We start from the raw sequence: 105,645 nt of genomic DNA, 5'->3' as shown, positions 1-105,645 counted from the left end.
AATCTTGTCCATGGTATTTGCATCTGGTAGTTTCAGCTGATGGAGTCCTACTTACAGAACTGCTGAGGATCTAGATTATTTCCCCCATCTTTAAGCTAGCCTGTAATATTCTGATACATTTTCAAAATCACAGAATCACCAAGCTTGGAAGAGACCTCAAAGATCATCAAGTCCAACCCATCACCACAGACCTCATGACTAAACCATGGCACCAAGTGCCACATCCAGTCCCCTTTTGAACACCTCCAGGGATGGTGACTCCTCCACCTCCCTGGGCAGCCCATTCCATTGGCAAACTGTCACATTAGCTTGTCACATTTTCAGTTTCAGGTGGCTTATGTGTTGTTACTTCCACTTTTTTGAACATGAAACAAAACTAAGTGCACTACTTAACAAGTATTCTATGATCTCAGGGCAGACGTGAGGACAGCAGGCAGTGACCCAGGGCAGCCTTTCCAGACTCTTCAATTGTGTATTGAAGTAAAGAATAATCATTATCCAAATATCCTGCTTTTTTTTGTATATATATATATAAAGTAAACCAACAATCTCTGAACTGGTTTCATCAGTACACTGAAGTGGAAGTCATTTCTAGCTCAACATTTTAGTTCTTTTTTATACTGCATTCTATGTCTTCCTTTTCTAGAGAATTATAAAACTCTATAGTTCTCCAAGTGGTGAACTGTTTTGTCCTGTGACTAAATGCCTTTTCTCCAAGTACCTTTTGCTCTCCATGTTTCTGGCCATTAAATAAGATGTGTCCATTATGCTTCTATTTTTGTCGTTCATTTTGAAAGTAAAGTGTGTATATATATATGAACGGCTGGTTTTACTGGCCTGAAGTTCTAAGCTGCCAAGGAACTTTCCAACTGATTTTAACTCTTGCATGCTTTAGTTATACCAAGAGTTCTTATTTGGTTGGGCTTGTCTGCTTGGTATTTTCAGGCCAAACCCCTGGACTTGGAGCATCTCCTTTAGCTGAAGCAGCAAAACTGAGTGGGAATGTCTGGGTTATCTGAACTCTACTAAGGTGGATCCTTGTTCATGAAAGAAACAGAATGATGTCATGTTCAGTAGTGCAGGAGAAGATTGGAGCACATTCTTACCACCTCAATATGCCCCAAGGGTAATATGGGCTAATGCCTCATTGCTTACTTTTGTTGTGAATAACTATGTGCATGTATATGTGCATATGGGGGGGGTGTGTGTTTGAAGAACTACTTTTACAGGCTCCTAGAAGTAAAGAATTTTTAAAGGGAGTTTTTGTTTCTTCTGAATTTCTTTTTCAGTCTTTAATGAGTTCCCTTTGTGTTTTGCTGCAGAAGGTGAGGCTTTGGTCACAGACTTGTTCTGGAAGCTTTTGCTTTGCTTTACTTTGTGTTTCTAGTGTCTCAAGATATTACCAAAGCTGGTGATATCTTTTGTTTGTTTATTTGTTTATTTTCCTTCCTTTTTTCCTTTTCATACTGAAGAAACAGTGTAAAACATTCAGCATTTGTTTCCAGGTGATCTGTTCTTTTTCACCCTTCTCTTTCTCTCCCTTGAGATGGAGGCTCCTGCCATCCTTTGAGATGTCAGGAATTTTAGAAGAAGATTTATGCAGCAGCATAAAAAGGCATTAGACCCTGTAGTGAGGGTCAGACATCTGGTAGCAATGATTGTACACCCCAGTAAAGCAGCTTCCCTGAATGTATTTGAACATAGTGATACTGTGATAGGAGAAATCTTTTGTGGCTAGCAAAGTGCTTAAAGATACACCCTGTATTCTGATCTTACCAGGTGCACACTCTGTAAAACATGTATGGGAACAAACAAAGAAGTTAAATAAAATTCTGTGTGGAAATGGGATTGAAGTCCTCATATTCTCTCTGTCTTGACTCTAGCTGTAGAGAATAGCAGCCCCTCAGGTCTCTGGTAATGTAGTCTTCACCTCAAATAAGGGATTCTAAAATATTCAAGCTTCTCTCTCGTGAGGCTTCTTGTTTCCTATTTGTTTTTTGTTGCTAAGCAATGCATTTCTACCCCCAAACTTAAAATTTACAGCTCTCAAATTGTCCTTCAGCCTTATTCTCCAAACCTCACATCTGTAATGGGTTTTCCATCTGCCAGTTTTCCCAGATTGCCCTATCCATCCTCAAGTCTGCAGAGGAAAAAGCCTTGTGGTTGAGGTTCTTTTATTTTTCCTTTTTTTTTTTTTTTTTTTTTTTTTTTTTAGCCTCCATCTGTAATTAATTTCTTGCAAAGCCACATCTGTCTGTTTGGGGCAGGGGAAGCAGGGATGGGGAGGTAAAAAGTGAAGTCACTCTCTCCCTTTCCCAGTAAAACGCAGAATTTGGCAAGTGTGATTGTAGTTCCTTGGGGCATTTTAGCCTCTCCTTCCACCCTCCAGCCCCCACCACCCCCTGCTCCAGCAGACAGTCAAACATCTTACAGGAGGGTGAAGTGCTGCTGTTGCTCACTGGTAGTTCTCCCACCTGTGTGGATCTTGTGGGTTTGGTCTAAGCTACAGCCCACATCTGACACCGCAGTGCTACTACTGGGGTTTGCTGCAAAAGCTGCTGGCATCCCTTGGAAAACTTCCTTCTGTCAATATTTGAATTTTCAAACCCCATACTAAATAGCTGCCATGATGTTTCTCTTTTAAAGACTTGAGAAATAGCCACAGCAGTCCCAGTCAATATTCCTTCCCCATCATCATCTAGTGCAGCTGTTCCAAAAACGTTTTCATGTTCTGCAGACCACCAGGTAGCTTCAAGCAGGAGCAGGGCTTGCTGGGAGGTTCGTGGCCTACATGGTGCCCTGCTCTGCTGTGGTAGGGGAAAGCAGAAAGAACCAGCTGTCTCAGTCCAGCCACAAGAAACCCAAAGTGCAGCTATTACTGTGGACAGTCTTGGTGAAGGTCTGCAGGATGCTGTCTTGTTCTAGAGTTTCTCTGGGACATACAATCTTCCTCCCTTTCCCCTCGAGAACTGCAGCTAGAGGAAATAGCCTCTTCCCCTGCCTCTGTGTTGCCGTCATTGGAGGTTTTCAGGAGGAGACTTGATGGGGTGCTTGGTGCCATGGGTTAGTTGTTTAGGTGGTGTTGGATTGGTTGATGGGTTGGATGCAATGATCTTGAAGGTCTCTTCCAACCTGGTTTATTCTATGTATTCTGTGCTGGAAATAATTGGTGTTGATCTCAGAGCTTGGCCTTACACAAGGTCCTTATCACAGAATGGTGGGGCTTGGAAGGGACTTCTGAGGGTCATCTGGAATAGGAACAGGCTGCCCAGGGAGGTCGTGGAGTTCCCTTCTCTGGAGATTTTCAAGACCTGTCTGGATGCATTCTTGTGTTATCTGCCCTAGGTGATCCTGCTTTGGCAGAGGGGTTGGACTCAATGATCTTCAGAGGTCCCTTCCAACCTCTACCATTCTATGAATATGACAAAGGGTGTCTTTTGCTCCATTTGTTGCCTGTCATTATAGAAGAACACACTTTTGAGTATTGCTTTCAGGACAAGTTCTCTGGGATGACAGCCTTAAAATGGATAAGGAACTTCAGAATAACATGGTGAAGAGCTGAGATGCTGAGTAGTTAAATAATCACAGAAACTTCTTTACCTAGGATTGAACCTAGGCTGAACATACAAGTGAGGTGTGCCTCCAGTCATTCTCCCCAAAACCCCAGGTTAGAAGGGGAGCTGCTGTATGAGTAGAAGTATTGTAGGAGGTAGGCTGGGCCAGTGGAAATTGAAGAAAGCTGCAGAGAATGGGAGTGTTGGTGCAGAGGAGATCTGAGCAGAGCCCCTGCAGAAGAACTGAAGCTGGCTTGTGCAGTCACTTGGAGTACACAGGTCGGTGGGGATATTGTGTGTCGCACCACACAGCTGCCAGAGTACAGTGGGACCTTGTTTCAGCACAGCCATATTAGTAACGTGTCTGGAAAATCATTTTTGGCAAGGGTCAACTTAAACAGCTTTATTTTGCCTCAGAGTCAGCTCTCCATTGGCTTTAAAACAGAATGGGTTGTAGCAGTCTCTGGAAGTGCTGGAGATGCTTGCTGGGGTGATGGATCTGTGGGGCAAGGACATACAGCCCTGGGTAGGTGCATGTGAAAGAGCTCTGGATCAGCTACTGAGAGAGCATCACCCAGTAAGACCTGGGAATTCTACCATCAGACTGGTGGCAGATTTGGAGTCTCAAATCAGTCTCAAATCTCTCTGAAAAGGTCTTCTTGTCCCCAGACCACCACCACTCTGTTTCTGTCTCCCATGTTAAGAAATTTAATTTTAATGCTGGTTATGGGGGGAAAGGAAGATCTCTGCTACAGGCAGGCTATCGAGGCAGCAGCTTTCTGAGGAGCAGCCTCGTCAAAATGATGTGAGAAAATTACCGATTCCAGTGTGAAATGACCCAAATTTGAAATAACACTGACACCCTGTGGAGATGTGTGGAGGGACAGTCTGCAGGGCTTGTTGATCCTTGTCCTGATAACCACAGGCCAGTAATCAGATTCCTTCATGTCCTCTCTTAGAGAAAGCTAACTCTTTATTCCCCAATGAAGTGTTTATTCTTTTCTGCAGCCCAATTAAAAAATACAAATCCTTTATAACTTTTGTATTACAAATATTATTTTTTTTTTTTAATCTTGTAGCTAAACCCTCAGAAGCTCATTTGCCACAAAGAGGATGGAGAACATTCTACAAGACCTGAAGAATGTACCTGCTATGGGTTGAGTTTCCCCCACAGAACTTTCTTCTGCACAGCTAGAACCATTGGAGGGAGCTGCCCCATGCTGAGGTGAAGTCAGGATGCTAATCATTTCCCTTCCAGTCTGGACTATTGTTTCAAAAGGCAAGAGCAGAAAGATTTGTTTGATTGCAAATTTGCATTTTAAATATGCAGAACAACAGCTTTGTGGTTTGCCTGCTCTCTTGCTGCCAGACAATTAGTTGACAGGACTTAAAGGGGGCTTGTAAAAAAGATGGGGAGAGACATTTTAGCAGGGCCTCTTGTGACAGGAGAAGGGGTGATGGGTTTAAACTAAAAGGAGATTTAGACTTGAGATAAGGAGGTTTTACACCTGAGGGTGGTGAAACATTGGCACAGGCTGCCCAGAGTTGGTAGATGCATCACGCCTGGAACCATTCCAGGTCAGGTTGGACAGGGCTCTGAGCAACCTGATGCAGTTGAAGATGTCCCTGCTCACTGCCAAAGGTTTGGACTAGATGACCTTTAAAGGTCCTTTCCCACCCAAACCATTCTCTGTTTTGATGATGACCATCAGGCTCTCAGAAGTGTGCCATGAGATTTCTTACTCTGTGGCTCTGTCCTGTATTTACTTCTGGGTGGGAGAGCATTCCAGTTGATAAGGGATGAGTTTCCCTTTTCATTCCAGTTGAGCACAAGGTTCCCATTTACATGCAGTGTTAAAGACCATAAAGAAGAGCTTGGTTATGGAGGAGGCTCCTGGTGATGTGAGTGCAGCCAGGCATTGCACAGGAGATTATAGCAGTCTGAGAGAACTCCTGTCTCTTGTATGCTGTCTGAAACACAGTGACCCCAAGCTTCAGAAGTGCACTATTCACCTGGAGAATTGCCTGGTGTAATTAATTGTCTCTAAGAATGCTACCATGCTTAACTTTCTCATGTTTGTACTGCCTACAGAAGGGAAAACTGAGCTGGATGCCTGAGCAGGGACAAAAATGAGTAGAAATGAGTTGCCACGTTGCCAGAGCTGTTTGCAAGGAGGACTTGTTTGGTTTTGTGGATCAGCAAGGTTGGATATGCTTAGTGCTATGCTGTGTTAAAGAATCAGTTCCCCACTGAAACAGTGATGTTGGTTTATCAGCCTTGTTGCTAGACCCAAGCTCTGCCTTTGGAGATTTTGCTTTCCGCCCTAAAGGATTCTTTACCATAGCATAACACTAACTATCCAGCCTTGCTGACTCACAAAACCAGAGATGAATTCCTTGCAAATGTGACAACTCATTTTTACTCAGTTTTCTAGTCGTAACATGAACTAGAGGACTTCCTCTAGGATGGAAGCTCCAGTGCATCAAGGCCTTTTAAGTTACCATCTCACTTCTCAAAGTAATGGATATTTCAGGACATTGGCCAAATTGCAGCATGGTTTTACTTAACTAGCCAAGTCAACCCTCCCTGGAGCTCCATCCTTTCTGCTGAGATCAATATTTAACATGCTCTGCGAAGCTGCTGCATGGAGGAGCAGTCAGCTGGCCAAGCAGTCACTTTGTTTTCAAGCAGGAGCCCTGTCCCCCCCTTGGTGAAGGGATTTCTGCACAGATCCAGCACCTCTGTTTGTAAAAAGCTTTCTGATGAAAAGTATTTATAGACACATCAAAAATTGTTATGGATGGATCCAGTTTCCAGGAATGGAAATGCTCATGAAAATAGGATTGGATTAGATTTGACATGTGAATAGTTTAGCCCCAAAATAGCTGGGCTTGCTCTCTCACTGTCCCCACCCCCAGAACCCCTCCTGGTTTTGCTCCAGATGCAATAACTGCAGCCCTGCCAGCTGCATGTGGGTTAAGACCTTACTGGTGCCATAGCTAAGCCAATTGAATCACTGTGTGGCAGGGGTTGGAAGGGACCTCCAGCAATCATCTTGTCCAGCTCCTGCCTTGAGGGCTGCCATTCACCGAGGTTTATTTCCTTTTGGTTGTCTTCTGAATTTACTGCCACCAAACAGTACTACAGCCACCTTCTGTACAAATTCACCTTCTGTTCTGCCTCGGGTATCTACAGCCCTGAAGGGAAACCATCAGGAGGATTATCTGTAAGGAAGTGTGTCAACTCTTGGCCATAGAGGACAAATTGCTCCTTTGAAATAGAAGTTAGGTAAGTTTGGGTGATGTCCCCCCTCAGCAGGAGAGGAATTTGAAGCCTTTTTCATGAAAGCTACTCTCTTTCAACCTATAGTTGTTGTGTAAGCAGCCAAGCTGGGGTCAAGATTAAATATCTTAGGGAAAAGCTCCCCAGGTTGGTTCTCAAGCCTGTTTAGGATGCTTGCTCTCTGACCCCTCCCGGAATGGCTGAGCACACCTTCACATGGCTCACATGGAGAATGAAGGACTTCCATACTAGGAATCAGATAAAACAGTCACACAGATAAATACCTTTGTGACTCTGCTAACAGCCTGAAAAAGCAAGAGGAAGAATCATCCCTGCACAGCTTGCTTGGTTTGCTCTAAAGTCAGCTAGCTATGATTTAAATATCTTCAATTATTTCAGGCTGATACACACAAAAGTCTGGCTGGCATGTTCTTGTGGTACAGTGACTGGTTTCAGCCTCTCAGTTCAACAGGGTTTGGTTTGTTATGAGAAGCTTGAAAACATCATTGCTCTTAATCCAATACCTCTAACACTTCCATTTTTCCTAGTAAGAAAGGGAAAATCTCTGTGCTTGGAGGCATTGCTGCTTTTCTTTGGCACCATCTTGCTCTGTGGGGTTTGTTTTCCAAGCGAAGCAGCCCCTCTCCTCCCTTTCATTTTCCCAGGCTGTGCTGAACCCTCATCTTTTAAAGAAGGCTCCGAATCATGCACACAGCTTTTACTCACTGGCTTCTGCCTTCCAAAAATTGATTTTGGATGCTGATGCTTCACAAAACAACTAAACCAGATTTGCAGTTTAGTTTAAAATTACTCTGAGTTTTCAGTCTTTCATTCCTGGCATGCAAAATGTGAGAGTATGGGAAACTGCCTTTAGCTCCCTGGATTTTGTTTTTGCAGTGACTGGGCTGACCATCTTGAAATGGCAGCTCCGATGAGATTTTAATGGTCTCAAAATTCTCCATCTTCTCCTCACACAGCCTCTGGTGGGAGGGATGCAGAGGGTAGTACTTGATAATCCTACCCCAACCAATGTCTGGGCTTCATTTAACTGCCTTTTGGTTTGCTCTTCCAAGGGACCAGGACTCCTTCCCCGCACCACAATGAGGTTTGATCTGTAGTAAGCTGGCTGCTGCTCCACCCAGGGATGAGGCTGGGATTCAGTAGCTCCTGCACAGAAAAACAGGCAGGAGCAGGCATGGGACCATCAAAGGTAAATACACAGAGAGTGGCTGGTAGGGTGGCAGGGAGAATAAAATCAGCTGGTGCAATGCAAATGTGTACTGCTGTGCTGTTCCCTCAGCAGCCTTCCTGCTCAGGAGGAGAGGTGATGTCTCTGTGTTGCTGTCAGTGATGCTGTTTAATTTAGAGTGACATTTAAGAGCAATTAAGGAAGTTTAAATGTTAAATGTATGCTTTTGTCTTTCTTCTTACACACTGCTTAGGAGGAAAAAAATAACCCCACCAAATATTTAATTAGAAAAATTACAATCTAATTGTATAAATAAGACTGCCACTGCTATAAAAAGATTTTTAATCTCTTGGCTAACTGCTTTAACTTCATGCTTCAGGCTGTGGTGCTCTGTTAAAACACAAACACGTGTAGTTCCTTATCGTGACTCTTCTGCCCAGTGTTGTCTGGGGAGCACTTGGGGGGAGTGTTTCCTAACCTGCCTCAGGCAAAATCACCCAGGGTAGCTCAAAGCACTAGTACCAACTAACCCTGCTGATTTTTCCCTGGAGCAGATTAGTGATGATGCAGAGCTGCTCAGAAATTTGGTGCTTGTGACTTACCAGGAGCCAGAGGATGTAGTAGATCTGGCTGGGTCTTGAAAAGGAGGTCTGTTGCTGTCCTTCCCTCTGGAAGGAGAGAGGAGAAAGCACTGTTTGGCCTGTCTGCTCCTTAGGTGCTATCAAACCTTCTGTCAACTGATTAGGTCACCTTGACTGGTTCATCATATGTCACACTTGCTTGGGAAACTCTTGCATTGCTGAAAGCCCAGATCCCATCCTGATCATGGTAAAGGAATCTGGCCTTTCTGACCATATACTGAGGGACTACTTTTCCACTCTCTAGTCACAGTGAAAGCTTACTTGTGGCACATTTCCACTGAACCACGAATGACCTTGTGCCACAAGAAAGACATTGGCAGGAGGGGGGCCACTAGGCTGCGTTCACCACCATAGCAATGTGATAGGATGCAGCCAAGCCTGACAAGATGGAGAAAACTCTGTGCTCCTCAACCCACTTGCCTCATCTTTCCCTGGGCTCTCATCTCTGCTGGTTCTGTTATTTCAGGTTCTTTCACTATTCCCTTTTCACAATATCCAAAAACTCCTCTTCAGAGGTAAGTCAAGCCTTTGATACTTGTCCTTCTCACCACTGCCTAGCATGGAGAAATACAGCCTGGGGGAGAACCTATTTAGTTAAAGAGTTTCCATGTGAGAGCCTGTGCTTGATACCTGACCTTAGCATCACTCTGTCTGAAATGATTTCTGTAACCTTAGCTTGTTGTTTCCATTGGCACGTGGTAATATTTTATATAGATACCTTCTGCAAAGAAATACTGCACATGCTTTGTTAGGTCTAAGTGGTGTTCTTGACTCAGGAATTCCTTTCTGTGCTGTATAAATCTGCTTTCAGTCTGTCACCAGGATCACACACCTCTTGGAAAAGGAAGATCTGTGCAGCATCTGGTGACAGTGTGTATGCTGATTTAGAGCTTTCTCCTTCTGAGCACGCAGAGATTTTCCTGAAGCAGACAGAATCATTTAACAGCCTCTCTGGCTTGCTTCCCACACCAGTCCTAGCTTTTGAGACAGCCCTTTGACTGCTGTTCCCCAGTCAGACCTTGTTCTCCAGCCTGAGCTAGTCCTTGTTCCCATGACCTGCAGGTTTTTGTAGGCAATCCCATCTCCATCATCTCTCTTTCTTGATCTTCCCGGAGTCATTTGTCTCTTTGGCAAGGGTTAATGGAGCTCTTTTGCCTGTCGGCTTCTGAAGATGATGGTACATCGTGACTAGCCTGTCTCCTCCTGGTCCCTTTACCATTCACCATCCCCAGCTCCTTAGCTTGTCTATAACCTAATCCACTTGGCTGCTTGCAACTCTTACTGTTTCTACAGCTGTAGTCAAGTCCTCAGCATTTAAATATTAATGTGCTAATTAATAATGAAAAACATAATTGTAGTTAAGTTTAAAATTTAATTGGGTGAGAAGTTAGCAAAGCTGCAGTCCATAACAATGAAATGGAGCTATTAATACATATATATTTAAGTACCTTTCCCTCTAGCAATAACATTGCACAAGAAAAGTATCCTGTGTGTGGATGTCTGTGAAGATGTTTGCTTAAAATCAGTCACTGTGGTTGGAAAAGACCTTTAAGATCATCGAGTCCACCCATTACCTAACTCTACCAAGTCTGATGCTAAACCATGTCCCTCAGCACGACATCTCTGCATCTTGGAAGCACCACCAGGGATAGGGCTTCAATCACCTCCCTGGGGAGTCTGTTCCTGTGTTTGAGAGCCCTTTCGGTGAAGAAATTTCTTCTAATATCCACCCTGAACCTCCTCTGGTGCAAGTTGAGGCCATTTCCTCTTGTTATATCACTTGTTACTAGGGAGAAGATACCAACACCCACCTTGCTCCAGCCTTGCTTAGGCAGTAGAGAGCGATAAGGTCTCCATTCAGCCTCCTGCTCTCCAAAAAGTTGGGCATGCCTGGAAGCTTGGAGCAGGAAGTCACAAAGTACTAGGCACGATTTTCATTTTTATTTTCAAAGGGGCTTTAAAAAGTCTCATTAAAAAAGTTTTCATCCTGAGGCTTGAAAATTGAGGGGGGGGGAAATTCCTGGAAAGAAATATATTTATTTTCCACTCCAGACAGGCCAGTCTGCAAATGCAGGATTTGTTGTAGTCTAAAGCAGCTGAAGATACTTCATTCAACTACAGTTCTAAAGTCATAGCAAGCCAATGGTGGTAAAAATAATGTTGTTAGGATGCCCAATACTACACAAATCCAGGATGCTCCACACAGGAAATGTTAGATCCATGTGCAAGGTGAAAAATTCCCCACCAGACTCTGCCTTTTCTTCTTCAAGGGATTGCTTTCCACCACCACAGGAAGAAGCTTTGACTTAGGAAGGAGTTTGTGGAAGCTGGATGGATGGATCAGGATGTAACAGTGGCATGTTTCACAACAAGCTCTCTGCTTTCCTAGAATTATAAAATCATTTTGGTTGGAAAAGATCTTTAAGATCATTGAGTACAACCATTGCTGATCCAGGCACTCCCACCATACCTGTGGTGAATGGAGCACCAGAGGAGGACAGCTGCTTCCTCCACCTTTAACTTCTGCACTGGAAATTTTGTGCTCTTCCTCATTGGAAGGGGGTAACAGAGGTCTTGTGCTCACTGCAGCTGAGTTGGCCTTTAGACCTATCTCATTTGCCTCTCTCACCCATGTGGGTAGGGAGTGCTTGGTGTAGGGGCCATCTTCCAACTCTATATGCAAGAGACTCCTCTTCTGTTTCCCCCAAATAATAATAATAATGATGATGATATTTAGTCTTCTGCAGCAGTGCAAAAAAACACAAGATGCAGTTGAGGGACACCCAGATGGTGGGTACAGTGTTGGTGAAGAACCACAGGATATGAACTCAAAAGATCTGATGAAGGGGGAAGGAGTGATCTTCCATGGAGAAGAGAAGGCTCTAGGGAGACCTTATACCTGTACCTGAAGGGGGCCTGCAAGAAAGCTGCGGAGGGACTGTTTACAAAGGCTTGTAACACTAGGATAAGAAGCAATCATTTTAAACTAGAGCAGGATAGCTTTAGATTGGACATTAAGAAGAAGTTATTTACAATGAGAGTGATGGAACACTGGAACAGGCTGGGGGCATCCAATGTCAGGCTTGACGGGACTCTAAGCAGCCAGACATATTTGGGGATGTCCCTGCTTACTGCAGAGGTGGCTTAGACCAAATGACCTCCAGAGAGCCCTTTTCAACCCAAACCCTTTTATGGTTTGATGGACTGATTCTGGGCAGAAGTGGAAATAGGATGGAAAATGATCAGGATCAGCAAGCGGAGCAGAAATGATGGAGAAAGTGTTCTGGATAGAGAGGAGCTGTGGAGCAGGGGGATGTATAGTTTGTAGTTACAGAGTGTGTATATGGTGCCTGTGTGCAAAACTGCACTAGCTCTGCTCTGTCAGCCACCACCTTTCTCACTGTAATATTCTTCTGAGAAAATTTCTGTGGGGACTCCTGCCGAGAGAGGTTGGAGAGGCACCAGCTGCACCTTTGCTGCCAGACGGCCAGTGCTGCCTGTTGAATTTTGTTGACAGCAGAGGACTAGTTTTGATTGGGAATGTGTGAAGGGCGGGGAGAGGGAAATAATAGATTATTTGATAATGAGCACATTCTTGTCATGCTATGGATCAATTTTTGTGGTGGTACGTTGTTTAGGACTGGGATATATGTCGTATATATTACGTCTCTATGGTATATAGGGGGTATATATGGTATTTTAGGGCTATATGTTTTAATTTTCAGAAGCCAAATACCCCTGCCTCTTGTGGCCATAAGAGCCTTTCCCACGGACTCCTGTGCTGTACGCACCCAGAGCCGAGTATTTTTTAGATACATTAAGAAACAATCCTCTTTCTCCTGATTTCACCCAAACCCCTTCGCTCTTTGCCCGCAGTACTACAGCACAACCCACACAGTTGTTCGCCGGGCAGGATGGGGTTAAGGCCCGCTCCCCCACCTCTATTGGCCGCCTGGGGGAGGCGCTCCCTCCGCCGCTCCTATTGGAGGCTTGGGGCCGAGGGCGGCAGGAGGCAGCCTATGGGAGGGCGCGCCGCTCACCGTTGGGGAGGGCAAGGTTGCCGGCTGATTGGTGGCTGAATGAAGCGGGAGAGGCGGGGCGGGCGGCAATTGGCCGCGGGGCGGAGGCAGGATGCCGGGCGGCACCATGTTGGGGAGCTGGCGGGGGCTGGCAGCGGCGCCGGCTGGGGCTATGGAGCTCGGGCAGCGGGTGGGGTGAGTGCGGCGCGGCGCGGGGGACGGGCCGGTGCAGACGGCGGCGGCGCTCCGGGAGGCGGTGGAGGACGAGGGAGGCCGCTCCTGCGCCTGCCTGCGTGGCTCGGCGGGGCGGTGGCACCTGAGGGGCGGGCACGCCCCTGCCGCCTCACCCTGCCCGGGGTACCGGGCTGGGGCGCTGGGAGACAGCCCGTCGCAAAGAGCCCGACGCCTCCGTAGGGCACGGCGGCTGCGGGCCGGGCTTGCCTACCGGGGTGGCTGTCGGGAGCCGGGCGTCCGCCGCCGCAGGGGCCGGGTCCTGGCTGAGGAGTCTCAAGGAGCGAAGGAGGGAGAGAGGGAAGAGCCGTTAGAACCGTTGCGACTCTTGGGCAGGAGCGCGGCTCGCCGCGCAGGTGCGCAGCTGCTCCGACGGGCCCGGGCCTGGCGTGGCGGGAGCGGCGGCCTCCCGCCAGGCTGCCCCGCGGGAGGAGGAGCAGGAGGAGGCGGCGGGGGCGGGCTGCGCCCCGCGGAGGGCTCCCGCAGGTCTGGCCCCGTTCCGGCCTGCGCGATTCTTCGCTCGACGGTAGCAAAGCACGCAGAGATCCGGTGGCACGTAGGACAGAGTGGGTCCGAGCGGGTCTGTCTCACTGGCTTCCATGTGTGGAAGGTCAGGTTCCTCAAATAACGTCCCGATTCATCCGTGGTCATTTCACGGTCATGGCTGTAGCAGATGTGAGTGTTTATTTGGGCTCTTAATTTCCTTCTCCTCCTGGACCCTTGCTTTCGGATGGGAAAAGACCCCTGCACAGCTGTGAAGCCTCCTGCTTTCCTAACCATCTACTCACACTCATGAATAGCTGTCTGCACAGCTCACTAGCTCACAGAACACCACTTGCAGCTTAGCAAAGGTCAATGTCTGGTTGTGAAAAATAAGATCTGTATTGTTGAGCAGAAGTGCTGACCACAGTTGTCAGAGCCATGGGTCTAACCATTTCTAAAGGATACCTGTATTCAGATCCTTTCTGGGTACAGATGTGTACAAGCAGTGCAGCTGGTTTGGTTTATGCTGGCTGAGACTCCAATCCCACAATATACATACAAGCTTTAGGGTCTGAGCAGACAGCAAAAACTGTAGTAGATTCTAGTCTTGGAGGGAGTTCCATATGAATAGACCCCATATAGTACTTCTTTCAGAACAGAATGTTAGTGCTGTGGTCTTATTTTAAATTAAAATATGACTCCACCCCTTATGTCCTTAATTCTGATCTACATAATTGCAACAAGATTTGTCTCCTTTTGCAGCACAAAAATCTCAGGAGGGTGCAGTGGATTTTGTTTCCTTGCACACTAACAACACTGGCAGCTTAATTCTGATACCAAAATCTCTTGTCCCCTGGCTTAGTGTCTACTGCCTCTCTCCTTGGGAGTAGGGGAAATTGATTGGTGCTATCTTACAACAGAGACAAACTCATTGTTGCTACATGTTGGATGGGTATGGGGACCCTGTTTAGCTTTTAGATGCCTGTCTTGGGTATGAACCGGACAAACATAGGAGCATCAAGTCAAGAAGGAGCACTACAGAATTTTCTCCCTGCTTTAACTTCAAGTTGAACAGGGCTCCCATTTCTGCCTTGCTTTTTTGTTGTTGTTTATCTGCCCTGCATAATCAAGTGGAACTAGAGTAACTGAGGACAAGGAGGAGTTGTGCCCTCAGTAGTGAAACTAGTATGGTTTTGGTTGTTTTTTGAGCAGGTACCAGCAGCCTTCCCCTCAGTACCCCTGACTCTTGCCTGTGTCCCATACCATTCCACTTCATGGCAGGTTCAGTTCCTTCCTCCTTGCACAGTGTTTCTGGCTCCCTCTGTGTGCCAGCTGTGCTCACGCTGGTTGCCCAGATGGCCAAGGCGAGCAGGCAACTGTTGAGCTAATGCTGCAGCCTTCCCCTCAGCGCTCCCCAGCTGCCCATATCCAATAAACACATAACTTCTGTCTTCAAAACATCTACTGTTCTCTCGGATGGGTTTAAAATTAGCCAAGGGATCCAGAAGCTTGCTGGTGAAAAGTGCAATTTATATAAACTTTGTTTCCACAAGAAACTGTGCTTGAAAGAAAGTTGTTCTGTGAGGAGAATTAACGAGACCTGGTTTCCTGAGGACTTGTGTGCCACATCCTGCCTGTCTCCTACCACCCTCAGCTCCCCCATAGCATCTCTCTTGCCAGTACTGCCCCCAGGTGCTGCCAGTGTCCTGATCTGCCACGTCTTCATGTGAGCAGCCAGCTGAGTCAGGTGTTCCTGTTTGCTGAGTGGTTGCAGCTGCTGGTAAAGATTGAGGACATACACTGAGTTGTCCTTGGCTTCTTGAGGCTTCTCTCCTCCAACTTGGCCAGTTGATTTTGTAAAGCTCATGGCAACAAATTTGGGAGAAATGAAGGTAATAGAGTCTAAAGTGACTGTGGAATATAATGGGGCAAGGTGGACAGACAGCTATTTCATTTCTCTCAGAAGATGTGTGAGAATATATCAGGTGACTTTCCGTTGCAGGCATAGATAATACGGTGCTTAAAATGTTTGTGATCTTTCATATTTTATCTATACTGCAGCTCTCAAACAGGGATGCAGTTGTGCATATTGAAATGAAAGTTTGAGCACAGACACAGAGATTCTGCCTGTAGATAGCTGGGGTTCAGCAGAAAAAGGGATGGAGAAGCAGCAGACAAGTAAATTTGCATGCAGCTTTGTGCACTGGGTTACTAAACTCTTACCCAAAGCAGGCAGCATACAGAGAGTGGAAGTGACAGAATGAGTCTGAAAAAAGTAGGCAGAGGTCTGTGGGAGCCTGCCTGTGAAAACTGAAGTAACGAGGTTTATGCAGAGAGGGGAAAAAGCATGAGCTACTGAGGAGCTGGGCAGAGAGGAGAGAACAGGGAGAAAGATTGATCTGCTGAGACTGAAGCACATTTTGGAAAGAGAAAAATGTCATTACTGCAACTGCTGTTTCTCCAAGGCATCTTCCAGGATTTACTGGAAAACTTTTAAAGATCTTTTGATAAGAGATCCCCAAAGGCACAGTGTATTTAGGAAGAGAAAAATGTGCTTTAAAACAGGAATTAGAGCATACTTAAGCATATTTATTTCAGATTGGCATTTATTTGAGCTATGACTTTTTTTCTGTACTTGTGCTGACGAACTAAACATTTGCCTGCCCTCAGACCTTATTTGTCATTTGGAGCATGACAAAATCCATGCAAATTGTGCACAAGTACTTTTGAGATTGTAGCTCTCTTTGTGCTGCAAAAGTAAGATCATGATATGTGGCAGAGGGTTGATCTTGTGACTCCCAATAAAAGTTGTTTTCTAGGGTGTGGTTTTCTGCTAACCTTGTAGGCTGCTTATGGTCGCTGTGTTTTTCCTGCTGTTTGCACCAGGCATGCTTTTTGAACTGAGGTGGTATTGTGTAGGTATGTAGTGCCAGTAAGTGTGCTTTAGATGGGGTGTTTGTGTGCACAGTGACCCCACTGTCATATTTGGAAGGCACTGTTACTTGAATATTGACTTGGAAAACCTGCTGAGAGTTCAGACCCAGCTGTAATGAGATTGATTGGGAAATAATTGATTGGGAAATAATCAGGTGGAAAAACCAAGAAGCATTTCTTATGCAAAGTTGCCAGTTGACTACACAATGTAAAAGCTGGTCTAGATATTTCTTTCTATTTTATTTGCCACGTTTATCAAGAGTAAGGTGAAATGGTAGATGAGGAACTGAGTTTTTCTATACTTTGTTAACATAGACACAGAGTTTTGGTGGTAAAGCAGCAAAACTCTTTGAATTATGACTTCTGCTTTGTAATAGGATCTGGAGATAATGCAAAGCAGAAGCTCAGGAAAAAAGAAAAAAGGTAGAAGCCCAGACTCTTTTAGAGTTACCTGATTGTGGTAAGAGAACAGCAGCTGCTGCCCAGCAGCAGGAGGGAATGTGTATTGTTGTGGGACTGTAGGTATGCAGGGATTATTCTGTAATTGTATCATGTTATCCCTGGTCAGGTGCTTAAAATAAACTTGACTTCTGAAAACTTTATTTGGATTTTACTCCTCTGCTGCCTTCTGCTTCAAAGAGCATCTTCTGTTGTTTTGTGCACCCTGTATTTCCATGACTTCTGTATAAGTAAGTAGCAGTTCTGTCTCTTTGCCCCTTTTTGTAAAATATGAAGACCTTTACCCCTGCCAGTTCTGGAACTACTTTTTTTTTGGGGTCTCCTGCCATTATTCCTGGGTTTGTTTTTGTCATTTCCCTTTTGTTCCACAGAGTTCTGTTTACAGCTCACCCTAGTTTTGCCCTTTTAAAATTTCTCAGAATCACACAGCATCACCAAGGTTGGAAAGGACCTCAAAGATCATCAAGTCCAACCTGTCACCCAAGACCTCATGACTAAACCATGGCACAAGTGCCACGTCCAGTCCCCTCTTGAACACCTCCAGGGGTGGTGACTCTCCCACCTCCCTGGGCAGCACATTCCAATGGCTAACAACTCTCTCAGTGAAGAACTTTTCTCCTCACCTCGAGCCTGAACTTCCCCTGGCACAGCTTGAGACTGTGTCCTCTTGTTCTGGTGCTGGTTGCCTGGGAGATGAGACCAACCCCCTCCTGGCTACAACCTCCCTTCAGGTAGTTGTAGATAGCAGTAAAGCCTCCCCTGAGCCTCCTCTTCTCCAGGCTGAACAATCCCTGGAGTTATTATTTGTTTCTGTGGCCACCTTTCCCATTTCTGTCCTTGTTCCAGGACCAGCTTCATGCTTCCTAATCCTCTTTTCCAAAACCTTGTCCTATTCTTCAAATTACTCTCTTCCAAAACTGTGTAAGCGCTTTCTTAGAACACCTCAGCACTGTCACTTGTGCCACCTTCAGTTTAAAGCAATAAAGTTGAAGTTTTTGCTTTCCATGGTAGACTTCTTGATGAAGAGAATCATTTTTGTTGGCTCATGCAGCAAGGAGCAGAATGTTGGCACCTAAGGAGCAATGTGCAGGCACTGCAGCCAGCCTGTGAAATCGATTGCATAGCAACCTCAAGGGTGTTGTGGTGTTTGTTGGAGAGAAGCAGCTGATGACTCATTTTGCTAGATGTCAGTAAAAAGTCAGAGCCGACTCACCTGCTTAAAGCTGCAGAGAGCAAAAATCAGGGAGGAATAGGATGGTTTGAGGAGAAATGTTTGGTGTGCATCGATTGTTCGCTCCAGGGAATCACTGAAATGTCTTCTAGCAAATATTTACCTTTTTTTTTTTGTAAATTCCATCTACATCATTGGAGTTTTTCAGCCAAAATTAGTTTGAGAGCTGTCACAAAAGATGAAGTAAACGACCTTTAATTTAAGTGGTGGCTCTAGTTACACTCTCCCTTTCTCACCCCCGTGAGGAATACTCGTGGAGGAAGTCAGCATTCCTGAAAATCGGTGTGGGAAAGTGAGTGCCCAGCTTGAACTCCAAAGGTGTGAAAGGTTTTTGTCTCATGTCAGCCAGCGCTGGGCTGCGGGGCTTCCTTAGAATCTGTCTCATAATGAGCATTCTGAGATGAGCTGTGTTCTTCTGTGTAACCTCTTACTAGCCCTGAGGGATTTTGAAAATGAGTGGCAGCAAATCTGCATAGCAGCAATGTCTAAGATGATTTAGAACTACTAGTTGTGAAGAGCTGAAATTCTGAAGTTACAGCATAAGGGTACAGTTTGGTACAGCCTGGTCTGCTTTGCTTGCTTGCTTAGATTTAAGAATAGTAATTATTCTTTATGGGTCTCCTTCTGGGTCTGCATGAGCACGAACAAGAGCTTTCAGGCCAGGTGCATCTGTGTCTTGTCTGTGTTTTAATTTCCATATGAACGTGTGATTCGTTGTCTTCAGCTATTAGCACAAGCACTTACTTTCCAATAGATTAAAATCAGTGTCACATAGCTAACAGGGGACCGTGAAGCATCCCTGAAACCCGATAGCCTTCTTTCACTCCACCCTCTACCCTGGCTGGGGGGTTTATGTTGCTGTCAGTGGTCGCTATTAAATCACATTTCGGTGTTAATTCACTGTCATTAGGAGACTTTCCTTTTCAGTAGACAGGTTTTATAGGAAGTATTTAGGAGGCAAAATGGGTTTGGGTTTGTTGGTTTTTTTTTTGCGGTTGGAGTTTTGTTGGTTTGGGTTTTTTTTTTGAGGGAAGGGCAAAACTTAGCTGTGAGTGGAGGTGAGACAATGACAGCAAAACTGTTCAGGTGGTAAACTGGGCTAAAAGCCCATTACCAGAGCGTGCAGCCTGTAAATTGAATGATGCTGAACTTGATCACTGTGCTGAAAAGAGTGGTTTTGAACATAGGGATATACGACAGCAAATTTCCTTGTTCCACTTAGTGGGGCCTGTGTGGCTGTTTCTGAGTGGTTCAGCTGCTCATTTTTCTGTTGGGCTGGCCTAGGCTGTAGTTTTACCTGCCTGTATAATCACTGATGCTGCTGCTAAGGGGAACACTTGTTCTTGACCTCATGGTGTACACACTTTTGAGATGCTTGTAGAACTACTGAAGCTGCTGTGCTGCTACTGGTGCAAGTCGGAGAGACAAGAGAGGGCAGAGTTCCGTACTCAGATGATAAACTGTACATTGCCTCAAACACTAATGACAGTACGTAGTTCACACACAAACCAAAGGTGGTGGTTGATGTTTGGGTGGGTGGACAACCTGGATCTTTGAGTTCCCTTGTAGCTGGGTTGTGTGAACAGTAACACTGATAAGGAAAGGTGGGAGAGCCACGTAGCTACGAGTCTGCTATAGATCTAATGTAAATTTATTTAAGGGGCTGTGGAGTCATTCTCAGGCTTGCACATGCTTTTGTACCAGTACTCTTACACTCTGCCAAACCTTATTCTGCACTGATGACTTGCTCAAAGGATGTGCTGTACTGTCATCTATTCTGTGCCATGATTTTCATCTTTGATGGAGATGTACTTCAGTGATATGCTCAGGCCCCTCAGAACCACTGTGTACCACTGTGACCTCTATAGGCAGGGCACAAAGTTCACACAGGTGCTGAAGATGGCTGTGGTCTGTGTTTGGCCAGCAAGTTATAGTCTGGCAGTCCTTGGGTTCTGCTGGTAAATGAGCTTAGCCTGTGCAGCTTGTTTTTCCCGTGACATAATTAATAATGACTGGTTAAATTGCATGAGAAGGCTCTTCTGTATTAGTCCTGCCACAGCTCAGGGTGCCGTTTGTGATTTGCATGATTAGCGTAGCTTGTGCAAAGAGAAATCAGTTGGCTCTGTTTCTTGAGAGACATGCCTTAGTATCCATTTCCATTTTGGGTGTTGACTTGTTCAACTAATATTCTGAAGATGATTTCTGTCCACAAAATTGGAATGCACTTGATTAATTGTGTGTTATGTGCTCCTTATGCTACCACTGTACCCAGGCTTGTCTTGCAGCCTGTTGTAAGCATAGAAACACAGCTGTGGCTTTAACAGTGGTGTAGGTGAGGTTTCTGGGAAGAGGCAGTATTAGCATTTGGGTTGTTTTTTCCTTGTTAATTTGATGTTGAGTTTACAGGTACTGTGCATATTGTTTGTGGTTTCTGCAGTTGACTGCAGAAGAGAGATACTTAACCGCAAGGATGTCAGCATGTGCCACCCTTTGATTTCTCCTCCTCTCTTTTTTTGCTTTCTTTTTTTAAGAATGGGAAAAAAAGATGGGTATATTATAGTGGCAGCAATAAACAAATGTAAGTCTCTTCTGTCCTTATGTCTTGTCTCTTCAGGAAATGAGGCTGTGCAGCTGTTCTCGCCGCTTGTCAGATGTCAGGAAATCTACCTGGGAGCTCTCTCTTGAGGGGCAGTTCTTTAGGAAACCAGAGGTCATGGGTTGTCTTACTAATGGAGCAGTGTCAGTGAAGCTGCAGATTGCTGTAGAAGTCTTGCCCATGGTAGTTGGCAGCTGTGAGGATTTAAGTTGCAGAGAGATGCTATCAGGCAATTTCCCTTTTCATGCAGAGCACTGAGAGGCTACAGGAGGACAGCGAGCTCCATGTGTTTTCACAGCAGTGTTTGGGCTTTAGGGTACCAATGTACATAAATGCAGGCCTGTGTTCCAAGAATACACTTGGTTTTGAGTTTGGTGGGATGTGCAGGAATGCAGTTTTCTAAGTTTGTGGGTTTGTTTGTTTGTAGGGGTACCAGAAGATGTTTCAGTGGTGACACCTCGCAATGCAAGTTATGAATGAAATTCATTAACTAACATCCCCTTGCTCACCCTGATCTCCAATAGACTTCCTGTAACGCTTGGAAGAAAGGGTCAGGGGAGAAGGGTTGAAGGTCACCATGAAGCTAAAGCAGCGAGTCGTGCTGTTGGCCATCCTCCTTGTCATCTTCATTTTCACAAAAGTTTTCCTCATTGACAACCTGGACACCTCAGCTGCCAACCGGGAGGACCAGCGCGCCTTTCACCGCATGATGGCAAGCCTCCACGTGGAGCTGGATCCTCGGCTTGACCATACCCTGCAGTCCCCTTGGGAGATTGCAGCCCAGTGGGTGGTGCCTCGAGAGGTGTATCCCGAGGAGACACCTGAGCTAGGGGCTGTTATGCATGCCATGACAACCAAGAAGATAATAAAAGCTGATGTGGGATACAAAGGGACCCAACTGAAAGCTTTGCTAATACTTGAAGGAGGACAGAAGGTTGTCTTCAAACCCAAGAGGTGAGTATTACCTTCAATGACTGAAATAATAACTGCTTTGTGTATTTATTTAATTTTTTTTATCTCTATGTTGTTATAGTAATGTTAAAGTTATAAATCTACACATGTATGGGAAGTCCACTTTGTTGTCTGAGAGACAGACAGTATAGAGCCGTGCTGTCCTCTAGTAACATGAGGTCGCTGTGCTGTCTCTCAGGCTGTATAGCTTTGATGCTTGAAACAGCCTGTCTTTAGGTTAAGAGAATAATCTCTTGTGTTCAGTCCTGAAGGAATGTTGGTTGAACCTGAGGTTCTGAGCAGTGTCTTCCTGATTGTGGAAGTGCAGGTTCTGGCAGTGTGGAGACAAGTCTTGCCTACTCTTTCTGTGTAAGAGTAACGTCAAACTGTCACGAGAGAATGCTGTTCAAGAGCAGGGAAGGACTGGAAGTCGACAGTGGTTTTAAAAGTAGATCTGTGTGTCTGACGTAGCTGTGTGAAGATTGTAAAAGTGACTTGGTAGGTCAGAGTGGAAAGTCCCTGAGTTTCCCATCTGCTGACAGTGAATGCTGGAGGAGCAACATAAGAATGAGCAGATAGTAATACTTCCTTGGTGTGGCCTCTGTTTACAGAGATCTGCAGGGAAATTTGACATGATGGAACATTTATGAAGAGTCTTGTGCACATCTGTAAAGCTTTTTGAACTGTTTGCCTTTGGGGAAAAGGAGAAGAAAGAAAGATGTCAAAAAGTAAGGCAGGTGTGTTTTGTGGAAGTGCATTGCAAATGTGAAGCATTGTCATCACATCTTTCTCCAAAGGATACTGGGTTGAGCGAGCATGAAGTTTTTCTGTCATGGTAATGAATGATTAGAGAATAAGGGAGAAAACACAGCCTTCCACTTCTTGAATTCTTGTTTCTGTATGGTCAATTACTGGTCTGACTGGAGCTTTGCTGTGGGGCTAGGCTGTGTTTAAGCAATGTGACCCTTTTACACAGAAGTGGTGGTATGACAGGCAGCTCGTCCAATAAAGGCAGTAACAAGGCATGGCATTTCTATAGTGCTTTCTGCATAAGTGAGGGCTGTAAAGTGTTTCACCAAGCATTAAATTGTGTGCCCATAATGGAATGTGTCTGTGCAGGCAAATGCAGTGACTCTGCTCCATCAAGGACATGTGAAGCTGGGAACATTTATGGGAGCACTAGACAGTGTGTCCCTACCCATCCTGGTAGACCTGTGTGACTACAGGGTAGCCAGGTTTGTAGGCAGGGTCTTGTTGTGTCATTCAAATATAGCTTTTGACCTGGAAGATATGTCAAAGTTACTATTAAAAACCATTTGGAGAAAACTTACTGCTTGGGGAAGGATGGATTCTCTTGTTACCTTTTGCTCTAGAAAACACTTTGGTTGCCTCTTGTGCATGGGAGCAAGAATTTGGTTGTGTTTGATCAGTAAGTTTTAGCTCTGCAGCTTTCAAAATGTGACCATGTTTTCAAAAGCCTCCTTTCAGTATATATGAAAAAAGATGTCTTTTTCTGGTCTGGTTCTGAGAGTCAACTGTCCCGTTTCAAAATGACTTGAAATTCTTTACAGGAAGAGTGGTGAGACACTGGGACAGGTCGCCCAGGGAGGTTGTGGATGCTCCCACCCTGGAAGTGTTCAAGGCCAGGATGGATGAATCCTTGAGCAGCCTGGTCTAGTGGAAGGTGTCTGTGCCAATGCTGGGGTGTTGGAACTTGGATGATCTTTAAGGTCCCTTCCAACCCAAACAATTCTATGAATCTATGAAGTCCAGCCTTAGGTTACCAATGATTGGTAGTTGCTGCTCTCACATACCAGTGCTATATGTGAAATAAGGTGCTTGTTTGGTGTCAGTTCCAGTTTGGCAGGAATCTGTCACATCCTCCTCCTGAAAAACTCCACGCCATTCTGCACTGGTTTATTCTCTTTTGAGCTGCCTTGCAAAGAAGTGAAAGCATTTACTCAGGCTGATGCAATATCATCTTGCCCTGTATCTTCACTGAGCAGGGTTAAAACATTGAATAAGAACACTCTGGCTTCTCTTGCAGTGTTGCTACTGCTACTTGAACCCCGAGTCCATTGGAAATGATTGAGTTCAGAGAATTTGATGGGAATTACACACATAGATGCGAATGAGAAAATAGATAATCTAATTTGGCCTTACTTTATCTGAAAGTGTATGGCATTTCACACATTTGCTTGGTATTGATTGTGGTATTTTGTGCTCATTTGAAGCGTGCTTCTTGAGCAGTATCTAGACCTGATTCAAATGTCATGTATCTTGGAAATTTATGTTTGCCTTGACTGTTTAAGAAACATCTATTATGAAAGAAAAAAAGAAAGGCAAAAAGGAAAAAAAGGCCCATCACTTCAATAAAATCTACCATTGTTGTTGTAATGAGTGACTGATTTCTATTTCTTGCTCTTCATTATATCTTTTCTTCACCAGAATAAAAGCTCTTTTTGTATCCAGTATTGTCCTCAGGTTCATGCTGACTGATCTTCTAGCTACTAAAGGCTACATTTGACGTTTCTCCCACAATATCTGATGGTTATTTTCATGTTAAACCCCAAAATCAGTTGTGGAGTTGCTGCTTTCCAGCATAATTAATCCCCTGTTCTGTAGCTGGGTCTGTGCTCTGTTCTTGGATGTGTCTTGGCAAATGGTTGACTTAAAACTCATTAGTTTGAATGGCTGCTGCTTCCCAAGCTTTCAATGCCACTCTACATTACTGACCTTTCCTCCTTATTTACCACTTCAACAGTCTGGATGCTGGCTTAATATCATTAATACTTCTCTCTGTCCCATTTTTGAAGTGACCCAGGGTCTGGTTAACATAGCAGTGTTACTGCACTCGTTACTCTGAACAGGAAAATGAATGGAAATCCTGCATAAATTGTTTTATTTGACTTGTTTCCATTGCAGATATGCCAGGGATTATGTAGTGGAAGGAGAACCATACGCTGGCTACGACAGGCACAACGCAGAAGTGGCAGCCTTTCACTTGGATAGGTATGGAATTAGTGAGTTACCTGGTTTTGTTGTCTCTGCTCAGTGCTTTTTTCAACTAGGGGCAAATGAATTCCTTGAAGAATAGTCTTCAGATCTGAGTGATCTCTTAACACACCAATGCACCACATTGAAGCCAAAAAGAAAAGTTAGCTTTTTGGTGAAATTGCACCTCAAAGATCTGGGCAATATTCTAGCATTTAAGACTTGTGAGAAGCATGAAAAGGAGAATGAGCCCTGAACTCACTGGTAGTCCATATCCTGTGGAAGGAGGAGCTTCGGCAAATCCTGCGGAGGAGTCTGAAATGCTGAATGTATGTGCTAAGTACGTGTCCAGTACATGTCTAGGCTAACAGTTTAGTCTAGACTAAATATGGATCAGTGCATCCTAGAGGAAAAGCAGCTATTCATACATTAATTGTTCTGGGGAGTCCCCAGGTGGTTTTGTGGTCCTGAGCTGGAGGTGCAATTTGCAGAAGAAAAACAAAGCTACAGGATGTACAAAGAATGGGACAGAAAATTCAAACACTGAATGCTGAGAGTTACAAAATAGTCCTAGAGGTGTGGTTTTATCTAGATTAAACAAGCACAGCCTCGGTCTCCTCGTTGGAAGAGGAATATGTTGTCAGGTAGGAGATTTCCGGAGATATTCAAAGATGAGCAACATTCTTGCATTTAGAGACTTAAAATGTTGGGAAAGGGAATAGGGAGGGACAAAGATAAGGATAGAATGGTTGAATTTAAAATGAAGTTTCCCAATGGCTCTCGGTGACTGAATTCATAGGTTGTAAGAGAGAGATATTTGTAGTCCTGATTCATCTGTGGAACTCATTGCACAGCCAATGGAAATTAGTAATTTTAGGAAGGTTGGTGATAAAGGCTTCTCAAACACTGGAATGGGCTCTTTGGGGAGGTGGTTGAATCACCATCCCTGGAGGTGTTTAAAAGACACAGAGATGAGGTACTGAGGGACCTGGTTTAGCGCTAGACTTGGTAGAGTTAGACAGTGGTTGCACTTTATGATCTTAAAGATATTTTCCAACCAAAACTTTCTGTGATTCTGTAACTACTTGTGTATATGCCCATTGCTGCTGTTGCAATCTTGAGGTGATGGGCCAAAATCAGGATATTTTAAGACCAATGAAAGATCATGCTGTTGTCCATTTGTGCTTTCAAGAAACACGTAGACTCCAGCTTCCCCGAAAAAGCAGTGATCAGTTATTGTGAAGCAACAATTCAGAGCCTCTTTTCAGTGTCCAAACTCCTCTTTCTTTCTGCTGTCTGTCTGCCTGCTTGTGGGTTTGTGCTTGTTTCTCTGGCCTTCCTCCTCTCTGTGTTCTTCAAGAATACCTAGCAGCAGCTACCTGCCCAGGTAACTTTACCATTTATCTTTGTTTTGAATGGTGACAGTTACATACTTTGTCTGAGGATGCCATTGTTTCAAGAAGCATCTGAATCAGATGGGGACACTGCACTGCCCAGGAGAGTGGCCTTTCACCTGTGGGCCTGAAAATACAGAGACAGGCTTTCCAGGTCTAAACTTCCTACTTATCTATTCAAGACAGCTGTGTTTTTCTAAGCTTTACATATCTCTCTGTTGGCTCTGAATTTTGTCTCTATGCATACATAATTTGTTCAGGCAGATATTTTGTGCTACCCTTTCTTAGATGTATTTTATACTTATAGAAGGGACATCATTGAATACCTAAAATAAATGCCTTGCAGCTGTTAGAATGGCTCTCCCTGTGGAATGCAGACTGTCCCTTTTTTGGAAGGGACAGTCTCTGCTCAGTCTCTTCTTCTAAGGACTACCAAAATGGTATCAAAAGTACATTAAGAGAGCTGAGGCTAATACTGTATTTAAGGTTGTCTTCTTCCTTTAAGCATGTTTAAAATTCCTATTAGAATAGAATAGAATTAGAATAGAATAGCATTAACCAGGTTGGAAAAGACCTTCGAGATCGAGTCCAACCTATCATCCATCACCATCTAATCAACTGAACCATGGCACCAAGCACCCCATCCAGTCTCTTCTTAAACACCTCCAGGGATGGTGACTCCAACACCTCCCTGGGCAGCCCATTCCAATGGCCAATCACTCTTTCAATGAAGAACTTCTTCCTAACATCCAGCTTAAACCTACCCTGGCGCAGCTTGAGACTGTGTCCTCTTGTTCTGGTGCTGGTTGCCTGGGAGAAGAGACCAACCTCTGCCTGTCTACAACCTCCTTTCAGGTAGTTGTAGACAGCAATAAGGTCTGCCCTGAGCCTCCTCTTCTCCAGGCTAAGCAACCCCAGCTCACTCAGCCTCTCCTCATAGGGCTTGGGCTCCAAACCCCTTCCCAGCTTTGTTGCCCTTCTCTGGACACGTTCCAGCAAGTCAACATCCCTCCTAAACTGAGGGGCCCAGAACTGAACACGGGACTCAAGGTGTGGCCTAACCAGTGCTGAGTACAGGGGCAGAATAACTTCCCTAAATTACAAATACACAAGTAATTTTTTGGTCCCAGAGCAAAGGCTGTGGGAGTGGAACCTAGACCCTGTGACTGCAAGTTCTATGATTATTCTTCCCACCGTTTTTTTTTTCCCTTTCCCAGGCACACAAGGCATTCAGTTTGCTTCTATCATTTTCTGTTCCCTTCTTTTGCCTCATGCCAAAGAAAGTAACTCCTGGATTTGTTTACTTCCAAGTATACATGAATTGTGCTTAAACATAACTTTTTAATAAATAGTAATTCCCAGAAATTATAAATGATCTTTCCAGGTGACCAGCCCAAAGGAAGGCCATATGGTTACCATTTCAGCCTGTATCCAAGACAGATGATGGATATTTCTGGTGTGAGGTCTGATTTCTGAGAGTTGGAGCATGGTGCATCCTGTGTTGCTCTGCTGCAAGTGCTCTAATAAATGAGCTAATGGCCAGTAAAGAAGTTTAACATCCAAGCACTTAAGAAAAATTAATTTCTTTACTTTGCCCTGGAGAAGAGAGGAGGTTGGTGCAGGATTTCAACTTCATTCTCGGTTCTCAACCATCCCCATTTCAGATAGTGGCACAGGGAGCGTGGTTTTGCTTTGTTATGGTTTAGTTTAGAGCTGTTGCCCATGTTGCAAATTCTCCTGTTGTGCTTTTTCACCCCAAATTAGAATTCTGGGTTTCCGACGAGCTCCACTGGTGGTTGGCAGGTTTGTGAATCTACGTACAGAGATCAGACCAGTAGCCACAGAGCAGCTTCTGGGTACCTTCATGACTGTGGGTAAGTGGATCCCATGGACTGTACAGCCCAGTAAAGAAAAAAGTTTATTTAATGAGGGGAAAAAGAGCTGTGGGAATCTGACAGGGTTATGGAACAGTTAACTATGACACAGGAAGCTGGTAAGTCTCTTTCAGTGCCAAGAGACCTCTTAATACTTGTATAACCCCATTTGGTGGGGGAGGAGGAGTTGCTTTTCTCCTCATTTTCCCTCCCTAAATTCTCTGTCTTCCCTCATGCTGCTGTTAGAGATGGGAATCTTGTGTTTTGTTTTTAAAGTAAGACTTTTGTCACTGCTGTCAGAGGTGGTTAGAAAAATCTGTGATTAGACCTGAAAGGAAGAAAATGGAATTTTATTTAACATGAACACAGTGGTGATTTGGGATAATACATAGGGCTGATGCATTGGTTGGTATTAGATGTTATTTGTGCTCCATCAGAGTCTGCTGAGCATTCATAACAAAATGTGTCAGAACTTCTGCCTGTCGTTTATGGTAATAAAGCTGTGAAGGACACTTAAGGGGAATTATTCATTTGAATGCCTACCAGGTGGTCATTAAGCACCAAGAAATGACTTATGCTGCAGCCTTAACTCCTTCAGGCTTTCATAAAATATCCAATTATTACCCTTTTTATTTTTTTAAAGACTCTAGAGATGGTTGTTCATTACAGCTAATAAATATATGTGCCTGTGTTATATTTGTATTACAAGCACTGTTGGTAACCTCACCTACTTAACACTTTCAGTTACGAGGTTTAACTTTCAGGTGAGAGTGGCCTTGGCTTGCCAAACTCCTTTTGCATTCAGGTTGGGTCTCTGCCTCAGGCAGACTTGGCTTTCTCTCATTTCAGCCAAGATAACTAAGCAGTTTTTCTAGCAGAAATGCTGACTTGAAAAGTGTGGCTCCAGAAACGTTCATTGGAACCGCCTGTTCTGCAGAATGTGAATCAGAGAAGTGGCTGGGGCTGGGAAGAAGATTGTGGTCTCTTGTCAACCCCAAATTTAACCACATTTCTGAGTGGTCTTGAAAGAAAAGATAATTTGTGCATACTCAGTGCATATTTGCACCAAGAATCTCAAAGACTTTTGTTTCATCTAGACCTGTTTCAGGCCATGGAAGAGAGACTTGCAGGACTTTCCATGTGTGTTAATGATCATCACTGATGTCTTCCAGTTGTCTGACGGGTAGTGGGAGCACAGGAGCTGGGGCTGGAGGGAGGACTGCAGATGAGTGCTGGTTGGCTGTGGGATTGTGATGTGTAAGAGTGGAAAGTGATAAATACCTCTTTCAGGTGAGGCCAAAGGAGGATCCTCAAGGACAAGGAGTAAGTGGAATCATAAGGAAATGAGACATAGTTGAGGAATATTTTGGGAGAGCATCTCTTGAGTGCCGAACTGGAATTAACTAGGCTAGGGTCAAGCAAAGGCAGGTTAGAAGTATGAAATAAAGAAGGTTAAGCTAAAATTGTTAATTTAGGCTACACATATCACTTTGTGCTATGGGCTAGATGGACCTGAATGGACTAAAGACTGCAGGGTTTCATTGTCCTCTGTCAGGAGACACTCATGAAACTTCTGACAGATCTGGATTCCTAGATCACATTATGACAGCTTGTTTGTGTTTCCCCTGCCAAGTCAATTCAAGTAGCTGAGACGTGTGTGGCAGGTCTCCAGACTCCAAATCCATTTTGGGTTCTGCTTAGTCTTTTTTAACTTGTCTCATTTTGGCCAACTTTTGAAAAAGAGTGGGAAATCTGACACATGAAGTGTGGGATTCAGAAAAACAGCAGTGCTAAGGTTGCACAGTCCTGATCCTAAAGGCAGGGAAGGGACCACAGACTTGCTGATGGTACAAAGTGTTAATAAAACATTACAAAACATAATTACTCTCCTTTGAATATTAGTCTGTAATGTTGCTTTGAATGAGCAGATACCTGTTTAATCTCTTGTGAGCCCCTCAGATGGGAAGCACGAGGTCAGGTACAGTGAAATCCAATAGCCAGAAAGGCGACGCTGCAACATGTTCCCGAGTTTCAGCTGGCGTCCCTTGGATCGAGTTCTGCTCTTTTGATACCTCTGTTTTGTTTGCTTTTTAAGGTAATAACACCTGTTTCTACGGGAAGTGCTACTATTGTCGGGAAACAGAACCAGCTTGTGCAGATGGGGACATCATGGAAGGATCAGTGACTCTGTGGCTGCCGGATGTCTGGCCTCTTCAGAAACATCGGCACCCCTGGGGCAGGACCTACCGTGAAGGCAAACTCGCGAGGTATGAGAACGTGGTAGAGTTGTTACTTGATAATTTGTACTAGAGGAACCCTTGCAATTCCATGGCTGGTTAAGGAGCAGCTGTTCTCAAAACCCAGAGTTTTGCCAGCAGCTTTCTCGATACAAGAGTAGAAGTCAAGAAGTCTAGGATGAGATTTAAATTAAAATGGACAAGAAAGAAATCTTCATGGTTCTCCATTATACGAAGTGCTGCCCTTTTCCTCTGTCTTGACTGAAACAGACCTCCACCTTGTAGTCACTCCAAGCTCTGGAAATCTTGGCTCTGGGTAAAGTAAGACTCTTCTCTTGTGCCACTAGACCTCCTTTTGATACTCTGCCTCTCTGTGGGCCACTGAAACAGGGTTGCACTGTGCTATCTTCCACCAGACCAGATTTCATGGTCCCTGTAGAGGGTTTCAGGAGTTGTGGAACTGCTTTAACTTAAGGAGGTAGGCAGTGAAAAGTTGTTCTTTGCCCTGAATACTATCAGTATTTTGTGACCATGCTCAGCATCTAAAGGATGCTTTTAGAGAAGGAGAAACATGTGACCTAGCAATCTTGTATGATGGATGTAACATCTCTTCAGGTTGGAGATATTTTTCCACAGCTAGAGCAAATGTTTTTGAGCTCAGTAAATTTTTCCAAGTCTGTGTCTTGGAAAATAGATTAGAAAGAGATTTTTATTCCTTGATATAAAATACCCATTGATTTCCAATGACATGATTGTTCTCAGAATCTCATCCAAAAAGTTTCATTGACTTGGTTCAGAGTATGAAATGTACAGTCTGAATTTTGAGCAGCAGATGTTCTCTCCTTTCCAACAGCTCAAAACCAGCTGTATTTAGTATGTGCTAATTTGCAGTAATTAATTTCTTGGGGATGTTTAGGGGGTTTTTTGGACACTTTTTCAGTCTGAACTGCCTACTTACGCAGGAGTTTATTCTGATACCTGTGCTGATCCCCTAGTTGCTGTACTTTCATAGTATCACAGTATCAGTCAGGGTTGGAAGGGACCACAAAGATCATCTAGTTCCAACCCCCCTGCCATGGGCAGGGACACCCCACACTAGATCAGGCTGTCCAGAGCCTCATCCAGCCTGGTCTTAAACACCTCCAGGGACGGTGCCCCAGCCACCTCCCTGGACAACCCATTCCAGGGCTTCACCACTCTCACGGGGAAGAACTTCCTCCTCACGTCCAGCCTGAATCTCCCCACCTCCAGCTTCATTCCATTCCCCCTGGTCCTATCACTACCTGAGATCCTCAGAAGTCCCTCCCCAGCCTTCTTGTAGGTCCCCTTCAGATACTGGAAGGCCACAATTAGGTCACCTCTGAGCCTTCTCTCCTCCAGACTGAACAGCCCCAACTCCTTCAATCTGTCCTCAGAGGAGAGGTGCTCCAGCCCTCTGATCATCCTCATGGCCCTTCTCTGGACACCTTCCAGCACCTCCACATCCCTCTTGTAATAGGGGCTCCAGAACTGGATGCAGTACTCCAGGTGGGGTCTCCCCAGAGCTGAGTAGAGGGGGAGAATCACCTCCCTTGACCTGCTGGCCACACTTCTCTTGATGCAGCCCAGGATCTGAGTGGCTTTCTGGACTGCAAGTGCATGTTGAGAGCTCATGTTGAGCTTCTCGTCCACCAGCACCCCCAAGTCTCTCTCCTCAGGGCTGCTTTCCAGCCAGTCACTGCCCAGCCTGGATTTGTGCCTGGGGTTGCCTCGACCCACTTGGTCTTGTTGAACCTCCTGAGGTTGGCTTGTGCCCACCTCTCCAGCCTGTCCAGGTCCTTCTGGATGGCATCCCTTCCCTCCAGCGTGTCTGCTGCACCACACAGCTTGGTGTCATTTTACATCTGTACTTGCATTTCCCTTGTTCTTGCCTCGTTCAGATGGGCTTACGTGGCTCTGATTTACACCTTGCCATGTCGCGCTTTTCCCTTCGAGAGCACCAGGAGAATTAAATGTTCTGGATGTCATGCTCTCCTTTTTCTGTGTCTGGTAATTACAGAAGAAATAACTCTGTAGCAAATATTTTATCTTGACCTAGCTGCTTCTACTATATCCTGAGTTGGCCTTGGGAACATAATTCATCTAGTCACATCAGTGTACGTAATTTTTAATGGCCGTGTAACAGATTTAATCGCTGACCTTTGACGTCCTTTGCTAACACAATATAAATTATCAGAAATAAATGTCAGAGAAAGGTCTGTCTTGAAAGACTGAATGGGAAATGAGAGAGCAGAGTGAATCTGGGAAATTGTTGCAAGGAGATTAAGTACTGATCTAAAGTAAAATGAGAGAAGGAGAAGCACTTGAGGGAGAGAGCGATGTAGCGTGAAAGAATTGTCTGGTACAAGGAGTAGTACGTTCTTGAGGCTTTTGCCTTGTGGAGTTGTGCTGTACATTGAATGTGAGTTGGGCCTTGATGCAAAGGGAAATAGAGACAGCATTGAGGAGTGTGACAAAAACATTTGAAAGGTAAATTTTTGGCCACTCTGATTTGGATAACTGGAGAAAAGATGGGTATTGGGAGCCTAGGCTCCAGACCTCTAGAAGAGGATGTGGGCTATGTGGCAGTTTAAATTCCTATCCTCTCCCTGCTTTTATGACTCTCTGCACTTTTGATCATGTCAAGTGAGTCTCTCCAGCTTGTGTTTCCTTCATTTCTGTTTCCAAGTCACAGATGGCTTAAGGCATTTCCAACTTAACTGCTGCTTTGTGAAAGATTGTTACAGTCCTTACGTGGAAGATATAATAGATGTATTTGTTATTTAGGCTGACAGATGGAAAGGATGTACACCAGAGATTTTGCTGTTTTGGTGGCAGTGTTGAATAGCTTTGAAAACTATAAAGAAGGAAATGAGTAAATGTAAAATCCTAGCTTTAGAGAATTGAGACATGACATCCCATCCATGTTACCAGACCAGAAGTATAGGCCTAAGTTATGTGTAGGAGGAGAGGAGAGAGAGAAAGGAGAAGCTTGAAATCTTGCTGTGGAGAGGAATGTAAGATACTCTACAACTGTAGGGAGGAAGGAGACAACTGTGAGTGAAGAAGAATGAACACATGTAAGGCCCTGCTCCTCAGGACAGAGGAATTGGTTAGTAATCCTGATGACATTATTTGCATTAGAAAGAAAAAATGAAGAGGGTGGCTAGAAATCAAGACTGATGGAAGCAGGTCAAGGGGATAGAAATAGGCACAGTACTTGAAGTCCTCAGGAAGTGAAGGGAGGCGAGTCGTGACAGTAAGCTTGCCGTGAGGCAGCTGAACCACTGCTGAGCTGTGAGCAGCGAGGAAGCAAACTCTGACCTTGTTTTCTGTAGGAGGATGATGTGCAACCTTGCACTGAAACTATAGCTTGCTCCATATGCCAGTGTGTTAATACAGGACTCACTCTTTCAATAAAACACTTTTGGCTAGCTCGCAATAGAGCCTTAAGTGCTGCACTCGATTTTTCTCTGTGCACTCAGAAGTGATGAAGGGGCAGCTGTAAGTACTGTTAGTATGCAATGATGGAGTATTCCTTGAAGATTTGATTAGGCTTCTCTTGATGACCCTCAGGTGGGAGTATGATGAAAGCTACTGTGATGCTGTGAAGAAGACTTCACCATATGACTCGGGCCCTCGTCTCCTCGATATCATTGACACCGCCATCTTTGACTATTTGATTGGGAACGCTGACCGGCACCACTATGAGAGTTTCCAGGATGATGAGGGAGCCAGCATGCTCATCCTCCTGGATAATGCCAAAAGGTGAGGATAGGGGAAATCCTGCTGGCCAGGCAGTGCTGAGCACAAGGGCACACATTTACATTCTCTGTGTCTCTCTGGTTTCCTTCTCTTGCTGATTTTTTTCATTAGCACCTTTTGTGCTTAAAATCCAAAGCTTTCCTTCTTGCCAAAAGTTACTCACCAAATATTAGGATCCCTCAAAGGCTGTGTGCTTACTTTGTGCTCTAGATACTATGAGTGCTTCAGGCAAAGTCTTACTCCCACTGCAGAAACTCCTAAATTAGCACAGTACAACCTTTTTACCCCAGGCAACTTTCAAAGGTTTGCTTGTGTCTCTCCTGCTATGCCCAGGAAAGCCTCTCCCTTTATGCTTTTAATTAATGGAAGTTTCAAAAGTAAGATTTATTATTTACCAGTGAGTATTGGTGAATATTAAAGTAAAAGCAGGTAAGTTCAAAATGTGTTTCTGAGTACCTTGGCATTCCCTGCCTTCTAGCTATGCCTCTGGCTTTAAAAGGTGACGGGTTTAAATTGGAGATAGAAATCATATTGAAAGCAAAATAAGATGGTTTCCTGACTGTGGATGTTAACTATTACTGAAACAAATCAAGCAGTAGTAACTGGGAGGAAATGATGAGAGGTTCTTGAGGCCAAGATTTACTATGTGTGTGTGTTTAAAATGTGTGTTGTTCTGTCTTTGCTATAGCTTCTGTTTGTTGACTGGTATAGTCAGTTAAAATATCTTAGTGAAGATACAGCCTTGATTAAATCATAATTCTAATTAATTCCAGTTAAATCCAATTCTGTGTCCCCCAGTGCAAGAAGGACATTGAACTTTTGGAGTGTGTCCAGAGGGCACTACGAAGATGATCAGAGGGCTGGAGCCACCTCCCTTATAGGGACAGGCTGCAAAACTTGGGGCTGTTCAGCTGGGAGAAGTGAAGGCTCCAGGGGAACCTTGTTGCAGCTTTCCAGTACATGGCTGGGGCCTACAAGAAACTGGGGAGGGACTGTTCACAAAAGCTTGGTTGTGATAGAATGAGAGGGAATGAGTTGAAGCTTGAGGAGGGCAAATTTAGACTGGAGATTAGGAAGAAATTCTTTACAGTGAGGGTAGTGAGGCACTGGAACGGGTTTCCCAGGGAGGTTGTCAGTGCTTCCTCCCTGGGGGTGTTCAAGGCCAGGCTGGACAGGTGTTGGAGGTGGAGCAAGATGATCTTTAAGGTCCCTTCCAACTCGAACCATTCTGTGATTCCATGATAACAATTTGCTTAACTTTTCTTAAAAGCAGAGATGACCTATTCTATTTTCTTATGGTTTAGTCCAAAGATTTCCAAGTTTTTATTTTCTGAAGGGCACTGCCAACTGCAGTGGCAAAGAGTTTCCCCTTCTATGGGTGGAGCACCTTCAGATGGTTATCTCTGGCCATTGCTGTGCAAGCTTCACTCTGCAGCAGCTTTGCCTACCACTTGTGCAAAGCGTGCACACCAGGTGACACCTCTCATCTAGACAGATCCTTGGAAGGCTCCAAATTACCATTTCTTCCTCTGTTTGCCTTCTGTATAGTGGATTCCTTCCTCCTTTTGTTTCTAATTCAACTGCAGTGGCCAAGCTGAGTCTTTTGTCTTTATGCATCATCCTGCTCAGTAACTCTCCTGCAGCTATGTCCGCAGGATGCCTTCCACCTTGGGACTGCTTCGTTATTGCTGCTTTAGGTGAATTTGGCTGAAATTGCCTCTATAATGCTTTGGCAGTGTGCTGGGAGGAAGCTAATGTCTTAGTCACTGGAAGTGAGTATGAAGTTGAAGGTCATGTCAGACCTCTCACAGAATCACAGAAGCATTATGGTACGTGCTTAGAACATTATGAAAACATCCCGAGGGGGCTTTGCAGGCCAAAAGTAAAACTGTTTTCCTGAAAACTTAAGTGAAGTTCTTTTAGCTCATTTGAGAGCAGGGACAGCTTTTTCATAGAATCCTACAATATCTCAAGTTGGAAGGGGGGGATTCATAAGGATTGAGTCCAATTCCCTACTCCTCACAGGACAGTCTAAAACTAAACCATATGACTAAGAGTATCATCCAGACTCTCCTTGGTGCTGTGACCACTTTCCTGGGGAGCTTAGTCCAGTTTTAAAGCTACTGGTAACAGAATTTTTTGAGCAGAGTAGTGCCGGACTCCTTGGGTAAGTTATCTTTATTGAGGAGAAAGTTCATTGTTGAAGACACTGGAGATGTTTAAGAAGAGACTGGATGGGGTGCTTGGTGCCATGGTTGAGTTGATTAGATGGTGTTGGATGATAGGTTGGACTCGATGATCTCAAAGATCTTTTCCAACCTGATGAATTCTAATAACTTCTAATAAGGGGGATGAAACTGTAAAAAAAGCCAACCAAACAAACCAAAAAATCCAACCCAAACCAACACATGTTTAGATGAACCTTGAAATACTGTGAAATCCTTTTGGTAGACCTCCCTTGGAAAGAGTGATCGTGATCATGCTGATCACTTACGTCACCTGTTGATCACCTTATTTGTTGAAAGGAAGCTTGGCCATCTAAACCAGCACGTGGCTGCCATTTTGTTCCTTCCCTGTCCAGCTGTGTCAGGCAGGCACACATCCTGCTCTCTCATGTCCAGAATTCCAGTGATTCCTTTCCCCTGCTTCAGAAGATGAGCTCAGTTCCTCTGAAGTTCATTTCTAAGGTGCCTTGGTCTGATAAAGGACTGACTACACTGGTGGTGTTTCCATTTACCTGGTACATTAACTGATGCTGTTGAGAGTGATATCTGTAACTGGTCATGGCCTGTTTGTATTTTACTTGAGATAATGTCATCTGTTGGAGCATGAAATTGCCTAGTATTGATTATTTTTTGTATTCTTTGCAAATCTGTTAATGTTGAGATGAACAATAGGAGTTCAACTGGCTCACTTGGTTTTAATTTTGCTTTTTCAGTTTTGGAAACCCTGCCCTGGATGAAAGAAGCATCTTGGCTCCTCTGTATCAGTGCTGCATGTAAGTGAAATGCAAGGATGCTGTTCACTTTACTTAAGCATTTGCTGCCCTGAAGTTTTCTGTATAATTAAGTTTGAAGCAAGCTGAAAATGCTCGCTTGGGTACCTAGCACTTTACTTTTTTGAGGTACTTTGTCTGGTTGATGTATTGTCACTGCTCAAGAAGCTGAGAAACCCATTTTCATTAAGGTAGTAAATGAAATGGTAGGCTGTGGGAAACAGTCTGGCCTCCAGGTCATTGGTTCAATCTATCCTTAGTCAGTATGACAGGTACTTTGCATCTGCAGCTGTCTCCATCCAGCTCCTGCTGAACAAAAGTTCACATCACAGTTTGAGTTCTCCCTGACAAACTCAGGGCTCAACGTGTCTGGCAACTTAACTACCTTCGTTTCCAAATGTTGTCTCTAAGCAAGAGTGCAACACTGCTCAGGGTGCTGCTTTCAAAGAGAAGTTCTGTAGGGTTTTGCAGGATTTTGTTTCTGCTTTGGAGTTGTGAGCTGTGTTTTTGTTCAGTTTATTTTTAGTGATTTCTGTTTTCTGTGGCCTCTCCCTTGCAAGCCATTGGTACTTCTTATTAGCAAACAGATGAAAGTACCAGGGAGGAAAACACTGATATATCCATTTCCTGCCTCTGTTACTTCAGGATAACATTAACTCCTTCAACCCTTCCAAATGAACCATTTAGCTGAGAGTTCCTTGAGTCTGTCCTTGGAGGGTTCTGTCTCCTGAGTTGTTTGGTGCCTGTGAAACGTGGGAGCTTGGCAGCAAGCCTGAGCTCTGTGCTGAACCAGGCTCGATGCATGACACCGGGCACTTGGCCTACATCCTGCAAGATTCTTGCAGATTCCATCTGGAGAACAATGAAAATAAATGATTTTCAAATGCCTTAGCTTTCCTACATTAATTTAAAATGTGTTTCTTGAGTTCCTGTTTTATGAGAATCTTTTAGAGCCTTTCTCATCTAGATTCTCCCAAGTGCAGGCAGACGAGGTTATGTAAGAGACTGCAGTTCCTGCTTTTCAGATACCCTTTTCTTTTCCCTGATACCAGGAAATGCCATGCAAGAATTTGTATGGGGAATTCTTTTAGCTATAGGTCTGTTACAAGACTTGCTTGTGTTGCTGGATTCTTTGGAGGCCATCAAAACTGAAGAGTTTAGACAAGTGGTGCTAAAATGAGAAAGATTGAGGGAGAATCTTAAGAGGCTTCACAGAGCAAGACAGTTTAGATGGGCTGACATGATCAAATCCAGTGGCCAGTGAAGCAGAAAGGTTGCTGCTGTATTCACTTCCTTGGAATTTCAGTCAGCTGACTTCTGTCTTTTTTGATTGATTATTGGTCAGTGATGCTCTTCCAGAGGGGATGTTTTTGCTTGTAACAGCCAGGCTGCATTTTCTTTCCTTTTCAAACTGTGTGCAGGAGGCCTCAGGACTGAACTTGCTGGCAGTTGAAAGTGTTCCTGTGTAACATAAGAATTTCATCACTGTGGATTCGTTTTTTTCACCTTCAGTTGTCAGCTTTCACTTAGATACTGCATGTAATGCAGCTAAACCTGGACCACCCCGTCCCCAACCCACTCTCGCGGTGTGACTCCGTTCTTGATGGAACAGGCTCCCTCAGGAGGGTGGCTTTGGTACCGCTGATGGCGCCTCGGCCGGACAGCCACCTGATGACGCGTTTGTTTGTTTCTCCTGCAGCATCCGGGTTTCCACCTGGAACAGACTCAATTATCTGAAGAATGGAGTACTGAAGTCTGCCTTAAAAACTGCTATGTCGCATGACCCCATCTCACCAGTGCTTTCTGACCCTCATCTGGATGCCCTAGACCAGCGGCTTCTCAGCATTCTGGCTACAGTGAAGCAGTGCACAGACCAGTTTGGGCCAGATGTTGTGCTGGTGGAAGACAGGATGACACTGTCTCATTTGTAATGGTAGTGGAACACAGCTGGGACTCCCTTTTTTAAAAAGAAACAAACAAGTGATAGAGAAACAGCACAATCGGTTCAGAAAGGCTGTGGCCAAGATGGACTGAGATGAACAGGAAAGCTTTTGAGCCAGAGGAGCAGAGGTGACACTGGCTTTTCCCTTGGGCTGGCAGCAGTGAGAGGTGGGAAGCTGGAGTGTTGGATGGCTCAGTACCTGTAATGGCATCTTGGCCGTTGTGGTGTGTCCATTGCCGGCAGTGGACGCCGCACCAGATAAAGATGGCTGTTGGTGTTGGTGGAAGTGTGTGGAATACAGACACTAACTTGTGGACAGGGGGGGCAACAGGATGATCCTCTCCCCTTCTCTTTCCCCACACACTCCTGCGAGTTTTTGTCTGATTCAGGGTTGTAGATAATCAGCTGTGAGCTGGTTAGGTGTCTTACTGCTTCTTTAGAGGAAGAGGAAGTGGTGAATAAAATAATTATTAGACTTGAAGCGTTGTGCCACCCCCAGCCCAGGGGTGGGATGTTCTTCTGAATGCCATTAAGGGTGGGAGAGGGAAGCTCTGCTGCTCGGTTGTCTTTCCCTCCATAAAAGACTGGGGAAAGGGGTTTGCCTCTCATGAGATGCTTCAGTGTTTTTGCTGAAGTCCTATCAAAGATTTATCCACAGGGTTGGAGATGTAGGGGAGGACATGGTGGTTATATAGCACTTGGTATACAATTGAGGGGTTAAAGTAAGTTTCTACACATCCTGTCACTGTTTTCCATTTATAAGGAATGTGACAAGGTCTGAGTAGAGAAAATAGCCTTGCAGTCCTGTGTCCATGTTAACCAAATTTGTATTACATTGTAGTTGAGAAGGAGGAGGAGGAGAAGGAGAAGGACAGAGTCTGTCCTTCAGCAAGGTCATGCTGCTTACTGTATGTCCTATTTGCAGTGAGGCATCTGGGTGAATGGCACTGGGGAAAGAGGTGGTGTTTCTGAGCTTCCCCAGTAACCAACAGCTGTGGCCAAGGCCCTGAGGACTGGAGAGAACCCTGGGCTGTGCTCATTCTTCTTCATCTCGTATGGAGAGAGCTTCCTGCTGCTTGATGTTATAACTACAGCTCAGTGCTGCTGTTTTGTGGACACCAGCAGGTTTTCAGTCCCACTGTCTGCCTGGCCTGGCTTGTGGCTGAGCTCTGACACTGTAAGCACTTCCAGTAAGTTATATTCCTTCCCCAGCTGCTTCCTGCAACCCCCGCTGCAACATTCTGACCGGGGTGGTCATTCTGGGGTCCTCGCTCTTAATGGTATTGCCATAAATAAGAAAGAGTTGGAGTAAGCTGGCTTTTCAGGGCAGACCTGTAGCACTCATCCTGTGCTTGTCCTCTCATTCTCCAGCACTGTGCCCTCCTGCACTGGGGCCTAAGCTTGTGGTCAGAAATCTTGTCCCACTTGTAGTAGGTCTGAATCTGTCTTCAGAAGGTAGGCAGCTTCCAGATTAACAGCTTTGTATTGGTTTTCAGTTCAGACAGCATGGGCCTTAGAAGTAAGGAAAGAGCTCTCTTCCCAGAGGGGCTGTGTGTTACTAGACTCTGAGCAAGAGCAGCAAAATGTCAGTTTAAGACCTTTTCCTTGACTTGTCTGTCAAAAACTTTCCAGCTCTGCATCACCATGACGGGAAGATAAAGAGCTGCTTCCTGTTCTTGCACCTGCTGCCACACCTGAGCAAAGAGGTGTTGCTGAGAGAGTTTCTTTTTTAAAATGCAGTTTTGTTTTGTTCAAGTCTTTCTTGAAGACATTGCATGAGCAGAAGATCTTGAAAGCAGAACGTAACTGTTTACCTGAAAGTGAATTTTGTATTCTTCTAGGTCTCTTCTGGACTTGGCCACATCACAGAGTCAGGATGAAGTCTGGAGTTAAATTATTGGTGTTAGTAGTCAGGGCTGTAACTCCTAGCCAGCTTTTAGGACATTGGTGTTAAGCTAGCACCTGTTCATTGCTGCAGTTGGTAGTGCAACACAGGCTTTGGAAGCCATGGTCCTTCAGTGAGGTCATCCCATCAGCCTGGATTGTGTCTTGTGGGTTCCCTTTGGGCAGATGTGAATGTGCTCAGCTGAAGGGCGAGCATGAGCAAGAGCCATGCAAGGGCTGGTTGCCCCAGGCCCTCGCTGGCTGGCCTGGCCTTGTCCCTTGGCTGGCAGTGGGACTGCATCAGCTGAGTGAGATGTTGTTGGGAAGTAGCATGGCAGCAGCTGGGGTGGTCAGTGAACTCTTCCCTTCTGAAGCAGGAAACGTTCACACTGAAGCATTCTGGCATAAACTGTTTGCCAGGAAATCAGAGAAGGGTTTAGACAGAGGGGCGAGGGTGAAGCACATGGCAGCAACTTGCAGCATTTGTAAAAGGGTGTTCTTCTCTTTGAGCTTAATCATGAGCACTTAATAGTTGGAGAAGGACCTACTGAACTTTGAAGCTTTGATTTGTGTTTGATGGCTCTTGATCATTTATGTTTGATTTAGTAACAGATTCCAAAAAGAGTCTTTATGAATTTAAAGTGATGTTGAGGACTTGATCGCAGGGCTCTAGGCTGAAGCTTGTGCCATCAGGTGGAGCCTGGGGTAAGTCTTCCCCTGATATGAATGTCAAAAGATTTAAAGCAGTGTATTGGTTTACTTGTGAGCAAAGGGCATGAAGTCCTGCATCGTGAGTAGGAGGAAGAAAGAAACTGTTGCACTCTTCTGTCTTTTCTTTTCTTCTTCTTGTTTTGTTTTGTTTGTTGTTTTGGGTTTTATGTTGTATTGATACTTCTGGTGACTGTAAACACCTCTGGAACATGGTGTTTTGCAGCAGAGTAAGTTCCTCTCTTACCCACAATCAGGAAGATGTGATAATCTCTGGCATTTTGGCAGTGATTGTGGCTTTGCTTGACTACAGGACCCCGTGGAATTTCAAATGGTGTCTGCTGCAAAGGAAAGAAGCAGCAGCATCCAGATGCAGACAGGGCCTGCCTGACTCTGAAAGCAGTGTTATTTGTGAGGCAGGTGCTGTGCTCTGTCCATCAGGTCTTCATGACACCTCCTAATCCTTGTTCACTGTGCACACTGTAATCCTCTGGCTCCAGATGTTCCAGGGGGGTTGTGGTGTGGATGTTGGTAATATCAGAGCGCTCGGAGCACAGAAATCAAGAGCTAATTAAAAAAAGAGAGCATCATCAGCCATCTGCTATTTATCTCCTCCTTCCCAAGTCAGCAGTCAGGCTGGAGGAAGCGCTGAAGTAGGCTCCCCTTCCAGCAGCTAATGAACTGGAGTGTCTTGCCAAACAAACTTCAACTGAAAATTACTAATTTATTGCGAAGGTAATTTATTTGCTGTGGCAGCTGGAGCAAGACGCTTGAAACAGACACCCCTCTTGGAGCTGTCAGAGCATTGCCCCTGGGAGCAGCTGCACAAATGGAGGTTGCTAATACAAAACCAGAACCCAATCATGACTTTCTACTTGTATCCCCCAGGGTCAGGTTCTGCATAAAGCAACATTGTGTGAATAAAAATTTTAATAAAGCAACACTGATGGATTGTTTAAGTCTTTCTCTCTCTCTCTCTCTCTCTCCTGTCTCTCTACAGTTCCAACATGTGGTGGGCTGAATGTTTAAAGTGTTTTGCTGCTTGATGTTTCACTGTTCTTCCTTTGCTATTCCAGTCATGTGTATCCAAGAATGGAGTCAAGTCTGCAGGCTGGTTGCAAGAGCCTTGTTGGTAAAGAAAGATGTGTTTCAGAAGAGTGTTGCAAAGAGATGCAGAAGAACAGACCTAGCTTGAAGTGGCCTTCAGAGAACAAATATTTTTTGGTTTTCAAAGTTCATCTGCCAAGCCTCTAGGCTGATTTCTTGATTGTGTCCCAGTAGGTTGGCTTTGTCCCACCAAGCAGGGGATGTATATTGAGTTGGCAGGAGATGTATACGGAGTTGGCAGGTGTTTGTGGTTGGCTTTTAGAAGCTTTTATTGAAGCTCTTTTATGGAGGTGGGGCAAGCAAACAGCCATCAAACTCTGTCTGCTTAGAGTGCAGGGTTTAATCTGGCTGTACCAGAGCTTGTTTTCTTAATAACTCACCTCACTGAATTTCAGAGGTAGGAGGTGGTGCTCACAGTTCTCAGTGTCAGGCATGTGGAAGCCAAGGGAGCCACCAGAAGCTGCTGCATACTTCTGAGGACATCACAAACTGCTGATATTCCCTGTACAGCTCCTGGGGCCAGGACACCACCAAACCACTGTGCTGCTTCTGGAAGTGCAGAAGACTCTCTGACCTAACCTGTACCATCAGCATGTTGGTGTGAAGCACCTGCTGGTTTTTTAAACTAGAGTCTCTCAGTTGAACCTTTGGACTTCAGCATTGCTGAATGTTGTAAGAGCTGGGTTTGGGAGTTTATTTTGGGGTTTTTTAGGGGGGAGGACGTTCTGGGGGTGGGGTTTTTTTTGGGTCTCCTACCATTGTGTGGTGACAATAACATTTCATATCTTCCATCTCTATTTTTGAGGTGCCAATCTGCTCAGGAGCAGGGTGGGATTCTTGCTAGTGTATAAGCAGCTCAAGAACTTAGAGCAGCTACAGATGCTTTTAAGTTTGGAAAGGCTGAAATAGCCAGTTTGGAAAGCTGTTTTTACAAGCACTCAGTTGTATTACTGCTGGGTAATTTTGGAGTGGTTTGCCTTAGTAACAGGGTGAGAATTCATGTGAATGGAAGATTTTAAAGTTTCTGATTAATGAACATCATTTTACAGAAGAATGAACAGAAACAGCTTTGAGCCAGTGGGCACCCAGAGGGGTTTGAAGATCAGCACTTTCTCCAGTTCTCTTTCCTACACATTTTTACTGATTTTTAAACATTAGCAATGAAAATTAAGTTCTCAGTTCATAGATCCCACGTGTGAGACTGATGCTGTGTTGAGTTTTTCTCTTTGGAGTCCCTCAGTATTTCTGAGAGATTGGGGATAGGACTTTGTGGGGGTGGGGTAGGAAATGAAGGAAGGTTAAGGATTCCCCTTTCATCGTTTATTCCAGACCTTCCTTTTACCAAGTGGTTTAATCCATAGCTGTGTTACACTGAACTGCTGGAGAGTCTCTGTCCTACTGCCCTCTGTCAGAGTTCATTGATGGATGTGCAGAAGGAATTGCTGTATGGAAACAGGGAAAATCACAGAAGGATGGATGTGTGGCATTGCCCTGCCCAGCAAATCAGCCTGGCTGTAAAATCCTGGGCTGAAGGTTCCCCTGTACCAAGTTGTGTTGGGGTGCTGAATAAGCCAGGCTTAAATATATTCTCTTGGTCCTTTTTCTTCATTTTAGATGACCCCTGCACTGTAAGACCTGACTTGACCTAAAATCATGGATTTTTAATCAGATGGTTGCAGCTTACCAGGACTGCTTTGGAATAGCTAGCCACCAGGTGAAAAGCCACGCAAACAGTATCATCTCTGGGTCTTTCCAGCTACCTCTTCTGCAAGACTGTCAGCTGAACATGAGCAAATACCATAGTGAGGGTTTGAGAACCCCCCAGAGGAAGCAAAACCAGAGGGGGATATAATCCCTGAAAGATGTACCAGAGGATTGACTGCTGTGCTTCCGAGTTCCATCCTCCCCAAGTCAGGTATGAGCAGTTCTCAGTGTAGTGCACTAGGATCTCTTCCTGCAGCTTCCCTTTAATCTGTGGAGATGATGTCCTCCCTGGGGCCCACAGTGGGAACTGAATTAAAGGGGAGTGATTCCTGCCCCACTTCAGTGCTTTGTTAACCTCAGAGCCAGGTCAAAGTAGTTGGCAGACTACTAAACAACCACTCTTGGTTTTCCCCTGCAGCTCTGAGGATGTGCTGCCCTTGAGCAAAGTTAAGATCCCAGGAATCACACCACAGTTCCAGGGAGCTGGTGTTGGCCCCATCAGTTGTTTTATCTCCCAGAATCTGCTTTGTTTGAAACAGGGAAGTATCTGTTCTTTTTTACCAAGTCTTCCATTTTGATAAGCTGTCTTCAGTGAAAGCACTTGCCCCAGGAGAGTGGAGTTTAAATATTGCAGCTATGAATGGTTTTTTATAAACATCTATAAATGCTTCAGTTCAGATGTTTCAGCTACTTTGCAGAAGGGCCAACAGCAGTTTCATCTGCTGTGGCCATAGTCTGGTTTTTAATTGGGGGGGGTGGGTGGGTGTTTGATTGGGTTGGGTTGGGTTGGGTTTGTTGTGGGTTTTTTGTTAGGTTGGTTGGTTGGGGGGTGGGGTTAGTTTTAGTTCTCTCTAACTTGTTGCAGCTGGTGTTAAGGTATTCGCCCCACTGATTATTCAGGAGTTGGTAAAGTCTATACCAGTACCTTTAAAGCCAATATGTAATATCTATAGCCACCTGTAGATGGTGATGCCCTCCACTCCATGCCTTGGCAGTGCTGGATCCCACTCTTCATCCACCTGGATGAGTGAATTGCTAGGCTGGATTTAATATCGGTTGGTTTGTTTGTGAGTGGATCTGTCCTAATGCTCAGTAACTCGCAGAGGTTATTGCAGAGGTGTTAGTCTCCTGCAGTAAGCCAACAGCAGCTACAGCTCAAGGTAAAATGCAGGTTGTAAGGGACTGACTTCTCATTTTCCCTTCCCCCAGCAGAGTTGGTGTGCTCAGCATGGCAACAGTTAGTGCTTTGGAGGGTTGAAGCGTTTCCCAAATCAAAGACAGGGTTGGCATGGGATCCTAGACTCTCCTGCCAAAGCACAGCCAGCCACTGTGCACACTGCTTCCCTGCACAGGAGGGGTTTACAGCGTGCTGGAGAACCTGGCTGGTGGTGGTGAGCTTAGTGGTGGTAATGAGTCGTACCTCGTTTCTCATACACGGTTTCATGGTGGTTCTGTGCTAATGTAAAACTTTTCCTGGCCTCTTGAGCAGAGCCCACCCTCCCGTGCTGCTGCTGGCTCTGCCGGTGCACGGAGGTGCACCCGTGTGCAAGAGCAGCACTTCTTGGGGCAGGTAAGTTGTGACACAGCCAGCCTGTCCCAGAGCCAGCAGCAAAACCCTTTCTCCTAGAGCTTTGATTTAGTTGCTACACTACACAGCAGGCAGCAAGCAGGTGCTCAGGGCACGGCTCGGTGCAGATCCCGGCGCTGCCTCCTGCTCCCTTGTTTGTGCCTGTTTGCTTTGTGTCCCTTCCGGAATGAACCCTGAGCGCTGCGCCTGCCAGCGCTTCTTGCATTTCTGGCAGCAAAACTGCCCCTGAGCCGCTGGGCTGCTTAATTCCTTGCTGTGCCGTGGTGGAAGAGAAGCTTCCTTGGGCAGCTCTCCATCCCGGCTGGAGAAAAAAAAGCTGCCTTGCCTCTCTCCCCTTTCGGGGAGGGTTGGCGGGACATGAGGACAGGACAAGGTCCAGGTTTGTGCAGGACAGAGGCCAGGCGGGTGCCCGATGCCTGTTCTTGGGAACTAGGTCAGGTTTTGCAACGTGTTACCGGCAGGAGCCCTGCTGCCAGCCCGCTGCAGTCTGTCGGTGGGACAGGCCGGCGTGGGGCCATTTCTAGCCCGGTGGTCACACCCACGCCACGGCTCTTCCCTCGGCAACTCCAATCGTGGGCGGTCAGGAAGTGAGGTCACGGCTTGGGCCGTTTAAGGGGGGCCGGGAGCCCGCGGACACCCAGAAGAGCCGGGGCGAGGTCTGCTCCGCCCTGCCGCCATGGGCCAGGACGCGCTGTGGGTCCCTCTGGGGCTGGCCTGCTGCCTGCTACTGCTGCTCCTGGGGGGCTCTGGGGGCTTGGGGAGCCGAGGGACCCCACCAACACCACCGACTCCACAGACACGGAGGCCCTGGGAAGAGGAAAGGGGCCCCATGACGGAGGTGGGACCGTGGGGCAGGGTGAGGTACGAAGCTGTGAAGAAGCACTTGGGAGCCGTGGGTGCTCTCTCCAAGCAGTACTGGCAGTATGTGGCATGCAAGGTGTGGCAGGAGGGCTGCAAAGAGGAAGAAGAGGAAGAACGAGAGTCTAGTCATAGCCCAGGTAAGCAGCTTCCTCTCTCTCCCTCCTATTCTCCCATGCCCCAGAAACAGCAGAGAATCAAATGCTCTGTCACCTCCAGCACAGGGGACTGTGCCCCCAGTTCCTTCCTGAGGGGCACTGCCCTGGGCATCTCCCTCCTTACAGGGTACCCCTTACTACCACAAGCATGTTTGTGGGTGAGGGGAGTGTTCTTGCACCAGCCATGACTCTCCATGCCCACTTCAGCCAGCTGCTGCCTGTTAGGTGATTATTCCCCTCTCCAGCTGCCTGTGTCCCTGCACCTGGCAGGAGGACTGCCCATAATGGGCTCAGCTGTGCAGCTTCACAAAATAAAAAAGACACTTGATGCACTTCTCTGCTCAGACCACTGCCTCTTCCAGGCTGGAGCTTGCCTCTGGTGGGCCAGGATTACCTGGAGATCCTCTCTGCCTGGTACTGCAGCTTGGGCAAGTGCTGCGAGACAGGAGACTGCAGGATAGTCAACAATGTCACAGGTAGGTTCTGTGCCGTACCTGGGAGGCTCCCAGCAGTGCTTGTCTCTGCTGCCTCTCGCTGTTGGTCTGTTTGAAGGGGGGTTTCTTTTTTCAAAAAGTGTGGTTTAGTAAGGGATGTAAGTAGAGGGCATCTCTGAGCAGGGTGCTGAGCTGGTGGGAGGTCAAGGGGCTGAAACAAGTCCTGCTTTCCCTCATTCATTTGTAGCTCTGGACTGCAGAAGTTTGTTCCTCACTGTACAGCATGTCCCTTCTGCTTTGCCACCAGTCCTGCTTTCACCCAGTAGCTCCCAGGCATAGGCAGTGGGATTCAGACTGGCCCAGTATCCAGCCCCAGGTCAGGAGGCTACACTGAGACCTGTCTGTAAGCCCTGTGCAGATGTCTCTGCATTTTACTGGCTCTGAGACTTCTGCTATCCATACCCTCTGCTGGGAGCTCCTGAGGGCCTTTGGGCTTCAGTGCTCTCCACAGTCACCAAACACCTCCTCCATTTCCCAAAGGCAAAAAGGAGTCAGTGGAAGGTGTGTGTCATCTTGTGATCAGTACCTGGTGCAGGCAGGGTACAGGCAGACTCCCAGAATGGTGGGGGGTGGGAAGGGACCTCTGGAGACCATCCAGTCCAACCTTCCTGCTAAAGCAGGGTCACCCACAGCAGGTTGCTCAGGATTGCCATGGGTTTGGAATCTCTTCAGAGGAGACTCCACAAACTCTCTGGGCAGTCCTGTTCCAGGACTCCAGCACCCTCACAGGACAAAAGTTTTCCCTCCTGCCTGCCTCCTTCACTGGTACAGGCAGCCTGCCTCATTGACTTGGGGCTTTAATGCCACTTCAGACAGGCAGCCTCAACAGCAGGGGCCTATGGTCTTAGTGCCCTACCACATTTTCTCCTCTTACTCACATCTGCAGCAGCAGCTGAGCTTGCAAGTTCAAGGTGAGCAAGTTAGAGCTCTCCCCTTCCTACAGGGCTAGAAGCAGACCTCAATGGGCAGCTCCATGGGCAGCATTTGGCCAAAGAAATTGTGATCCGGGCAGTGCGAGGGTTCCTGCGCAGCCAGTGGCCGGAGAAGGCTCTGGTCCTCTCCTTCCATGGCTGGTCTGGCACAGGCAAGAACTTTGTGGCTCGGCTGGTGGCCAGCCGCCTGTTCCAGGACGGGCTGAAGAGCGACTGTGTCAGGCTGTTCATCTCCCTCTTCCACTTCCCCCACCAGAAGTACGTGGACTCCTACAAGGTGAGACCCAACGGCGCAGCGTTGCGCTGGGGATGCTCGCTGCGCTGGCTCTGACTGGGACGGGGTTCACTTCCCTCACAGCAGCCTGCAGGGCTTTGTGTTTTGGCTCTGTGATTGACAGCCTCTTGGTACCACGCTGGTGCTTGGGCTGCTGCTGAGCAGTGCTTGCACAGCCTTAAGGGCTTCTCCCGCCGTGCCCCTGCAAGAAGTTGGAAAGGGGACACGCCAGGCAGCTGGCCCGACTGACCAGAGGCATATCCCATGCCACTTACCACCCTGCTCAGCAGTAAAGGCTGAGGGGGGTGGGTTTAGGGTAGGAAGCCATTGCTGGGTATCAGGCTGTGGGAGGTCACCTTTGCATCACTTGATTTCTTCTTGCTCTTTCCTTCACTTATTAAACTGCCTTCATCTTGGCTCATTGGTTTTTCTTCCTTTTGCTCTTCCTGTTCTCTGTCCCCCTGGGTGGTTGGGGGCTGTGTGCTGCTTAGCTGTCAGCCAGGGTTAACCTATGGGATCCATGCTCTGGTGGAGTGACTGCTGCTGGCCTCCTTACACTCCTCTGTGCTGTCCTGCAGGCTCAGCTGAGGAAGCAGATAAGTGAGACTCTGCAGCTCTGCAAGCAGTCCCTGTTCATCTTTGATGAGGCAGAGAAACTTCATTTTGGCCTCCTGGATGCCATCAAGCCCTTCATGGCTCGCTCTGACCCGGGCCAGGTGGATTACCAGAGATCCATCTTCCTCTTCCTCAGGTGATTTCTGGGCCCTGAAAGGGATGGGGAGGAACAGAGTGATGGGATTTATCCTGGGATGTAGAATATGAGGAGCTCGGGCTGCAGGGGAGGGCAAAGAGATGTCTCACTCCTTCCTCCAGGAGGTGATTGCCTCTGTCAGCTTTGCTTGTGGATGCTGAATATCTTCCCTGGGTACAGGGCATTTGGAGGAGAAGCTGAGATGTAGCTTAGCTGGGCCACCTAAGGCAGAATCTAGGCTGTGAGACAAGGAACCAGTGAGAGTCTGAGCTAATGTGGGGCCACACTGCTCAGCTGAGCGCAGAGATCCTGTACTCCAGGGAGCAAAGCTGAAGGGGCAGGTCATGGTGTGGAAAGTTCCTGTGTGATGTGGCATTGTTAGCTGGGAGTGGCTGCACACAGATGCGTCTGCTGTGCTGGGAGGGCTGATCCTAGCATTGGCTTATCCCGTGGTTTGGTTGGTTCCTTTCCCACCCAAAGGGAGGAAGGACATGTGCATGTGCACACCCCAGGAGCAGAGGGGAGCGGGGTGCCCTCAGCTGCAGCAGTGTGTAATCCTGGGGGTTTCATCATACCCTGTGGCAGTGTGACACTGACCTGCTGGAGCAGGGCTGGCTCTGCCCCAGGGCTCCTTTGGACACCTGGCTGATGTTGCCAGCTTTGGGGAATGGGGATGTGGTGGGGCTGGCTGCCTGTCCTCAGTCAGTGGCTCCTGTGGTCTGGGTTGGAGCATAGTCAGGACAAGTTGTTTCCCCAGCCCCAAAAGGCAGCAGATGGGCAGCAGGCAGTGGTGGTGGCTTTTTAATTTTGCCTCCCGAGAAGGGAAAAGAGAAAGGGAAAAAGGGTGTGAGATCTGTGCCTCCCAGTGCCTCCCTGCCTCCCACCAACACGACCTCTGCTGCCAGCTGCTTCCCCATATCACCACTTCACTGGCACTGGGGCACGATCTTGAACTGTGTTCAAAGGTAAGGGGCTGCCCTGGGAGCCTCAAAGGCTATCAGGACCTCATGTTCCCCCACCATGGAGGGTGACCAGAGAAGTCTGTGTGGGAACTGCACTGTGTTGTCCCTCAGGCAGGGGATGCTTTGCCAGGTCCTGGGTTGCCACTTGCAACCCTGCCCTGGACCTTTACTTCTGATGGGACTCATGCCATGTGCTCTGCCCTCTGACTTGGACTTTCAGCGCTGGCTTGTTTGGAGTATAGCCAAGTGTCACCTGAGAGGCTGATGGCATCTCAACCAGGACAGGGACAGGGAGCTGGAGGATTCTGGCTCCTGGTCCCACCCTGGGAGAGAAAGCAGCTGCCCCAGGGTTTGAGTTGGCAGGATGGAAGATGGCCTTTATAGATGCCTACAGAAAGTGCCTCTTTGGGAAGGAAACTGATTCCTGTATGTGCTAATTCTGGTTCAGTCCCCTTCCCTGGAGCTGTTTAAAGGACAGAGATGGGATGCAGAGGGATGTGGTTTAGCACCACCCTTGGTAGAGTTAGGGAATGGTTGGATTCAATGATCTTAAAGGTCTTTTCCAACCAGAACAATTGTACAGTTTCCTGAGTGTTTCAAGTGCTGATCCTGCACAGCAGATCCACTGCTGCTGTTGAAGCTGCTGTAGGGGAGGCTGCTGGCAGCGATCTCTGGAGGCATGGTTGAGTGACTTCCTCTCTGTGCCCACAGCAATCTCGGTGGCAACACCATCAATGAGGTAGCCCTGGACTTCTGGAGAGCTGGCCGGGCACGGGAGGAGATCTCCATGGAGCTCCTGGAGCCACGGCTGAAGCTGGAGCTGCAGGAACCTGAAGGTAAGAGCTGGGCTTGCTTGTGGGATGCTGTGGGCAGCCTGCCCACACACCTGTCCCTCTGTGCCATCTTGGGGCCTTGCTTACCCAAGTCCCTTCCACCTTATGCTGCACAAGGGTGTGCTATGGGACAAAGCTTCATTCCAACCCCACCCCTGACAGGTTATTTGCAATGTAAGCCCCTCCCTTCACCCACATGAGCAAGGCACCACCGGTCAGGGGGAGCTGGGAGTCCTCCATGTCCCCTTCAGCCCTGAAAATGGCCAGATTGTGAGAGGCCACCTGACACTGTAGGAAAGTATTGAGGCTTCTCTGGGAATTGGGGCTTCTCTTGGCCTAGCTGAGCAAGCCCTAGTCATGCTCTGTGTTCAGACTTAGTGCTGGCCAGGTCTTTACGGTGGTCTCAGCCATCCTGAGACCCTCGTGTGTGTCTCCCACCCCATGTGGCTGGATAGCCAGTGTGGGCCCCACAGAGACACAAGCCTTGGCTCTTAGAAGGGAGAGCAGCTCTCAGATGAAGCTTCTGACAGCACTTTGTCCTGTGCTTCACCACAGAGAGCGGTTATGCCCGCAGCCACCTCCTCGAAGAGAACCTCGTTGACTTCTTCGTGCCCTTCCTGCCCCTGGAGTACCACCACGTGAAGCTCTGCGCACGAGACGCCTTCCTGGCCCGCAGGCTGCCGTACACCGAGGCAGCCCTCGATGAGGTGGCCAGGATGATGGTGTATGTGCCCAAAGAGGAGAAGCTTTTCTCTGCACAGGGCTGCAAATCGGTGTCCCAGCGCATCAACTACTTCCTTCCCTGAACACCACGCGGGACACCACCAGCGGTGAAGACGGTTCTGCACGCTTAGGAGCTGCTCTCCTTGCAGAGGGGTGGGTAAGCAGGTTACCCAGCCGTGTGCTTGCCCAGGGACAGAGACTGAAGCCCGTGTTCATCCGAGGGCTGCTTGGAGGGAAGGAGGGGCACCCAGCCTGGCCTTGCTGCTGGGACATGGGGACAGCCTGCACTTGGCCACGTTAAAAGCCAGCCTGGTGGCTTTTAAGTCCCTTCTTTTAGCAGGCAGTAACTTGAAGTAGTGATTGGGTTGTGCTGAGGAGGACTTTGTGTGACAGGAGTGAGGATGCCCAAGGCCTTGGTTTGTTAGCGTGTAGTGAAGGCCTTGGACAGACTGGTCCTGTGGAGACAGTCCAGCGAAAGCCATGTCCTCATCATGCTCATCCCTGTCCCCAGCTTGCTCAGAACTTTTGCTGGATGTTTTTTTTTCTCTCTGTTGCTCTCCTGCATTCACAAGGCCTCTGGTGCTTGGGGATGTGCACACCAGGATCATGGCAGGTGCAGCGAGGTCCCTGCATAGAGAGAGTGACTGACTGATCTCTTCTGAAGATGTCAAATCCACAGCCCTTCTCTTTGGAGCATCCCTCTCTCATGAGAGTCTTTCCTTGTATGGAAGCAGCTGCAGGGATGAGGTCAGCTTCTGCTGATAGTATTTTTTCATGCAGTGTAGTTAAGCATCACAGGAGGGTTTGGGATGGAAAGGACTTTGAATATCATCTAGCTCCAACCCCCCAAGTTTGGTGAAGAGCTTGTTTGCTTCACTGCAGAAAGAAAAAGGGGAGACTTGCTCCCCTTTCAAGGGCAAAAGGCAGGTGGCGGGGAGCTGGTAGCTGAAGGAGCAGGCTGTGGCTGCATTTGGGGGTTCATGGGTGCAGTACACTTGAGAGGTTTGTCACTTTTTTCCAGCAAGTTTCATGCTGTGGGGCTTTTTTCGCCTGGTCTCAGCATTACTACAGCTAGGGGCTGTTTGCTGTCTGGGTACCTGCCAGGTGATAAAGTTATGTTACAGCAGGACCAAAAAATTTCAACAGTGTTGGAGGAACAGGTTTGTGACCTGTAGGTCAAAACTCCCTTCCAACACAGCTGGCCTGGGGGGGCAAGGGTGAAACGGCACACGCCAAGGACAGGGCTTAGCTGTCTGGACAGCCCACACATGGACCTTTGATCTATTTTAAGCTCTGAACCTTGGTGCCAGTGATGAGCAGCACAACCTCTGGGAAAAGATTGACCAGATAGTCACTAGTCACGCAGACGTTGAGCTGGCGTTTCCCTCTGGGCACGCTGGCCTTGTTATCTAACAAAGCTTCATAGTCCAAGGCAGGAGGATGAGCCAGCTGCTTTCTCACTGCTCACCTGATGCAAAGCCAGGTTAAACCTACCTCTTGTCTCTAGACTGGACCTTTGGGCCTGTGCCAGCACACACTGTTGTCAGGGCTGCCTGAAACTTGGCCTGTTGCTAATCTCCTTAGGGCAAGTGTCGAGCCTGAAGCTTTAGCCCAGGAAACATCACTCTGGGGACGCGCCCAGGGAAAGGAGGATGCAGCCCCAAGCAGGACACAGCTTGGGCTGTGTTTCGTAACCAGGGCAGAGAGGTGAGGAAGTTGTTAGTTAGCTGAAGGTGGTTAGGATTTTTTCAAATAGAAAAGAATCTCCAGCTGTCCAGGTCAGACCATCGCTGCTTGGAGAGGGAGAGAGGGGATCCTCGGGCTGGTGTCAGGCAGCTCTTAATCACTAACGGAGTAAGAAGCAGTGTTACCAACAAGGGCAGCTATCACACTGATGCTACCAGGTCCCGTATGCAGCAGCCAGAACCGCTCCCCTCACACCACCCCGGGGCAACACTCTGTGACTTCAAAGGCATAAATAAAGACCTTGCTCTTGTGTACAATCTGACACAGCTGAATTGTTTCCTTTTCAACAGGTGTATAATCATCTTTGTTTTTTCCACCCAAAAGAACCAATGAGCTAGTGCTGAGCACCTTCAGCTATTCCTTGAGGGGGGAGGAGGGAAAGCAGCAGGTACACAAAGAGAGGTGGTGTGTTTGTTGGTGGGGTGGTTTTTTTTTTTTTGCCAATAAAATATTGCAACCTTTATTTAAAACAAAATGCAAATTGGCAAAACTTGGTGGAAGGACAGGCAAAGAGGCCCTCCCCAGGGCCGTATTTACATCAAGTTTAACACTGTTCGCAGTTCACAGTCAGACGATAGTGAGAGAATTAAATTAGAAAAACAACCAAAATGTATTACAATAACAATTAAAACCAAAAACAGTCAACAACACTGGTAGAGTGATTGGTGATTAACATGTTTCACTTTACTCCATTCCTGCCCCCCGCCCCCCCAACCTGCCTGCCCCAAGGAGCTCACTACCACCACAAGCAGCGTGCCAAGCCGACTGGGCTTCACCCCACCGTGCACAACAGAGGTGTGGAAGGAAAGCCTCCTTTGGTACAGACATTGCTCACTGTGTGGGTATTACAAATAACTCAGGTGTCCCACAGCTTCTGGCTTCCCACCACTAGGGAACAGGCTGAAGGGTCTGCTCTACACTACGAGGAGTTGGGGTACAAACCCAGTTGCTAGGTGGAGCCACTTGCTGAAGGAGGAGGTTTCTGATCATGCTGTAGTCAGTTCCTGCCAGCTACTGGTCAGCAGCAGGGCTGGGGTGAGTGTTTTAGGAGATGGCAGCCTGTGAGGTTTGCAGAAACAAGCTTTTGGATTCCTTAGCAATTGTCACAGCTGCTGCTGCCCCAAGAGCACTGACAAGCAGGGTGTGGAGCACCTTGCCAGGGCAGCCTGGCCTCAGGTAGGTGGAACAGATATCAGGGTCTGGATTTCCCTGTGGCTTTGTAGAACAACCCATCCCACCTGCTCACACCTGCTGCCCTTCAGGGGCTGCTCTGGTAACAGCACTTTCCGTGAGGTTTAGTTCTGCTGCTTCCAGAGCTGCGTCCATGAAACTTTGGCACGAGCACAGCTGATAGGCTGTCAGTGTGCCTGTATTTGTCTCACTGACCCAAGGCCAGGGGTGCTCAGGAGAAATGATCCATGTGAGGATGGGAGCAGACATTCCTCCCCTTCCCCACTGTCTTCTGCACCACTAAGACTGCTCCTTTCTGCTCTCCCAGTCACTAAATTTGATGCGGTTCCAGGACCTAGTGTCCTAATTCAGCTTCCCCCTTGTCCACACTCATGATCCAGGCAATTAAATGAAGTGCTGCCCCTCTGAGGGCAGAGAGACACAACAATGGGGCTGGAAGAGTGGGCGGTGCAGGAAGGAGAGAGGATTGTCCCTGTGAGCCAGCCAACCCCACAGCAGCAGGGAACAAAGTGCCCCAACCTCAGCTCGCCCATGGGAGTGCATGCTTTGTGCTTGGCATTACCAGGCCCCACCCCATGCCAGCCCATTGTGAAGATGTCAGCTTCAAATTCTAGCCCACACTAGTGAAGTGAGAGAGCCTGGCCACAACTGCATCCTCTCCCCACAAGGTCTTCTGCTGGTGGTGGGGAAACAACAGGGGTTCATGCCTTGTTCCCTACCCTCAACAGTGGTGCCAGAGGTGCTCTTCACTGGGATAAATAAGGGGGCTCCACCAGCCTTATGTCACTTTGCACATACAATGCAAGGCTGAAAGCAAAGATGCTAAAGTAGAGACCTTTAAGGCTGAACAGAAAGACAAACCTAGAAAAAGGGAGAAGAAACAAAGGCAACTGTGGGAGAGTAGCTGTGGAAGGAAGAACAACTGAACAGTGACTGACAGCCTTCCTTGGTACCATCCTTTTGCTATCCTGCCAGATTCCAGTTTGGGCAGCAGAAGCAGCAGCAATTCTGCAGCCTCCTATTTAAGGGGGGAAAAAAACCCAGTGCAAAGTCAGCACTACCTAATGTCGCCATCCACCCACCTGATGAGACACGGGCTAAGAGCAGAGGAAACACTCCCCACAGGAGTGATGACAGGAAACCCCCAACTTCCACTCTTCTCTAGTTTTCCACCATAGGAGGGATCTGAACTGAATGTGCTTCTGTGTTGCCTACAGAGGTTGTGGAGTCTCCATCCCTGGAGATCCTCAAAAGCCTTTCAGACACAGTCCTGGGCAATGATTGTAGATATCCCTGCTTGCTTGGGGTAGTCGGACCAGATGACCTCCAGAGGTCCTGGCTCACCTTGGCCACCCTGTGTCTGCAGAATTACATGGCTGCTCCAGCTGCATTAATATCCACTGCCCTGTCCCCCACTGCTCATCACCTCTGCCCTGGGTGAGGAGAAGCCAGGTGGCAATTGAAAGGAAGTGGGGATGGCCTGTGGAGAGGAACCAGCCCTTTGCTGGGGCACAGTTGGTTTCTTCAGACAGGGCTGGAAGAGGGACCATGGAGTAGTTAGATGTTCCGGGAACCTCTTGCTTTACAATCCTTTTGCTGGAGCTTTTCCAGACGACTGGCAGTCAGGAACAAAGGGGCTTCTTTCCAAATGCTCCACAGAACTGGAGTTACAGCCTTAAAATTGCCTGCTTACACCACCCTTCCCCTGACAGTCCCTTTGGTCTCCATCTGCTTGTCCTAGGCTGAGTGGTAGTAGGGTGATGAAACCAGGCAATTGTCTGCCAGGACAAACAGGACCTGCCCTCCTGCCCTGAAGAAAGCTCCCACACTGTTCAAATCCTGCTGGCTGTTTGACAAAGCCACATGAAGCAATACCACAAGCTACCTTCCCTTTGCAGGTCACCTTTCCACAGGCAGCTTCAATAAAAATGACTGCAAGAGATAAGGTAAACCCTACAAGCCCTTGGTAAAGTCTACAAGATAATAGTTTGGAGCTCTGCCTCATGGCCGAGTACTGCTGTGGAGGAGCCTCAGCACAGCTCTTCCCCCGAGAGCTGTGGGAGAGCCAGGGCAAGCTGAAGGGCCTACTGCAGAACTTTGTTGGGTTGGCTGGGTACTGCTCAGGCTATACTTGATGGGGTGCCTGGTTGCATGGTTTAGTTGATTAGGTGGTGTTGGATGATGGGTTGGATGTGATGATCTTGAAGGTCTCTTCCAACCTGGTTTATTCTATTCTATTCTACTTCCATTTCTCTCCACTCAGGTACCAGCTCACTGGAGTAAAAGTGACTGGTGGGAATAATTAACTCTTGTTCCTGCCTGTCAGGTGGGGTGGAGGCACTGCTTGGCCTTCTCATTGCTTCACCTACTCGAGGCAGTGAAGCTTACGTGGTCCATTCCACCTCGTGTACTGCTCACCGGTGCACGTTCCTGCGTCGTGACACAGCTCTGTTTACCACAGACCTCAATGAAAATGAGGTTTCTCAGACACCAGCCCATTCCTAAAGCTTCTCCAGGCTCCTGTCTCACTCCATGGAACAACCAAGGACTCTCACTGAGGCAGCCCTGCCAACTTCCAAGCACCAACAGGGCAGTGCTCCTAGACAGGAAAGGAAGTGCCCACCTTCCAAGTTCACACCTGTGCCCCAGCTCATGTCTAAATGCTCCAACTAAAACCAGCACAGTTGCACTCAGATCGAGTTAAAAAAGCATTTTAGTGAAAGAAAGAAAGATTTAAGGTGCAAAGCAAGTGAGATCCTCTATCATCACCAACAGTAAAGTGAGCAGCAGCATGCAGGGTAATGTGTGTTTGGATCAGGCCTCTTCCTTTCCTTAAGCAACAACTACTTGAGGTCTTCCTCCCTGCCAGTGCATTTACACCTCAGGTGCTGTGCATACACACAGCAGACCAGCTTTTGGAGGCCACAACAGTCTGCAAACAGTGCTGGCAACCAAGGAAGACAACTTCAGTGACACAACTGCTTTCATTCTGGGATTGTCAGTAGGCACCAGCCATCAGAGACCACAACCCAGCAGGAGCTCTCTGAGGCAGAGCTACCACATTTGTTGTCACATCTCGGGCAGAGGAGCCCACAGTTTATGTGCCTGTTCCCTACTCCACAGCACGAGATTCTGGCCTAGCCTTTAAAATGCATGAAAAGATGATGGCTGTGGCTGCAACCTCCCTGTGCTTACAGACCTAGTCCAGCTTCCAGGGAAGCTGGAAGCCTGCAGGACCAGTAAGCACCAGAACAAACCCCAGGAAGCCGTCGGTGAGGTGTTAGCACTACACCGTGAGTGGGACGGGTCTAGGGAGCCCTGCAGCAGTGAAGGCACGTGGCTGTACTTTGGTTCTCCAGCTGGCCCTGCAGCACTGTGACTGCTAGAGGAATGTGGAGAACAGCCAGAAGCTCTGCCTATCCTACCGTGAGTCCTCCCAAGGATGAAACTGAACTGGGGAGTCAACCTGGTAACAAGTTAAAAACGATTTAGAGCTTAAAAAAGAGAAAACAACCAACCAACCCACCCACCCCAATAACAAGACTGGCAAGTTGTGCAAGAGCCCCAAACTACTCACAAAAGACCATCAAGCAGCACCCGTGCTAGACCACTAGAACTGGTGTCAGCTGAGTGAAGGCTGTGTGGCGGGGAAAGGGTATTCCAGTGGTAAGTCTGCCCAGCATCCCTGACGCTTCCGCTACGACTACGATGAGAACGTGTGGTGGATGAGGGGGACGGGAGGGACAAAGGGACAGTTCATATATTAACTCATTTTGCAGTTCTCTTACAGCAGCAGCAGCGCCGTGGAAGTCAGCACCGCCTGGGCTAGTGCGTCCGCTTCCAGCAGCTCTGAACGCTGTCAGTGCATTAGACCTTCCCCCAGCTGCACACCGCCTGCCCTTTCAGAGCTCTGAGAGCTCGGCGGTGGGCACCGGCGGAGCCCCAGGGCTTCTCCTTCGCCTTCTCAGAGGCCAAAGCATGCATTGGTGCAGCCGGGGAGGATCAGTACAGCCAAGGGGCCTGCAGCCACTCCAGGACTCCAGCTATCACACATCAGAACACACTTCCCAGAGCAAGAACCTGCCACCGATTCTCCTGCCTCTCCAAGGGAGGAGCAAGGGCCTTTCTTCTCTTGCCATACCAAGCAGATCAGCCTGACTAGGTAGGGACAAATCCTTGATGTTCTGCCCCTTACATCTTAGCTCTACCCTCTCCATCCCCTTTTGTTTTTTATTGAGATGAACCTGTAAACGTGAGGAGAACTCAGTGATCTGAGGTACTTCACATACTCAAGTATCAGTCTTTCCTTTTGAAAGCATCAGTACGGAAAAAAAGTCCCCCCCTCCCCTCTCCCCATGTGTGTTTCTCTTACCCAGATTGACAGTAGCTACCTTTGCACCACGTCGCTGATTTCTTGGACACAGGACAATAAGTTATTAAGGACGGGGTTTGCCCCAGGGACGCTAGCAGCTGTTGAGGACACCTGCAGCTCCTGCAGGCTGAGTTCCAGTTTGCTCACGGCTTCCCGGAAAGCAAATTTGTTGCGTGTATGCGGGATGCAGTCCACGTAGCCTGAGCAGTAATCCAGCAGCTGGTGCCCTGTGTCCACCAGCTGGCTGTTTGGTGTGGGCTCGGCGATGGCGCTGGAGAGAAGATCTGCGCACTCCAGCAGAGCCTCCTTGCTGATTTTGTCTGCGGAGATCTTCTCAGCTGCCTGTTTGGTCTTTCTTAGAGCTACTTTCGTGCCCGCCGTGCCGTTGGCCATTTTCACCGGGGAGGTGGAAGACGATGACAGAGGCACTTGAGGTGGAGGCATCACGGGCCTCCCAGATTTTCCACCAACAGGTGCTGCTGCTGCTGCCTTCTTACTCCCTTCGCTCGATTCCAGTCCGTGCTGTGCTCCCGCCGCATTGCTCAGCTCTTCTGCTGCATCTGAGCAGGCAGCAGGCTGTTGTAGGAGCCTCATCACTGGTGGTGGAGGTGGAGCACACTTTGGTTTTACCCGTCTGGGCCGGTCCCTGTCGCCGGAAGAAGTGACCTGATGCTCAGATAAGAGCTTAAATTTATTACCCTGAGAGTCTGTGCCAATGAGCTGCACGTCTGCTGGAGTGTGTTTGAGAGTGGGTGAGATTAGGACTGGCACTTTGTGGTTATGAGTGGTTGGAAGTATTGCTGCAGCCTTTACTGGAGATGACCACCCCAGTCTCTCGCCATCGTCAAGAGCCCCTTGCCGCGGGCCACTGTTTTTTTCTTTGCCCTTAGGAGCTGCTACTAGCCCTGGACCCTCCTTCTCCTCCGAGCCAGAGGGGGTTCGGAAAGGGAGTGCTGTGGCACCCCTTGGCAAGAGTTTTGCTTTTGGTCTCTCTCTGGTCAAAGCAGGGCCTTCTTCAAACCTTTTGGGAAGCAGGTCATTGGCCCTCCCTGTGCTCTCATCAGGCTGAGAGGAGGTGGACACTGTCCGTTCCAGCTGGATTTTTGACCTCTGGGAATTTCTGGGAAGAGTCATTGCCATCCTATCCTGCTCTGGAAGCCCTGAGGACATGGAAGATGTAGAGTTTGACCTTGGAAAAGGCTTTGAAGCTTCTTCGCTGCCAGCGGGTTTTCCTGCTCGTAAACCCAGTGTCTTTTTAATCAAGCGCGGTGTAAAGAAACCAGTGATGCCCGACCACCCACCGCCGGTGCTCACGCCCCCACCACTGCTGCTACCAGTGCCATCATCAGTGTAGAAGGTCCTCTGCACAACTCCCCCACCGTAGCACTTGGGTGACGCCAGGCTTGCGTCCTGCTGCGTGGGAGCAAAAGAGAACCCATCCACGTGCTGCAAGGAAGCAACAGATGAGAAGTTACCCGTGAGCTCGTATTTCTTATGGGGCTGGTTCTCCATCTCCCGGAAGGAGCTGCTGCGCTTGGGAGGTGTGGGAGCATTCCTCTTCTTCATGAAGGAGCTGAAGAAGCCACCTTTTCTGTCCCTGGTGAACGTGGTCTCTTTGGCATCCTCCAACAGGCTGCTGGGAGACTTGTCCCTCTGCTTGCGAGGCAGCGCTGGAGACCCGCTTGTTGGCTGTGTGCTTCTGATAAAACCTAGACAGAAGAGACAAGTGTGAAGCTACAAAGCCAGGCTCCATTTCCACCTCTATGTCCTGCAGTGGGCTTTATGGGCCTGCTCTATTTAGCTGCCCAGGTTCTGCAGAGAGAGACTGAGAGAGGAAGTCAGCGCTTCCATTTTTGTGTAAGGCTGGTGTGCTTTTGAAGTCTTTTTACTTTTATTCCACTTCCGTATGCCTGATTTTTCTGTTGTCTGCACTCAGAAGGTCACTTAAGAGACTGCTGAGGGGAAAGTGAAGTTGCTCTGGCATTAAAAAACAAGCAGCAAAACTAAATTTTAAAGAAAAAATACAACAGGATTTGCGAGAGGAAGACTGAGCAAGCTGCAGTGTTTTCAACCTGCCAGTAAACAACCAGGCTGCTGCTGCGGCCAACAGGGACACAGCAGCACAAAGCACCTTCCTGTGTCACCTTGTGCTGTCCTCTGGTTCCTCTGGCCACTTACACCTGCAGCAAGCCTGTCCCAGAGCATGTGGCCTCACTGCAGCTGTCCCAGAGCCCGTACCTGGTGCTGAGCTGGAGGCTGAGTGTTCCACGGTATCTTGTGTTCCTTCAATGTTCTCCTTGTTCTCTGCCTGCTTCTTCAGTGTTCTGGTCTTGGAGGGAAGCATGGGTAACCGGGGCAAGTAAGGAACTATGGATGAGGAGGAGGCTGTTCTTCCAAGCTCCTCTGCTACCTCTGTGAGGAAAGAAAAACACAAAGGGAGCAGTTAGAATAGAGAACAGCAGAGGAACAGAAAATCTGTGTCTTTACTGCAAACCCAAACTGGCAAGAAGAGATAGATAAGTGAGAAATATGCAGGCTATGGATTTAGCTCTTCCTCAAATCCAGAGGCATTCAGGGCAAGATTTTCATAATGTTTTCAAACCCATGTGCACCTTCATAAATGCAGCAAAACACCCAGTGGTAGGATCTGTACAGGAGGTCTCACATGAACTCTGCTCTCTGATGGGTTAAGGGTTGCTCACAAGCTAAATCCAGCATTTAATGTATTTGCCTCTCTTTTTAGTTAAGTTTCTTCCTGCTGCTGCTCCTGGGATCTCCCAAAAGTTGTGTTCTCCCTTGGATCTGGATCTAAGCTGCTTTGCTGAGGCAAAGCACTGCACCTCCCCATCAGAAATGAAGACTGTGTGTTTCCTTCCCAATGTCAACACAAGGTATGTGACTGAAAAATAAACAAGCCAGAAAAAACCTAACAGCCTCCTGCCCACAGCCAGGTTGGCAGCTGTGCAAGGGCACTTGATGTGCCTGTTACAGATCCTCCTTGGTAGAGTTTGTTCTGGTGTGTTTTTAAATGTATCAGGGAAGTGGAAGGATCAGCTTCATATTTAATTAAAAATTTTAAAAGCTTAGATATTTCTGCTTGTCTGCTGTCTAGTGTCACACTTCTCACCACTACTGACCTCCTGAGTTGGTTACACTGGAGAGCTGAGTTGCACAGATTCACTCCTGGAAGTAGCTAAGTAGCAAATCCAGAGATTAAGGCATGCTTTTTTAAAAGTGAGGACTGGCAGAATAATATTTCATTACTGAATTGCTGCAGTCAGCAAGGGATCATGACATGCATAATCTTTCTCTCAGCATCACTGACACTTCTTGCTCTTCAGTCTGGGAAACAAGAGGCTTCCTCTAGTAGAGGAGGCCATATTCTTTAGACTCTGGCATCTTAGTGCTCCAATGAAACTCCACTGTCTCCTGGAGTGCTTTACTGAAGTTTATTGAGTATTTGTGCAGCAAGAAAGAGAACATAACATTTACCCACTCATAGTCAAGAAACTGAGGAATGAAGCTTCCCCAGACTCTGCACTGCTGGCAGATGAGCCTTAAGGGCCCGTCCATAAGACACAGCACTCTGGGGATAACCTCCAGCACTGTTTCAGAAAGAAAGCAATAGTGACTCTCACCCTCTGAGATGCTTGAGTCATGGAACATGGTTTCAAAAGCCTGATGGGTCTCAGCAAAGGAAGGTCTGTCTGGTGGGTTCCACTTCCAGCCTGCAAGGTGAGAGAGCAGAGTAAATCTCAGTGCCTGAAACTGGTAGGAGATAAATTTTGATTCTGTCCAAGGAGGCAGCAAACACCCCACACTGAAAGAAGATACTCACATGCCCTCATCAGTTCATAAACCTTTGGAGGGCACCCCTCTGGCTGTTCCATCCGATAGCCCTTTTCCAGCAGATCATACACCTGAGAGAGGTCAATGCCTGGGTATGGTGACATCCCATAGGTAGCAATTTCCCACAACAGCACCCCAAAGGCTGCAAAACGAGGAAAACAAAATTCCTGGTCATAAGCCTTGCAGACATTTCTGGCCAGTCCAGGTGAAGATATCACAGGCTAAAAATGCTGTTGATCTAAGAAGTTGCGACCATCTGCTCAGGCCAGAAAGCAAATTACTGTCTAGGCTGGCAAAGCACAGCAAACTGAAAAAGAGAAGAGCACTGAAGTGTAGCTTTCTTACCCCACACATCTGATTTGATTGAAAAGGTGTTATAGGCCAGGCTCTCAGGAGCTGTCCATTTGATTGGGAACTTGGCTCCAGCGTGAGCTGTGTAGGTATCTCCAGTCATAAGTCGACTTAAGCCAAAGTCAGCCACCTTCACCACATGATTTTCCCCAACTAAGCAGTTCCGTGCTGCCAGGTCCCTGTGCAAAGGGGAAAAGCACACTCCTTTAGTGGAGCACAAGCAGAGCTTTAAATGCAGTCTTGTGGTTGCATAGCCTGTCCCTCTCTTTTGGATCAGGAAGAACTCTCTTTTTACTGCAGACAAAAGCAATGTGAGCTTTGCTTTGAACAGTGTCAAAAACTGAGTGGACTAATCTCAGGAGCAATAAGGTGAGAAGTTTGTTTCCTGAGAAAAGGATGAGATCAGCAGCTCATCACACATTGGTAACAGCTCTCTGGTATGGCTTTACCTGACTGGATTATAAGAGGACTTGGATTTGACCACATCTTGCAGATACATCAGAACAGGACAACGCCAATCTTCACAGCTGGCAGGCAGTTGTGCATGAGCTTTTAAGGTTGTTATGAAAATCATGGTATTGCAAGACAGTACTGAAATCAGAACAGCCCATGCATAAACTAGTGTGAGCTCTGGATGAAACAGCCCTAAAAGGAGGAATTCCTAGGCCTATTCATCATTGCCATCTGAAACTGTACCAGCTCAATGTGGCTTCACCTACCTATGAATGAAGTTCTTCTTCTCCAGGTATTCCATAGCAGAGGATATCTGAGTGGCCATGTAGAGCAGCACAACAGCACTCACTTCCTCTCGGTTGCACTCCCGCAGATAGTCTAGCAGGTTCCCAAACGGCATGTACTCTGTCACGATGTAAAAGGGTGGCTCCAGGGTACAGACACCTAGGAGTGAGGAGGACAGGACATGTGAATAAAGCTTCTCTTCCTTCCCTGCCTTACCATTACTCCTCCTTTAATATCAATTTGTTGCATTTTATACTGTGAGTTTTTCTCTGAGCAGTGAAGACTTCCACCTACCAGACCCAGATCTATGCAGCCCAACTTAATATTCAGTGCTTCTGTCTGTCTCTTCATCCACTTTATGGACAGAAAGAAACATTCTGTAAGGGTGACAGAGCACTGGAACAGGCTGCCCAGAGAGGTTGTGTAAGCTCCTCCTCTTCCAAGACTTTCAAGACCAGTCTGGATGTGTTCCTGTGTGACTTGCCCTAGGTAATCCTTCTTTGGCAGAGAGGTTGGACGAGATGATCTCTGGAGATCCCTTCCAACCCTTACCATTCTATGATCATAGGTTGTTATGGGTTGAGTTTAACCTGCTGCTGATATTCAGTACCATGCTGCCATCATGCCAGCTTCAAAATCAAAAGTGCTGGCTGGAGCAGTCTCATGGGGCTTGAAGTTCAGTTTCTTGTTCAGGTTGCTGCTTTCAGATTCAAGGTTTGGGGTGTTGGTCTTTTCTGCTGGGTGGGCTGCAGGTCAGGGGGTGAGGGAGTGCATTGGCTTCTGCTGCTGCTTCTGCATTTTGCTGTACTATTCTGCAAACAGGCTAAGGTAATTGTGCATCTTATCACCTCATTAAATTCTCTTTATCTCAGCCCAGAGGTTTTCTGAGTTAATTTCCCTCCTGTCTGTAGAGGTGGTGGCTTGTGGGCGCAGGCTCTGTTAACCCAGGACATGCCTATCAAGGAACTGCTATTTGTATGTAATATACATGAAGGGCCAGTTCTGTTCTTTGGAGGGTTACAGAATGAAATAGGAATTACTTTCAACACATGATTTGCTTTTCTTCCCTTTTCTTCCTTCACAAAGCTAAGGAGTGGCCAACTGGAGGTAGGTACCAGTCAACTGGCAAGACTTGCAGACTGAAACAGACAGAGCAATGCAAAGCACTCCCATGTGTGCTAGCTGGGTAAGTGATCAGCACGGTGGGACCTGCTCCTAAGGCCATGTTCTTACACATTCCTCAGATGACTACTTGCTACAGTCATTGTAAGTATGTACAAAGTATGTAGCAGTGGAGGAGAAGTGCAACAGGACACTCATGCCACAGCTCTGTGAGCATCCACTGCAGTGCTGCTGAAAGCCTGTTGATACTTTTACACAGAGTAAAACACAGTGACACTGTGCATCAGAGAGAGCAAAAAAGCATCTCTCTGATGGGAAATCTTTCAGCCTCTACTCCTGGAACCAGACAGGGCTGGGCAGACACTTCACCTGTGCCCAGTTTTTAAGTGGGTACAGAATGGTTGCCATTATTAAAAGCCTTCACATTCTTCTCATTTCTCCTTTCATCCTAGGCTTTGCTCCTGAAAGCAGCCAAAGTCCAGAGGCAATTACACACTAGTAAAGGTTTAGGGTGCTGCTTCTAGAATCTTTGTAAATGTAGAATTAACAGCTATGCAGACTATTCTGCAGTGGTCACCATATCATGCATTTGTCAGTGAGACAGACAGGGCCCAGCCAAGCTGGAGAGCCTGAAGATGTCTGCCATTGATGTGCTGTTTGATCTGACTTGCATCTCCACCGTCTGAAGCTCATGTACTTATTTGGTGATACACAGGGTCCTTTACAGCAGCAGCTATCTGGTTGTCATCTGCTTCATTAGGGACTGATTTGTTCTGTTCAGTGCAGCTCTTTCTGTCAATGTCTCTGATTTGAGAATTGTGAAGATCAGTATTTATTTTGCTTCCAATCAAACCTTTTTCTTTCAATTTCCTTATACTTTTTTTCCCCCTAAAATGAGTCACCAAAATAATTCTGTAAACCTGAATTAACACAGCAGAAAAGGAATTTGACCCTGGAAACTGAACCCTGGAGCACATCTAAGGCCAAGGGCACAAACTAATAGGAGGCTGGTCTTGCAGACTTATATAATGCCTTAACAGCAAAGCTGTCTACTGATGGAACTGACTACATTTGATGTTTTATTTAAAATGTCTCTTAGCTCCAATAACCACATAAAGGAGTAAGCTGTCAAAAATCCCACCCCATAACCTGACCTGATTCCAAAAGTTATATAAATACAGAAAATCTCCCATTGCTTTTAGAATAAACCCAAGCAAGAACAGAAAAAGCAAGGAATTTCACTGACCTAACAGCTGCACTAGATTTGGGTGCTTGATCTCCTTCATCACAGCAGCTTCTTTCAAGAACTCTTCCACCTCCATGGTATCTTCCTAGATAGAGAGAGAGGCAAAAGAAGGGAAAAACTTATTCTCACACCCAAGGTCTGCTTAACACCACGTATCCTCATCTCCATTCTGCTGATTTGATGTTTTTTACCAAAACAAGCTATAACAGCCCTGAACAGCTGCCTGGCTGACCTGCAGCATGGCCAAGTAGATCTGCAGTACCCAGAAAGCATGAGGCTCTTCTGTATGGTAGCCATTGTGGCCACATCAAAGCAGTTGTGGCTGGTGGGAGGAAGAGAAGCTGATTTTTTTTTTTTCCCCCCCCAGGAGCAGGGGAGAGGTTGTGGAAGATATTTCCAGCACCTTTGATTTGGTAAAGCTTCCACAAGCTCTCTGAGGGAAGGGAAGTGGACTTGGTAACCATTTCTACAGATCTGACCGGGACATTCCTGCAGGAGCTTGCTGAACCAAAACTCCAGGCTGTTCCTAAGCCACATGCACTGCTGCAAGTTTGATGTTTGAAAAGCAAACATTGTTTGCTACTCTTAAGCTGCTTAGGTTGCCCAGGGAAGTGGTGGAATCCTTATCTTCAGAAGGGTTTAAAAGATGTGTAGATGTGGTGGTGGTGAGGACATTATTTAGTGATGGACTTGTCAGTGCTGGATTAATGACTTGATCTTACAGGTCTCTTCCAACCCAAACAATTTTGTGATTCAAGCATGGGTTTTATGCAGATCAGCACACTCCACTTTCTGATACTCGTATCATTAGGTGCTATAACTGAGAGTGTTACCACTTCCTTACCCTCATCATAAATGGTGACTGAAATGAACTGCAAGTAACAATCTGAAATCTCACCTTTAATGTCTTCACAGCTACCGTGAGGTTGTATCTCTTCCAGACACCAACGTACACTTCGCCATACTGCCCTCCCCCAAGTTTGTGCTTCATGGTGATGTCAGTCCGCTCCATCTCCCACTTGTCATGGATGGGGGACACTCCATAGACAGTGGGCTTATTGCACTTGGGTGCTGGGTAATGCAAAGTTGTCACCAGTCCATCTGCTACCGTTGAGTGATGGTGCACTAGCTCTGCTAGCGTGCTGAAACGGCTTTCTGCAGTCACATATACCTGTGGGGAACAAGCCAGGAACCTGCTTAAATGAAGGCAGCTGGAAGCTCTCAGTAACACTGGAAAACTGCTACAGCAAAAGCATTCTAGCAGGTTTTAAAAACCCAAAAGGTAAAACAAAGACTTTGGAGTCTTTGTTCTCATGTTGCTGGGCAAATTAATATTAATCTGTGGGATTTTTATCTACAGAAGGCAGTTAGATCTAAGCTATTGCTCGAGAGCAGAGCTGGGTCCTGTCTTGTGCTTTTTACAAGACCAAAAACTGGGACTCTTGTAGCCAAGCAAAGGCCAGCTTCAACACCTCACACTGCTATTTGATCAAGGTTTCAAAATGTTGATCAAAACTGCTAGCTTACGGAGCTCTCCTTGCTCTAAGTGAATGGATGGGAAGCAGCTTTGCTCCCTAGCTGCTTTCAGTAGTATCTGCACTTCTTCCCAAGTGGTGCTCAGTGAGTTCCCACCCAACTCCTGGCATACATGTTCCTTTTTCACATTAATCAACCAGTGGACTTCTCTCTTACATACGCCCCTCAGTCTGCAACTTGGGATTCTGTACCACCTCTTAACACCTTCATTGCTTCTCTCCACAGCATTATGCAGAGATCCTTACCTTTCCATCTGAGGTGGTATTGATCCTGTAGTGGTAAACACGTCCTTCGTACCTGAGCGAGATGGACAGCTGCCCTGGGCTGCTCTCGCTCTCACGAACCAGGAAGCTGCCATTGATGAGACTGCTCAACAGATACTCTGCTGCACTGCGTGACACCGGCCCATGGTACCACGAGTGCTTTTCCAGGCTGTTCACTGGTGTGATGTAGTTGCTGGGGACCCAGCCCTGCCCGTTCTTTGAGCGTACCTCACTCCATTCACCATTCTGGTTGTAACCCAGGACTCGCAACTTCTCACCTGGCACCAGACAGAAAAGAACAGCAAAATAAGCACTACCTAACAACACCAATCTGCAGAGGCAAGCTCATAACTGAACTGCTACATATGAAGCAGGAGTAAAGAAGGGATCATGCCCCTCTACTTGGCACTGGTGAGGCCACAACTGAAATATTGGGTTCAGGTTTCAGCCCTTCACTACAAGAAAGACATTATAGGTGCTGGAATGTGTGCAGAGAAGGGCAACAAAGCTGGTGAAGGGTATAGAGAACAGGTCTGGTGAGGAATGGCTGAGGGAACTGGGATTGTTTAATCTGGAAAAGAGGAGGCTGAGGGGAGACCTCATTGCTCTCTACAACTACTTGAAAGGAGGCTGGAATGAGAGGTGGGTGTCAAGTCTCTTCTCTCTATCAAGTGATAGGATGAGAGAAAATGGCCTGAAATTGTGCCAGGGGAGGTTGAGATTGGATATTAACAAAAATTTATTTATGAAAAATCAGGCATTGGAACAGGCTGCCCAGGGAGGTGGTAGAGTCACCATTCCTGGAGATGTTCATGAAATATGTAAACATGGCACTTTGGGACATGGTTTAATGGCCATGGGGTGTTAAATTGATGGTTGGACTCAATTATCTTAAAGGTCTTTTCCAACCAAAACAATTCTATGATTCCGTAAGTATTTATGACAAAAGACTGAGGACACCATTCCCTAATTTACTGCACTGTGACTGATAAACTCAAAAAGCTTTCTGTAGCCCAGCTTTTTAGACTGGAAAGACCTTTTTGCCTTGGAGGGATGAGGTTTGTGTCCCTGAAGCCTTAAATGACACACGACTGAAAACGCTTCTGCAGCAGGTCGTATACTGCTAAACGTACTGAACAGAGACAAAACCATCTTGGGGAAATTTTTAATTGCTGATTTTGCCCCAGTTGAAAGTGCTGAATTCTGTTATCATCAATAATGTTTTTCCTCTGCCCCTTCCCAAAATAGGGGTGATGATTTGGAGAGCCTAGGATGGGAACAGCCAGTGTTGCAAAAACTGATGTCTGTACGGGGAGAACTGCCCAGCAGGTGTCTCTCCAACACAAGCAAGAGAGCGAACGTCTGCTTATCATCACCAGTTTAGGGAATCATCTTCTCTCATTGCTCCCACAGGACTGGCAGAAGGATTCTGCTGTTTGCTGCAAGTCAGTTTTCACCCCAGTAGCTGCTTTGCAATTCCCAGCCTTACCTTTGGTGATGCTGAGCGTGTTGTCACCGCTCGCTACAAAATCGTAAAGTGCAACAAAGAGATTGGGATCGCTCTCAGTGGCTCCGAGCAGGTTCTCCTTGGAGCTCCATCTGATGGCTTCATTCAGTGCCTGGGGTTCAACATCGCAACCATAGGGGCGGTGCAAGGCCTCTGAAAGAGCAGAAGAGGAGATAACCTTGTGTACCGCTGCAAGCAGATCAAAACCCACCACAGAGCAGAAGGAAGCTCTTACTGCACAATATGCAGGAAAGGGAACATCAGGTTTGCACATCCTAGATCAGTGCTTTTCAATCCCTGCTTTGCTGACTCTTACTTCTACAGCTTACTTCTAACAGGGCCTGGAGAAGGTGACTAACTGCCTATATATCAAGTAGCATGCTATGTATATAACATTTCCAGTTAACATTTATTATATTGTAGATACTTCTATTTATTTGAAGGCATTTAAGCATAGAGAAGATATGCTTGGTGAGATCAGCAGATAAAAGCACAGATAAAAAAAGAGTGAGAAACTAAAAGTGCTTTTTAATTACGTGAAGTACTGAAGGAAACCTTTTGACACTAAAATGTTCTGGTTAATGTCTTTATTGCTTTTGTGGCTGCAGCAGACAGGCTCGATCTGAAACTGACATTACAAACATAGGTGAGACAGACTAAACTCTGACACAAATGAGACCTACTGGTTGGGACAGTAACTGATCCAGTGTTAGCAGGAATGGTGGTGATTTGTAAACCATTTCAAGATTGTGTAAATAAGAGGTTGGAGACTGTCGGGGACAGAAAGCAGTAAGGGTGATGCTGAGTATCTAGCAGCAGTGTTTCTGAATACCCAGGCAGTTCTGTTTTTCTGTTTCAAATGACAACTGATGCAAACTTCGTAGTACAAGAGAGTGGGAGGAGAAATCAGACTTCATTTATAGATGAAAGAAAGAAGTCTCCATAGTTCCTGTGATGATGAAAAACAAATCTACATACACTGGTGTTTTGGAAAGAACTGTAATAAAGAGCAGAAATGTCTGACAACTTCATAGTGGTGCTATGCCAAGACTTTCTAACCCATAGAGAGGTTGCCCAGAAATAGATTTCAACAGTAAGATAAGAGAAGGAGTGATGATGTGGTTTCACACGTGGGCTGCTCAAGGGGGTAAATAAATATGAAGGCATAAATATTTTTTTCTGCTGACACAACTGACTCCAGTTCCCATCCTAAGATATATATTTCTGAATTCTCTTGTGGAACTTACATATGGAAGTGTACACTGTAAAAAGATTTCATCAAATGCACTAAGCATGTAAAGTCCTCTTTATATGATCTTTGCTTTGGCCCACTTCTGACGGGCTGAGAAGTCAGGCTCAGGATGTCTTTAAGCAGACCACTGCCAAAGAATGTGTGCATGGAACTGTCCCCTTCTCCACACTCTCATGAGATTGACATTTGAGAGGAGAACTAGTCTGTAAAGTACTTTCAGAGTAAACAAAGAGCTCAAATGCAGTAGAGGATGGGAAAACTGGGAAGTCACCAAAACACAAAACAGGAAGAAGCCTGTGCCAAGTAATAGGCAAACATATGCCAAATCCCTGTCACAGGACAGAGCTGGAGCCTGGAAGAGGAGGATGTATTGGGGGTTCCCAGCATCCACATGGAATTTTTCAACTGTATTGTAGGTACATGAGAAAGTGAATGGTTGAGGTTTGTTGTGTTTTGAATTTAAATGTGTGGCCTAGTGGGGTTGGTTTGCATTTCTGGTAATTACTCAGTTATCCTGCTTGCATAACCAGCTCATCTTGCAGTTACTGAAGAGCCTGACTCTTGCCAAAGTAGCCCTCCAAGCAGCAACAGAAGTGACTAGAGATGAAGCTACCAAGATGTCACTTCTTTGAATTCATTGTCTGCAGATGCAGTATTTGCATACACTTCTTGTTCCTAACTAGCAACTGCCATTAGTTTTGCAATACACTAACCCATCAGACTGGGTGCTGCCATGGAAAAGGAGAAACCTCGGTGCCTGCTCAGCTACCTACATTAGAGCATGGCCAACATCCCACTGCCATTTTTTTAGGGCTGGGTGTGGGCATATCCATGTTCAGTTGTTAAGCAGCACAAAAGACCACCAGTTCTATCTCTCTTTATGGAGTAAAAATACATATTTAATTAAATAACACATATTTATACTCCTACAGTGACTTGTGTTAGAGAAGGTGTTTCAGTGCCTTGAGCAAAGTCACTCAGCAAATGTGCTATACAAGAAATATGACTTACACATCTCTGCTGAGGAGCAAACCTAAAAGCAAGGCAGTGTTTCCAATAAATGTCACACCTTTCAGCTCCAAAATACCTTAATGGTGCTTAAGCAACTTCCTACTTCCAATTATCTATCTGCCAAAATGTGAAAGGCTTTAAACAAAACTAGATGTGCTTGTTGTAAATCAAAGCATATTTGAAGTTTCTTTCTCATGCCAGAGCAGCTCGTGAACGGAAAATACGGACAGCACAGGGTTAAGCATTTAGCAGGTACTTGCTGGGTAAGCCTGAAGCAGCCCAGTACCGGCTCAGCCTCTGAACTGCTGCAGCAAATGCAATGACCAGCCAACCCTGACCAGGCTGAGCCCAGCAGCGGGCACTTTGGCCAAGGCAAAACCAGCAGAAATGCCACCTGCTGCTGAGTGCTGAGCAGCTCTGCCCACACAAACCCATTTGTGGTGTGGTGCTGGATCACCAGCAAGGACTAGAAAGAAGATGTGGGACTACCACCAGTTCCTCAGGAATGCCTGGGAGGCTGGCACATGTTCTTAACACACACTTTATGAAAAAAAAGCCAGCAGAAGTTAATGTTTGATGAGAACCTCCAATCACTTAGCTACAGTGCTTCCCTAAAAATCACATTACCTGAAAATCAAATGCTTTTAAGAGTTCAAGTCTCACTAACTTCCTTCACTTTCATCTTTAGAGTGACTTGGATGCTTAAGTAAGTGTAAAGCTTACCTGATCTCTACCAAAAGGGAATTTATCAGGATACAAAAGTACTTATTGCAGATTATTATTGCATAACAACCTATGCTGCTCTGTCTGGTGTGGGATCTATAGCATCCAATATGTAAGGATATGGAAGGTCAGTGAAACATGATTGCATACGATTCAGTAGGATAACCACAGCATATCACAACTACTCCTCCTCCAACTGAATAGGCTGCAAGTCCTGTTCACACCAAGAGTAAGGAAATGAGTTGGGAAATTCAGGTTTGTATCAGCTCCTTTTAAGGGCTAACCACAAATCATATATTACTACCTCAATTTCCTATACAATGGAAAACTTACATCATCATATAGTGTACAAGTAATCCACGGTCAGGAGAAGAGGTTATGCTTCATCCATCTCCTTCCTTTGCTTTATTCCCACAATACAATTTGCTTCTCTCCGGATATGAATGCTTTTCCTACTCAGCAACACATAAGGGCTGTTTTGTCTCCCACCCTCTGCCGCCAACACTGCAATTACCAAGTTCTCTGGTCCAAGAGCTTAAATTTGAGAGTCACCTCAAGTGCTGAAGTGGTCTCTACTTCTGAAACATACATCTATGTAACTGCTCATTAAAATGAAGCATTTCAATAATACAAAATCCCAGATAAAAGCAGCCAGTCTCAGTCCTGCCCCTGGCTGGACTCGTACTACAAGACAAACACAGACCTGAAAGGATCCACATCCTCCTTGAAGCACTCAGAGAAGAAAAAGAGGAAAGGTCTAGCACAGCATTACATCCCTGAACACCATACCTGTGAAACTCACACCAGGCTCAGAGGTTTCCTCGCCAAGGCAGCAGAGCAGCTTGCCCTCTTTGCCATAGCTGCTAGACTGGAAGAGGACCGTCCCCATCATCATCCTGTGCTTTGCAGCAAGCAGAAGAGGCTGCTTGACCCAAGAAGTCCCCTACCAGCACAAATGCCACCACGTGCAGACGACCCCCACTCCCAAGTCTGGTGGCCAATGAAAACGTAAGTGCTGCTGAGCAGATGAAGGAGAGACTGGGAAAAATCAAGCTGTGGGTTAATGTGGTCATTAGCTGGAAGTGAGGGTGGAGCTTCCCAGGGAGTGCTGAACAAACAGAGGATGTGGGGACTGGATTGCAAGTTGAAACAATTTTGAGATGAGCTATAAAGACAGAGTTTTATTCCACTAACAGTTAGGCAACAAAGTGTTTGGGAAGAAAGCAAACAGTTTCCTTGGAGAAATTCCTCTCTACAAATTGCACAACAGATCACCCATTAAGAGGCCGCCCAGCCTGATTCATTTTTCCACTCCACACGTTGCTGGTGCCATTGCTACGTGAATCAACAGGAAACGTGTTAGTGAAAATACACATCCAAGAGATGTGCAAGCACTGAGCAAGGAACCACTCCTGGATGTCCCAGGACTTCAGAAAGAAACAGAAAGTAAGGGCAGTGCAGTCTGCTCAGGCTGACCTGTGTATTTGTTATTTATTAAGATTCATGCCAGCTCTCTGAAAGGACACTGTCAAATTACCCCTTAAGTAAATACAGGATTTGTTTGATGAATTCCTCAAAAGCCCTACTTTTCTAGCAAAGGCTGCATGGTTTATAGCAGAGCAAGTTTCTCCTAACATGGCCAAGGAAGGGTTAAAGAACAAGGCATCAGCATGGCAGCCTCACACCTGGGAAGGCACTGGGCCTGCAGAGGGGTATAAAAGGGAGCAGGGAAAGGGAAGTCAGTCAGTTGGTCTTTGCAGGGAGAGAGAAGCTGCTGCAGAAGCCCACCAAGACAAGCCAGCATTTCTCCAATCTATAAACTCCACTGTCCTGAGAGAAAGCCAGCTGCCCCAGGTGATGAAGATCAAACTCAAGGTAAGGAATGAGCAACCTGGCTTATTCAAAATATTTGTATTTTTAAAGGTTCTGGCTGTGGAAACTATATAAAACTGTGGAGATGTTGTGGTAATGTGGAGTTCCCCATAGGGCCTGTGATGTGAGTTCCTCTGTTACCATCACCTAACATGTAGAAACAGTAACTAAACAAAGAAAATGCCTTTAGATACCTACATACTGTTGTCTTCCCAAGCTTTTGACAAGTAGAGGACCTTTCTTTCTCCAAAACCAAGCTCAGTCAACACTGCAGCATACCACCCAGTAGTCAAGAATTGAGATGCTTTTACTCAAGAGCTCCTAGGCTTTATTTATTTTTTGGTTTTGCCTCTTGCAGATTGTTGTTTTCTTCCCTCTATGACGTGCACTGAGTACTCCTAACTACACTGGTACTAACCTTTGTCTACCAATTAATACCTAAAGCACAAGCAGAATTTGTAGTGACAGCACAGCTTCATATTCAGAAACAGGTAGAAAACAAACTTTTCAGGTGGGTCTGAAATGGTACCAGAAAATGGCCAGCTAGGTATGGACTTGTGACCATTAGCCTGAGCTGTAATAGTAAAGGTGGTTAACAACCAAGTGACTTTTTAGTTAAAGCACAACAGATTAGTAATTGCTGTCTCTGGAATGAAGAAGCATCAACAGAAAGTCAGGTTAGATTGATAATGTAACTTGCAAATAGCTCTCCTGACCCTTTCAATTTTAGCCTCTGTGAGAAGAGATCCTTAGCCAAAGCCTAAAGGCTGGTCTGTTAACAAGCTCCTGACAGGAACCCACTAGGGCCAGCACTGCATTATGGACAAGGAACCATTTGGCTGTAAGCTTCCTGCAGCAGGCAATTCTCTGCCTCAATCCTTCCAGCTACTCCTCTGGAGGTGTTTCTCATTGAGAAGGACCTGGGGTATCCCCACACAGTGTGTCATAAGGTCCTGTCAAATGCAGACAGGCAGAATAAAATCAGGCATCTTTCTAGCTTCTTTTACAACTGCTTTTCCTAGACAGTTTTTTCACACTGGGCCACCACCTTGACACCTGCATCCTGTTCCTATTCCCTTCACAATAACTGCACACTATAAAAATCTTCATTCTGCTATACTCAGCTTCCTCAGTGGAAGAATCCACCTTGCAGGCACAGCAGCTCTTCCCTGCTCTTTGGATCATTCCCTGTGGTACCCTTCAAAGTTGCTTCCTGAGAGTGATTACCCTTCCTGTACAACTTAAATTGTTCATTGAGAAGCATTTCTCTAGTTCTTCCAGTGGTGGGCAAAAGTTGAAGGCAAGGAAATCTTGCTGACCATGCTGCTTTGAAATGTACAGACCAGGGAACAACAACAGAAAAAATTATTATCCTCTGAACTGATGAACCAACTGAGGACACAAAAGAATGTGTACGTGGAAATACAGCTCTGCAAAGGTTTTGGTATTGTTGGCAGCAGGCCAAAGTGACTTGTTTGTCAAGGGAAGGGAGACAAAAGAAGGGGTTATAGGGTAAATGCTGGTTACTGCATACATTCTCCACCTGGTGTCTTAGCATTTTACATCAAAAAATCACAGGCTACAACTCTGTGTATACACATGGCCTTCTGTATTCTGCCTTTACACATGCCCCCCGTTCACAAAGGGACACCTTTGTGCAAGGCCACCGAGATCCCTGCATCTGCCACATCTTTCACCTTGATATTCAAACTATAAATATCCATACACAGACTCATTCCATATGCTTGCTTTTTAGACCACCAAATAATAGCCATTGGTCAACTGATAGCACAGAAAACAGCCCACAAGTAGCTAATGACTGTTAGTACAACTGGTATTTTCCACTGTATCTTTACATTACTAGACTTCAACATCTTTAACCAGCTTGCCAGTGGGAGGATTTCTCCCTTAATGAATACGAGGAAACAAAATTGATAACACAGCAGCAAGTTGGTTTCCTATTTTGCTGACATGATTGGAACAGTATCAACTTCTACAGTAGCTTTGTTTCTGAAGCCAAGTCTCAGCACTTCCTACTAACCCAAAAATACTCAAGGCAAACTACATACTGAAAAGCAAACCAAGGCTGAACAGACCAAGTTCCTGCTGTCTAATAATGTGGTAGCATGGAAGCAAGCCTATGAACTTTCTTCACCCTTTACCAGACTTCAGCCCTTACCTAAATGGACCACCTAGTCTTTCTGCTGACATGTGTGGCCATGAAAAACACCAGTGTAAAAGGGTCAGACAGCTCACATATGGCTTTGGTAAAATGCAGGCAACCTAACCAAATGCCATTCTAAGGTGTTCCTCTCCTGCAAGCAACCAGATGCTTAATGAAGTGGTTTGCTTGAGCTAAGCACAGATCCCTGCTTAGTCTTTGGGCCTCCCACAGAGTGGTGCAAGGTTTAAGCACTGTAAACAACCCACTGAGTAAAGCCAAGAAACACAGCTCCGAGCCAAGAACTCGGGATGGGCAAGGAATACGTTTCTATTTATGGTACCAGACTGGGAGAGGCAGAGTAGGAGGAGACTTCAGTCAGTGACAAAATTGCATCATGAACAGCTCATACCATATAAAAAGAAATGTTTCAAGCCAAGCTGGTAGCACTGTCTTGCTTCAATTATGAAAATCTGAAATCTAATAAAAGTGATCTTTGGTATCAGATAGATAGAGAGAGAAAGAGAAAACTAAAAGCTCTCCACACCTCACCTCTTCAGAGCAGATTTATTTTGCAACATGATAAACTGCTGCATATGTTATTCCCCTGGTTAAAGTGCTTGGTCTTCACTTAGAAGATGTGCTTTCTGGCTAACTTTATAGGGAAAGGGAAGATATGGTTTAGGGTTGTGCTGTTGCTAATTTTAATTGCTAGGACAGACAAATTGACCTCAACAGATTTAGTTACAGCACTGTATGAAGTATTCAAGACTTTGTCTACCTGAACATTACGAGAGGTGAGGTTTAAGAATGGAAAAACCCAAATAAATCAATGCTGATAGAAGGAACTGCCTGTCCTGTTTCAGTGGCTCCAGCTATCCTCCGCTTTTGTGATCAGTGCTATCAAACAGAGGCGTCTCTCATTTCTTTGCTCAGATGTCAGTGACTCATGTCCCAACCTAATGCAGCACTTCTCAACTCAGTTCTGGTGAAGAAGTATCTTTTTGGTGCAGAATCCAGTGTGAATACGTGGTGGGTTGAAATCAAGCTTAATTTAAGTATGAATCTGGAAGTCTGCATTCATTCCTTGTTGAATGCAAGATGCTGAAATCTCTTCATAGATCAACAGCTGTATGGGCTGTAAGTAAAAAAACCTTCTACCAAAGCACTTGGTAGCATTGCTGTTCTAAGAGAAAATTTCAAAGCAGATGAATTATTGATGATCTGCAGTACAAACTGGCACACTACCTCTTAAAATTTTTCTGTCCTTACAGAACTTTGGCAGGGAAGTGACTCTGGGATAATTGCAGCTAGCAAAATGATGTGGGTTTTTAGATGTTCATGAGTGGGTTTTTTTGGGGGGGGGTTGTTTGTTTGGTTTTGAAAAAAAAAAAGTACTTTAAGGTGAGGAATTCACATGAGCACAGAAGACCTGGACCTAACAGTTAAAAGGCACGACAGGATGTTTCCTGTCACAGGTACTGCAAATGGTCAGAAGCATCAGAATCCAACTACCAATTTGATTTCTTTTTTAAATTGTGCTTTAATTGTGAAGAACCAAAACCCAACAGCACAACAGTTAATTCCTAGAGTGAATGAGATTTTAATGCAATTTAAAAACAAACAGGTATAACTATAACCTCTGAAAATTCCTGAGTATCAAAGTGTTTGCTATCTTAATTACTAAGGATTTGTTCAGCCCCTATCGAGCCAGTCAGCTTTGCAAGGCAATTGCTGTTACCTAGAAACAAACAGAGAGACCATCAGCTCTAGATGCTATTACCTACCTCTTTCCATTGAGTACTGAGGTGATGAAGTTCCAGTCTTTGTTCCTCTGAATTCTGCCTATAGTGGACAGTAACTACTCCCACAATGAGTTTTAGGGAAAGGAATGGTCACTTGGATTTTAGGTAATTAGGAAACTGCATACATTTAGATCAAAAGTCTGTTTGACATTCTTCCTATGTTGAGGTAAGTTCCAGTAAGCCTCTCCAGTATGAAGAGTAGGGAGGATTAGGTCACCCAGTCCTCCTCCAGGAAAGGAGGGATGGCCAAACATTGTGACAGCTTACAGCAAGTCATTAAACACTTTTTTTAATCAGTACTTTGGGAAAGAAGTTGCTTGATGTGGATTACACTTCACTCCAACCAAATTCCTGAGGAGTCATTAATGCTGGCCGGATCAAAGTCAAGATATTATCTACTCCTGAGCAAATCAAATGAAAAGCTGTTTACTCACAGGGTTAAGACAAATATTTGAAGTAAGAGCTCTTCTGCAAAAAGACTACTTGAAAAATAGTGGCTCAACCAAGTCCTAAGCAAGCCAGAAACATCTACAATAACGCAGTTGAGCTGATGAGAGGTTTGCTTTGCAGGCATAAAGCACTAACTGATCAGACCTTTGAGCTGATGTTGACATAAATGTCCAAGCTGCCTTTCAGGTGACATAATCACATCTTATTAGAAGACTTACAGTATTAGGCACTCTTCTTAGACTCAGCACCTGGAACAATGACCACATTAAACTGTTTCTCAGCTGGCTTTCTGAGATTTATTTTTAGCCTGTCTAGTTAAGAGGGAAAACATGGAAAGAGGTTAGAGACTAACTCACTGATTTGTAATCTCAGAGGTGAAAGAAAATGTCAATCTGACAGCCCAAGTATGAGCTGATGCCACATCTTGAGGCTCAAGTAATTATTTTTGCATGTGCCTTGGCCAGGCAGCCCTACTTACCTTTTGGAGGATATTCAGAGGGCAGAGCTCCCCAGGTGAGCTGGTACAGCTTCACTTTCCAGTACATGAGTTTAATTTTTTAACAGAATCCCAAAATGCTTGTTAGTGCAGATGTGGCTTCTCAGTTCCATCCACCTACACTGAACATGTAGCAACTGCCAAAGCTACACTGTACTTCTGGTTTAAAAAAAAGATTAAAAATAAATGATTCTGTAGCTAAAAATAGATCACAAAACTGTCAACCTCACTTGTCAGCAACCAATATGCTGTTCACGCCACTGTTCACAGCCATTTTCTTCTCTTGAACAAAGAAGGGGTTTCCTTTTAAAAATATTTACTTCATTTGACTAAAACACTCGTGTGATCTTGCCTCCTTTGAAATATATTTGTCTTAGAAAATAAACCAGCATTTCCTTTCCTCCAAGAAAAGCCAAACCTTAGCATGAACGCTTGCCCAAAAATTGCATGCTGGCTTGTTAACTTCAGAACCAGGGAAAACTCTTACTGTGGATGCTTGTCAGGAGATCCCCAGCTAGCCCTGGCTGAAGGAGCTTTAGTTGTCTTGCTCCCTCCCAGTCCTATGGGCTGGTGTTTTTTTGTGGGGGGCAGTGTGAGCACACACGTATGAAGTCAGAGAAGCAAATCCATGGCACTAAACTTAGCTGCTGGCTGCTGCGCCACTTCCCGTTGGCGAAACCCAGACGCTTGTAATTGGCTCTGCTGCCCAGACAAGGGGCTCCATTCACCAGCGCCACTTCCAACAGCTGCTGAACAACCAGGGTAACCTGAACCCCAGCCTCAGCAGCAGGAGAATTCCTAGCTCAGCACCCACTGCTCTGCAGTTTCAGCCTGTGTTACTGCATTTGCTTTTTCCTATCTGTTCAGCCCTTGTGTGCCTAACTCCAGTATTAAGACGAGAATGGACTCACTGAAACAACACTTTAGGAAAATCCTTTCTGGGTTATGACAGGATTAATCCAGCTTTGAAGGAAAAGATATTACACCAAGACTGGGCAAGTTCAATATTGCTGTTCCAGAAGTAATTAAAGCTACAAAAAAAAGTCACTGACATGTTGGTGTCATATAAAATCAGCTTTCTTACAAAGGAGGAAAACTGTAAATGAACGGATTAAGATGTTGAGTAAATTATGCTGATCCGGATTGAAAATGCTTATAAAACTTAGGTTTGTGATGGGTATTGTTTAGCAGATCTGATGGTTTTGGACTGAAGAAAAAGTGGTTTAAAAATAACTGAAGAGAGGTAAGAGTAGCCAATATGTTCAGTGTGAAGGAAGTGTATGCAGATAAGATACAAACATGCCTTTTATGTACATCCACAACAGCAGTGGTGGCACCTAGGTTCAAATTAGGCACTGAGATTATTTTGTCTTAAGAAGTACTTCTTGATAGTTAACATCAAAACTACAGAACATTTAAAGGAAGTGTGATAGGAAAACCAACTCCTGCCTCTCCGATTTAGCGAAACACTTAAGAATGTCAAAAGCAAGTCAGCAACTAGTTGACAACTGGCATTCCTCTGGCCTGTAACAACAACCAGACTAGGTCACTCGCAGTCTGGCATCCTGTTGTCACCAGTGCCAGCAGAGGCTGTCTGGGGAAAGGGTAATCATATTATTCCAGAATCCTTCCCAAAGTTCCAACATGTTAAAGCTCAAGATTTTTCTGAGATAGAGCCGGTGGCTTCTTCCCTGACTTTGTGTAGCTGCTGTCTTGAGAGAACACAAACTGAACTCCCCACACAAACAACATCCTGCTGCAATGTGATCAACAGCTCAACTGTGCCTCGTAGAACAAAGAATAGGCTTGTGCTTGTTTAGAACATGGTATCTGCTAGTTTATTGGATGCTTCTCAGTCTTTACAGTGGCAAAACCTGAATGGCCACTACCTGTTGGTGCTTTCCCTGCTGCTTGTGACTTCATCTTGTTCTATCTCAGTCACCACTCTTCCAGGCTGAATTTTCACTTGGGCAGTCTGATGATGTCCTTAAATAGTCTTCCTCTGAGCTTTTTCTAGCTCTCCCATGCATGTCTCCAGATAACAGATCAGGATCACATGCAGTATTCAAACCATAGCTTTTCATAGTGGCAGAACTATCTATTTTTCTTAATACTCTGCTTCTTGGACTATAATTCTAAGTGCTCTCACAATGCTCTCTTATTACAGGACAAAGATTTATTTCTATAGTCACAGCAGTCAGCTCAGAGCTAAATACCTCATGGGAAAACAAACCATTTTCATCTGAGTGCCACCTTCCATGTGTTTACACTAAGTGTGGTACCACTCCAATGAGCAACCTCCTGCAATTCTTGAGTCAGCTTTTGTCTCTGCCACCTTTAACTCAGTTAGAAACATTACCATCTTGCTGTTTGTAGAATAGAATAGAATTAACCAGGTTGGAAAAGACCCTTGAATCAAACCTATCATCCAACACTATCTAATCAACTAAACCATGGCACCAAGCACCCCATCCAGTCTCTTCCTAAACACCTCCAATGATGGTGACTCCACCACCTCCCTGGGCAGCCCATTCCAATGGCAAATCACTCTTTCTGTGAAGAACTTCTTCCTAACATCCAGCCTAAACCTCCCCTGGCACAGCTTGAGACTGTGTCCTCTTGTTCTGGTGCTGGTTGCCTGGGAAGAGACCAACCCCTTCCTGGCTACAACCTCCCTTCAGGGTGTTGTAGACAGCAATAAGGTCTCCCCTGAGCCTCCTCTTCTCCAGGCTAAGCAAACCCAGCTCCCTCAGTCTCTCCTCACAGGGCTTGTGCTCCAAACGTCTCCCCAGCTTTGTTGTCCTCCTCTGGACACATTCCTTCTTCACATCATTTGGCACAGCCTGAGAGCAGCTTTTCACTAAACAGGTGAACTGAAGGTTAGAGAGTAAAAGACATTTCCTTTACTCCTATTTGAGCTGCTTCATTTTTTAGCACCTTTTTGGTAAAGAGTTAGCACCTTTTTGATAATGAGTTCCATGAAGTCATGTACTATGAGTGCTTAGTGAAGTGTATGATCAGATATTGCTATGCCATGGTGAGGAGCATTTAGGGGGAAAAAAGACCAAAATGACTTTGCAAAGGAAACTGTTTAACTATAAGACTAGTTAAAGAAGGTATAATTGCCTCCAGGGAGAAACACTGCAGGAGATGGAAAACCTGAATATGCCTGGATGCAAACAGAGCAGAAACATCCTGTAGATGATGGAATTTTTTTTCTACTCATTTGTTTTCAGAGCAGTAAAGAAAAGCAAACAAAGTACAAAGGTGTGGAATTTAGTGACTTCATTCCCCAGAAATATCAAGTCAGAATTTTTTGGTATTTCAAATTGAAAGAAAAGGCTTAGATTTGCCATAGGGTAGCGATGACAGAATCTAATCCATAGACAAATAAACACCATAAAGGAGGTAACTGCAATTCCAGATTTATCTAATAATTTCATAGACTTACACAATTGTTTTGGTTGGAAAAGACCTTTAAGATCACGGAGTTGTGTGGATTTATGTCGGACCAGAACGGGTTGTGAGGCAATCCTGACTAAATCAAATCCTGTTTTACTGAACTGGTACCACAAAACCTATTCTGGAATAAGGAGACAGAGACATAAGCTATACTGTAAGAGTAAGGCAGGCTTTCCAAGACTGGATGATGCCCAGCAACTTAAAAGCATGCTAGGATCAGCAGTGAAAGGAGAAGAAACAAATGCTGCCTCCACAACCTTTAAGTGCAGAAGCTGTAAAAACAAAATATAGACAAGTGTTCTTTTGGTCTGCTTCAATTAAGTTCATTTGAGTGCTACTCCTTCCATTTTAACCAAATGTAGTCCTCTTGTGTTCTGATTTTCATCACGTGCTTAGAAGTTTTTGAACAGAAAATGACAAGGAAAGTATGCATTCCCTTCTAAAACAGATCCAGCAACTGGAAAAGGCAAAAAAAAATTAATTCTTTCTTGTCAATTGCTCACCACACAATTACTTGACTAATTTTTCCTCTTCAGAGGGTGAGGCAATAACTCAATGTTGACGCAGTCAGGGAGTAAGACCCACTGCTGGTTATTTAAAGAGCCTTCCTCCCACTTAATTCTGACATAGCTGTCTGAGACATCTCTCCTGCTGCCAGTATTTGTGGTGGTACAACTGGGATGCTCAGAGGATTGGTCAGTATATTGTCAGCTGTTTCAAACTGAAGGCTACTTGAGCCTCTATTACTGTTTCTGCCTTTGGGTGCCACCACCCCCAGTGCTTAATTTACTCTGTATACTATATATATTCTGAGGGAGGAAGGAAGAGGGAAAGTGGTGGAAATTCCCAGTGGGAGGTCTAACATTGCAGCTCACTCAGCAGTGTGTTTCCTCTCTTTCTGTGAAGTACTGGTTAGCTCCTAAATTGCAACTATCTTCAGCATCAGTTTCTGTGGATGTAGAAATGCACAGAAAGTGCCATTCAAGGTGATAAGAGTTATCACTGATACATCTATGAACAAGACAAAAATGTCTTTAAAACATTCAAGTCAGAGAAATCAAGCCATTCATGTAAGTCACAGAACTTGCAGCCCACAGGAGGTATTCCTCTTACAGAATTGTAGGGGCTGGAAAAGACCTCTAAGATAGAGTCTGGCCATCAACCTAACACCACCATGGCCATTAAACCATGTCCCAAAGTGCCATCTCTTGAATGTGTACAGGGACAGTGATTCCACCACCTCCCTGGGCAGCCTATTCCAATGCCTGACCACTCTTTCAGGAAAGAAGTTTTTCCTAATATCCAGCCTAAGCCTCCTCTGGTGAAATTTTAGGCCATTTCCTCTCATTCTATCACCTGATACTAGGGAGAAGAGAGCAGCTTGCACCTCACTGCAACCTCCTCTCAGGGACTTGTAGAGAGCAAAAAGAATGGGGAAATCAATGAAGTACAAAATGACTTAACCTAAACTAGAAATTAAGCTAACAAAAGACATCAGCTGCATCCAGTTTCATGGCAAGATTTCTGTCAGCTGTGCCATAGTACTTGCTTTGAGGAAGGTGCATAAAACTGCTGCTTAATTTAGGAGTGCTGGTTTATGGAATGTAATTTTGAACTGGAGACTGAAGTCTAACTGTTCCATCCAATCTCATTCTTGGAGCATTCCCACATCTTCTGGTTCAAAAGTCTTATGAAATTAGGGGTTTTTTTTGTAATTTGCCAGAGTTCCACTTCATTCCTCTTTCCTCCCACTCCACAGAACAACATTCCCAGTTGTTGCTGGCCTGTATAGGCTGTCAGGACAGCTGACTGCTTGGATTACACAAGGCTATATTGTATCTCCTTAAGAACCACCCAACTAAGTGCTTCCTTTGGGACCAGGGCTCACTACTGGGCTTTACCAGCACACCAGGTGCCCTCTTGAAGCTGGGAATTCCAAACCAACAGGCAGTCCTGCAAATGCTCCTCTCAAAATCATTCTCTTGAGCCCTTAAGGTATCAACGTACTTCAAATCAGATATCTGAGTAACTAAAAGTATGGTGAACTTGCATTCAGTTCAGACTCTGACCCTTAAGCAAAGGGACAGAATGCTGTCTTGTGCTTTTTGTCCAGGTACTGGAAACTTAACTGAAAAATCCTCTCCTAAGCCAGAGCTGCTTTAATCTCTACTATTTACAGGAGTTACCTGTGGCAGTCCTGTATTTAAATGTTTCAAAAATAACTAACTCTCCTCAAAGCAGTAGTTAGGAAGTAAAACATTTACCATGCCATGCAGCTACTGTTTTTAGCCAAGTGCTTCTCTGTCTCATCCTTAGGGAGACCCTTTACTTACAGTAGTTCTAAGACAGTTGCTGCTAGCTTCTTGAGATGCCACTAAAACCCTGCCTTTAAGGGAATTTCTCTATTGAAATTCCATGCTGTTGTGACATGTTACTTAACCCTCAAATTTCTCTGAGAAAGTACCCTTTCAAGACATGCCCTAGCTCAAGAGCTGTTACTTGGCTAGCAGCAGAGTATCCGCAAGTGGATACAGTTAGCTTCAGATGTCGATTTAAAATGGGTCTTTCAGCTCAGAAGGACTTCATGGAATCAGAAGGTAATTAATATTTGAAAGTTTATTTGAAGGGTCTTTAGAGTTAATGACATGTTTCCTGCTCATCTACATCACTGCCAGAAAGTCTTCCCACTCCTTTCAAGCTACTTTAAGCACTTAAAGCCTGTATCACTGTGTGCTACATGGACTGCTCAGAAGTAACAACTTCCTGGATAGCTTACACAACTCAGTAGATGCCAAAACTATCAAAAAGTGAGGCAAGGAAAGATGTTTATATGGATGCACTACTGCTTTGAGATCTAAAGCTCGTGCAGTCTCAGATGAACGATGCAAACACTGCTTTGAGATCTAAGGCTCTTGCCGTCTCAGATGAACCATGCAAACACTACGTTAATTTCTTTGTAAAACACAATGTTAATGTCAGTCCCTGGAAAAACTGAACCAAGAACTGAACATTAGAAACCTGTAAGCATTCAGCACATATAAATTTGTCCAGCAAGGATCAGGAAGGTTCAGCAGAGATTCTGGGGCAAACCATCCCTTAAGGTTATCTTTCATTAATAATGGTAGATTGCCTGTGCAGCCAAAAAAGAAAACCCCTGAAGCACCCACAAAGGCCAAGTACTGGTGAGGATGAACAGCACACAAATCCATGAGTGGAATATAAAGGTGAAAGGCTAGTGAATACCTAGTGGAGATATGCACTGAGTAGAAAAATCAGTAAATTAAACACAGTCACACCTCAGGTTCTGGAGCCAGAGAAGCTGAGTAATGGCAAACACCACATTGTCACAGTGAAATACACCACACAGAGATCATTCCGTCAAAGGACTGACTAATACAGGTTGGCATGTTCTCTTATTAGTAACAGCAAAAGTGACTGTTTAGTAAAACTTGTATATGGAGCATCATGTCTAATTAAAATGCAGCAGGAGATTTCCAGTGTAAAAACTTACTGGCTAATTGCTAGAGAAATTGGCTAGCAGTTTTATTCACGGAACAGACTCCTTTGGCAAAATACTGGTCAAATAATCCATTTGTTAATCCAACTTTTAAGTTCACACCTTGTCCAGCTTGAAGGACAGCCAGCCTTTTCCTTTAGCTGTTGGTCTCACCAACTCAATGACAAAGAGCTGCTATTCACAGGCACTGTTTATAACCAGCTTTTAATTCAAGGCATACATGTGTAGCGTGGTAGGAAGACAGTAAGTAAGGCCAAGAACTCAACAAGCACTTACGTAAGCTGTATGTTAAAACAACACTACCCTCAAACTAGGTAAGAGGTGATTCTATTCTTAGAAACTTGGGGAAGTAACATCTTCTGAAGAGAGAGTGCCTTTGAGCATCTGAGTTAACCCACTTCTTAATGTCAGAGATTCTAAAAGGACAGATTTCAGGGGCTCATTTCAGACAGCAGTCTTGCTAAAGAGATACAACACTGAGTGTCTGTATAGCCTATTTCAGTTGGGGTGGGTTTCTTGTTTGTTTGGGTTTTTTCAGTAGTCTTAAACCAGGCTAATCAAAGTTCTGTCCCTGGCACAAGAGGCAAAACCACTGAACTATTTTACTAAGGTTTTGAAGGTGCAGACCAAGCATGTGGCTAAGTGAACCCAGCAGGCAGCTGCTGCCAGATGGGAGGTTGTTTTCCCCCACTTGCAGCTGCCTCCTTTGCTTCTTGTATTATCACACCCACATTCATCTCATGTCAGGAAACCAAACAAGCACTTCAAAGTCTTCAGCTGGGTTATCTCCCTGGGCTGGCTCACCACAGGGCTAGAAGAGAACCACTACTGGTAAAGGACTGTGGTGGTAGGGACAAGCTTCCCTCTTGACAAGTTTTCATCAATTCAGGTGTAATCATACTGTAACTCGGATGACCAGGATTCATCATTCTCTTGCAGCTGTTACCCTGTAAGGGTTTCTTTCAAGATTAGGTATTTTCTAGATCAACTTATAACCCTCTCCTTCTGGGAAAAAACACTAATGCAAATACTGTTACTTTGAAAATCCCGGATGAATCCTTTGGGAGTTGTTTTGTAATTATTTGTAACGGATTTCAGGCTCCTGGCACTGCTTCTGCTGGCCCATTAAGGGGAAATTGCAACTGACCCAACAGGCACATGCTCCAGCAGCAGGACTGAAACTACATGACTCACCCAGTCAAAATACATGGAATGCAATGATTTTACATCTAAAGAAAGGGCAGGGCTTCTTAGGTAATAACAGGTACAAGGGCATTATGGAGAAACTGACAGTCTTGGCTTTGTTCTCAACACATGACAGCAGCTGCTGTAATCTAAGACAAATACATAAAATGCAGGTCATTCCTTTAAACTGGGGAGGAAAAATACTCAGATCTGGGAGTGGAGGTCTCAAACCCATTTTATTGGGCACTTTGCCAATGTTATGGAAGCAGTATATCATGTGAGGGTGGTAGCTTAGTGCTATGGAAGTAGTATATCATATAAGGGTGGTAGCTCAGGGTACCACTGAGCCTCTTCTCAAGGCAATAATACAACTGGAAAACCAGCAAGTCCAGAAAAAAAACTGCAACCTGGGCAGGAGAAAGAGGAAGGAGAACTGAGAGCATGCTGGCAGTGCACAGAAAAACACTATGGTCTATATGAGCATTATTACATTTAGAGGGACATGGCATCCACAGAGTTTCAGAACACCAGAACTCCACCTCTAATAAAAAAGAGGTTAGCATTATCTTGACAGTTTGAATGGGGATAAGAAGCCCTTACAATCATCATTACAGACTTAGGGAAAGAAACACTTCAAACAGCTCTTTGCCCTAAATGAGACTCACAAACTGAGCACTCTGCAGCTGTTGAGATTCGTCTCCTGGGTTTTGTCTGGAGATTTGGGGTGGGGATCACTGTTGAGAACACAGACCCTGGCAGACACGAATGCTAACTGAGCAGCTGTCTTTGGAGGCATGCTGCTGAAAGGACTCAGAATTCCTTCTCAGAGGCAAGGCCTGAGATGTGCAGGCATATTTTTTTCACCTTTAAAACTGCATGAGTGCTAACCTACAAAGTTGAGAGTGAACACATGACATTCAGTGGTGTGCCTGACACCAGGGTGAATATTTCATCCCCAACAGTAGTGTTTTTTCCAAATCTAGATAACTGCTCTCCAGACTTCTGACAAGATGCAAAGTTGGTGGGGTTTTTTTCCAATAAGGATACAAATTCTAGTAAGATGTATTTCCAAGCCCTCTAACAGGTAACCTTCCAGCCTGCTCAGACACACATAACTAAACAAAATCCACAATTTTTGCTGAAACACTTTGTTCTTCTCTCTTCTACTTAAATTACTAACAATGCATTGGATCCCGTGTTTCTGCTGAGGGCAGACCTGCCCTCACAAGTGCTAACCATGCTGTACTCTTCCCCAGCAGCAAATGCTTATTCTTGCATGTATTAAATTCACAGCCTACAGAACATTCACAGTCAGAGCATACTAATGGTATGAGTTGATACTACAGGGGCTATTTTTGTAGCACTTGATATATCAAGTGCCTCCACTGTTTTGATATTTTATTCTCTTCACAGTCCCCCAGAGTTGGGTAAAATTTGTACTATGCAGGAGAAGGTCTAAAGCAAAGAAACAATGTCATTTGCTTAGTATTAGACTGGAAGCTATGGCAGAGCTTGTGTTGATGATGATCCTTCCTTCCTAAAGTGTAATACTTGCAGCTCCCCTCACAAAATGCTTAAAGTATCTAACTAATGGCTAAACTTCCAATATAAAGACCTATAACACAGTCTCAAGCTGTGCCAGGGGAAGTTTAGGCTCAAGGTGAGCAGAAAGTTCTTCACAGAGAGAGCTGTTAGCTATTGGAATGTGCTGCCCAGGGAGGTGGTAGAGTCACTGTCCCTGGAGCTGTTCAAAAAGGGATTGGACGTGGCACCTGAAGCCATGGTTTAGTATTCATGAGGTCCTGGGTGACAGGTTGGACTTGATGATCTTTGAGGTCTTTTTCAACCTTACTGATTCTATGTTCTATAACACTCTGAAAACAGCTGCTGTCTCAACTACTGATGTTCTCTAAGCAAACAACTAGCTTCCTCACACTAATGAAGTAGGATCAAAACAAGTAGGTTTAAGTTCATCCATCGAAAAAAGGAAGGAAATCTGTCATAGTGCACAGCATAATAGAGAGCCTTTACAGTCAAACTCAGGGAAGAGGCATGTCCCTGTGGAAGGGGACCTGTGATGGTAGCTCTGCTAGAGACCTGTTGCATAAACCACCCTGTGTACTCATGTCTCTTGCTTATCTGTCTGATAAAACACTGTCTTCCTTTTCTAAACTTACTGCTCCCCCAGTGGGGAAAAATTGACTAAATAGCTAACTACTACAGAAAATATGTTGTTTAGTTTTTTTAACTGCAGGGATTTTTTACTCATGCCAACACCTCATCTTTGTAATATTTTAAAGATGGTACCTTCATGGGGAGAAACCACCTTTCACAACTCCTGCATGTCTGTATTTCTGGTTTTAGAGCTGACTTACTTTGCCTATCAAAGGCAAAGAATTTAGGAATAAAATGCTTCCCTGATAGCCAAGTCAGATAGGTGATGCACAATGGCTTTCTATCTCATAGTCAGAACAGATATGGCTCCAAATAAAAATACAGGCAGCTGAGTAAGCATGCTAAATGCTCACAGGAAAGGAAATAGTTCTTATTCATCACCACCATCAATTCCTGGACATCCAATTCTGCTTCCCTTATAGCCTCACTCAACCTCATCTCACACAGTATCCACCATGGAATGACAACACTCAGGATCACTATCTGATTTCTAAGAGCACATTGATCAATCCCCAGAAGGGTAACTTTCAGTTTGATTATAAACCACTGTACCACACCAGTTCACCCTATATACTAAAGGCTGCTTCTATAATAGCTTTTATGGTTCAAAAATTGCAAGCCCACCTCCCCATAGGCTCAGGGGGTGGAGCTCAGGAGGTAACCGTGTGATGGAGTGTTTTAATCAATCTGTAGGAGGAAATAATGGATGGTGCATGGATGGATGTAACAAAGCCAGGTGCCAAGCCCTGAAATGGACGTAAGATCTCAATCTTGCAGGGGAGAAAAAGGACAGCTACAGCATACCAGAAGTCATGCCTTTGCTTTTGAACAGATTTTCCTATCTCCTTCTAGAACTCTGTTTTAGGACTGATTCACTTGTTTCTTTCAATGTGGCCATTCCCTAGTATTAATGGGAACGAGAAGTGACATTGAGAACGACACGAATGCATCCCAATTTAGTGCAACAAGCCCACAGCTGAGCAGTCAGTGAGGAACACCACAGGAGTGTCAGGTGATCTTAATTTTTTGTAATTGCATGCCTAAACCCCAGGTTTGGGATCTCTGCACAGATCCTATCTCTCAGCCAACAACCCTACTGCACGAATACTTACTGTAATTCACTTTGTATTGCTCCTCTACTGTGAACAACCAAAGACAGTATACAAAAGTTTGCTGTAGCTTCAACCTCTTTATGGATGCTTGATAGATAACATTCAGCAAATCACAGTGCTTGGAGCTTCCATTTCAAGGCAAGTTAACACCTAAAAGCTAACCTTCTTTCAGACCTATTACCATGCCACAAGTGTTTTGAAACACAGGCTAGAACCACAACAAACACGTTTCTCCAACAGCCTGCAGGATGAGACAAGAGTGCATGACTGAACATTTAGCCTGCAGATAGCTTTGCTGTGTGTTTATGCAAAAGTTAAGTCTAAACATCTCCATAAAACAAGCAAGCATTATTGTCATTTTACAGATGAGAAGTGTCCAGAAGCCATGAGAAGTGACTCCTACTTTGAGGGCTCAGATTACCTCACAGATGTATCAGATTTAATGTCTTTTCATGCACACTCACGCACCAACAAGCTGCAAAACCTCTTACTGGCAGATAAGGTTATCTAGGATAAATCCCAACAGAAACAAAACTACAAAATAGGAAGCAGTTCAGCTCTTAAAGGCAAAAGCAGCATAAATGTGTATTCCCTTTAAGACTGCTAGATATGTCTTTTGATATGCAGATCTTGCCTGCCTTCGTACTCCAAAAGTTACTTAAAACACTCCTCCCTGTAGCAGTAATGCTGGAAAAACAACCACCAAAACCCGTCTACTTTCCCCAACAGAACGACCTTTTATTAGCAATGGATGAAGTCAAAGCACTGTAGCACCCTCTCGTGGTAGCCTACAAATAATGTTCTCTATGTGCAATTCCAATTGATCCTTTTCCCTTCTTACTTTAAAACTCAGTTTCCTGTGTGCTCCCAGGCTCCTCAGCTCACAGCAGGTGTTCAGCCCAGCATGAGGCTGTGCTCTTTCATACTCGCCTACTCCCCGCCGACAACATGGTGCATGTTTCAAAGCCTTGCTTCCCTGTTCCAGCATCACATGGTGAGCTTCGTGTGGAGAGGGGAAGGCAGAAGAAAGCAGAAAGGCTTGCTGAGAGGTTTCTCCTAGTCAAGTGCTGTTCTTGTTGGAGAATGCAATACTCACTGGCAATGCCACATGCATACCAGCTGCAGGGTAGCTCTGGAAGAGCTGATGCACAGCAGAAATGTGCTCATAATCAGCACCTGGGGAAGCCCTTCCTCCATGTGTAAAGTAAGAAAACTAGCTCAGCTCACCCGAGTCTAACTAGCCTCTAATTCTGTCACCTTCAGGCATGCCAGTCTCCACAGTCCACAGCACAAGTGAGTGTAATAGGCCATCCACCTGTGGTGAGGCTGGTGTGAGAGGCCAGCTGAGCATTATCCTAGAGCTAGGCAGCACCTAAAGCAGTGACCTTCTTTTCTTCCAACCCCTAAAATGAGGAAAACTTTTTATATAGCAGAAACACTATCAAGGCACACAGAAAAAGTTGCTGCACCTGCACCATCATGGTACAAGCTTGTGTGCTAATGGAAAGACACACACTGTGCATCTTATTCAAATTTAGCTTAACCACTTGACAGAGAAAATAGATGGAAGCCACAGAGGCTTAGTCACATCAAAATAAAAAAGAATTAGAACTTCTGTACAAGGCCACAGACAAGCTTAGCTCTGACAGGCTTAAGCATGTTACCTATTTCAGCTTCTCAAAGCATATCTATGCTTCAAACTAGGTGCCAAAGTGCAGGAATTACAAAGCAATTAAATGACTGATTTAGAAGGCAGTGCCCCTATTTAAACATTTTTTTGCCTCTAAGAAGTTGAATGTATTTAATCATGACAACCCCCCCAAAAAAAACAACCACCAACAAAACAAAAACAACAAAAAACTTTCTGACCAAACAGATTTAATACTGCTATGTCAAAAGCAAGAATGAAAGCTGCTAGGTTTCTCTTTCACAGGATACCTACAGCAGGCTACTCAAGTCTTCATTTGAGCATCTACTGATTTTTTTTGCACATCATCCTAAGCCATTTAATTTTGGGGGGAAATATATTAAAAGTGGGCCAGTTTTTCTTTCATACTTCATATCAGACTCAAATGTATTAGATTAGCTCAGAAAAACTAAATCTCAGTTTCTTCTAATATGAAAAATCATCTCCTTCCTTACAGCTATTTTGCAAACCTTACTATACACCATTTGGGGGTTTTTTGAGATACTGAATAACTATAACTTGAAATATTGCACTGCAAGACACTATATACCACTTGCCTATTTATTCTAAGCATTTTTTTCTAGACAAAGCCTTTTTTATTTGATAAAGCACCTCTGCTTTCTCTGTTTACCCTTGGATCTTCAGAAAGAAGCCATAAATCAAAATTAAGTAAACCAAACAAATGCCATCCTGAATAACAAGCACTTACGATTAGTGGAGAAGTATTCTGCTGTGCTTCACTGGGTAACTGGGCCAGAGCACAGGTTTCACACTGCTATCAATTATAAAAGTGCTGCTCATCCCTCACCAAGTTGTACATAGCTCCCTGCCTTAAAAAAACCAACAAAAAGACAAACCCCACTCACCTTCCTAGTCAGGAGAAAGCACTAAAAGGATCTGCAGAGAGCTGGCTCTCGCTGTTACATATGCTACTGCCACAAATGATAATGCTCATCATGGCTTACTTGACAGTAACAATTCAGTCAGTAACACACACAAAAAGAAGGCAGGCTTGAAAACAAAGCAGAACTGAGTGACATCACCATAAAGTGATCAAAGAAACTACTTTCAGAGCATTTGTTCAAGGGCTTGCCTGTGCCACAGAATTATGCTTTCATCAAGGTGTGATTCTAAGAGTAACTACCAAGGCTTGGCTCTATTAATATCAATAGTATTCTAAACAGCATATATAGCACATACAGCCACTTAAAGTTCAGGTTTAAAGAACCTGTTATTTTAACTTTGGTATCTTAAATGTGAGCCCCAAAAGCTGCCAACTTTTAGACTGAATTTAATTTACTGGTCTGTAGATGAAAAATAAATAAACAAATAAAAAAATCAATTTATAGGAAAAGAGTAACCACAAATCAGCTCCCAGACAAAGGATGCTGCTTCTCTTTCACTTGTACTGAAGTGGATGGTGGGCATAAAGAGAGCTTTACAATCCAAACCTATATTCTAATTAAAAACTGCACTGAACACAAGCAGTGAGAAAATCCATGCTCACGCAGTCCAGCTCAGGCTAGTGAAAGCTTGAGTTATGCTTCATGGAGGAAGGAAACTATGCCAGTATTTCAAAAGCTCTTCAAGGCTATTCAGATCTCTAAGAGGAGCCCATTCCACTCTTCCTAGAGAGGTAACTTGTATCCCTTTTGAAAAATTGTGCACAGACTTTTTTTCTTATTGCTAAACAGTCACCATAGTTCCATTAATTGGCAAGTTCTGACACGTTAGATTGCTGCACTGGTTGTAACCCTTAAAAAATATTTATTTTCAGATGCCTTCAAGGCTAATCTAAATAATTATTAAGTAAAGTAAATTTCAGAAGTATTAGTATAGCTCTATCTTGTCTCCACTTCTGCTCTTGGCTTTTTTAGGCAGCAACACAAAATTGATATTCTCATCAGTTGCGCAGCCTCCCACAGGCTTCTGAATAGCAGCAGTAAAACTGAACAGTCTCATCAGCTCCCTGGCAGTGCTGGTTAGCAAAATGAACCCTGAGCAGCAAGGGCTTTGAAATCATCTTGACAATCTGAGCTGACTCTCTAAGCTAAGGAAGGGCTCATTGTATTAAGTGACACTCCAGCTTGGGGTTGAAACTGGAATGTACAAATGCTTTTGGGTTTTGTCTAGAAAATGGATCTATGCTCTGTAAACACCTTTGAAAGCCCTGATGTTTAGGGTAAAGGTGGGAGGTAACACTAATCTTCTTGGATATAACAATATGTAAGCAAGGTTCTAGGCTTGGCCTTTTGGAGTGTATACAGATTTGTCACAAGGAAGTGTTTCTCCATATAATTCCTTTATGTTTTGGTATGCCAACTGTATGGTCTCTTCATCACTGGAGGTGATGACTGGATAAGGCACTTAGTGCCATGGTTTAGTTGATTAGGTGGTGTTGGATGACAGGTTGGACTCTACGATCTTGAAGGTCTTTTCCAACCTGGTTAATTCTGTATTCTGTCACCTTGGAGTGTGAAAAACAGGGACATTTCATGCTACACACCACCACAATTCTAGACATTAGTATCATTCCTTAGAATGAGAAGCAAGCCTGACACCTGTTTAAAAATTAGCCATGGTGCTGAGCACATTTAATCCACAACAAAAGTAATTAATGGTGTCTTAAGTCAACCCACAGTAAATCCCCCATGTGAACTCTAAAGAGTACATATGTGTATTCACTATTCAATTGTACTCGATTCTACCTCTGGTAAGAATAGAGCAAGAGAAGGAAATCTTGGTGCTGGGTTTTTCCTTCCACTTGTTTGTGCTCCAGGAGCTTGGGACTCATCTTTTTGTGTCTAATATCAGTCATTTGCTGCATCAGCTCTGAAGCAGTCAGGCAGGTGGACTAGGTGATTATTATAAGCTCCTTCCAACTGAAGCAATCTATTCTATGTGGAGAAGCCCCCCAACCAGTATGCTGCCCATTATAGGGACACTGGTCAATAAGTTGCTTCTAACATATCATAAATCAGTTTGGAAGGTCCACCTGTCTCATTCAACAATCATTAAATATACCCAAGACTGCATTTCTAAAACATCATCTCCAAAGCTGACCAGTCAAAATACAATTTCCAGTGTACAAAAATGCACTACTAGAGAGAAGATACAAGATAATGTTTTATTCTTTTCTCTTCTTCCAGTCTTTCCTTATTCCTGTTGTCTTCTCTCCAGCATTATCTGCCTTTCTGGAGCTACTGTCTCCATAGTTGTTCATCCTACATATACTAGTTGAGATGACAACAAATAGGAAGAGCAGAGACAAATCTGACACTTTGAAATTGGGATTCTCATAAGAAAAAGGAAGAAGACTGAGAGGAGCATAGGGTCACAAATCCAGACTGGTCTCATCCTCCTATCCTCTAATTTCATCCCAACAAGAGCAGAAGATTTCTTTACCATGCCATATGCAGCTTATGACAAGAATGAGATAGAATCATTTCATTTGGAAAAGACCTGTAAGATCATTGAGTCTGAACATTAACCTAACACCACCATTGCTATTCAACCATGTCCCCAGGAGTCATGTCCAAGACCCTGCTTCACACCATAATTTTACTTCCATTTCACTGATTTATGATGTTTCACTTTAAATAACAAACACTAGACAAACCAGGGAAGCACCCTAAATCCTAACCAGTAACATTATTAAGTTAAAGGAGGAGGGGATGCAGAACTGTCCCATTGAAAATGGGGGTTTCCTCATTGAAGAGCTACTTTTCCTACGTAACTGTAGTCCAAATTCTCACATCACTGTTGTCACAGAATGTTAGGGGTAGGAAAGGACCTTTGAAGTTCATCAGGTCTAACCTCTCTGCCGAAGAATACTTTCAAATCAACATAAATGAAACTCCAAGTTTTTTAACACACACACACAATTCTTTTTAATGGAAGTATCATAGTAAGATTAAGATCCAAAGCACAACATTTTGGAAGGAAGGACAAGGGGGAAGGAAGTTCAGTCTTAAAATACATGTGTTTAAATAGCCTTAAAAGAGCACTAGAAGATTGAAATGAAAACAATTCCTGGTGAAATATTTCTGAGCATAGTAGCATAGTACCATAGTATCAGTCAGGGTTGGAAGGGACCACAAGGATCATCTGGTTCTAACACCTTGCCATGGGCAGGGACACCCCACATTAGATCAGGCTGCCCAGAGCCTCATCCAGCCTGGTCTTAAACACCTCCAGGGATGGGGCCTCAACCACCTCCTTGGACAACCCATTCCAGGGTTTCACCACTCTCATGGTGAAGAACTTCCTCCTCACGTCCAGCCTGAATCTCCCCACCTCCAGCTTCATTCCATTCCCCCTAGTGCTATCACTACCTGATATCCTGGTCTTCCCCTCAAAAACCACCACCTAAATTATTTTTGAACTGTTTTTTGCAATTCCTGTGCTGATACTGGAAGCCACCTATTAGCAAGTTAATTTATACACAGCTGCAGACCAACAATCATACAGGGAGATACACACGTCTTCCTAGAAAGCCCACAAAGCACATGAAACTTCCTGAGCAGATATGGGTAACACAACTAAGCTTTGTTGTTGTGGTTTATAGTGTTACCAACAGGAAGCCTCAATGGTTTTGTAAATCACTTATTCTAGAGAGAGAAATCTCTATGGATAACACCAAGATTGACCTTTAAAATAAAGTATTTCATAACCACACCACCAGAGGAATGTCAGGGATGATGATGCAGTAATGGTGAGAGAACCATTACTTCAACCCAGTAGGTCAACTGTGTTACCCCACTCAGCCCAAGCTTTTGTTTCTTTCCTGCTCTGTTGAGGGGCAGAGAGATTGCTGGTGGTCTGAACAACCAGAAGTATTTCTTTACCAGTAACTACTTTTTGGAATGCTGGCAAGATGGCTACTTTGCAGAGCCACCTGCAAAGCCAGTCACACTACACCTCCTCAGCTTTGTGTCATCCCTGACTACACACTGTAGAAACAACTACTAACAGTTTGGCAGGCAGTGATTTAGGATATCAAACTCGGAAGCTTTAGTCTGTGGTCATCCATCCTTGGGTGAAAACAAACTCACCAAGTCACTAAGCAAAACCTAAATGTATTACTTCTAATAATTCTGACCTGCATCCCTGCTGGAACAAGTACAAACTGCTGTTTCTTGTTTTATGTTAGTCGGACTTGAGCATAGTTTCCTACAAGCCCGAACGAGTCAGCTGTCAGCAGTATTGACAAGACAGTTTACACATAATAAGTATATGGAAACATTTAAGTTGTGACAACTAGGAGATATGGGCCAGAATATATCACTCTATGGCTGGTCTAGCTTTATCCATGAAACAAAGATCTAAAAAGTATCATTTGACTTCGCTAGACTGGCCTGCTTTAAGAACAAACAAATGTAACATATGCTGAAGTAAGTGGGTCACAGAACAGGTCACTTCTCGGGAACACCAGTGAAAACACGCTCTCAAGCCTACTGTCCCAGAATCTGTAATCAGTACCAGCCATAAAATATTCCTGAAGCCAACTCTGCTACAGCATCTTTAGGAGACAATCCAACTATCTTCCAGCTCCAATTATGCGAGCTGTCAGTCTTGCCAGATTAAAAGCTACTAAAAAGCTAGATTTAAGCCACTTGTGAGAATTCGCTTTTGTGTCCAACAACTTGCACGTTCACTTTCCACCAATTTGTTCACTTGGCTATGTCCCTGTTTAAAAAAAAAAAAACAAACTAAAAATCCCACTTCTTTTTTCTTTTTCCTTTTTTTTTTTTTCAAAACATTGCACTTGCAAGCAATAGCAAGTTTGTGAAATATTGCTAGAACAACTTGTACTACACCATCTGCTACATGGGGAGACTGAGAAACCAAGGATCTGGCTGGGCTCTGAAATTTAAGTTAGTTCTGACTAATATCTTTTGAAGTAACTTCATTCCAGTCTTCTCTTCCTCATGCTGCATTCGCAGTCTATGTGAACTGCACGCGGTGATGGGTTAGGAACTGGCTGGAGGGCCGAGCCCAGAGAGTGGTGGTGAATGGTGCCACATCCAGCTGGCAGCCAGGCACTAGTGGTGTGCCCCGGGGATCAGTGCTGGGCCCCATGGTCTTTAATATCTTTATTGACGATCTGGATGAGGGCATTGAGTCTATCATCAGTAAATATGCGGAGGACACCAAGCTGGGGGCAGGAGTTGATCTGCTAGGGGGTAGAGAGGCTTTGCAGAGGGACCTCGACAGGCTGGACAGATGGGCAGAATCAAACAGTATGAGATTTAAGACATCCAAGTGCCGGGTTCTGCACATTGGCCACAGCAACCCCCTGCAGAGCTACAGGCTGGGGTCAGAGTGGCTGGAGAGCGGCCAGGCAGAGGGACCTGGGGGTACTGGTCGATGGTAGGCTAAACATGAGCCTGTAGCGTGCCCAGACATTCTGGCCTGGATCAGGAACAGTGTGGCCAGCAGGAGCAGGGAGGTCATTCTGCCCCTGTACACTGCACTGGTTAGGCCACACCTTGAGTACTGTGTCCAGTTCTGGGCCCCTCAGTTTAGGAAAGATGTTGACTTGCTGGAACGTGTCCAGAGAAGGGCAACAAAGTTGGTGAGGGGCTTGGAACACAAGCCCTATGAGGAGACACTAAGGAAGCTGGGGTTGCTTAGCCTGGAGAAGAGGAGGCTTAGGGGAGACCTCATTGCTCTCTACAACTACCTGAAGGGAGGCTATAGGCAGGCAAAGGTTGGTCTCTTCTCACAGGCAACCAGCACCAGAACAAGAGGACACAGCCTCAAGCTGTGCCAGGGGAGGTTCAGACTGGATGCTAGGAAGAAATTCTTCACAGAGAGAGAGTGCCCATGGGAATGGGCTGCCTGGGGAGGCGGTGGAGTCACCACCATTGGAGGTGTTTAGGAGGAGACTTGATAGGTTGCTTGGTTGCATGGTTTAGTTGATTAGGTGGTCTTGGATGATGGGTTGGACATGATGATCTTCAAGGTCTCTTCCAACCTGGTTTATTCTATTCTATTCTAAAAGTGCATAGGAAATGATACACCAGGAATTCAAACAGATGAATACAGACAGTCTGTATTATATTGTGCCTTCCATTGAGCTGCTAGAGCCCTCTCATCTGTGAAATCCAGTATGCAAAAATCCCAACTTAAAACAAGGTATAAAAACAAATATTGAATGTAACTGGATCTGCAGGAATAATTTAGATATCATGAAGAATGATGTCATATGGAACACACCTATAATTTCATATTCTGCAGATGTTCCTCTAGACACTTAGCTGAACTATCCTTTATTCCCCAAATAATTAGTTAAAGTTATTTATACATTGTGGTCCCACAAGATTTCTGATTTACAGTACAAAGAGCCAGGCACTGAATACAGTGATTATATTCCATCTGCATAGGGCATTTACTGACAGGAAAGTCTGCAGGCAAGTAGCTCTGGCCCGAGCTCACTGCATTTCACTGGGATGAAAAATAAAGAGCATTTTAGGCAGCCCACAAAGTGCAGTTGTTAAACTGACCCTATATTCTCTCCTTCTTTCCATTTTCCTGCTCCAGCCCTCCAGTTTCCCTGAATTTCAAAGGGATAGTGTTATTTACGCTTCTTCCTATTTTAGAATGTTTTTATCATGTGGCATAGCACTCCAGCTGCCTTAGGGGAGCTTTAATGATAATTTTATTTTTAAAAGTATAGGCTTATCTTGCTTGACCTTGATGCACATAGTAAAAGGTTGCTAAACCCCTCCTCTAGAAAACAAAACAGAGAACAAATGTCCTGTGCCTGTTGGATCAAAAGCTCAAGAGTGGCAGAGCCTTCCAATACCCCGAAATATATCACCAAGGCAACTGCAGCAGTACTGCAAACAGGTATCTCAGAGGCTTCCCAGCCAGGATTTAAATAATCTGACTTCCCTGCAGTATGCTTTCTACAACACTCAGCAAGTCTTTCTGAAGATGAAAGGCACGCTCACGCCATTCCAAAGAGTATCTTGGTACGGGAGGCAGTTATCGCTGCTCTTCAGAAAGAAATTAGCGCACGTCACTGCCAAGAGGTCGTATGAGGAGCCGAGCAGAGCCTGTGCAACTTGTATGTAAATTGTTGGTTGTCATCAGTTGTACCCCATCCCTCAGACTAAGAAGGTATCTTACTTCTGTGTCCCTTCTCTGAAAGGGAAAGCATGCTCATCCTGAAAAGGCACCAAGTATTTCTTCTCATTTCTGATCACACTGAACTGTAAGACTTTGATCCTAACCAGTGTTTGCTACAGCTTCTCCCTCTTGAGCTGTTGTCCCTGCAGTACCAGTCAATTCTGACACTGTGTACATGGGAACACTAGTGTCCAAAAGAGCCTTCTATTTACATTCTTCCTTTCTAGCACGCTGCTAGCAACCAACATGCTTCACGATCCATTGCTTGATTTTATACATCACAGATTATGTGCTAGGAACCCTTGCAACATGGTCATTTGAAGGGCTGATTTCAAAAGGCTGCACAATACACGAATCTCTTGCACCTTACAGCGCTCTGCTCCACATCACACCAGTATACCAACTTGCTTAGAACTTCTCTGCCCACCTTCACAGCAGTGCTCACAAAATTCAATACTACAGTGAGCTGAATCCCTGAGGAGTCTAGGTGTCCTCGTGATGGAATAGTGAGGTGCCACATTACAGATTTCCTTGTTCTTTGCATAAACCAGAAAACATCTCCAAACTCCTTGCCTCTTTCAAAAGCTGATCCTAAGGTAGGTAGGTAGTGCCTGTGTGTCTATATAGGGAAGGACCTGGGGGTACTAATTGACAGCCACCTAAACATGAGCCAGCAGTGTGCCCAGGTGGCCAAGAGGGCCAATGGCATACTGGCCTGCATTAGGAATAGTGTGGCCAGCAGGAGCAGGGAGGTCATTGTGCCCTTGTACTCTGCATTGGTTAGGCCGCACCTTGAGTCCTGTGTCCAGTTCTGGGCCCCTCAGTTTAAGAAGGACATTGAGACACTTGAACGTGTCCAGAGAAGGGCAACAAGGCTGGGGAGAGGCCTTGAGCACAAGCCCTATGAGGAAAGGCTGAGGGAGCTGGGATTGTTTAGCCTGGAGAAGAGGAGGCTCAGGGGTGACCTCATTGCCCTCTACAGCTACCTGAAAGGTGGTTGTGGCCGGGAAAGGCTTGGTCTCTTCTCCCAGGCAACCAGCACCAGAACAAGGGGGACACAGTCTCAAGCTGCACCAGGGGAGGTTTAGACTCGAAGTGAGGAGAAAGTTCTTCACTGAGCAAGTCGTTCATCATTGGAATGTGCTGCCCAGGGAGGTGGTGGAGTCACCGTCCCTGGAGGTGTTCAAGAGGAGATTGGACGTGGCACTTGGTGCCATGGTCTACTCATGAGGTCTGTGGAGACAGGTTGGACTCGATGATCCTTGGGGTCTCTTCCAACCTTAGTTATACTGTGATATAGTGTTTCTCCTACACCACTGTAACACAGCAAACACACTTGCGACAAACTGGTGCAACTAAATCTCTCAAATTTTTAAGGGTAATTTCACTTCAAGTTTGTTGTGTGAAAGTGCTTGACTGAATTTTGGTAGCCCAGCACAAGAGATTTTACATTTTATCAATTTGACACAAGCTGTTCTTCAAAATCCTGTAGCAAAGTGTGTCTGAGGGTGAAAACCTTGGTTACTTTTATCCTTTCCATGAAGAATCCCTCAAAATTAACTTGTCAGGAGTTAGTAGATGTTGATCCCCCGGCACAGTGTAGTATGAAATCTGACAATGTGAGCTGAGGCGGGGACTCATACCTGCTAAGATCTAGTACATACAATAGGTTGTATTCCTCACATCAATGAATATATCATTGGAGACACAAGGAAGGGAGATAAAGTCACTCATGCTTAGACTGGCTTGGTTTAGTCAGTGGTCCAGGAGTGCTCTCCCCATCAGTTTTCACACACTGTGAATACATGTCCTAGAGACAGGATGGAAGGTTCAGGTTCAGAAAGGCCTAAGAAAGAGAAATCTGGATCAAGTAATATCAGCAGCAACCAAAATGTCTCAGCAAAAGCTAGCAGAATGCCAGGTAAAGTAAAACAGGGTAAGAAGATTAGTAAACGAAAAACAACAGTAGGAGCTGAGACAAAAAAGTCTCTTGGACAAGGGGAGTCAGGATAACCCTTCCCTTCTCTGAGAAGGGAACTCTTTGTTACTGACCAAGCCAAGCATTAAATACGTACCAAACTTTGGCATTTGGTACAAATTATTAAGAGTGAGTTGTTCACCAAGTTCTAGTACAATGTTCTGGGGAACAGTTTAACACACCTGGAGGTATTCACCAAGATGGGATAGGAGTCTGAAACCTACCCTGAAACTCTCAAAAACTAGATAGCTTATGTAAAAGGAGTGGGGTTATTTGGCAAAAGGAATAAAAAGCCATATCTTATTTTCAATAGACTTCTTTGCAGTCTGCAAAGAAAGTAACAAAGGCAACAAAAACCTTAGCAAAACAATAGCAAAACAATAGCTAATGCTTTACCACTGAAGCAGATAACCTAAGCAATACAAATAGCCATTATTCTAAAAGATACAATTATTAATATCACAGAGAAATGTCCTTCTGATATGTCACTGAACAGTTTAATTTAGAGTGTGTTGACTTTTCAGGCTCATTCTTGTTTCCAGGTCTAGGGAAGACAGAGCAGAAGGTCTGGCTGAGCACATAATTTGTCTATTTGCTGTGCACACATGCTTAAGAAAGCCTTTTCTCTCCACTTCCCTGCTACAGTTTAGTAAGGAGGAGCCAAAAGGATTTCTTCAGGATGTTGTACTAAATTACTACTAAAATATGCAGTAATATATGAAAAGATACACTTGAGTCATTCTCAGCTGTGTTATTCTGAAGCTATTACACGTCCTTGTACACTATACTGTACTTCCCACAAATGTCCTTTCTGTCCTTGCCTTGTGAGAACAAGAACTAAATAGTCATCTTGGTACCAAAACATGCAAAGACTGACAAGTTTGTCATCAGCAGGAGTGCTCTTGCCTGCTAAGTCACGCTGATCAGTCTACACAGCAGTTTTGCTCTACTGCTAAAGACTTAAGACTTCAGCATGCCAGAAGGAGGCAGGGAGCATAACTTCAGAGACCTGATCCTAACACTGTGAACTTAGAGTCTATTAGGTCTATTTTGTACTAATTTTTCTGCCAATGTGCCATTTAAAGTACAAGAGCATAACATGAAGTTGATGATAGTTTGGTTGAAAGATGCATTAGGATAGTAACCCTTAGGTTTAATTCTAGTAATAGCAGCTCAGGCATTTCAGCAAGCACGGAGTTCTGTTTTGGCTTTAAAGTTGATACTGCTCCCTGAACTTAAAAGCTGTGATAACACTGAGATTTTTTAAGAACCAGATTTAGTCCTGCGCTCTTGTTTTGATAGATACTTATGTGTCAGCAGTTACAGCAGATGATATTTACATTTAGACTGCTGTTTGCATGTTTCTTAATCTTTTTTGCCTATGCTCATTCTGTTGAGCACAGAAAAAATACATATAGGCAGAGGCAGCCTTGCTATGCAAACACCAACATCTCTCTTCACCTAGAGCCAAACTACACAAGCATACTCAGTACTGGAGGATCAATGATGCATCTATTCTCAATGTGCTTGTTAAGGCAAGACAGGTTTCTGTTGATCGTACCTTCCAAAACTTGTGCATTATGTTAAGATGTTGCCAAATAAGATACAATTTTTAAAAATAAACAAAAAACCCCCACCATAGTTATTAGGGGGGAGTTGAACGATGGGGGGTGGGGCGGGGCGGAGTTGTGGGGGTCCCCCTATGAGTGATTTCAGAAACTAACCGTGTTGCATTAAGCAGTTCCGGAATCACTGTGCAGAAAGAATAGGAGTGGACAAGGAAAAACTTAACCAAGAATCAGATGGCAGCTGTAACAGTCCAGTCAAAATCATTTACTCTGCCAGGAGCTATACAGCCAACAGAGATTTCTAGATCTAGAAGGGCAAGTTATAAGCGCCTCAGTAAACAGAAAGACAAAGCACATGTAAGGTTTACCTTTGTAAACAAAACCAGGGCTAGGAACCGCTGCAGTGACAGCTACCAAGCGCTGTAAGTTTTGACTCTCGGCGGTGCCACCTCCCTCCCGCTGTGGATGGCAGGGATTCCCGGTCCCCAGCTCCGGGGGAAGTTTCTCCGGCCCCGACCTCGCTGCCAGGCTCCAGGCTGGGCCGAGGCCACCATCCCCGGGGACGTGGCAGCAGCGGCGGGGACTGCCCCGCTCTCCATCGACTCCCGCAGCTCTCCCCTCCCCCAGTTAAGCCAACAACAACAAAAGCGGGCGGGAGGGGAGGAAGGGTGATCGTGCCCTTCTTCCCGAGCCCTACACCCGACCCTCTACCGGGGTCACCCCCCTCGTCGCCCCAGCCCCTCCCGCCCGGCAGCACGGCCCCCGGCCCGGCCCCTCACCGTGCTGAGTGAAGATATTGAAGCCTCCCTCGGCGGTGCGCCCGGCCGCCTCCCGCCGGCGACCCGCCGGCCTGGCCGCGTTGCTCCCCCGTAGTCCCCGCGGCTGCTGCTGTTGCTGCTGAGGCGGCGGCGGCTGGTGCTGGAGCCCGACGCCCGGCTCCCCGACGCGGCCCACCTGCTGCCCCATCGCCGCGCTCCCGGCCGCGGCCCGCAGCTCACATGCCGCCGCTGCCTCCGCTCCCCGGCCCGGCAGGCGGGCTCCCGCTCCTCCCCCCCAGAGCGGCCCAGCCCGGCGGCTCCCGCCCGCCTCGCCGGCCCCCGCGGCGCTCCGGCCTGGGACTCACGGACTCGCCCCCTCAGCCCCCGCCGCCATCTTAAACCACAGAGCGCCGGGAGAGAGGGGAATAGAGCGGCTCCCGCAGCCACCTCCGGTCCTCCGAGGGAGGCCGCCCACCCCGCCCCCGGCACGCACGGCCACAGATCGCCGCACGCCGTGGTGACACTCGGTGGCACTGCGGCCGGGTTGTGGCGGGGACGTGCACGGGCTGAAGTGCCAGACCCCCTTCACTTGCCACATTGTGCCCTCGGA

General features: G+C 45.7%; 3 protein-coding genes across 4 annotated transcripts; 2 read left to right on the top strand and 1 right to left on the bottom strand.

Moving 5' to 3' along the window:
- The first annotated feature begins 12,793 nt into the window (after nt 1-12,793).
- Nucleotides 12,794-39,650, top strand: FAM20B (FAM20B glycosaminoglycan xylosylkinase). The gene is made up of 8 exons (XM_054165384.1): nt 12,794-12,881; nt 21,048-21,574; nt 24,497-24,583; nt 27,724-27,833; nt 29,929-30,100; nt 33,665-33,856; nt 36,792-36,851; nt 38,548-39,650. The coding sequence occupies exons 2-8, from the start codon at nt 21,198-21,200 to the stop codon at nt 38,777-38,779; spliced, it is 1,230 nt and encodes a 409-aa protein (XP_054021359.1). The 5' UTR covers nt 12,794-12,881; nt 21,048-21,197; the 3' UTR covers nt 38,780-39,650.
- A 6,807-nt stretch (nt 39,651-46,457) lies between these two features.
- TOR3A (torsin family 3 member A) lies at nt 46,458-52,287 on the top strand. Its single transcript, XM_009901988.2, has 6 exons — nt 46,458-46,779; nt 47,160-47,273; nt 48,235-48,500; nt 49,076-49,248; nt 50,922-51,046; nt 51,599-52,287. Exons 1-6 carry the CDS (start codon nt 46,458-46,460, stop codon nt 51,847-51,849), a joined length of 1,251 nt encoding a protein of 416 aa, XP_009900290.2. The 3' UTR covers nt 51,850-52,287.
- Nucleotides 52,288-57,129: 4,842 nt separating this feature from the next.
- On the bottom strand, nt 57,130-105,405 carry ABL2 (ABL proto-oncogene 2, non-receptor tyrosine kinase). 2 transcript variants are annotated; one of them, XM_054165136.1, is made up of 11 exons: nt 105,057-105,405; nt 69,670-69,840; nt 68,163-68,458; nt 67,280-67,552; nt 66,382-66,466; nt 63,995-64,172; nt 63,270-63,454; nt 62,914-63,066; nt 62,714-62,803; nt 61,314-61,487; nt 57,130-60,784 (listed from the first exon to the last, which is right to left on the bottom strand). In XM_054165136.1, the coding sequence occupies exons 1-11, from the start codon at nt 105,241-105,243 to the stop codon at nt 59,091-59,093; spliced, it is 3,486 nt and encodes a 1,161-aa protein (XP_054021111.1). In that variant the 5' UTR covers nt 105,244-105,405; the 3' UTR covers nt 57,130-59,090. The 2 variants fall into 2 exon arrangements, with proteins under 2 accessions (XP_054021111.1, XP_054021112.1); XM_054165137.1 differs by lacking the exon at nt 105,057-105,405 and adding an exon at nt 79,440-79,577.
- Between the last annotated feature and the right edge of the window lie 240 nt (nt 105,406-105,645).

This window comes from Dryobates pubescens, chromosome 11, assembly GCF_014839835.1.
Source record: "Dryobates pubescens isolate bDryPub1 chromosome 11, bDryPub1.pri, whole genome shotgun sequence".
Classification (NCBI taxonomy): domain Eukaryota; kingdom Metazoa; phylum Chordata; class Aves; order Piciformes; family Picidae; genus Dryobates; species Dryobates pubescens.
This window is presented reverse-complemented; position numbering and strand designations above follow the sequence as displayed.

Excerpts from the sequence above, each read along its gene's own strand:
- FAM20B (XM_054165384.1), top strand. The coding sequence starts at position 21,198 with ATGAAGCTAAAGCAGCGAGTCGTGCTGTTGGCCATCCTCCTTGTCATC. Across the intron at positions 24,584-27,723 it reads GCAGCCTTTCACTTGGATAG|AATTCTGGGTTTCCGACGAG; the intron begins GTATGGAATTAG and ends ACCCCAAATTAG. Across the intron at positions 27,834-29,928 it reads GGGTACCTTCATGACTGTGG|GTAATAACACCTGTTTCTAC; the intron begins GTAAGTGGATCC and ends TTGCTTTTTAAG.
- TOR3A (XM_009901988.2), top strand. The coding sequence starts at position 46,458 with ATGGGCCAGGACGCGCTGTGGGTCCCTCTGGGGCTGGCCTGCTGCCTG. Across the intron at positions 47,274-48,234 it reads GATAGTCAACAATGTCACAG|GGCTAGAAGCAGACCTCAAT; the intron begins GTAGGTTCTGTG and ends CCCTTCCTACAG. Across the intron at positions 51,047-51,598 it reads GGAGCTGCAGGAACCTGAAG|AGAGCGGTTATGCCCGCAGC; the intron begins GTAAGAGCTGGG and ends GCTTCACCACAG.
- ABL2 (XM_054165136.1), bottom strand. The coding sequence starts at position 105,243 with ATGGGGCAGCAGGTGGGCCGCGTCGGGGAGCCGGGCGTCGGGCTCCAG. Across the intron at positions 68,459-69,669 it reads CACGCTCAGCATCACCAAAG|GTGAGAAGTTGCGAGTCCTG; the intron begins GTAAGGCTGGGA and ends GTCTGGTGCCAG. Across the intron at positions 66,467-67,279 it reads TAGCTGTGAAGACATTAAAG|GAAGATACCATGGAGGTGGA; the intron begins GTGAGATTTCAG and ends CTCTCTATCTAG.